Raw genomic sequence first — 143793 nt, forward strand, 5'->3', positions numbered from 1 at the left:
ATTATTTTGACAATGTGTACAAAACAGGAACGAATTGCTCAAAACTTGTTAAAAAATAACTTGTTAAAATCAAAAATACCTGTTTATTTTAGCATTGCTACAGATTGTGTCTGTCTTAAACAAGCTTGAGGTCTTTTTTGTTTTGTTTTGTTTTGTTTTGTTTTTGCAGAGTGCTGAACACATTTAGAATTTATTATTGATTCCTTTTACAGTGGTAGGCCTATATGTGATGTTTACTACAGAGTCAAATTGGTCAAATGAGTAGGCTTGACCTAGTTATGTTTAGAGTTATGGGTTGTGGTTGGACCTTCAAGCTCCACCCATTGCACCCAGAGAGGGGGGACTGAATGTCAAGCTCTGCCCATTGGCTCTGTAGAGGCACTTCCCTGAATTGCACCTATACAGATGAGCTGCATCTGCTAGTTTCACACACAAAAAAATTAAAATGAGAAAGGCGAAAGCACTCGTGAAATATGGATGAACATAATGCAGTACTTTATTTTATATGTTTCAGACTTTGAAGCATGACAAGCTTTGGTACAGTAATTATAACCCCAGAAAGAAGGTGATTTACTGTAATATTGCCTCATAAAATTTAAAATCAAAAAATCACATAAAGATACCAGAGATAGTACAGAATGAATACAAGCTCTATATTCAGTACAGCACATCTCGTTGAATCTGATGAGCTGCTGGATTCAGTGCAGCATGATGAAGGAGAGGAAACTTGAATGACACTTTGAGCACCGTTACACAGGTTCCCTGAACAACATGTGATGTGCTCTCTGCTGCTGCTAACCATTAAATCACATTTGTGTTTAGAGATACAGCCTTTTACAACCCTTGGCTGGCCTCCGGAGGTCCCTGATGAAAAGACCGAAAACAAAGGTTGATTAGGTGTAAGCTAGTAACTGGTATTATCTGTATCAAAATTAATGATAGAGAGACAAAAATAATGACCTGAAACTTCTTTTTTCTCAGATGTTACTGTAATGCAGCCGTCTTCACTCTCTGAGCAGCTCATTATGTTTAAGCAGCTCTTCTCATCACAAGAGTAACATTTCTTCCCATTGGGGAACATAGTTCTGGGATCTGCAGATGAAAAAAGTAGTATTTTAATGTTTTTTTCTGCACAAAATATAAGGTCTATTGAAATAGGAATCTGTTAGCTGTTCTATTCAATCAAATCATGACCGTCAAGCCACACCCTGCTTTTTACTTCCATAGGACTAAATGTCCTTTGGAAGTAAAATAAATGTTGACTTTAAGCTATTCATTTGCATATGGTCAGTTAAGCACAATACCTGGAGCATATTGGGCATTACACTGGTCTGTGTTACAGCACACTATGGCAGTCCTTAGAAAGCCAACATTTTGAGACCCACTATGACAGTTATCAGAACAGCCTCTATTCCTTGACATAGTAGTTTTGCCACCTAAAAACATGAATGATACAGAAAAGACCAGTTAAACTGCACATTGTTTTGACTGACAATTTATTTATAAGTGAGAGCTAAATCAAAAAAGAAAACTATTTTTCTTTTTTAAATACATATTGTATTGTTGGCATAAAAACCTGAGAGAAACTAAATAGCAGAAGTCAAGAATATATAAATTCTGCCAGGACAAAAGTAGCAGAGAGAAGTTACATTTCCACTGTTGCAGCTCCAGTAAATTTGCAGCATCTGCATCAGTCAATTGCAGTATAACAGTAAATTTCAATCCATCATAATAGACTTACCTGCTTGGAATACTGTTGTTTGACTCATGCACATAGATTCTCTGGGACATGTTTTTACCTCTTGATCTGTACAAGAATCATCCATATGTCCGCACTCATAACATCTGAGAGAGTGTCCTTTAGTGATAAAAAAGAGACATCAATTATCTCTATTTTTACACAATAACAATTCAAGCTATTTGTTTTACGTACCTTCAGTGAAAAGAATGAACAGAACAAAAACTGAGATTTTTAGATCCATCTTTGATCAGGAGGTAAATTAAATGACGGGTCTGTTTCAGCAACCATTTTATAGCTTATCAAAAGGGGAGGGTCTTTATGAGAAAATGACAGTACAAGAGAAATACATTTGAGTAGTTCTATTTAGGTCAATTTGTTGACAATAATCACAAAATTGATCACAGTCTACTTTGCACTGATTTGTGATTTGTATAAAAAATGTATTGATAATTATTATTTCCTTCTCTAATCATGGAAGTGAAACCTCAGTGATGTCAGATAAACGATGTAATAGCAGCAAAGGAAGAATCATCTCCCTATTAAGCCTATTGTGGTTCTGAACTAATTTAAACAGTAAGCATTCAACTGGAACATTCTAGTGGTCAGGTGTTCACATGCTTTTGGCCATGTTATATGTTATTTTAAACTATCACATATAAATGGCAGTATGATAATTATTTTGTAGTAGCATCACCTGTAGAGAGGACTAAGGACAAAGAATTTACCAAAATACCAAAATGACCTTCAGCTTAAAACTTAAAATCCTGAACAAGTTATTTGTCTGAACATGATAATTTCAGACATTCTTGTTTGCTACATAAACCTGAAGTATGTTAGATCTAGTGACCACAGTCAGCCTTTAGTCATTGCATGGTGCAACGATCAATTGATTTTTGAAATGGGTGTTGTTGTGGTTTTTGTTCCATACTGTTGCAGTGTTTTTTTTTATTTAAAAGTTATAATAATAATAACTTCGTAAAGATTTAAAACCCTGAAAGCCTTTATCTCTGTATGATATTCAGTCTATATTTCAGAGAACAATTTTTAAACTTTTACTGTTACAATTTACCATGTAAAAGAGCTCAGAGTAACAGAAGAGATGCGTCAGTGTGTGCTGTGTGTCAAAGTGCAAATGTGGTATGAATGTGGTATATGTGTGTGCATGTAAGTGAAATGGGTATTTGTGGTTTTGTTGATCACTAAATAGGAAAAACAAACGAAATGATTTAGCTCTTCATGTATAAGTGGATCATATTTGTGCTTATGGGTTAGGATGCACATTTTGAGAAGCAGATTACACAGTGTTATTAGTAGAATCTGAAATGAAACCTTTTTGTTTGTTTGTCAAGTGTACTTTGTTCTATATGTGTTTTTTTTATGAAACCTAGATAAGTTCCTCAAGACAAAACTTGTTGTTGGCTGGTTGCAGGTAGGTGACTTTTTTCTAGTTTTCAAGTTGGTAATTGGACATTTTTAACAAATAGATACAGATGGATGCAGATAGTTAATAATTTACATAACCTACATCTTTGGCTTTTCCAGTAATGACAGTAAAGACAACTGTACTACTTTAACTGATGCAACATTTCAGAGAACCCAATCAAACAAATGTGACAATATTTTCTTTGTCATTTACACTACCTGTCAAAAGTTTGGACACACTTCCCCATTCTCCTTGATGGGGAAATATGTCCAAACTTTTGACTGGTAGTGTATGTATTCAGGAAAATGATCCAATATTATATATCTGTGAGTGGCAAAAGAATGTGGATCTCTAGGAGTCGCAGTTTTTTTAAGGTGAAATTAGAGTCTATATGTTCAGAGGTGTTTTCATTCAATGAAGTCAGAGCTTTCCCTATCCATTTTTTTTTCCTCATTCTAAATTTTTTTCGTAAACACAGCATCGTCTCAAGAAATATCTGCATACACTCTTAATAAAAGTTTTTTATTGGCATTGGTGGTTCCATGAAGAACCTTGAACATCCATGGAACCTTTCAGTCTTACAAAGATCACTCCAAAAGCAAGAAGTGGAATAGTCCACCAGGTTGCAAAGAACACCAGGGTAACTTCTAAGCAACTAAAGGCCTTTCTCACATTGGCTAATGTTAATGTTCATGAGTCCATTATCAGGAGAACATTGAACAACCATGGTGTGCATGGACTGCATGAATTGCTGCCCGTCTCAAGAGGGCAGTTGGAGAAACATTTTGTGAATGGATGAAACCAAAATAGGACTTTTTGGTTCCAGCATATGAACCTTTTCCCTTCTGTGGAACATGGTGGTGACAGTATCATGGTTTGGGCCTGTTTTCAGTATACTTTGAAGTCCATCATATCAGATCACCAAATCTAGAAAATACAAGCTCTATATTTACTACAGTCTCATTGTAGAATGTGATGAAGCAGAGCAGAGAACAGCAGAGGAACAGGAATCTCCGAGTGATGCTCTGAGCACCGTTACACAGGTTCCCTGAACAATATGAGACGCCCTGAACATCATCAATTGATGTTGCAGCATCACAAATAGATTTACAAACACAGCCTTTTAGAACCTGTGACTGATGAAAAGATAGAAAACAGAGGTTAAGTCTAAACTGGAAAATGTCATGTATCTGTCACGTATCAGTCAGTCTTCACTCAGCTCATCACAGATCACCGTCACCTGGATCCAATCACCTGCGCACCTGTCCTCAATCATCCTCCTCACTATAAGAACGCACGCCACACACCACTCACTGTCCGGGCTCGTTCTAGCGAAAGCGGACTGCTAGTGTCTCTCTACGAGTCTCACTATCTAAATACTTACCCTATTGTACTTACCTGAACTCTGTCTCGTTCCAGTTCCAGTCTTCTGTGTCTTCTCAGTTCCAGTCGTCAGTGGTGTGTGGCCGTAAGCTGACTTCCACGTCAGCGGAGGTTGGTGGACTCACGGACTCTCAAGTATACCTCCTTCGATCGTTCTTGGAATCCTCCCGTCTCGCCACCTACAAAGAAAAGGATCTGTTATTCCCATCAAGTTCCAAACCGGCTCAGAAACCTTCCTATCATCACGTACTCACCATCACAGGATCTCCTGTCACCTCCGGCACCGCTGCTAATATTAATAAACATCACTTGTATTATACTTACCTTGTTGTCCCGTCTGCTTCATAACAGAAGCCCGGACCAGAAAACAGAAAGCAGCATGTGCAACCCCGATCCAGAGCCCAGCCAGCAGCTATCACCCTACAGCACGGAGCACCAGCCAGAGCCCGCCGCAGCCGCAGCGCAAAGATCTGCCGTATTTAAAGCGACAGAGGACGTCGCGACTGACCAGGTGTGTGAGCCGGCTAGCGTCACCGTGGGAGTACTCGTGGAGATCGAGGGCTTGGAGGAAAGCCCCGCCCACACTCCTAACCCTGAGGGTGAGCTGAGACTGCGCTGTGGAGGATATTATGAGGAATTATTGGAGATATTTGAAGCAGATTTAATTGACTGGTTTGGAGAAATAATGTCCTACCCTCCTGAGTCCCCGCTGGTTCCGCCCAGCCGTCCTGAGTCCCCGCTGGTTCCGCCCAGCCGTCCTGAGTTCCTGCTGGTTCCGCCCAGCCGTCCTGAGTCCCCGCTGGTTCCGCCCAGCCGTCCAGAATCTCCGCCAGTCTCATCCAGTCTTCCAGAGTCTCCGATGGTTCCGTCCAGTCATCCAGAGTCTTCTCCGGTCTCGTCCAGTTCTCCAGAATCTCCGCTGGTTCCGTCAAATGCTCCAAGGTCTCCAAAGTTCCCACCCAGCCTCCCTCTCCCGCCTCCACGCAAGCCAGCCAGTCCTCCAGCCCTGTCTCCGCTGCCGCCCGTCTGTCCCACAGCTCACCCTCAGGCAGCGCCACCTAGGAGTGTGGTGCCATCGTGGGACATCCAGGCTCCAGCTGCGCCAAGGCGGATCATTCCCCAGTCCCTGCCTACATCCTCCGAGTCCTGGACTCCACCTCGGTCCTCCGACCCTTCGGCTCCGCCTTGGCTCCTGGCTCCCTCATCTCCACCGTGGCCTGTCATCCCACCAGCTCCACCGGGCTCCCTCGTCTCTCCGGCTCCGCCTTGGTCAGTCGTTGACCATCCGTCGCCTCAGGACTCCACTCCTCCGGCTTCACCTCGTCATTCCGTCCCTCCGGCTCCGTCAGGCTCCTCCTTCCCTCCAGCTCCGCCTATGTCCTCTGTCGCTCCGGTGTCACAGCGGTCTTCCGGAGCCCCTGCTCTGCCTCGGTCCCCTGAGCCTGCTGCGTCACCTGGGCCCTCCAGACCTGCGGTGTCACCCTGGCTCTCCGTCTGCTCGGCTGCTCCTGGCTCATCTTCCCCAGAGGCTTCGTCTCCGTCGCTCGTCCCCAGGGTGTCGTGGACCAGTTCTCCACCATGGCTCCTCCCTCCCTCGACTCCGCCCTGGGGTGTCATCCTGGCTGGGCTCTGGACCATCATCCGGCTCCTCCTACTCCTGACTGCACTCTGGCTCCTTCCTCCTTCCACTCCACCCTGGCCTCACGTCCCAGATCATATGTCCATCTCCAGTTCGTCACCTGCTCCTCACCCGCCTCCTGAACCCCCACCCTCCCTCCGCTGGTGTATCCATTTCGGCGCGAGGACGCGCCGTTCCGGGAGGGGGGCCATATGTCACGTATCAGTCAGTCTTCACTCAGCTCATCACAGATCACCGTCACCTGGATCCAATCACCTGCGCACCTGTCCTCAATCATCCTCCTCACTATAAGAACGCACGCCACACACCACTCACTGTCCGGGCTCGTTCTAGCGAAAGCGGACTGCTAGTGTCTCTCTACGAGTCTCACTATCTAAATACTTACCCTATTGTACTTACCTGAACTCTGTCTCGTTCCAGTTCCAGTCTTCTGTGTCTTCTCAGTTCCAGTCGTCAGTGGTGTGTGGCCGTAAGCTGACTTCCACGTCAGCGGAGGTTGGTGGACTCACGGACTCTCAAGTATACCTCCTTCGATCGTTCTTGGAATCCTCCCGTCTCGCCACCTACAAAGAAAAGGATCTGTTATTCCCATCAAGTTCCAAACCGGCTCAGAAACCTTCCTATCATCACGTACTCACCATCACAGGATCTCCTGTCACCTCCGGCACCGCTGCTAATATTAATAAACATCACTTGTATTATACTTACCTTGTTGTCCCGTCTGCTTCATAACAGTATCAAAATCTCAAGCATAAGAGAGATTTAAAAAAAAAAAGCTGTTTTTTGTTTCCAGATTCTTACCTGTTGCTGTAAGGCAGTGGTCTTCACTCCTTGAGCAGCTCAATTAGCTGTTTAATTAGCTCTTCCCTACACAATAGTAACATGTCTATCCATTGGGTGAATTTGGATGGATCTACAGGATAAAAAAAAAAATTAAAATAGAGATCTTTTCTAACAATGTAAGTCTTTATTATCACTTTTTATGAATTTAACATATCCTTACTGAATAAAAGTATAAATTTCTTATAAAAAAAAAGTATTTTTATTGTTTTATTCATCAAAGAATCCTGAAAAAGTATCACAGGTTCCATAAAAATATAAAGCAGCACAGCTGTTTCCAACATTGATAATAAATCAGCATATTAGAATGATTTCTGAAGGATCATGTGACACTGAATACTGGAGTAATGATGCTGAAAATTCAGCTTTGCATTACAGGAATAAATTCTATTTTAAAGTATATTAAAATCGAAAACCGCTATTTTAAATTGCAATAATATTTCACAATATTATAGTTTTTTTCTGTATTTTTAAACAAATAAACAGCCTTGATGACCAGAAAAGTCTTCTTTAAAAAAACATAACAAATCTTCCTGATCCCATATATTTGTACTGGTATTTAATTTAGATTATATATAAATATCAACATTTTCCCTTAATAAATGCATTTGTGTGTGTGTGTGTGTGTGTATATATATATATATATATATATATATATATATATATATATATATATATATATATACATAATAATTATACACATACATGTAAACATACACTTTTATTTTGGATGCGATTGTTTACAATTAATAGTTTGACAGCCCTAGTTTTTAAAAATTGATTATATATTATGTACTCATTAATTCATAATGTACAGTTCTCATTTTTATTTTTTTTAAATAAATGCTCAGAAACAGCAATAAATGGCATTCAGTGGAATTTCCCAATTTCCAATTCAATTCCATTTCCTTCTTTGAATTGGAATTGTTGAGTTCCTTCCTGAATTGACCCCAACCCTGGTACTCACACATAGTTTGGTCAAGGAACGTAAATTAAGGGAAACCATTCTAATTTAGGTTTGTACGATAAGTCAGGAATCAAGACAGTCAACAAACTGTCAGGCATGTCTTTATGCTTACATGCACTACTGCTGGAACTTAAACTTATGATTTTGGCTCAAGCAAATGGTTTTATTCTTGTTGTACCAACCTAATTTAATTGTGCAGAAAATAAATTGTGCTTTTTAATAGATTTTTTAGTGCGGTTTCACCATCAGTTATAACCTAGCTGCCCACAACCTAAGCACAAGTGCCACGTATCAGCACAATGGTAACCACAAACTTCAAAAACATTACAGACACCAATATGTTCTATATAGCTGAACAATAAACATATTTTCTAGAGAACTTTGTGGGTTTGGAGAAGGGGGTTTCTCTTTCGCAGTAACTGATGAGCAGTTTATATGTAGCAAAAGAGCTCCTGTTGTGCTGGTTTGGTGGTTACCATTTTGTAGCTTCTGGTGAGGTTGAAGGTGGCTTAATGGTGGTATCTACTAAATTAACTCTAATTGCAATGATGCACTAATGCCAGTAAAAAATAATATCTTAAATAGTTCTCCAAATAACCAAGTTAAAGGAGTAGTTCCATCCTCTACATGTACATCCTCTACATCAGTGGTCTCAAACTCAATTCTCTGAGTTATATTAAAATAATCCTAGCTCTCCCAAGCTTTAGAACTGAACGGCATAGACGAGCGTTTCTCTCTGTCAGTACAAAATAAGTCGATCCATAATAAAAAATGCCTCACATCGCTCCGAGGGGATCAGTAAAAGCCTCCTCTAGCGATCTGATGTGTTTTTGTAAGAAAAATATCCATATTTAAAACGTAACCCTGCTGGTTAGGTATGTTTTGGTGCTGGGATGCTGGTTTTAGCTGGTATATGCTGGTCCTTTGCTGGTTTATGCTGGTCCCTTGCTGGTTTTTGCTGGTTTATGCTGGTCATGTTGCTGGTTAATACTGGTCCTTTGCTGATTTATGCTGGTCCTTGACCAGCAACATGACCAGCATAAACCAGCAAAGGACCAGCATAAACCAGCAAGGGACCAGCATAAACCAGCAAAGGACCTGCATAAACCAGCTAAAACCAGCATCCCAGCACCAAAACATACCTAACCAGCATATGCTGTTTTTTTCAGCAGGGAAGAATCACTTTAATCTATAGTTTGCTGCTTTGGTAAGGGGCGTGGCAGTAATGAACGCCGACTAAGCTGTTCACCAATCGCAACGCAGTGGGACTGCTAGCCAATCACAATACATTTGGTTTTTCGGAAGGCGGAACCCGGAAATAATCGAGCCATTTGTGCCAACCTGGGGAGAAAGCCATTGTAATAATGTAATTTGTGTAAAACAAATGTGCATTTTTTGAACCACCAAGCTTGAGAGCATTTTCTAATGCACCCCCAAAACAAAATAAAGACTTTGTTAAAGCATAATAGGACCCCTTTAAATATCAATCAAAAATAACACAAGTAAACACAACATGCAGTTTTTATGAAGGGTTTTTTTATGAAGGGAAAACAAAATCCAAACCCACATGGTTCTGTGTGGAAAAAGTGTTTTCACAGTCTGGAAAAGGTTATAAAGCCATTTCACAGAAAAAAAAGATACTGAGAAAAATCAAAGACAAAAGTATTTGTTAATTATAAATGAACATAATGCAGTACTTTATTTAATATATTTCAGACTTTGATGCATGGCAAGCTTTAGTAAATATAAACCTAGAAAGAAGGTTCATAAAATTTAAAATAAAAAAATTACATAAAGACACGAGATAGTACAGAGTGAATTCAAGTTCTATATTCAGTACAGCATGTCTTGTTGAATGTGAAGAGCTGCTGGATTCAGTGCAGCAGGAAGAAGGTAAGCAGTGAACAGCAGAGGAACAGGAAGCCCTGAGCGACACTCTGAGCACCGTTACACAGGTTCCCTGAACAACATGTGACGTGCTCTCTGCTGCTGCTAACCATTAAATCACATTTGTGTTTAGAGATACAGCCTTTTACATCCCTTGGCTGGCCTCCGGAGGTCCCTGATGAAAAGACCGAAAACAAAGGTTGATTAGGTGTAAGCTAGTAACTGGTATTATCTGTATCAAAATTAATGATAGAGAGACAAAAATAATGACCTGAAACTTCTTTTTTCTCAGATGTTACTGTAATGCAGCCGTCTTCACTCTCTGAGCAGCTCATTATGTTTAAGCAGCTCTTCTCATCACAAGAGTAACATTTCTTCCCATTGGGGAACATAGTTCTGGGATCTGCAGATGAAAAAAGTAGTATTTTAATGTTTTTTTCTGCACAAAATATAAGGTCTATTGAAATAGGAATCTGTTAGCTGTTCTATTCAATCAAATCATGACCGTCAAGCCACACCCTGCTTTTTACTTCCATATGACTAAATGTCCTTTGGAAGTAAAATAAATGTTGACTTTAAGGTATTCATTTGCATATGGTCAGTTAAGCACAATACCTGGAGCATATTGGGCATTACACAGGTCTGTGTTACAGCACACTATGGCAGCCCTTAGAATGCCAACATTTTGAGACCCACTATGACAGTTATCCAAACAGCCTCTACTCCTTGACATAGTAGTCTTGTTACCTAAAAACATGAATGATACAGAAAAGACCAGTTAAACGGCACATTGTTTTGACTGACAATTTATTTATAAATATGAAAGAAGCAGTGAGAGCTAACTCAAAAAAGAAAACTATTTTTCTTTTTTAAATACATATTGTATTGTTGGCATAAAAACCTGAGAGAAACTAAATAGCAGAAGTCAAGAATATATAAATTCTGCCAGGACAAAAGTAGCAGAAAGAAGTTACATTTCCACTGTTGCAGCTCCAGTAAATTTGCAGCATCTGCATCAGTCAATTGCAGTATAACAGTAAATTTCAATCCATCATAATAGACTTACCTTGTTGGAATACTGCTGTTTGACTCATGCACATAGATTCTCTGGGACATTCTCTAGATGTTTTTACCTCTTGATCTGTACAAGAATCACCCATATGTCCGCACTCATAACATCTGAGAGAGTGTCCTTTAATGATAAAAAAGAGACATCAATTATCTCTATTTTTACACAATAACAATTCAAGCTATTTGTTTTCGTACCTTCAGTGAAAAGAATGAACAGAACAAAAACTGAGATTTTTAGATCCATCTTTGATCAGGAGGTAAATGAAATGACGGGTTTGTTTCAGCAACCATTTTATAGCTCATCAAAAGGGGAGGGTCTTTATGAGCAAATGACAGTACAAGAGAAATAAATTTGAGTAGTTCTATTCAGGTCAATTTGTTGACAATAATCACAAAATTGACCACAGTCTACTTTGCACTGATTTGTGATTTGTATAAAAAATGTATTGATAATTATTATTTCCTTCTCTAATCATGGAAGTGAAACCTCAGTGATGTCAAAGCAAAGGAAGAATCATCTCCCTATTAAGCCTATTGTGGTTCTGAACTAATTTAAACAGTAAGCATTCAACTGGAACATTCTAGTGGTCAGGTGTTCACATGTTTTTTGGCCATGTAATATGTTATTTTAAACTATCACATATAAATGGCAGTATGATAATTATTTTGTAGTAGCATCACCTGTAGAGAGGACTCAGACATACATTAAACAAAGAATTTACCAAAATACCAAAATCACCTTGATGACCTTCAGCTTAAAACTTAAAATCCTGAACAAGTTATTTGTCTAAACATATGTATGATAATTTCAGACATTCTCATTTGCTACATAAACCTGAAGTATGTTAGATCTAGTGACCACAGTCAGCCTTTAGTCATTGCATTCTGCAACGATCAATTGATTTTTGAAATGGGTGTTGTTGTGGTTTTTGTTCCATACTGTTGCAGTGTTTTTTTATTTAAAAATTATAATAATAATAACTTCATAAAGATTTAAAACCCTGAATGCCTTTATCCCTGTATGATATTCAGTCTATATTTCAGAGAACAATTTTTAAACTTTTACTGTTACAATTTACCATGTAAAAGAGCTCAGAATAACAGAAGAGATGCATCAGTGTGTGCTGTGTGTCAAAGTGCAAATGTGGTATGAATGTGGTATATGTGTGTGCATGTAAGTGAAATGGGTATTTGTGGTTTTGTTGATCACTAAATAGGAAAAACAAACAGCAAACAATGTTTCTTGTAAGTCTTTTCTGCATATGTTAAATGTTGTTATTTTTTATTGTAATGATTTAGCTCTTCACGTATAAGTGGATCATATTTGTGCTTATGGGTTAGGATGCACATTTTGAGAAGCAGATTACACAGTGGCATTAGTAGACATCTGAAATGAAACCTTTTTGTTTGTTTGTCAAGTGTACTTTGTTCCATATGTGTTTTTTTTTATGAAACCTAGATAAGTTCCTCAAGACAAAACTTGTTGTTGGCTGGTTGCAGGTAGGTGTTCTGACTTTTTTCTAGTTTTCAAGTTGGTAATTAGACATTTTTAACAAATAGATACAGATGGATGTGGATAGTTAATAATTTACATATCTTTGGCTTTTCCAGTAATTACAGTAAAGACTACTGTACTACTTTTACTGATGCAACATTCCAGAGAACCCAATCAAACAAATGTGACAATATTTTCTTTGTCATTTACACTACCAGTCAAAATTTGGACACACTTCCCCATTCTCCTTGATGGGGAAGTATGTCCAAACTTTTGACTGGTAGTGTATGTATTCAGGAAAATGATCCAATATTATATATCTGTGAGTGGCAAAAGAATGTGGATCTCTAGGAGTCGCAGTTTTTTTAAGGTGAAATTAGAGTCTATATGTTCAGAGGTGTTTTCATTCAATGAAGCCAGAGCTTTCCCTATCCAATCTTTTTTTTCCTTATTCTAAATTTTTTTTCGTAAACACAGCATCGTCTCAAGAAATATCTGCATATACTCTTAATAAAAGTTTTTTATTGGCATTGGTGGTTCCATGAAGAACCTTGAACATCCATGGAACCTTTCAGTCTTACAAAGATCTCTCCAAAAGCAAGAAGTGGAATAGTCCACCAGGTTGCAAAGAACACCAGGGTAACTTCTAAGCAACTAAAGGCCTTTCTCACATTGGCTAATGTTAATGTTCATGAGTCCATTATCAGGAGAACATTGAACAACCATGGTGTGCATGGACTGCATGAATTGCTGCCCGTCTCAAGAGGGCTGTAGGAGAAACTTTTTGTGAATGGATGAAACCAAAATAGGACTTTTTGGTTCCAGCATATGAACCTTTTCCCTTCTGTGGAACATGGTGGTGACAGTATCATGGTTTGGGCCTGTTTTCAGTATACTTTGAAGTCCATCATATCAGATCACCAAATCTAGAAAATACAAGCTCTATATTTACTACAGTCTCATTGTAGAATGTGATGAAGCAGAGCAGAGAACAGCAGAGGAACAGGAAGCTCTGAGTGATGCTCTGACCACCGTTACACAGGTTCCCTGAACAATATGAGACGCCCTGAACATCATCAATTGATGTTGCAGCATCACAAATAGATTTACAAACACAGCCTTTTAGAACCTGTGACTGATGAAAAGAAAACAGAGGTTAAGTCTAAACTGGAAAATGTCATCTGTATCAAAATCTCAAACATAAGAGAGATAAAAAAAAAAGCTGTTTTTGTTTCCAGATTCTTACCTGTTGCTGTAAAGCAGTGGTCTTCACTCCTTGAGCAGCTCAATTAGCTGTTTAATTAGCTCTTCCCTACACAATATTAACATGTCTATCCATTGGGTGAATTTGGATGGATCTACAGCATAAAAAAGTATTTTTAAAATAGAGATCTTTTCTAACAATGTAAGTCTTTATTATCACTTTTTATGAATTTAACATATCCTTACTGAATAAAAGTATAAATTTCTTATAAAAAAAAGTATTTTTATTGTTTTATTCATCAAAGAATCCTGAAAAAGTATCACAGGTTCCAAAAAAATATAAGCAGCACAGCTGTTTCCAACATTGATAATAAATCAGCATATTAGAATGATTTCTGAAGGATCATGTGACACTGAATACTGGAGTAATGATGCTGAAAATTCAGCTTTGCATTACAGGAATAAATTCTATTTTAAAGTATATTAAAATAGAAAACCGCTATTTTAAATTGCAATAATATTTCACAATATTATAGTTTTTTTCTGTATTTTTAAACAAATAAACAGCCTTGATGACCAGAAAAGTCTTCTTTAAAAAAACATAACAAATCTTCCTGATCCCATATATATTTGTACTGGTATATAATTTAGATTATATATAAATATCAACATTTTCCCTTAATATATGCATTCGTGTGTTTTCATGTATACACATACATGAAAACATAAACTTTTATTTTGGATGCGATTGTTTACAATTAATAGTTTGACACCCCTAGTTTTAAAAAATGGATTATAGATTATGTACCCATTAATTCATAATGTACAGTTCTCATTTTTATTTACTTGCATTTGATCAACTCTATGTCATACATTACTTGGTATTTGTAAAGCATCATAAATAAAGTTGAATGTATGTCTCTAAATGCAATCACAAATAAATGCTCAGAAACAGCAATAAATGACATTCAGTGGAATTTCCCTGAATTGAATTCCACTTATTGTAATTCCAATTCAATTCCATTTCCTTCTTTGAATTGGAATTGTTGAGCTCATTCCTGAATTGACCCCAACCCTGGTACTCACACATAGTTTGGTCAAGGAACGTAAATTAAGGAAAACCATTCTAATTTAGGTTTGTACGATAAGTCAGGAATCAAGACAGTCAACAAACTGTCAGGCATGTCTTTATTCTTACATGCACTACTGCTGGAACTTAAATTTATGATTTTGGCTCAAGCAAATGGTTTTATTCTTGTTGTACCAACCTAATTTAATTGTGCAGAAAATAAATTGTGCTTTTTAATAGATTTTTTAGTGCGGTTTCACTCATCATTACATGTAAGAATTAACTAGTATCATTGCTATAGTTATTCTTCACTTAGCAAAGCAACTAAATTTACTCCATCAGTTATAACCTAGCTGCCCACAACCTAAGCACAAGTGCCACGTATCAGCACAATGGTAACCACAAACTTCAAAAACATTACAGACACCTATATGTTCTATATAGCTGAACAATAAACATATTTTCTAGAGAACTTTGTGGGTTTGGGGAAGGGGGTTTCTCTTTCGCAGTAACTGATGAGCAGTTTATATGTAGCAAAAGAGCTCCTGTTGTGCTGGTTTGGTGGTTACCATTTTGCAGAAGTGTAGCTTCTGGTGAGGTTGAAGGTGGCTTAATGGTGGTATCTACTAAATTAACTCTAATTGCAATGATGCACTAATGCCAGTAAAAAATAATATCTTAAATAGTTCTCCAAATAACCAAGTTAAAGGAGTACATCCTCTAGATGATGTTTATATCTTTCTTTCTTCAATCATAAAGAAATGGTGTTTTTTGAGGAAAACATTTCAGGATTTCTCTCCATATAATGGACTTCTATGGTGCCGCCGAGTTTGAACTTTCAAAATGCAGTTTAAATGCAGCTCTAAATGAGCCCCGCCGATGAAGAAGGGTCTTATCTAGTGAAATGATCGGTTATTTTCTAAAAACATTTACAACTTATATACTTTTTAATTAAATTAAAAAGTATATAAAATGTAAAAATTTTTAGAAAATAACCCATTGTTTTGCTAGATAAGACTGTTCTTTCCTCGGCTGTGATGGTTTAGAGCCCTTTGAAGCTGCATTTTGGAAGTTCAAACTCGGGGGCACCATAGAAGTCCATTATATGGAGAGAAATCCTGAAATGTTTTACTCAAAAAACATAATTTCCTTACGACTGAAGAAAGAAAGACATGAACATCTTGGATGACAAGGGGGTGAGTACATTATCTCTACATTTTTGTTCTGAAAATGAACTACTCCTTTAAGTAAAGATGTCATCTCAAAAAGAATTTGCTTTGCTTTTTTAGATAGACATTTGTGATCTTGAATTGCCCTAATTTGGGACACCTAAGGTCTAGTGTTCGTAGGTCCCCCATGAATATTTTATATAGTGCCATTGAAACTATGGGTTAGCCAAAGCTGTGGTGTCATGTGATCAAAATCACATGGCCTCTCAAATGTCCAGTCATATATGACGATGAGCAATCATATAAAAAATAGCAATATGAGCCATCATCAAACAGAAAGCACCTTGCATGATCAGTGACATAGAGTTTTGACAAACTTAATATTAAGGAGTATAAATTAGTTTAAACAAACAATCCTGCTACCATTTGGCCTGATGTACTTATGAAATGTTTATCCTTCAAGAAAGTATACCTTTGTATGTATAAACTATATATTTTATAGTCTTATCAAATGTTTCTTAGTGTACCACTTTAGGAAATGTGGTTTCGAAAAGTAGGACAGTAATTCAGTCCGTTAAAATGTGTGGTAGGGGTTTGAGGGACAAAAATGGTTATTTTCCTTCGTGCAAATTATGAATGCCGTTATTGCAGATGGTCATGGGAAATTTTTATTATTTGGGGATGGTGGTTTGAAGGCTCTTTGTGGTTGTGTGTGTACAGTCCAGGGCTGCCAAATCTCACGCAGTTGACACTTTTCTCACGCTCTCTTGCTACACATCCATTTTCTCAAGCAGTCAAAAGCACCCTCAGTTAAAACTGTAATAATAAGATATTGGCAAAACAGATTTGGTAAAAGCTCAATTGCGAATTTGTGTCTATGCTTTGGAAATCGACTAAAAATCACAAAAAGCTAACCTTTTTGTGGAAACGAATCAGAATTCTAACTATTAGCGAGCAAGAGGCAAATTAATGGTTGCTTCTCAAACAGAAGGCTGCATCCACAAGCACAAACGAGCTCAGCATGACTCGTTTTCATTCCATTTATTTTCGTGAATCGATGTTTAGCAACGTTTGATGACTAGCAGCCGAGAGAAGCAGCCTTGCTGGGTTGCAGCCTTCCGTTTGAGAGGCACCCACCCACAAGTTTTGTTGAACTGAAAACGGCTCTGAATGAGTCAGTTCCCCTTGATGGGATCGATTTCCAATGCCTCTGAATTTATTCTTTTTGGAATCGATTCACTGTAAAGAAGTGATTCAATGATTATAACGGAATTTTGAGATCGCAATGAACTTAAAGGAGTCATTGGGTGCCACATGCACTTTTACAAGCTGTTTGAACTGAAATGTGTGTTAGGAGCAGTGTTGTGCAAGTTACATCCAAAATGTAATACATAATATAATACTAGTTACTGTCTTTTAAAAGTAATTTGTTACATTACAATATTACTGTCTCTAAATTGTAATGCGTTACACTACTTTTAAGTTACTTTCATCAAAATATCCAGATTATAAACTTCCAAAATATAAGTTTATAGCTGCTCATACATTAAGTTTAGGATAGCTAGCATAAAATTATAAAAACATATTTAGGTAGGCCTACCGGTATGTCTATTAATGTAATGTTGAGGTTTAGGTTAAACATGGATGAGGACAAGCCACATTAATACTTTCATAAATAACACCGGTAAATAAAGCGAAGTGTTATAATGTAGAGTCATTAAACACAATAAATAGCCTATAGGCTATTTAAATGGTTTTCAAAACAAGAATGAAGAATATAAATTGCTTAACAAGCCAAAACAAATTAGGGTAAAGCGAAACTAAAAGCAAACGGCTGTAACAGGCAGGACTCGTAAGCCTGTAAAATCCAAGTACAGGATTTATTTAAACAGATCGTGGTTAATACAGGCAGGGTCAATATCCAAACAGACAGTGGCAACGAAGACAGAGCAATGGCGTAATCCTTCAAGCACGATCTGCCCCCAGAGCAGGAGTCCATGGCAGAGCAAACAGTTCTGTTTGGCATGGCCCTCCTTAAATGGCAGCCAAATAGGAAGTAACCACAGAGGCAGCAGAGGGAGCAGCAACAGTCAGTGTGAGTAAGGGCTCCCTCTGCTGGCCTGGTGTTACAACGACATTGTTCTGACGCAGCCTACCTCTCTCATTCGGCATGAACCCAATTAAACGTGTCCATATTCGTGATGTATTTGAATGCTAAACTATTATGTAAACCAGGATTTGTACTTAACGCGCTTATAAAACATTCTCCTCACATGAGCAAATATGTGTTTGGCCCGAGCTCAGGCTGAAAGGCACGGATTGTACTACGCAATACGCACTATTTAATTTTACCAGTGTTTCTATATTTTGTTGACTGTATTTTATTCTTATAATTAACAGACTGCAACTTTTGCAATGCTGCATGTGCGTGAGGCACCAGCGCAATCGAATAGCGGAATAACTCCGTCATTTTTGGTCACACAGATCATATAAAACGGCAGTGTGTTTACTTTTATTTCTGTCATCTCGGTTTCCATTCCGTGTCCATTCAGTGCCACTCCACACAAAAATGAACCAAACTCAGCAGCATATGTCACTCAGACTTTTCCTTTCGTTTTGAAAATCTGTTAATTGGGCTATTTATGTCAGATATATTTTGCGTATTCATTCATTTTATATGCAGACTATGATTTAATAAAAACAGATTTTGTCATTTTTAGCTTAATTTTTGTTGCTTGTCTGCGTTCGTCCACTGTATTTTTTCTCTTCTCCAACTCCGCAGCTATCTTCTTTAGTTTAGTGTTAGTGGCACCAGTCCAGGTGTTTACAGGAGTTACTCGTACTATTTCTCCATATTGGGAGTGTGTCCATCTCACAAATGTAGAATCCGTCTCTGCAGTCATCTCAGCCATCAAATTCCAGCAACAGGAAGACAAAATATTTTACTCGTGGACTTTTTTTAATTCACAAATTAAGTTTGAGTTAAAATTTGTTGATGTAACTTGCATTACTGAGATTGTAACGAGTAATATTATTACCCAAATTGTATTAGTAATGCATTATATTACCGCGTTACAGCAAAAAGTAATATACAACTGTAATATATTACTTTTGTAATGCGTTACTCCCAACACTGGTTAGGAGTGTGTGTACACAACCATCCAATGACAAAGATCCACCCAGTAGTTTTCTTTTAATTTTGTAAAATAATTTGCCCCTTCTCATATCGAGCCGTTTTCAGATGCCTGTCGGAGTGATGTCACACCAACAGAGGCCGCTCTCATGACAGTTGATAGACACTTCTATGTTCTTAGCATAGACTCAGCCCCAGTGAGATGTAAACTGACAGCAATTGTTTTGACACTGGAGCAGAATGTTGCCTAAGCGAGTGTGGTGCACAGTTGTTGGATGTAACAGTGAACACAGCAGTCGTCATTTACTAACGACATCTGAGCCGCTGAGGACACAGTGGCTGAATTTGTTTCTGAAGGGAATGTGGCCGTTGATCTACCTAAATGGGTTCATGTTTTCGCGAACCATTTCTCACCAGACTGCTTTATAAACGAGTGTCAGTATAAAGCAATTTTTGCTAGGAAGCTGCTTCTGAAAAACGGATCTGTACCAACTATTCGTTTCCTAATTCATCATCATCAGAAGTGAGTGTAATTTATTTTTATATGAATATTTGCAAATCGCCTTTCTAATAATGTGCTAACAGTAAGCACGTTTCACGATGAATGAAAGTTTAACTTACACTCTCAGAGAACATGGTTATGTCGTCCTCTTGATGTAAATCCGTCTCAATATAAATCCTAATCGCACGTTTATAATGAACAATGCATTAAGGTGATTGTCTAGTTACAAACTGTGAACATTGTCTTAAAACTATATTAAGCTTAGCTTTGTAAGATGGTTTAAAGCCCCGTTCACACTAGCAGCGACTTCTGTCGCCAGAGGCTGGCGATGAGGTCGCTAGTGGGCGTTCTTATTACTGGTTGCTTAGTAACGTAATTTAACAGATGTTTTTATCCAAAGCAACTGTAGAAACAAAGACAAGCATGTTACAATTTATTTTAGTGCAGTTAATATTATTTTTAATATGGTACGTTTATTTGCTGTCTAATCATTTATAATTTTGTCTGTTGTCATACATTTAACACATTTTGGTTTTGATTTTTTAAGAGGTAATATATAATTTTACATCCTATTAGTTCATTAAAAACCTACGTGGAATCCCCACGATATTGGCCACCCCTTTCCATGCCTCATTTTTTAAATTTATGTCCCTTTATGTGTTAACGGCAGGAATTAATTTCTCCTCTGCTGGAGCTGAAAGGAGAATGATCACATGAGCACTGTCATATTCTTTCCTATTGGCTGTCGCTTCCGAAAGTCGCTCTTCATTTGCATAAAGTTTAGAGATTCTGAACTTTGTCGCGTCGCTCGACACGCCCACATCCGGTCGCCAATGGTCGCTGACGGCCGCTGTCGCTCTCATCGCCGGAAATCGCCAGCTCTCCATTGAAATGAATGGGATCGCGTCGCTGTGTCGCGTGTAGTGTGAACGGGGCTTAAAATGGTGCCTGTTAATGATTAAGAGGTCATGTACAGTTATTTTAAATAGTTTTGGATCAGTTATAACTGCATTAAGAATGGTAACTTTAACGCAATACCTGCAAAATAGTGTTAACAGCGTGCAACATGAGTAAAGACCATAACTACTCAAATTTATGTATTTCAATATTACGACGGGGTTGTTCAATCAGCTATTGTCACGGTTGAAGGAGATGAGATCTGGGTCCAAATGCAGGTAAGTAGAATTTAATAAAACCAAACACAAACAAGCTCAAACAAGGCCAACACGGCACACACGACTTGAATACAAACTAAATAAACAGAACTGAAAACAAGGTCTAGGCAACAAGGTCCGGGAACACTGAAGACAGGAAACAGAGACAAGAAACAATGCAGACTCACCAGAGTGGGGGAAGAGTGGGGATTATAAAGTCTGTGATGATGAGGATCAGCCAGGGTGTGTGTGACGAGACAGGTGACATAATCAAGACAGGTGTATACAATCAGGGAAGTGCAGTGCAAGGGAAGGGAAACATCGCTCTCAGGTGGCTGAGGGTAACCCCACAGCCCAGATCATGACAGTACCCCCCCTCAAGGGAATGGCTTCTAGACGTTCCCAAAACGAACAATCTGGAGGGAGGAGGAACGGAGGAAGGTCAATCAGGGGGAGGGATGGCGGGCCAGGCCCGTGCAACGGAGGAACGTGAGCGGACATCGCCGCCAGAGGAACGTGAGCTGGCCTCGCCACCAGAGGAACGGAGATAGCGGTCGCAGCCGCATCCGGAACAGAGATAGCGGTCGCCGCCGCATCAGGAACAGAGATAGCGGTCGCCGCCGCTTCGGAAACAAAGATAGCGGTCACAGCTGCATCAGGAACAGAGATAGCGGTCGCCGCCACATCAGGAACGGAGATAGCGGTCGCCGCAGCAGGAACGGAGATAACAATCGCCGCTGCTTCGGGACCAGAGATAGCGGTCACCGCCGCGTCAGGAACAGAGATAGTGGTCGCCGCATCAGGAACAGAAACAGCGGTCACCGCCGCATCAGGAACAGAGATAGCGGTCGCCGCCGCATCAGGAAAAGAAACAGCGGTCACCGCCGCATCAGGAACAGAGATAGCGGTCGCCGCCGCTTCGGAAACAAAGATAGCGGTCACAGCCGCATCAGGAACAGAGATAGCGGTCGCCGCCACATCAGGAACGGAGATAGCGGTCGCCGCCTCAGGAACGGAGATAACAATCGCCGCTGCTTCGGGACCAGAGATAGCGGTCACCGCCGCGTCAGGAACAGAGATAGCGGTCGCCGCCGCATCAGGAACAGAAACAGCGGTCACCGCCGCATCAGGAACAGAGATAGCGGTCGCCGCCGCATCAGGAACAGAGATAGCGATCACTGCCGCGTCAGGAACGGAGTTAGCGGTCACTGGCGCGTCAGGAACAGAGATAGCAGTCGCCGCCGCTTCGGGAACAGAGATAGCTGTCAGTGCCGCGTCAGGAACAGAGATAGCGGTCACCGCCGCGTCAGGAACAGAGATAGCGGTCGCCGCCGCATCAGGAACAGAGATAGCGGTCGCCGCCGCATCAGGAACAGAGATAGCGATCACTGCCGCGTCAGGAACGGAGTTAGCGGTCACCGGCGCGTCAGGAACAGAGATAGCAGTCGCCGCCGCTTCGGGAACAGAGATAGCTGTCAGTGCCGCGTCAGGAACAGAGATAGCGGTCACCGCCGCGTCAGGAACGGAGATAGCGGACGCCGCCGCATCAGGAACAGAGATCGCGGACGCCGCCGCCTTCCCGCGGAAGAGCGTCTCCGCCCCCGCCGCAAAGTAGGGGCGCATCTGCGCAGCCTCGGCCCTGTAGGCGTCCATCTCCGCCAGGCAGGCGTAGATGTACTCGAAACGAGTGGCCGACGCCGCCTCGAAGGACATCCCCGCCGTCTCGGGAACAGAGCGGGTGGTCGCCGCCCCCAAGCGGGCGCACGCCGCCGCCAAACGGGGGGACGCCGTCTCCCTGAAAAAATTCCTCCCCGCTGGACCTGTCTTGGGAGTCTGCATTCTGTCACGTTTGAAGGAGATGAGATCTGGGTCCACATGCAGGTAAGTAGAATTTAATAAAACAAAGCACAAACAAGCACAAACAAGGCCAACACCGCACACACGACTTGAATACAAACTAAATAAACAGAACTGAAAACAAGGTCTAGGCAACAAGGTCCGGGAACACTGAAGACAGGAAACAGAGACAAGAAACAATGCAGACTCACCAGAGTGGGGGAAGAGTGGGGATTATAAAGTCTGTGATGATGAGGATCAGCCAGGGTGTGTGAGACGAGACAGGTGACATAATCAAGACAGTTGTATACAATCAGGGAAGTGCAGTGCAAGGGAAGGGAAACAGCGCTCTCAGGTGGCTGAGGGAAACCCCACAGCCCAGATCATGACAGCTATACATTAGTAAACAACACATTGCGTTCGTATCTCTGTCAGTACACTACCTTAGTACATACCAGTACATACAAAGATAAACCAAAGTGACATTAAGTTTACTAACCATACAGAAACGCCCTGTTCAAGCCGTAATTGTAAAACTTCTTTGCAGGTGAACAGAGATAGCGGTCGCCGCCACATCAGGAACGGAGATAGCGGTCGCCGCAGCAGGAACGGAGATAACAATCGCCGCTGCTTCGGGACCAGAGATAGCGGTCACCGCCGCGTCAGGAACAGAGATAGTGGTCGCCGCATCAGGAACAGAAACAGCGGTCACCGCCGCATCAGGAACAGAGATAGCGGTCGCCGCCGCATCAGGAAAAGAAACAGCGGTCACCGCCGCATCAGGAACAGAGATAGCGGTCGCCGCCGCTTCGGAAACAAAGATAGCGGTCACAGCCGCATCAGGAACAGAGATAGCGGTCGCCGCCACATCAGGAACGGAGATAGCGGTCGCCGCCTCAGGAACGGAGATAACAATCGCCGCTGCTTCGGGACCAGAGATAGCGGTCACCGCCGCGTCAGGAACAGAGATAGCGGTCGCCGCCGCATCAGGAACAGAAACAGCGGTCACCGCCGCATCAGGAACAGAGATAGCGGTCGCCGCCGCATCAGGAACAGAGATAGCGATCACTGCCGCGTCAGGAACGGAGTTAGCGGTCACTGGCGCGTCAGGAACAGAGATAGCAGTCGCCGCCGCTTCGGGAACAGAGATAGCTGTCAGTGCCGCGTCAGGAACAGAGATAGCGGTCACCGCCGCGTCAGGAACAGAGATAGCGGTCGCCGCCGCATCAGGAACAGAGATAGCGGTCGCCGCCGCATCAGGAACAGAGATAGCGATCACTGCCGCGTCAGGAACGGAGTTAGCGGTCACCGGCGCGTCAGGAACAGAGATAGCAGTCGCCGCCGCTTCGGGAACAGAGATAGCTGTCAGTGCCGCGTCAGGAACAGAGATAGCGGTCACCGCCGCGTCAGGAACGGAGATAGCGGACGCCGCCGCATCAGGAACAGAGATCGCGGACGCCGCCGCCTTCCCGCGGAAGAGCGTCTCCGCCCCCGCCGCAAAGTAGGGGCGCATCTGCGCAGCCTCGGCCCTGTAGGCGTCCATCTCCGCCAGGCAGGCGTAGATGTACTCGAAACGAGTGGCCGACGCCGCCTCGAAGGACATCCCCGCCGTCTCGGGAACAGAGCGGGTGGTCGCCGCCCCCAAGCGGGCGCACGCCGCCGCCAAACGGGGGGACGCCGTCTCCCTGAAAAAATTCCTCCCCGCTGGACCTGTCTTGGGAGTCTGCATTCTGTCACGTTTGAAGGAGATGAGATCTGGGTCCACATGCAGGTAAGTAGAATTTAATAAAACAAAGCACAAACAAGCACAAACAAGGCCAACACCGCACACACGACTTGAATACAAACTAAATAAACAGAACTGAAAACAAGGTCTAGGCAACAAGGTCCGGGAACACTGAAGACAGGAAACAGAGACAAGAAACAATGCAGACTCACCAGAGTGGGGGAAGAGTGGGGATTATAAAGTCTGTGATGATGAGGATCAGCCAGGGTGTGTGAGACGAGACAGGTGACATAATCAAGACAGTTGTATACAATCAGGGAAGTGCAGTGCAAGGGAAGGGAAACAGCGCTCTCAGGTGGCTGAGGGAAACCCCACAGCCCAGATCATGACAGCTATACATTAGTAAACAACACATTGCGTTCGTATCTCTGTCAGTACACTACCTTAGTACATACCAGTACATACAAAGATAAACCAAAGTGACATTAAGTTTACTAACCATACAGAAACGCCCTGTTCAAGCCGTAATTGTAAAACTTCTTTGCAGGTGTCATCTTGTTCCGGGTCCAACTCCGGTTTAAATTGATATGGTTACACATATGTATTTTCAAAGCCTCCCACGACCATTATTCCAAATAATACCCTCTACTTGTCATGACTCTGGGCTGCGGGTTTTCCCTCAGCCACCTGAGGTCGCTGTTTCCCTTCATCTTGCACTGCACTTCCCTGATTGTCTACACCTGTCTTGTTGTCTTTGATTATGACACTCGTTTCCTCCACAGCTGTTCACTATCACCACAGACTTTATAATCTCCACTCTCCCACCACTCTTGTGAGTCTGCATTTTATCCTGTATCCTGTCTTCTGTACTGTCTGTCTTCTGTGTGGTTTGTTTCTGTTCCCTGGATCTTTGACCGTGTTTCAGTTCTGTTTATTTTGTATTGTTTCAAGTTGTGTTGTGCCGTGTTGGCCTTTTGTTTGTGTTTGTTTGTGTTTTGTTTTATTTAAATAAATCCCTCACCTGCATTTGGACCCTGACCTCATCATCTCTCACGTGACAGAATGCAGACTCCCAAGATGGGTCCAGCGGGGAGGAATTTTTTCAGGGAGGCGGCGTCCCCCCGTTTGGCGGCGGCGTGCGCCCGCTTGGGGGCGGCGACCACCGCTCTGTTCCCGAGACGGCAGGGGATGTCCTTCGAGGCGGCGTCGGCCACTCATTTCGAGTACATCTACGCCTGCCTGGCGGAGATGGACGCCTATAGGGCCGAGGCTGCGCAGATGCGCCCCTACTTTGCGGCAGGGGCGGAGACACTCTTCCGCGGGAAGGCGGCGGCGGTCCGCTATCTCTGTTCCTGATGCGCCGGCGACCGCTATCTCCGTTCCTGATGCGGTGGCGACCGCTATCTCCATTCCTGATGCGGCGGCGCACGTTATCTCTGTTCCTGACACGGCAGTGACCGCTATCTCCGTTCCTGATGCGGTGTCGACCGCTATCTCCGTTCCTGATGCGGCGGCGACCGTTATCTCTGTTCCTGATGCGGCGGTGACGCTATCTCTGTTCCTGATGCGGCGGTGACCGCTATCTCTGTTACTGACGCGGCGGTGACCACGCTCTCTGTTCCGGACGTGGCGGTGACCGCGCTCTCTGTTCCTGACGCGGCGGTGACCGCGCTCTCTGTTCCGGACATGGTGGTGACCGTTCTCTCTGTTCCGGACGCGGTGGTGACCACGCTCTCTGTTCCGGACACGGTGGTGACCGTTCTCTCTGTTCCGGACGCGGCGGTGACCGTTCTCTCTGTTCCTGACGCGGCGGTGACCGCTTTCTCTGTTCCTGACGCGGCGGTGACCGCGCTCTCTGTTCCGGACGCGGCGGTAACCGCTTTCTCTGTTCCTGACGTGGCGGTGACCGTTCTCTCTGTTCCTGACGCGGCGGTGACCGCTTTCTCTGTTCCTGACGTGGCGGTGACCGCGCTCTCTGTTCCGGATGCGGCGGTGACCGTTCTCTCTGTTCCTGGCGCGGCGGTAACCGCTTTCTCTGTTCCTGACGCGGCGGTAACCGCTTTCCTTGTGCCGGATGCGGCGGTGACTGCTGGCGTTCCTCTGGCGGCTATGCCAGCTCACATTCCTCTAGCGGCTATCCCGGCTCGTGTTCCTCTGGCAGCGGTGCCCGCTGATGTTCCTCTTGCGACTGACGTTCCTCTGGCGGCTATGCCAGCTCACATTTCTCTGGCCACTGGCGTTCCTCTGGCGGCGAGGCCGGCTCGCATTCCTCTGGCGGCAAAGCCAACTCACGTTCCTCCACTGCACTGGCCTGGCCCGCCATCCCTCCCCCTGTTTCACCAGTCCCCCGTTCCACCTCCCTCCAGACTTGTTTCAACCTCAGGGAACGTCTGGAAGCCGTTCCGTAGGGGAGGGGTACTGTCATGACTCTGGGCTGCGGGTTTTCCCTCAGCCACCTGAGGTCGCTGTTTCCCTTCATCTTGCACTGCACTTCCCTGATTGTCTACACCTGTCTTGTTGTCTTTGATTATGACACTAGTTTCCTCCACAGCTGTTCACTATCACCACAGACTTTATAATCTCCACTCTCCCACCACTCTTGTGAGTCTGCATTGTATCCTGTATCCTGTCTTCTGTACTGTCTGTCTTCTGTGTGGTTTGTTTCTGTTCCCTGTATCTTTGATCGTGTTTTCAGTTCTGTTTATTTTGTATTGTTTCAAGTTGTGTTGTGCCGTGTTGGCCTTTTGTTCTGTTTATTTGTGTTTATTTAATTAAAATCTTCTTCCCTGCATTTGGACCCAGATCTCCTCTATCGCAACGTGACACTACTGTTGTCTAGGCAACACCACATGTGCGATGTGATGACACGCCCCACAGCACTGAGGAGCGGGGTGTGCAGAGGTTAAAGGAGTAATTCACTTTCAGAACAAAAATTTACAGATAATGTACTCACCCCCTTGTCATCCAAGATGTTCATTTCTTTCTTTCCTCAGTTGTAAGAAAATTATGTTTTTTGAGGAAACTATTTATATTATATATTATTTATATTATATATTTATATTATTTGTACTATTTATATACTTTTTATCCTCAAATGCTTGTCTTGTCTAGCTCTGTGTAGAGATTAAAAAGTATATAAATTGTAAAATGTTTTTAGAAAATAACCGATCGTTTCGCTAGACAAGACCCTTCTTCTTCAGCTGGGATCATTTAGAGCCCTTTAAAGCTGCTCTTTAATATCATTTAAAGGGCCATGTACTTAAAATAGGTTGCTGAGAATAGAGTTATTTTTACCAGGTAAAAAGGAGTGTTTTTTTACACCATTGAGAATTTTTAATCAAAGTATATTACAAACTTTTCATTGGGACCCTAAAGCATCATATTAACTTGTGGAAAATGGGCATCCGATGACCCCTTTAAGTTAGTGACACGTTTTTAGTCATTATCAAGGAAGGGCTATTTGCGCACTTCTAGGCTACATATAATCCGTTCAGAATTTGAAAGAGTTTTGTTTTTCATCCTGCTAACAGCCATGTAGGGTTACCATCACCTGTACAAGCAGCAATGTTTCGGGAGTGATAAATCCCTCATAGATTAAGGATTAATGTTCGAATGTGAGAAAAACATAATTTCTCAGAACAGATGTTCAAGCTATGCAGACTAATAGATTAATAGAGAAATATTAGAATTTTCGTGTCAAAATATTTTTTAAATGCGGTTTCAATTATTTATAAAAGTAATGACTAAATCTCGCAATTCTTTCACTGTACATTACTATACGTGTTGTGGTAAAAAGTTAATATGCACTGCAACAGTTATTTTACATCATTTTATGATAAAAACACAGTATGACTATGTCCAGAATGATGATGATAAAATCAAACTTAATTTAAAAAAATGCTGATACTACATGTGTATCTTTGTTTGTATCATGATTAAAATACAGTGTTTGGTTCTAATTTTCAATGTATCATGATTTTTTATTATTAAAAATGTTTAGTTGTAGTAGCAGCAACTGCAAAAACAAATAAAAAAATAAAATACATTTTCTCAAATCACCAGAAAATTTAGTTTGTATCATGATAAAAAAAATGGCAGATGTGGCAAAAAAAGTTTTAGGCCCTTTTCAAGTGTAGAAATTACAAAAAAGTATTGTAATTTCCCTACTGTAGAATAAGGTAAAATAACGTGATATACTAAAATAACCTGTGAAATACTCATTTTCATTTATTTTACAGAATTGTTTTCCAATATTACTGTCAGAAGAATAATATAAGATTATTATTATCATTATATTCTAATTTGTTTGGTTTTTAAATATACTAGTGTGAGTGAAATTTAGACTGAGACATATCACAACTAAAAAGAGAATTGAGTCACCTTTAAACCTCAAGAGCAAGTCAATTCACTAGCTTTTTTCTTTGTTTAGTTTGCACACTGAACCTGTACTGGAGCTCTTAATTAGTTGTTAAATTAGTTAATATAAGTTAGTTGATTTTGGTCCTCACGAGGAAAACAGCTTATATACAATACAGAATTAAGTGTTTTTAAAATCTAAACTTGCCTGTTGTTTTGTGCAGTGACGGTTTTGTGTAAAGGTTAAGGTAAGAGGATAAAATATATAGGCTAGTTTGCACAATATAAATACCATTATGCCTATGAAATGACCCCATAATGATAGGAATAGTAGAATACCAGTTTGTGTTTGTGTGCGTTTTTAAAAAGCTTGCACGTCACAAAAGTCTTAAAAATAATATCCCACTTTAGGGATTCGGGCACCCAAACATATTTGAACCGCCTTCGGTCAATCGCTTCAACCTCTCATTGGCGGTTACTCATGTCAATCATCTTTTCATCACTGTGATTGGCCAGTACGTGTGATAGTGTTGTAGAGCCAGCGTAGACGCTGAAGTGGCTGTTTCAGCGAATAACTTCGATAAAGGAAGCATATATAGGTAAGATTCAGTCGGGTTTTCTGATTATAAATGTTTTAATAATCACGAAGCACATATTATTGATAATACATACCCTATTTTATTAGTAGTATCGTGTATTGTTGCGTTAACCGACCAGCTAACATGCTAGCGTGTTAACATAGCATTGTAGCAAACACTAATAGGGAATTTCATACTTTTAATTTCGTGTTACATCGAGTTTTAATTGGAAAATCTGACACTCTGTAATTGAACTGTAAATTATTGTTTTTTCAGTTAATTTAGTTAACGTTAGTTTGTTTGTTAAACAATATGTGATATCCATGTAGGAGATTATGTTTGACAGATTAGCTAATCATTGTTTACGATATAAATCTATACATATTTCTTACGAAATTTAATTTATGATTTTATGTATGTACAATAAAAGTATTACATGTTAAATGTATGCTTTGTAAGACTTAAGTCATTAGTCTAGATTTTATTTCCAGAGGGGATGAGGGCAAATTGGATTTCCTACCAGCCCAAGTCAAATTTCTCTTGAGGTTATTTTGAACTAGATTTGCATTTCCTGAATAGCCATAGCCATACCTTGATGATGAGTAGCAAAAGGATAGTGTTAGTGTATGATTTGTGAGTATGAACTTTTTTGGGTTAAATTATGAGTGAGAGAATGCAACCCAGTCTTTGTAAACAAATTTGACATTAATCTAAATACTGAAAAACTAATCTCTTTTTTAATAAAATTAAAAGTCCACTTTTTTTAAATTTAACATACCTAGATATTATATTAGTGTGGCATCATATTCTGTTTTTATTGTAAATATAAAAAATATATAATGCAACGATATTACAGTGAACAATACTTTCACAGCATTTAATACATTAATCTTCATTTGTGCATATACGCTTTTAACATTTAGAGTAGAATTAATGCAATCCCTAATATTAATATATAAGTATTTGTTTACAGCAGTGAACATTAATGTATTTATATTTAAACTAGATAAATAAATGCTGTAGATAAACAATATGGTTTATTATTCATGATACCTAATGCATTAACTAATGTTGTTTAATATATTTTTATTTTTAATTTCACAAAATAAAGATGTAATTACAATTTACAAATAATTAATGCAAAAACAAAACTTACAATTAAATATAATAAAGTGAAAAGAAACATCCTAAAGAGTAAAATTGATTAAATAAATAAATCTAAAATAAACAAGCCTTAAAGTCCCCCTGAAATCAAAATTAAAGTTTTTTGGCTTTTAGTATGAATATATTAGCCTTAAGATTATCTATAAGCTAGTGTGCTTCAAAGCAATGACAAAATTCGCTTTTACAAGAAATGGGCATTCAAAACTTACAGTCTCGTCACTTCCGCCAATATGAATCAAGGATTTTGATGATATCACCGCGCACTTCAGTTTATGATCAAACGTTCTGTCCAATCAAATGCGCTCTAGAGTCCGTAGTGTCCCGCCCCCTACACAGAGACGCGGAGGAGATCATATGCGCTCATATGCGCGGTCGGACTCGGCATGTATTAAACTACACAGCCTCAGCATGATTATTATCACTATTTCGTTTTAGCAAGAGTTTCATATTGAATCTGTGGGGTAATTTATTAGTCTGTGGCTGTCATAAGCTTACAAATGCGGCTTTACCGAGCTCAACGGCTCTGGCCTGAGCAGATATTAATGGAACGCTATAGACCTTTTTCACAGAAACCGGAAATACGCAATCGCAGGGTATGCAGACTTCCTGTGTAATGTCAACACAGCAGAAAGCCGGGTAATTTAAAATTAAAATGGAGAGCGTCTACACAACTTCCCTCGCTGGTTTGCCAAAGATAACTTTTGCAGACCCCATAAGAGTCGTGTAGGAAAACTCCGTCACAAAGAGGAACAAATTGGATAAAGGATATACATTTTCCCACTAAGAGTTTATCCGCGTTCATACACGCTTAACGTGGCTTAACGTACGTAAAAAACGACCAGGAAACCCCAAATTTCTGTCAAACCTTACTTGGAACAAACACTAACTACTATCAAAAGAACGAGCCCTTATTCCACAGATAAAGTGCATAATATCACGTTAAGCATTTTCTCCCCCATAGAAGCCCATTATAAGGAAACAGCTTGGTTTAACTTACCTTAACAGCGACCAGGGAAGACCAAACTTCTGTTAAATTTCACTTATAATAAACACTTTCTGTTCTCAAAAGAACGAGCTCTCATTCAGCATATAAAGTGATCGCCCCCCATAGAAGTCCATTATACAAAAAAAAAAAAGCTTAACGTAGCTTAAAATTTTACTTATAATAAACACTTTCTGCTGTCAAAAGAATGAGCTCTTATTGAGCATATTTATACTTTATAAAGTGAATAATATCACGCTTTTCTCCCTATAGAACTCCATTAAGGAAAAAGCTTAACATGGTTTGTTATAATAATGGACTTCTATGGGGGGCGATCACTTTATATGCTGAATGAGAGCTCGTTCTTTTGACAGCAGCAAGTATTTATTATAAGTAAAATTTCACATAAGTTTGGTTTTCCCTGGTCGCTGTTGAGGTACGTAAACCACGTTAAGCAGTTTCCTTATAATGGACTTCTATGGGGGCGATCACATATATGCTGAATAAGAGCTCGTTCTTTTGACAGCAGCAGGTATTTCTTATAAGTAAAATTTCACATAAGTTTGGTTTTCCCTGGTCGCTGTTGAGGTACGTAAACCACGTTACGCTGTTTGCTTATAATGGGCTTCTATGGGGGAGAAAACGCTTAACGTGATATTATTCACTTTATCTGTGGAATAAGGACTCGTTCTTTTGATAGTAGTTAATGTTTGTTCCACGTAAGGTTTGACAGAAACTTGGGGTTTCCTGGTCGTTTTTTACATACATTAAGCCACGTTAAGCGTTTTTCACGTTGTTTAACTGGTTACCGGCATACCGGGGCGGAAATAGGTTTACACAGCAATTACGTATTTCCGGCGCAAAATACGGAAGTTGTGAGAAAGGTCTATTGGCTGTTCAAAATAAGTGGGCGGGGCTTAGCGATATGTTTTTGTTTCAGTTAAAAGAACGTCACCACCTAGAAGAAAGCTGCGTGTTTCAAGGCACTTCAGTGGACCTTTAACTAATGTTGTGTAGTGTTTTTACAATGGAAAGTTGTCTGTCAGCTTAACTAAAAACTGCTAAACTGCATCCCAGCCTGATGATTGTACGTTTTCTGTGTGTCTTTCACATTTATCTCAGTGTGACATCATGACAACACTTGATGATAAAATTCTTGGTGAGAAGCTGCAGTATTACTACAGCAGCAGTGAGGATGAAGAGAGTGACCATGAGGAAGAGGAGAACGCATCCAAAACCATCCGTGACCAAGAGGTGCTGGATGTGGAACTGGATTACAGTGCAGATGGCAGTTCGGTCAACACTGGTATGGTTAAACGTTAAATATTAACAACAATTTGAGAGTCCCTTTGATTAAAAGATGCTGCTTCCACATTCATCAACCACATATCCGTAAGACTGTTGACAAGTCTGACTGTGTGCGTGTTTCTCCCACAGGACCAAAGGGAGTGATCAATGACTGGCGTAAGTACAAGCAGCTGGAGAACGAGCAGCGCGTGGAGCAGCAGAAAGAGATGGAGCGTCTCATCAAGAAACTCAGCATGACCTGCAAGTCGCATTTGGAGGAGGAAGAAGACAGACAAAAACAGAAAGAGCTGCAGGATAAGATTGCAGGCAAAGTAAGAAACACTCTATACTAGGGATGCAATGATGTCAAAATCTCACGATAATATTTATTTGCAAAATAAAAAAAATGTGCATTTTAAAGTTAAATTATTCTATCTAATGCACTTTCTAATGAGAGTTTAAAATTAAGGGCTTCAACCCATGTTAACTAAGAAGTCAGAAAAAAGCCTTTAAGTCTGAACTTTAAACGAGACTTAACCTTCTCTTTATTTGTGGTACACTTTTTCAGTCTAAATTACATTCACACTGGAGTTTTAGGAAGCCAAACAAATTAGAATATTATAACAGAAATAACAACTATTTTATATTATTGTTATTCATATGACAGTAATAGCCATATATTGTAAAACAATTTCACTGTAAAATAAACTAATATATCATAGGTATATTATTTTGCTTTACACTAGAGTAGGACAATTACAATTCTTCTTTTACAATTTCTACACTTAAGAGATTTTTGAATTTTGACTGCAGTAATGTTACCCATTTAAACCCATTTCAAAATTTAAAAAAAAAATATATTTTTTAAGCTTTTCAAAATTTCTAATTAAAACAACAGAATAAGATCAAGTAGGATAAGAATAAGTTACCAATCAAATGAAATCAGTATTAACAAAATTAGTTTGTACTACAAAGGTGGCACAGAAGAACACAAAAGTGGCTTGTAGGTGTATTTTCATGTGTTTAATGAGGCTCAGAGGTGGCATAAGTGCAATCAAATTCATAAATGTATGTTGAGATTAATGTTTTAAATATAACATTTTGAATACAGAAATATTTAAATGAAACTTAAAAGATACTTTAAAAATGAAACTAAATAGGCCAGTAGGTGGCGGCAAGTCACTAATTTAATTACTGAATCATATCATTCATTTGATTCATTCGAACGGCTGATTCATTCTGGAACAAAGCAAGTGACTGTCTTTATGAATGGAAAATTTAATCATTGACTTGCTAGATTAGTTTAAAAAAGCAGGTTCATTCCTAAATGAAACAATGCAGTGATTGAATGGAGATGTGCTGTGGCTCAGTTGTGACTTGTTTTAGACCATTTTTAGTGACGAAATATAGAGAAATCAGGCAGTAGTGCTATAGTCAGACAATCTAAGTCATTTAATATTACCTACTTGTTTATTTAACTGTTGTATTAAATTAATATCTCATTTACAAGCTCCCTTAAAAATGATTAAAAGCTTTCACTCATCTTAGTTCATCGCAATCTTACAAAGCTCTATTATAATCAACAAAGCTCTCTACAGTGCACACTGAATCTCTTATTTACACTCTCTCAACACTTTGTTTATGAAAAGATTTATGAGATATGTCCGTGATGCATTACTTAACATTGCAAAATAGGGCTGGGCCGATAAACGATATAATATTGAATCGCGATAAAATTTATGTTAATAACGATGATAAGCTCTAGACATTTTTTGCTCGATATGGATTAATCTAAGAGCCAATCACACAGCAGAAATATGCGACAACAGCCAATCAGCGTGCAGCGTGCGTGTGCACGTCAAAGTACAAAGTTCATTTCCTACCGCACTTTGCAAAGCAAACTTAACACCAGGACGTGAAAAAAAAAAGAGAGAGAGAGAGTGGAAGCAGCGACGAAAGTGAAACTAACTTCGAGTTATTATCCAAAGATGTTGAAATTGTCAACAAAAAAAAAAAAGGTAGCACGAATTCCGTTATATAAGTGGTTTGGCTATCTGAAGAGTGACTATCAGCTCAGCTGAGAGTTTGGCGCGATTGTTAAAACTGAAACCGAAAGCAAAACACGCACGCGCATTCAAAAGCAATTTTAATCCCCCTTGTTTAGAGAGTGACTCCCCATTGCGTGCAAATTAGGCTACATGACATATCTAGGCTGTTATTAGTATGTAGGCTATGATAGGTTGTGTATGTCTATAGCTCTGTATCATGCTTGAAATATTCGGTCTCTATTTGCACTTTGAATATTTAGAGAGTAGCCTACTTCGATTATGGCTGAATTGTCTGCACTTAATACGATTAAGAAAGAACTGTGTCGTAATTTTTTGTTATTTATACTGTAGATTGTTTCAAAATGCAGTGGTTGCCTCTAATTTAAATAGCTCAACCTATAATAGAGAAAATAAACAATTGTGTCAATAATAATAAATAATAAAGAAATAATTGTTACAAATTATGTTTTTACAATAATTTTAAGTTTACGTTTTGTACATTTACTCTCATTTACCATACTCTGTCACCACCTTTATTTTTTAAATTTATTTCAGTAAGTTGTTTTAATTTTTAAGGCCAAATCTGTAATCTTTTTTGTTAATAAACTATACTTTAAAATGTAATTTAACGAACCCTTTAATTTTTGTGGCTTTAGTAATTGTTGGGATACTATTTTAAAGCTGGCAACATCAACAGCTTCTATCGAAATATATATCGTTATCGTTCAATATGGGAAAAAAATCATCGAGATTACATTTTTGCCATATCGCCCAGCCCTATTGCAAAAGCACATAGAAACCTTTGAAGCTCCCCCTCAGTGCAAACACAAATATGTTGATCGGGTCAGTCACACATGATACTCCTAAATATTTTTTAATGGTCGCACTGTAGAGCCCTGAATCATTTATTTATTTATTTTGGCTTTTTTTTTTTTGCCTTTATTGAGATAGGAATGATCAGAAGTGACAGGAAACGAAGTGGGAGAGAGATGGGGGGCGGGATCGGGAAAGGTCCTCCAGTCGGGATTTGAATGCCCGGAGCGCGACGGCGCTGTATGTCGGCGTGCTGCCCACAAGGCTGTCGGTGCCGACGAGAGCCCTGAATCATTTTACGTCTTAATTCTATTTCACTTGTCCTCTCCAGCAACAAAGTTTCATTCTTCCTTTTTATTACACTTTTCATTAGATGAACCTGCGTGTGGATGAAGAAGAAGAGGAGGAGGATGACGATGAAGCCTTCCTCCAGCAGTATCGCCTGCAGCGCATGGAGGAGATGCGACGACAGCTGTGTGGAGGGAGGCGCTTCGAAAAGGTGATTGACATCTCTTCGGGTGAGGAGTTCCTGCACGCCGTTGACGAGGAGGGCAAGAGCACTCTGGTGCTGGTCCACATCTATGAGCCAGAGGTGCCCGCCTGCCAGGCCATGGATGGAAGCCTGCTCTGCCTCGCACTGCAGTACCCAATGGTAACATTGATGAAGAAATGTTTTTTTATTAAAGGGCTTTAAAGGAATAGTTCAACAATAAATACAAATTTGCTGACAACTCCCTCACCCTCAGACCATCCAAGATGTAGATGAGTTTGTTTCTTCATTAGATTTAAAGAAGTGTAGCATTACATCGCTTGCTCACCAATGGATCCTCTGCAGTGAATGGGTGCCCTCAGAATGATAGTCCAAACAGCTGATAAAAATATCACAGTAATCCACACCACTACAGTCCATCAGTTAACATCTTGTTAAGTGAAAAGCTGCATGTTTGCAAGAAGAAAATCCATCATTAAAGGGGTCATCTGATGCAAAACTCACTTTTACATTTTGTAAAAATCCATCTGTTGCCATCCTCTCACATTAAAATCCACCCACATATTTGTTTAAAACTGTTTTGGCTTGTAAACTGTGCTTGATCTGTGCTTGATCTATTCTAATTCAGTCAACTTTTTAACTGGAGAAAGCAATATTAAGGATAGAGGACTCAAATATTTTTGGAAACGATGGATTTATTTCTAACAAACATACAGCTTTTTACTTCACAAGACATTAATTGATGGACTGGAGTGGTGTGGATTACTTAAGGATTATTGTGGTGTTTTTATCAGTTGTTTGGGCTCTCATTCTGATGGCAACCATTCGCTGCAGAGGATCTATTGGTGAGCAAGTGATGTAATGCTGCATTTCTCCAAATCTGTTCCTATGGAAAAACAGACTCATCTACATCTTTAATGGATTGAGTAAATTTGTAGCAAATATTTATTTCTAGGTGAACTATTCTTTCGATTTCTGTTAAGATTTCTTACTTTTCTGTTTGTTTCTGTGACTTGCAGGTGAAATTCTGTCGGGTCCGGGGCTCGGCGGTCGGCACCAGCGCTCTTTTCCGCAGTTCAGCTTTGCCGGCACTTCTGCTATACCGCGGAGGTGAGCTGGTGGGAAATCTGGTGCGTGTTTCCGATCAGCTTGGAGATGATTTCTATGCCACAGATGTCGAAGCTCTGCTGCAGGAATACGGGCTTCTTCCAGAGAAATATACACAGCCAAACACACACTCGTCTATTCGCAATGCCGCTGTCACTCACCCTAGCGATTCAGACAGTGATCTAGATATAGACTAAATACGTAATGTCTGTATATGTGCACACATGCACACCAACGCATAGATACAGAAGAATAAACGCTCTTGTATACCTTCACATAGTGATTCAGACCTAATACAGTGACCAAATGCATACACAACGGTTGCAGCTGTGAAAAATGTGAGATGCACTACTGTAAACATGGAATCTCTGTAACAATGCGCCGTTCACAGATCAAGATTACTGGACCAATACAGTAGATATCATTAGGTGTATTTATGTGTGTCCTTTCAGATACTTCCACAATCGGGAATGTTTCTTTATGCAAACAAAAATGCAAAACCCTTCAGAGAATCCTGCATCGTTTCACTATTTATTATCGTTTTAGATTTATGTTTGTTTATTTGTGTGTTTTGAACATATTAGCTTGCTTTACCCTCTGTTAGTTTTATACATTCTGTAAGCATATCCATCATGACAAATGCAAAAATAAAAAAAATTTCTGAATTGAATTTGTGTGTGCATTTTCTCTGAGTTTTAGGGGAAATTTGGTTCAAAACCTTATATTTTCTGTAGCAAATATGATTTTTGCCACTATATATATATATATATATATATATATATATATATATATATATATATATATATATAATATGACCACAAAACCAGTCTTAAGTATGTTGTATGGGTCAAAATTATTGATTTTTCTTTTATGCCAAAAATCATTAGGATATTAAATAAACATCATGTTCCATAAACTTATTTTGTAAATTTCCTACTGTAAAAAAATTAAAACTTAATTTTTGATTAGTAATATGCATGGCTAGGAACTTTATTTGGACAACTTTAAAGGCGATTTTCTCAGTCTTTTGATTTTTTTGCACCCTCAGATTCCAGATTATCACATTGTTGTATCTCGGCCAAATATTGTCCTAACATACCATACATCAATGGAAAGCTTATTTATTCAGCTTTCAGAAGATGTATAATTAAAACAATTGACCCTTAAGACTTGTTTTGTGGTCCAGGTTCACACATAAAAACTTAAATGTAATAAATTCACGTTCATTTTGAGGAAGGATTTCCCAGATTTTCCAGTAATTTACTCATATTATATAACTACTTTATTCCGGGTGTTGTGTCTTTATTTGATGATATAATCTAAAAATAGAGTGGACATTTTGTGAAATCTGTTGGCGGTGTTAATTGATTTGACAGTATAAGACATATTTTAAAGAAATATATCGAAATAATTAGTTCTGAATCTGAGAGAATAAAACGTGGACTGCTTGCTCACTTTTGTTTATGTGCAAACATTGAAATATTTAATTACACTCCGAAATCAAGAGGGGGCGCCATTTAGCTATACCATTTGTCTTTATAATAACATTTGTATTTATAATAACGGTATAATACAATAACCGTAAAATAAAGTAATTTTATGAATATTATATTTAAACAAAAATACAGCTCACACTGAGCAGATTGTGCTGGTTATGTAATGTTTTATGTTTATTTTTGTCGTGTATGGGGCGGGAAACGGGAAAGATCCGTGACGTCACATGTACACGTCGCCAAGCAGGACGCGCTCGGCCAAGATGGCGGACAAGTGTCAGCCGCGGTGTCCTGCTCTTTTCTGAGAAACTCAACTCCAGCAGCGCTCGTATCGAGTTTTGTTTGTATCTGGGCATCTCAACTGGAAGATAACGGGTAAGGGATCCCATATGAAGCAGTATGTTTGGGGTCAGATAAGTCTGTGTTTCCAAGGATTAACTGTGATTTTTAGCATGCTAACGGCTAGTGGCCCAGTCAGCTGTCACCTGTAATTCTTTGCATCCTGTATTTACATTTCTTATGTTGATTCCTTTGCGTTTCTTATCGTGACATTTTAAAATTTTACTGTTCAGATGTGTAGTTCAATTTGCAGGCTTTATTTATTAGTTTGGTTGTGGTTTAGCTACTGCTTTTTTGCCTTTTGCCTGCTTGGTTTGCACTGCTGTAAGTTTATTTAGTGTGTATGTTTTGTTTTGACAGTTTTTCCCACTGAGCACCACGATCCACATTAACAGCATCTTATTATTTTTGTGTGTTTTCAATACATTGGTCCAAGACCTCTTCTAAGTACATTTGCTGATGTAGTTAAAGAGACAGGAATTAAAGACCAGGATGTTACATCAGTGGGTTAAATCCAGTGAGGGGCGCTATACGTGTCCGCCTTAGAGCCGGATATAATGCAGTATACTGTAACATTCTCTTTGTATATGCACCTTGCATATTTTGTATAAAATATTTTGTGTAATATTACGCTTTTAGAAACGGATGAGAGTGTTATCTGTCATCTCAGCTCAAAATCTCTGAAGAAAAGATAGCCTACTGTGTGGTAACAGTTATATGGCACCTCAACTGAATTATTAGCCCTTGGGCTCCAGAAATTCCATTATGTAATTTCTGTCTGGTAGCAGTATTGTTTGCAATCAGTTCAAATGCAGTGTATTTTGTGATCCATACTGGCTAAAAGTGTAAGCAGTGACAAGATCATTGTGAAGGTGCAGTATCTGTTTGGACATCTTGATTGATTCTGTTTCCCACATTTTAGATCAAGACAGAAACAACACCAGTGGAAGTATGTGTATACTAAGTGACCAATATAATGTTAAACAAATCAAAACTACCATATATTTGAGCTTCTTCAAAGTTGCCACCCTTTGTCTAGATACATAAGTGCAATTACACTACCATGTATAAGTTTGAGGGATTGTAGTTTATCTAAAATATGTTTTTTTGATCAGCGTTTGTTTGAGATACAAATATTTTAGAACGTTATAAATGTCTTTACTGTCACTTTTGATCAATTTAATGCATCCTTGCTGAATAAGTGTTAATCACTATTATCAATATCTTTGAAAAAATCTTCTCCAAACATTTATATTACAGTAGTGTATTTTAGTCTAGATAATAAACTTAGAGGATTAGTTCACTTCCAGAACATAAATGTACAGATGATTTACTCACCCTCTTGTCATCCAAGATGATCATGCCTTTATTTCTACAGTCGTAATGAAAATGTCTTTTAAGGAAAACATTTCAGGAATTTTCTACGTATATTGGACTTCAACGGTGCCAGCTAGGGCTGCACGATAAATCGCATGCGATAGTCATGCGTATCTCATCAGTAAAGCTGGTTCTGTGATTAGTAGTAAATCTCCATCACATGCATTCAGATGTCGCTATGCAAAATCGCGTTCATAATCGCGGATGAAGGTGATCTACGGCTCAGTGTTTTTTAAATGCTGTGCCATCTGAATGCACGTGATAGAGATTTACGACTAATCACAAAACTGGCTTTACTGATGAGATGCGCATGACAATCGCATGCGATTTATCGTGCAGCCCTAGTGCCAGCAAGTTTGAACTTCCAAAATGCAGTTTCAATGCAGCTTCAAATGGCTCTAAATGATCCCAGGAATGAGGGTCTTATCTAGTGAAATGATCAGTAATTTTCTTAAATCAATCAATATTTATTCACTTTTTTTTTTTTTAAACCACAAATGCTTGTCTTGTCTAGCTCTGTGATGCACATGAAAACTCTATGTGCTCAGGTTCAGCGCAGTTAGGGTATGTCGAAAAACTCCCATCTCATTTTCACCTCTAACATTAACATCAACCTACGTCGCTGCTACCTTTTTTGAAAAAGGCATTTGATCTTTGCTTGTTCACTTTGTAAACACTTGGTCGGTACTTCTGCAGTGATGTAAGACTATTTTAAAGTTGGAGGAGAAAATGACATGGGAGTTTTTTTGACGTACTCTAACTGTCTTGAACCGGAGCACAGAGCTAGACAAGATGTGCATTTGTGGTTAAAAAGTGTATGAATATTAATTTATTTAAGAACATGACTGATCGTTGTACTAGATAAGACCCTTATTCCTCCACTGGAATCATTTAGAGCCCTTTGAAGCTGCATTTAAACTGCATTTTGGAAGGCACCGTTGAAGTCCACTATGTGGTTAAAATTCCTGAAATCTTTTCCTTAAAAAACATAATTTCTTTATGACTGATGAAAGAAAGACACAAACATCTTGGATGACAAGGGGGTGAGTAAATTATCTGTAAATTTGTTCTGGAAGTGAATTAATCCTTCAATTTGTTGTAGATTAATCTAGTATGCACTTTTAGAGGCCCCCTGCTCAAAAAAAAAATGTCTGACAGGTTTCAAAGTTCAGTGTAACTTAATGCACATTTCTAACAGTCGGCATGCAGTGTGCCTGATATCAGGTTTCTGAACATGGTGACTGTTCATATGCCAACATAGTGGAGTACTGCTGTCTTCACACCTGGTCATCACAAGGTTATGAATCTCAGATGGTGTGATGATGTTTGTGTTCCAGAGGAGAAACTTAGTTTTAACTTTATTTTAATTAAAATTTCTGCTGCTTACACAATTAGTCAGTACCTTTTTTTAAAACAGACTGACATTCTATATAAAACTACTGCATGTTTTGTTCTTAAATGGGTGAGGCACTCTGTGTCTGCTAGTGATACTTTTGTGTGTACTTTTCTAGAGGTGCCACGTTGCCCCTATGTTGACACTCTCACCATATGATGTTCAAAGCAGACTGGTCAGTGTTATTTTACCTGAGCAGCTGTTAGCACTATTAACTGAACTTTGGATGTGTGTTCACATGATGCATGTTGATAACGGGCAAATCGTGTGGTAAAACCTTAAATCTTAAATCTGTGTTTTTCCATTATAGGGAGATCTCCAGTAAGTAAAAAGATTTTGGAAACCTGTGAGTGTAATTGATGCAGCCTCCTCCTCGGACAGCCCCCCCTGGAGCTAGTGGTCCTCCGCCTCCCTCCGGTGGACCCAATGCCTTCAGAAGAACCAGACCTCACAAGCATGGGGTTGCAGCTGCTATGCCACCGGCTGCTCCACCCACACAGCCAGTGACTGATCCTTTTGCCTATGGAAGACAAAGTTTTTCGCCCATGGCAGGGGGCAGCCAAGCTCCACCCACAAACAGCAACCCACTTCCTATGCAAGGTCCTCCCCTCCCTGGGTTTAACCCAATGGCTCCACCACAAGGGCCACCGCCAGGAGCAGCACTGGCAGCCTCTCCTGGCCCACCACCAAGAATTTTTACACCACAACCTGTTCCCCCAGGTCCCGCACCAAGCTCCAACCCTCCACCTGCAGAACCAGGATACTTTAATTCGCAAGAACCAATGCCCTACATAGCACAATTGCCTAACCCTGCTCCTTCCTTCAGTTCTGGTTTATCACATCCACCCTCCAGTGCCCCAACACCTCCAGTTCAATCCCAGACTCCTTTTCAACCCCAGCCAACACCTACCCTACCTTCTCACTGGGTGCCTGACCACGGAAGCCGCCCACCTTCTGTTCAGAACTACTTTCAACCAACTAGTGATCTCCCATCTCAGCCTTTTCAAGCTCAAGCCCCACCTCTCCACACAGCCCCACCATTGACACAATCTCAGAATCAAGGTCAGCCAGCTCAACCAAATGTGACTGGGCCTGGTGCAACTCAGCAACAGAACTCTCACTTTCCAGCTCAGAATTACTTCACTCAGTCAGGTGGACCCTCAGAGCCATGGTTCAATCAAAACCCACAGGATCCGTCTCAGCGTGCCTGTCCTGTCCCTTACTCTGAAGTTCCTAGTGATTCTGGAACTATCTCAATGTTCTTTCGAGGCAATGATGTTGAAAATGAAGAAACGCTGTCAGGGGAAGGACGTGTAAATGGGATTCATCATCCTTTCCATTCGATGACTGAGTTCTCTGGTCCATATTTGAATGACACTGGTAACATTCGAGCTGGGGCAGCGCCGTGTGATTCTGTGGAGAATCAGGAATGTGTTCCAAACCTAGAAGTGCTGCCTAGTGAGCCTCCTCCAAGCCATGCCTTTGAAGGGGGGCCTAATTTGGAGACACCTGATACTGGCCCTCGTCTTGCCCGCTCTGCAAGTGTTTCGTCTAGCTACAGTAATGTCAGTCACAGCAGTGGACATGGTGCTCACAGCAGCAGCCACATCCCTCGGCGACAGCAAGGTGTAGTGGGAACGTTTATCCAACAGGAAAGTCCTCGCCCACCAGATCACCCTCCTTTGCATCCCTCCACCGGTGGATACTTTGAACAGATAGACTCCAACCCAGCTGCAGAGGCAAGTCCTACTTTCCCAACTCCTAGCCCACCTAAACCAGTTGGTGTGTTCCAAGCAAGTGCAAATTCTTCCTTTGAGCCTGTCCGCTCACATGGTGTAGGAGTTCGACCTGCTGAGGTTGATCGTGCACGTATGGTTGTGGAAAAGAGTGGACGTGACATGCAGCCTGGCAATCTAGAACAACCCCCGGACAACTTGGAGACCATTTACTTACCGGAACGCCGACCCTCATCTCGAGCTCAGGGAGCACGACGCCCCATTGAGAGTCCTGCTACTACACTCTGGGCTCAAAATGACACTGCCAGTCTAGGTGCTAACATACTGTTAGCCCCTGCAGCACCCTCTCTGGCTGCAACATTTGTTCCAGCACATCCATCTGAAGTTATCCAGCCACCTGAGGATGGCCCTCTTGATTTACATCCGGCGAAGCCCGATCCACAACCTCTTTCTGAAAACCTGGAAATTCCCCCAGACTCCACGCCTCAGGCAAGTTTGGGATATGCCTCCCTGCTAGTGACCTCACCTCCCGTAGAGGCCATAAACCAGCCCGTGTTGATTGCACCACCTTCCAGTTTGGTTTCCTCTCAAAACCTTCCACAACCATCCAATCAGACAAGTCCTCAAGAGACAGCAACATCTGTGCACCCACCCCCTCAGCCTTCTGTGACCAATCAAATGCCTCTGAATTCTCCTCCAACGAATCAGCCACAGGCTCTTTTCTCTCAAACACCAGTAAACTTCAGCACTTCTTCCACTCAAGGTGTCTTGAATCTAGCACGAGAGGCAAAAGATGCTCAGCCCTCTGTTCAAGCAGCCAGACCTGTTCTCTCAAGGGCTCAGTCTCTGAGAGGTGATAGCCAATCTCTTCCGCCTTCTGTTTCTCAAGCTCAGACGTCTGCTGCTGCTGCTGCTGCCACCAGTCACAATGAACCTTCAAATTATGAGCTGCTTGATTTTTCTATGCATCAACCACAGCCCACAAATCCGGTGACAGTCCCAGCCGTCTCTCATTCTGCCCATCCTGCGGGCTTGGTGAACAACACACCCGGCTTTTACCTGCAGGTCACCAAAGATGCGCAGCAGGGTGTGCAGTCTGACAGTGAGGCACTGCCCCTTCAGCAGATCTCTAACCCCCCACGACCCTTGAGCAACCAACCTAATAGTGATCTGACTCATACCTCCCATCCTGCCCATCCACCTCCAGCTCAACACCAGCCTCCTCCGCAGGCCCCTCCAACTCAACCTAGTGCTCCTTCTGGATCTGGAACTGCCCCACCTTCCTCTTACCCACCCCAGTCTGGAAACTCTGCCCCCCAGCCACTTCAAGATCCCCAAAGACCTCCTTCTTCTCTAGGTGGTCAGTCAGGTTATGGTCCTCCTCCTGCAATGCCACCTGGTCCGGGTTACACAGGATACTACCCTGGAACCTACCCTGAGTACCAAAATGGAAGACCGCCATACCCACCCCAGTACCCTGTGGATCCCAGATCTCAAAGCTACTATCAGGTGCAGTGATATAATGATCTAATGTGTTTATACCTTTTAAATGCTAGACTTAAAACATGAGTATTCATATTATCTGCATGTTTCAATTTTGTAGGATGATCAGTATCGTAGAGGAGATCCTCGATACGGCTGGTATGATGGTCAAAATCCTGGCTACCGGGAGGCTGAACGTCAACCAGAGAGGCCGAGTTCTAGAACCAGCCAATACTCGGACAGACCCAACTCTAGGTCAGGTCATTCAAACTCTTTCTGACACTTTGAGCCTGTTTTCACACTTGGTCCCTATTGCTTGGTTGTAGGCTCTGTTCACATTGCATATTTGGATCCTAACCGTGTTAAGTTGCATACCATAACTTGCTAGATCAATAACATGATTTCCTTGTTTTTCTAATTTTTGATCTTAGACAGGGGTATCAAGAAGACTTTTCTAGATCCAGCCGTAGTGCCTATGACGACTACTATGCAAACTACTACAAGAGACAGTATGATGCCACCTATGGAGGTAAAGACATCACTACAAACACTTTTTCACTATGCACCCAGGGGCTAAATGTGCTTTGCTTTTTGCTCATGAGTGTGTGTTTGTGTGGATTCAGATAGGAGCAGGTGGTATGATCCAAATGCTGCTTATGATCCACGCTACAGGGCCTACTATGATCAAACATATGGCTGGTACTATGGAGATGCCTACTATAACCAACAATATCAAAACAGGTACATGCATATACTTATGCAATCAATGTTTTTGTACATGGGGACACCTCTTAACTGAGTTTTCATGCACTTGTTTGCTAGGGCAAGAGAGGGTTATGATGATCCTTGGCGATACTACCCTGGTTATGACTCCAGCTTTGATGATGACGGCCGCCGACGCGACCCTTACGCTGACGATTTTGACCGCCGTTCTGTTCACAGTGAACAATCAGCACACAGTGTGCATTCATCTCACAGTCGACGCAGTAGCTTCAGCTCACGGTCACAACAGGTGTGTGTGGGGGGGGGGGGGGGTTTAGACCTTATTGTATGTGTCTCAACAATGTGTGTAACCATTTTCTTCTTTATACAGAGTCAAGTGTATAGAAGTCAACCAGATTTGGTCAGTGCAGCCTACGATACCACTGGGACGACACTTCCAGTGGATTACACCTACAGCCAGTATCCGAACCCTTCGGATACTGCAGATTACAGTCAGATTCCTTACTCTACCGACAACACCTGGACTGCCCCAGAGCAGCGTAAGTATTACACACAAAGCCTTGGGGTGGACAATAAACCAGTAGTAATTTGTAAACCGGTAGAGATTTTAGACTATTGTGCAATGTGGTTATGAAAACTATCGATTGCATTTTTGTTTTTAAGCACTGTGGTTTTGAAAAAAAAAAAAAAAAATTAAGCTGTTAAAATGCAATCAGCAGCGAAAAAGAACTCATTTCGCTATATGCGCGCACTGCCTGAGAGACTGTTCCTGAGCATTGTCAGGAATGTACACACATGAATGTGATGCTCATAGAGCGCTGGAGTTTTGAACAAGTTGTTTTGTTGCTTTATAGGCCTTGAATGGTTAAATATTTTTTTGTGTCTAAAAGCCTTTCTTCACAAGTATCCTCGTAAACAAAGTAGGTCTTAAGTGAAAGCAAACAAATGAGAAAGAAAACACGTGTAGCAGTATATTGGATAAGTATGTTGGGCAGCTCTTAAAGTGACAGCAGACTAATATTCCTGCTGTCTTTCATTTAAATTAATCAAACAACAAAAGAGAGAAAATCTCTCACTGCTCTTGACTAAATCATTTTTGTAATATTTCATACATTTGATTTCTTTATACACTTGTATATAGCATTTTTTTTATGTATTTGTTGTACTATATATATTTTTTTGTCCTATTTCTTGGCATTAGTTTCTTATTCGTATTTAATCGCTGACTTGACTTCAAGAGCTTGAATTTTTTTTATTTAAATTAGGCTAGTTTTTTTGTGATATTGACACTGATGACAAGAAGTATGAAATTTCTATTATATCAAAATTTGTCATATCAACCTTATTTAAAGCAATAACTACCATAACTATATTGTGATTTGTTACTGTGAAATAAAAAAACTCATATCGTAATGTATGATTTTGGTCATTGCCCACTCCTAACAAAGATCTGCTATTTATTTAAAAAAAAAAATTTTTTTGATGTTAGTTAAAATTTTCTTGTGTGTTTTTGTCATTTTTATTAGTTTTATATATCTATATAGTTTCAATCATATATCTTTTTAGGTATATTTAGTTGAGTTATTGTTGTTAAATTGTTTAAATTGTTAAAATGTAAATGAGAAATGTTTCTTGGAAGCTAGCTAAAATAAAATATATGTATAATATAAAATATATATATTTTTTCCAGTAAATACGTTTTTATGGTTTTAGTTAGCAATAATAACCTTGGCTTGGTAAGTTTTTCCCAGCTTTCTCTGTAGCATTAAAATACCTAAAGCATCAATTTTACACTTAATTCACATGCATTAATAAAAGCTTCTTGACTTTTTTTGGGAAGTAAAATGATCATGAACCATCTTCCTCTTTCTTTCTCTCATTTTGTTTTTCTTTCTCAGCTCCTCCAAGACCGTTGACCCCAGAGAAGTATTCTGTTCCTCATCGCTGTGCTCGGTTTGGTCCGGCTGGTCAGCTGATCCTCGTCCAACCCAACCTGCCCTCTGCTGGTCAGCCCACACTTGTGGAAATCCACAGTATGGAGGTAACAATTGAATCGGGCAAATTTCCTGATATAGAAATCAATGTCAAGTTATCAGAGATCATATCATATCAAGTTATCAAATCTTTAGAAATTAAGGTTTTTTTCAGTTCGTAAATTCTAAAATCAGCTTGTTAATTGAATGTGATTGAATAATTTATCAAGTTATCTTGCAATTAGATTTTTGTTTGTTTGTTTAACATTTGCCCTTCCCTTTGGTTATGAATAGTTCAATGATAATTGCTCAACTAGATTATTTGCATCTGATATTTTGGCTGTGATGTTATTCCAGATGATTCTGCAGGATGCTCCAGAGCAGTCAGAAATGCGTTCGTTCCCTGGCCGCTCCTCAAGTAAGAGTCACCCTTTATCCTTTATTTACTGAATAAATGCGTATTTACTGAATAAATATGTGTATACTCTTACACTGTTAGAGCCACGTACACAGTCAAACAATCCAGTCATCATCTCATGTTTATGTCCACAGAGAGGAGACTCATAAGGTGGATGTCATAAAGTTTGCTCAGAACAAAGCCCAAGAGTGTTTGCGAAGCGATGACCTCATCGACAAAGACTCCGCCTACCTCATCTGGGAGTTTATTGTGCTGCTGTGTCGCCAGAATGGGGTGAGTGTTTGTGCATCCCTTATTATAATTCAGAGTGTGTATTGTGTTTGCCTGCTTGTTTGATACCAGTTAGTTTTTTAGTATACTGAATACTTTTTTGTCTTTGTTTCAGACCGTAGTGGGCACAGACATCGCTGACCTGTTGCTGAAGGAGCATCGCTCTGTCTGGTTGCCGGGAAAATCACCCAATGAGGCTAATCTCATCGACTTCAACAACGAAGCAATAGAGCGTGCTGAGGAGGAAGAGGCCGGGCCGATATCCCTCCTATCAGACACTTTCATGGGTGTGCCAGAGAATGTTGGCAAGGAGACAGAGCGCTTTAGGGAACTTCTATTATTCGGCCGCAAGAAGGCAAGGCAAAATGCATATGTGCAAATGTATAAAAGTCCTGGACCATATGTGATCGTGGACCACAAAACTAGTCATAAGGGTCTTTTTTAGATTAAGGAAAGGACAATATTTGGCTGAGATTGAACTATTTAAATAATCTGGAATCTAATGGTGCAAAAAAAAAAATCTAAATATTGAGAAAATTGTCTTAAAATTTCCAAATGAAGTTCTTAGTAATGCATATTATTAATTGAACATTCGTTTTTATATATATATATATATATATATATATATATATAATTTTTTTTTTTTTTTACGGTAGGAAGTTTACAAAATATCTTCATGGAACATGATCTTTACTTAGTATCATAATGATTTTTGTCATAAAAGAAAAACTGATCATTTTGACCCGTACAATGTATTGTTGGCTATTGCTATAAATATTTTCATGCGACTTATGACTCGTTTCGTGGTCCAGGGTCACATATTGTTACTGGTTGAATATTATGGAAGATTATGGTTATGAATAATTATGGTTGCACATGTCATTCTATGTTCTGTAAAATATATCTATTATTATTTATTTATTATTTATGTAGTTATTATTAATTTAATTATATTTTATTCAATACTTTTTAATTTAATTATTATTTGTATTAAATAAAAAATATTTTACAGTACAATAGTAATATTGTGAAGGTAATATAATTCTTAACTATATTTAAATATTAATTTATTTAACTTTTGTCTTTTGAATTACAATAAATACCTATTAGTCGTTAAAAATTATAAGAATATAATAATAATAATAGAATATTGTAATTACATTTTTAATTTTACTGTACAGTAGGATCAGTGTAATATTTTTTTTTATAATTTAAATAGTAATAAAAGAAAATATTATTTTAAATAATTATTTTTTAAAAAATAATGATTTTTTTATTATATCTATTTTATTTTTTTAAATACAAATATTTTCAATAATAATAATTTATTGTATAGTCATATTGTAATTTATTTACATGTAGATTACATATTTTTCCTCACTGAAAAAAGCCATATATTGAAACAGTGGAAAGACAATTGACATTTGAGTTTGTGTATGTGTCTTAGGATGCTCTGGAGTCTGCTATGAAGAATGGTCTGTGGGGTCACGCATTGTTATTGGCCAGTAAGATGGACAACAGAACACACGCTCGTGTCATGACCAGGTAAACCACATCTGCTTACACCAGTTTATGTCTGCATGCTTTCAAAGCAACAAATAGGAGTTAAATTGTGTTCATATTTGTCCTTTTCAGATTTGCCAACAGCCTGCCTATTAACGACCCTCTTCAGACGGTGTACCAGCTCATGTCAGGAAGAATGCCAGCTGCTGCTACTGTACGAGAGAGTTTGTGTGTGTGCAATGTGTTAATAGTAATTTACGCAATGCCTGTCTTCATATACATCTTCTGTTTCTCAGTGTTGCGGAGATGAGAAATGGGGCGATTGGCGGCCTCATCTGGCCATGGTGCTGTCCAACCTCACGCACACTCTGGATCTCGACACCCGCACCATTTCCACCATGGGAGACACTTTAGGTACATAAATGTAGATGCAAAGCACAGACACATGTTGTAGATGTAGCACTGGATCTGTAGTCAAGACTATTCTGTGTTTCACAGCATCTAAAGGTCTAGTAGACGCAGCTCATTTCTGTTACCTGATGGCTCAGGTGGGTTTTGGTGTTTACACCAAGAAGAGCACCAAGATGGTTCTTATCGGCTCCAATCACAGGTGTGTAATACTCATACAGAGATATGCATGCACACATTAAAGTGCAAATGCCCATTGCATTTGTTTGTGTTAACACCTATTCACTCTGTCTCTCGCCCAGCTTGCCATTTTTGAAGTTTTGCTCATCAGAGGCAATTCAGCGGACAGAATCCTTTGAATACGCTCAGTCTCTTGGCTCTCAGCCTCTCTCTCTGCCAAATTTCCAGGTGAGATAAAAATGTACATATACAATTACTCTATCACAAATATCTATCCAATCCACACAAATCTAGGAAGGTTATGACCATTATAATTTAACCTATACAGGTGTTCAAGTTCATCTACACGTGTCGATTGGCAGAGACGGGACTCTGCGCTCAGGCCTTTCATTACTGTGAGGTCATCTCACGCACTCTGTTGAGCGTGCCTGAGTACTATTCGCCTGTGTTAATCAGTCAGCTCATACAGGTACACAACCTAACATGCATCAGACGATTCTGCCTGTCTCTGAGTTTACATTTTCTGTCTAATCTTTCCTTTCATGTTTGATTACAGATGTCTCTGAGGTTGAGGTTTTTTGACCCTCAGCTGAAGGAGAGACCAGAGCAGGAGTTGTTTATAGAGCCTGATTGGTTACTGCATCTTAGACAACTTGACGGGCAGATCAAGGTGTGTGTCTGTTTTTTATTTTATCCATATACATAAGTCATCATTTTAGGTACGCATGTTATTTGCATGCATTACTCTGTTCCTGCGTAGTACCAGTATGGTTATGATTTTCTTTTTTAATTAACGGCATAATACCAGAAAAGGCTGATTTATTTAAATAAAATTTTACTTGTGTTAAGGCTTAGTGTGATTATCGCAGCTTTGTTATGAGAATTTGTTTTGAGAAGTGTTTATAAAGAATAAGAAGCCAGTTTTTCACCAAAATAAAAACTTGATAGTTTAACATTTAAAAATAAAGAAATTAAGACATTAATATTAAAAGTAATTTTAAGGTTGTAATGTAAAAGAAAATTGTTGCAGTCTTTCTCACAGCCTTTTTCAGAAAAATTGCAATTACGTTTTTTTCCACAAATCAACAACTGGTTTAAAATATTTATTTTGCTTGATATTTTATTTAATAATTAAAATCATCATTATCATAATCATGTTAATAATTATTATTTTATAATAACATTGATACATAATTGCAATTTTTTTGGCCAAATTGTGCAATCCTGTAAACAACACACACACAAATAATAAAAAAATGTTTAAATACAGTTGGAAAAAATGTTCAATTAATTCTTTCCCCAAATCAGGTTTAATAATATTTTTATTTGTTTATTATTTAATAATAATAATAATAATAATAATGATCATCATCATCATCATAATCGTAATAAATATTATTATTATTATTATTATCATTATATTGATACATAATTCCAGCATTTTTGGGGAAATTGTTCAGTCCTATAAACAGCACAAAAATATCACATTTTAAAATAGTTAAAAAAAATTTAATACATTTTTTCTCAATATATCTTATTTTGTTTAATATTATATTTATTAATAATATAATATAATAATGTAATAATAAATATATATATATAATAAATAAATATAATAATAATAATAATAATATAAATAATAGTCTTCACCATCATAAACTTTATTATTATTACTAAGTTATTATAATTATATTGAAACGTAATTGCAACATTATTGGTCAAATTGTGTAGCTCTACAAACCTGAAGCTCTTTTAAAAAAGGTTTAAATTGCAATTGCAGGTTTTATTTTTTTTTTTTTAATAATAATAATAATAATAATAATAATAATAAAGAAAAAACTTACAGAATTACCTTTTTTCCCTTCTAAATCATGCAGCCATACCAGAGTTACTTGGTCAGTAAAGTAATGCTCATATCTTTGTGTATGTTCACATTAGACTGTGTTCTGATCTTATGCTTCTTGTTGACCCATTCAGGATGGTGCGATCACCTTAAGTGCAGATCGCAGCACCCCACAGCTTTACCCCTGCAGTACGCCCAGCTCAGAAGACCAGTACAGCCCACCAGACCCCTCAACTCTGAACCCTGATCCCCACAATCCTCTCATGACCTCCCTTTTGCCCCCAGCTGGTGTTCAACTCATGCCACCAGGTACGACTCAGAATAGACTGTGAACTTAAGAAGAATCCTCTTTAATTATGTAATCATTTACCATCTGCTTATATTGTCTCCTTTAGCTCCTCCCACTATTCTTCAAGATGGGGCAGCCCCTCTGCAGCAGGTCCCGTCTCCGGGAGAAAGCGCTCCAACATTCTACCCGGTGGCCCCGGGGCCACCACAGCCAAACTTTGCACCACAGTTCCAACCTGAAATGAATGAGCAATACATGCTCATGCCACCTCAGCAAATACCCCAACAAATGCCCCCACAAATACCCCAACAGATGCCCCAACAAATTCCGACATATAGTCCTTCAGAAATGCCTCCACAGATGCCACCAGGAATGCCACTTCATATGCCCCCGCCAATGCATGGAGCCGAACATGGCTCCGCCCCTTCCTCTCCTCAGCAGTTACCCCAGTCATCTTCCACGTTCACTGCCCCACCACAGCAAGGGAAGGACTTCTATGATGAAATGGCACGCATGGTGAGTTACAATAAGATAGAAAGGAGTGCTGTCAAAATTAGCATGTTAAGGCAGGTGATTAATTTTTCCAGTTTAACAGCAACTAAACTAAGACTAGGTTGGCCACTCCACTCACAGCTGTTGCATCTGCCTCATTTATTTAGTCACAGAACATCTTTTTGACCACATAAAACGGGACACCTTTCAGCCATGCACTCAAACTTCACTTTAATGCCAGGCACTAGTCAAATGAACATGAAAATGGTACAAGTGACGAGGAAGCCTCAGTAGAACAACATTTAACTGTGGTCAGATGAGATTATTCAGGTCATATGTCACTAAAAATTAACTTAGCTGTCTTGTCAGCCGCACAAATGCGGCATGCGTGACAGATCGGCGTCTCATTCAGAGCAGCTGCAGCTCTTAAAGTAATAGCTGCCTAATAACCCAGCTGCTGTGATGTTTATTAATCAAAGACAAAAGAGGAAATCAGTAACTTTTGTAGCTTTAAGAATTCATCTATATTTAATTTTGAATTTAGTGTTTAATAATTTTATTCAATTTTTTGCATATTTTCCGCTTGCTGAAGGGTACAGGTAAATAATGAATTTACTTGAAGGTTGTTTTAAGTTTACTTAAATTAGAAGTTGTTTTTTTTAAAGTCTAATAAATGTTAAAATTGATAGCTCTGTTATACTGTACCGTCAAAGGGCTATCGTCAATTGTTAAATATTAGGAAAAAAAGAATTTTCGAGAGACATCAGTAATATTGGTATCTTTTGATACTATATTGATACTTACCTTCAGTCATTAAAAAAATATTCTACAAATATTAAAAATATACTGTTTTATGTTGTTTCCACATTAACTTGAACATGTGACGTTATTGCTAAATAAAAGTATATTTAAAAGCTTACATTTTAGGTGGGCTTAATCACAATTAATTTCAGAAAAATGTGTGATTAATTAGTTAGTTGTTTATTTAGATTGACAGCACAACTAGAAGCCTAAAATTTGTGTTTGTGACCCTGGACCACAAAACCAGTCATAAGAGTCCATTTTTTAAAATTGAGGTTTATAAATCATATATAAAATGCTGAATAAATAAGCTTTACATTGATGTATGGTTTGGTAGGATATTACTATATTTGGCCGAGATACAACTATTTGAATGTCTTGAATCTGAGGGTGCAAAAAATCTAAATATTGAGAAAATCGCCTTTAAAGTTGTCCAAATTAAGTTCTTAGCAATGCATATAATGTTAGCGCTGTATGTCTGATCTTTGTCATCAGTTCATGTTGTAGTTCAGTTCATATAGAGTGTGGAGAAGCGATGTGCATGTGATTCACGACACGTGCATATGTTTAGCGCCATTTTATCGCATCGTAATTCTAGTTAACGCATGCTGATGCTACTGAGGTGAATGTTTATGTTTACTATATACAGACGGATTCTGATATACTGTATCATATTTAATTCAGCCTAAACCACATTTTACTAAATGTTATCCTAATGACTGTCTACACCTCAATGTACACTGTATGATGAATAAATCTCTTACCCATTTTCACTGCACACATCTGCGGCACGACAGGGCTACTCTATGCTTGTGTTTATACCGCGGCAAGTTTCTAATGCATCCTAGAACCGACTCTCCGTGCTGCATCGCTAAAGTTAGGTGCCTTTTTGACGGATTCTAATAATAATCGTCTTCCTATCGTCAAAGGCATCAGCAACAGGCGATATCTCCGACTATCGTCGATACACGATACTATCGTCTATCGGCACAACCCTAACTCATACAAAGAGTAGATTATGTTAAATATATAGTTTTTATGGAATCTAATGCTTATAATATGGAATGCATTAAACTGATTCCTCTTGTTTGTTTTTTTAAGGGCCCAGGCAGAAGATCAAGAACCACTTCACAGTCATCAGTGCAACTGGTACATATACATGCATGCATACATACATACATATACATTTTTTAAATTCTAAATTAATACCTAAATTCAGCAAGGGTTTATCATATTAATCAAAATCTACCATAAAAACTTTTGTAATGCTACAAAAGATTTCTGTTTCTAATAAATGCTGTTCTTTTGAACTTTCTACAAAAATATAAAGCTGTGCAACTGTTTTCAACATTAATAATAATAAGATTTTTTTTTTTTTTTTAGCATCAAATCAAAATATTAGAATGATCTCTGAAGGATCATGTGACAATGACGTCTGGAGTAATGATGCTGAAAATTCAATTATTTGACAATATTTTTAAATACAGCAGTTATTTTAAGTTTCAATAATACTTCACTGTTTTCACTATGTATTTGATGAAATAAATGCAGCCTTGGTGAGCAGAAGAGACATATTTACCAACCACAAACATTTAAACAAGTGTACTTGGTGTTTAATCAAACGTTGTCCTGATTTGCAGACATCAGGTCGTCGGTCTCGCACAACATCAGAATCATCCAATCATTCTGGACGGGAGCGCAGCAGCTCTCTAGTCAATCAGGGCTCTCCACCTCCTCCTCCTATCCCAGAGGCTCCACCACAGGACGGACCCAAGAAGACCAAGAGAGACTCTCCCAAAAAAGTATGTACTTGCATATAAATACATACAGCGACCCACTGGATATGCACTAGAAAATCTTTCATGATTGAAATGAATTTCGTTCTTCATCAGGGAGCGAGTGGCGGCTGGCGGTCCTGGCTGTTTCCGAAGAGGAAGAACGAAGCACATCTGCCAGACGACAAGAACAAATCCGTAGGGACCTACTTCCTCTGTCATGATCGTCTTGTTTTGCTTCATAGCATTGATTAAGAGAATGCTTTGTTTTTCAGATTGTCTGGGATGAAAAGAAGCAGAAATGGGTGAACCTGGATGAGCCAGAGGAAGAGGTACAGTGCAAGAATGCATTTTAAAAACTGTATTGTATTGTGCATGTATCATTGTGAATGATGGTATCTGTGTGTTTTAGAACAAACCCCCTCCTCCTCCACCTACCGGCTTCCCCAAAGGTCCAATGCCCGGGATGGGGCCGCCTGGGATGGGGCCACCAGGAATGGGCGGTCCACCGGGGGGGGGTCCACCTTTGAATATGTTCTCCAGGAGAGCAGGTCTGTCACGTTTTTTCTTCGGAATTACTTCTTAGTGAGAAGTCTGTTCATTTAAAGGTGCCATAGAATGGAAAACTGTATTTACCTTGGCATAGTTGAATAATAAGAGTTCTGTACATGGACATGACATACCGTGAGTCTCAAACACCATCTTTTCCTCCTCCTTATATAAATCTGGTGTTTGCAAAAGACCACTGAAAAATAGGCTAATCCTAACATAACAGCGACTATGACGTAATAGTCTTGGGATCATTATTAGTTACGCCCCCAACTTTTGCATAGCCCAATCATCAGAAGTTCTGCATCTATGCTATTTTGAAAAAAACAAAACAAAGCGAGGACAACAGCAAAAATGGCAGATCACGGGAATAAATGTTATGTTCCAGGTTGTGCAGGTGATGTTAAGTGCAGGGAAGGTTGGTGCCTGTAACTTACTCAGAAAGGCAAGGAAAACAAATAAGGCGATCTAATAAAATAAGGCGAGCCACTGGAGGGACATAGTTAGCTTAATGATAGCGGTAGCCTGTTACATTGCAGTACATAAGATTTCACTTACCACATAAACAGAGTAAGGAGAGATGACTGTGTGGACGATGACGAATGATTTACAGATCCTGAGCATCACTAACAAGCATCTAAACTTATGTGGTAAGTACTGCCACTGTAGTATAACTTTACAAAGAGCACTTGCAATCCCAAAAGTGAAAATAAAATAATCGTGCATTCAAAATGGCAGTTTCAATAAACTGCTTATTAGTAGCGGCTTGAGCTCCGAGATTAAATATATATTTTCCTCTATGTGCGAGCTACTGAAATGAGCCGCTCTGTGAAACAGCCAATCAGAGCAGAGATCCTCATTATTATTCATGAACCTTCCAAAAAAGGTAATAACAGACCATTTCATTCTAAGGACAAATCCTAGAGTTGAAAAAGGACCTGTAAAATCGTTTCTGGAGAATTTTTTGCCCTTTCCTATGCCATATACCTTCTGTGTAGATATCAGAGAACAAAAAAAATGTAATATTTTATTAATGCATTCTATGGCACCTTTAATCATCTTCTAGTTATATTATAAATCTATAGTAATGCTCCTGGCTGTTTAGTAAGTGAGTTTGTGTGTGTGTTTCAGGTACTAAGAGTCGTTATGTGGACGTGTTGAATCCTGGTCGGGGAGGATCTAAACCGGCCGCCGCTGTACCGCCTCCTGCTGATCTGTTTGCTCCTCTTGCGCCCATGGCCATGCCAACCAACCTTTTTACACCAGCTGCAGGTGTGTGTGTGCGTGTGTGTTAATGTATATCAGTGTATGTCTGTGAAGTCTAACACTGCTGTTTTCAGCCCCAGATGAGCAGCAGCAGCCTATGGAGGGAAGCGTTCCAGACACCAGTGGAGAAAACACAGAGCAGACTAGTGCCACAGTGCCACAGGTACACACATCTGCCATATAAACACAGACAGTGTACAGAATTTACTTTCCCTATCACAACTAGCAGTTTCAGTCTCCTAATGAAAAGAAACCTTGAGATTTTTTTTTCATGGTTATTTTAACAGTGGAAAGACCTCCCAACTGAATGCACATGGCACTCTCTGAGCTTTTCGACATTTTATTAATTTTCAAAGTTTGTTTATATATTTATTTTCATTCCTTTTTTTATATAGTTTTTCTTACCAGACATTTTATATATTGTATATAATTTTTTTTTTTCTTTTTTTTGCAGAGCACGTTTTTGTTCCTTGCAGCAACTTGTATTTATTTATTTAATTAGTTATTTTATTTTATTCACCAGAAGTTCTCTTTTTTGCATTTTGTTATTTTATCTTATTCATTTTTGACTTTTTTTTGTATTTAATATTTATGTCTTTTTTTTTTTTTGCTCACCAGAGAGTTTTTTTTCCTTGCAGCACCTTTTATTTATTATTTAGTTGGTTATCTATATCATTATTGGCCAGAGGCTGATAATGATATAGATAATTATATATTAAATATTTATTTTATTATTGCATTTTATTTACCAAATGAAGTTTTTTTTTTTTTTTTTTGCATTTGGCATTTTATTTATTTATCTTATTTTATTTTTGCTTTTTTAATTATTGCATTGCATTTGGCTCTTTTTAATTCATCATTATTATTTTAATTGACTGATCAGTTTGTTTTTCTTTCTCTAGCATTTGGCTAATTAATTTTTATTTTCATTCATATTGACATTTAATTTTATTGCATTGCATTGCATTGTTATGCTTTTGCCTCTTTTTTTTATTTTTATTTAATTACTTTTTATTTACTGATCAGAGCCTGTTTGTTTTTCTTTCGCTAGCATTTGGTTAATTAATTGATTTATTAATTAATTGATTTATTGGATTCTATTTCTATGCAGACATGCTTTAAATACACATCCACTATAACAAGTGTGTTTTCCATCTAGATGTTTAACCCGAATGCTTTGCCGCCCGGCCCGGAGGGAACCCAGTCTGGAGAGGTCAGATCATCCTTCAATACTTTACTATTTCTCCTTTAAAGCCACTTCATCTCCGGCTCCTTCGCCCATGAATGCAGATTAACACAATTATAACAACATATGCTCACATTTAGACTTACAACCTCTGAAACACACACACATTTTAACTTGCATCTTTAACTGTATTCTATAAATATGAGCTTTGTTAATGATCACACGAAGAGCATGAGTGTGTGCGAGTGTGTTTGAGAGCGAGAGCGCATGTTAAGGACCACATGCTACTGAGACGTTGCCGTGGCAACCATTGACTGTGATGTAATCTTTTTGTAATGATTGACAAGAAGATATGTGATTTAAGATGGCGCTGCATGGGATTAATTTTGGGTTTGTGGTGTTTTTGTTTGTTTGTTTCATTTATTCCTGCTGTTCTAGCTGTCACGTTCTAGCTCAATGAGTTCTCTATCTCGAGAAGTGAGTCAGCATTTAAATCAGGTACTTTCAGCTGGTTCTTATCTGAAACACACACACACCTTTTCCAGACAAAAAAACAACAATGCTTTCTATTGCTGCATAGTAAAACACATGCACACATGCTGTCTGCACGCTTCTAACATCATACATATGTAGCCACACCTCCAGCACGACACCCTGACTGAGTAACCGGCCAATAGGAAGGGCTCTTGGATTTCAGAGGCGTGCTGAAGATCGAGGCTCCGCCCCCTTTTGGTGCACGCACACTAACCAATCACGTGCTGCATGCTAATCATGAGTTTCAGTGGGCATGGCTGTTTGTATCTATGGAGATGGGTGGTGATGTTGCTTTCCTTTTCCCATGGTAACCGCAAGTGTTTTCTCATAGGTTCCCGCTCAGCCGCCTGCGCAAGGAGCTCCGCCCACAGGAGGCGTGACATTTTATAACCCCTCCCAGTTTGCGCAGGTAAGAACTTTAAGTGACTTTTAAGGCAAGAATGACCGCTGCTAAATTGTTATTGTTAAGTAAAACTAAAACAACTGCATTGAAATAAAGCTGAAATAAAATAAAGAAATGTTAGATTAAAAATTTTAATTAGAAATGTTTTTGCAACTGAAAAAAGTACTGAAATTACTCAAATTAAAACTGAAATCAAAATAAATACAATCAAAATTAGGGGGGAAAAGCAGTTAGTTTAAAACATAATTAAAAAAAAGAAATATTTATTTGAAAAAAAATTAAAAAACAATTTAAATTAAGTGAAAATGAAAATATATGTATGTTATATATAACGTAATATATTTTTGAGAAAATTATATTTTTAAAATATATCTTTGAGCTTTTTAATACTTCAGAGTGTTTTTTTTGTTTTGTTTTTAACAGAAGTACAAATATTAATTATATAGTCTTTATAGTGTTTTGTTTTTTAATAAAAATGAATAATACCTGAACTAAAAAAAAGAAATATTAATTAAAAAAAGAAGGAAATATTAAAAAAAGAAAAAAATGACAAAGCACTTCAATTTATTAAAACAAACTACTAAATTTAAATTAAGTGAAAATGAAAATGTAATAATTTTTTTAGCTGAATTATATTTTTGAGAAAATCATTTTTCAGATAAGATAAAGCTATTTTAAGCTCTTTAATACTTGTATTAATTCTTTTACATTTTAAATCAGATTTTAAAACAGTTCGAAAGTTTGGGCTTGGTAACTTATTTTTTTAACTAATGTTTTTTTCATATAAAAATGACAAAAGTAAGAAATATTAAAGAAAAAAAATGACAAAGCACTTGAATTTATTAGAACAAACATAATTTTGAAAAACATTTAAAAAACGTTTTTGTTTTAGGAAATTATATTTTTAAAAGATATTTTTGAGCTATTTAATACTTTTACAGTGTATTGTATTTTTTTTTTTACAATATTTGTACTTTTATATATTTAATTTAATATGAGGGTAGTATGACATCTGCATGCATGAAATTTTGAAAAAAGTAAAAATATTCTAAAACAATTTGAAAGTTTGGGGTTGGTAACTTTTTTTTTGGTGGTATTTTGTTTTTTAATAAAAATTACTAAAACCTAAAGTAAAAAAAAAAAGAAATACTCATTTTAAAAAATGGAAGGAAATATTAAAAAAGAACAAATGACAATGCGCTTGAATTAATAAAAAAACAAAGTACTAAATTTAAATGAAGTCAAAATAGACATTTTAAATAATTTTTTTACCTAAAATATATATTTTTCAAAATTATATTTTTAAAAGATATTTTGAGCTTTTTTGGTGGCACTAAATTGCATACATTTCCAGATAATACATATGGACATTGGATAAAACCAGGTTTAAAGGGTTTCTGTTTATTTGAAATAAAATGACATTTTTATTTTAGAATTCATTTTTATTTCTATTTGATGTTATAATTAAATTTGTATTAAATTTGCATTCAATTATTAAACTTATTAAGTTGAACAAATCTCCGGTACTAAAAGTGGAGATTTCTCACAACTTAGGCCTTTTAAGACATGTATCGCAATCGAAATCTACAGATGCAAATAGATAAAGTATAATGAAATAAACAGTTAAAAGTTGTATTTTGCCTCGGAAACTGACATCTAAATGTCTTTCTCTGTCTTTTCCAGTCTGCTCCCACAAGCCGTGCTCGACCTGGTCGTCTGGGACAGAGAGGATACCCCACAGTGAAATAACATGATCGCTGTAGTTCTAGATCAAACTGTGGTTGTAGACCAGATCGGACTTAAGTTTGGTTCCTGCCTGGACTCCTGGAAAGCGCTGACATGTGGCCCTCAGCCTCCCACTAACGAGTGAACGGATCAGGCTTGTTTCTCCTTCTAGACTCATCATCCCCATCGCAGTCTAACTCTACCGTCTTGTTCTGCGTTCATACAGACCGGGCGGCACTTCCTCAACGTGAGCAGTGTGAATATAAGTGCAATATGTCAATTTTTTTTTTTTTAAGCCCTGTGTAGTTTGATTTTCTTTAGCGTAGTCTTCTCATTTCAGCAGGGTGAATGCGAGTGTGTGAATGCGCCTTGTGTGTCTGGGGAGGAAATGTGGGCGTGTCTTGCTGTTGGAGGGCAGCCAATGCATGAGTTTAGAGGGCGGTCTGACCTGTTGACATGGGAACAGTGCAGCGTACCAGAATGTTTTAGATATTTATTAAGCTTCCTGTCAAAATGAAACCGGACAGGATCCGTACATCAGAGTGATTTTTTGTACGCTTAGTCACGGCGTGCAAAACAAACCCATGTCTTTTACCGTCTCCTGATCGAAACCTTAATTTTGCCAGTAGCGAAGAATCATACGTTTATATGATTTTCCAAAATCCTGTGATCATTGTGCGTGTTTTGCTCATAAAATATCATTTATCATTTTCCTGGCTTCATCTCGCTCTCCGATCGGTCGTCTTCACGTCTCGTAATCAAATGCCGTTTTTCCTTTGCTCGTTCCGGGGTTCTTGTTCCCATGGATACAGCGGGGTTTTGTAATTCCAAAGGTCAGCTCTGTTTGAAGGACATTTGGACTTTTCCAATGTGTTTAGAAATTGACTGTACAATTCTTGATAAAGTGATAATAAAGATATTTTTGAGCTCTTTAATACTTCAGTGTTTTGTTTTGGTTTTTAGCAAAAGCTCAAATACAAATATTCTGTCTCTAATTGAATACGAGTTTATGCAATCTGAATGCATGAATTTTTAAAAGAACTTTGAAAGTTCAAAACTTAGAAAGTTTGGTGTTGGCAGGATTTTTTTTTTTTTTTTTAATTCAAAATTGTCTTTGCCTCACCAAAACTGTGTTTGTTTGTTTTTTTTAGAAATACAGTAAAACTGAAATATTATTACTATTTAAAATAGCTTTTAATATATTTAAAAATGTAATTTATTCCTGTGATCAAAGCTGAATTTTCAGCATCATTACTTCAGTCTTCTCCAGTGTCTATAAACAATTTTATTGAAAATGCAATTTCTATAATATCTCCATGGCTGTAATACTTAATTTACACTACCAGTCAAAGGTTTTTGAACAGTAAGATTTTTTTTAATTTTTTTTTTATGTTTTTCGAAGAGGTCTCTTTTGCTCATCAAGCATGGATTTATTTGATCCAAAGTACAGCAGAAACAGTAAAATTGTTAAATATTTTTACTGTTTAAAATAACTGTTTTGTGTGGAAGCTCGCTTCTGTTACTGAAAAAAAATATTCTGAGTTTTTTCTTGCAATTGTGAGTTCTGACTTTTTATCTAAAGATTGTGAGATATAAACTCGCAATTGTGAGTTATAAAGTCCAGTTCTGAGGAGAAAAAAAAGACTGTTCACAGGTTTGTGAGTTCATATAGTACAATTCAGAGAAAAAAAGTCAGAATTGTGAGTTTGTATTACGCAATTCTGAAGGAAAAAAAGTCAGAATTTTGGAAGTCGCAATAACCTTTTTTTTTATTCAGTGCCGGAGATGGGCTATTTGAATATATTTTAAAATGTAATTTATTCCTGTGATCAAAGCTGAATTTTCAGCATCATTACTCCAGTCTTCAGTGTCACATGACCCTTCAGAAACCATTCTAATATGCTGATTTGCTCAAGAAACATTTCTATTATCAGTGTTGAAAACCACTGTGCTAATTTACATTTTGTAAATCTAAATAAAAAAAATGCATGTGTTTACTTTTACCTTTGATTAATTTAATGCATGCTTTCTGAATATATAAACAATTTTATTGAAAATGCAATCATATCTCCATTGCTGTAATACTTCATTAATTTACACTAACATTGAATGTTTTTCAAAGAAGTCTCTTCTGCTCATCAAGCTTGCATTTATTTGATTCAAAGTACAGCAAATACAGTAAAATTTTTAATATTTTAACTATTTAAAATAACTTTTCTATTTGAAAATATTTTAAAATGTAATTTATTCCTGTGGTTTCAAAGCTGAATTTTTAGCATCATTACTCCAGTCACGCGATTCTTCAGAAAGCATTCTAATATTCTGATTTGCCGCTCAAATAACAGTATTATGTTGAAAACAGCTGAGTAGAATTTTTTTCAAGTTTCTTTGATGAATAGAAAGTTCAAAAGAACAGCATTTATGTGAAATAGAGATCCTCTGTAACATTATAAATGTCTTTACCATCACTTTTAGTCAATTTAAAGCGTCCTTGCTAAATAAAAGTATTAATTTCTATAATTTCTTTACCCCTAAAAAACAATGAAATGGTATAGTTTACAATGTTACGAAAGCTTTTTATTTCAGATAAATGCTGATCTTTCTATTCAAAGAATCCTGAAAAAGAAATTACTCAACTTTTGATAATAATAATAATAATAATAGTAATTTTCTTGAGCAGCAAATCAGAATATTAGAATGATTTCTGAAGGATCATGTGACACTGAAGACTGGAGTAATGATGCTGAAAATTCAGCTTTAATCACAAGATTAATTAAAATCTTAAAATATTTAAATAGAAAGCAGTTATTTGAAATAGTAAATTTAAAAATTTTACAGTTTTGTCTGTACTTTGGATCAAATAAACACAAAATTGTTAAGGAGAAAAGACTTCTTTAAACATTAAAAATCTTACTGTTCAAGAACTTTTGTCTAGTAGTGTACATACATCTCAAACAAAACTACAGAGTAATACTTTGAATTATTTTATTATTTACAAACAAATATATTACATATATTTTAACCAAAACTAAAAAATAAACAATTTATTGATAGCTAATTATGACACAAATCATCAAAAGACTATAAACGTGCTCGTAAAAATGTGCAGACGCCCCTGGAATGTCAAAGCTATTACCTAGTGTTTAATACACATGCTCTAGAGTCTAGCTGAGGAGCTCATGCAGGTGAAGCAGGTTCCCGTGACATATTCCTCTCCACCATTCATAGCAATAAAAAGTGCCAAAAATCCTCAAAAGGATGTCCATGTAAACACTGTGTTGTATACAAGTAAAATATACAGCAATTCAGGCCTACAAGTCCCAAGTACAAAGTTCCTCGCAGTCACATGGTCTGCAGATGCCAAGCTTTATGCTGACATTTCTGTGTGTGTTGGCTTCAGAGCGCCCTCCTGTGGACAAAGAGAGAAACATTTATATAAAGTTTTACTTGTTCGCTATTCAAAGCGTAACATTCCACTGCTCTTCTGTAGCAAATGCATACTTCATCAGCAAGTACTCAAATTACAACAAAGCCTTGGATGTGTATGTGCGTATATTTGGCTGAAGTACCAGTGCACTTTTTGCTCTTTGAACTGCGACTTCCAGCATGCTCCGATCAGACAGAATCTGTTTCAGCATTCTAGGATCCATTTCCAGCAGCATTCCTAAATGCACAAATGTTCACACATTCATCACAATCACACAATCTACAGAAGCCTGTATTCAAATGAATTGAGCAACTCACCAGTGATATCAGCACAGTGGGTGGGGTCTAACTGATGCACAATATTAAAAAGCGTCTCTCCGACGGATTCCACTTCCTCTCGATCAGAGCCGTCGCTGACATCTGTCACCTCCTCACCCTGCCTAAGCCCCAAATAAACAGTGTTTGTTTCTTGCATGTTTTAATCTTTCCAAATTCATTGCATCACATGTGCTAAATGAATGCATTTTTTTGGTTTCTTACTCATTTTGAGGTGTTGATTCCAAAATGTCTTTTAACAACTATTTGTCAGATGAAGTCTTAAAGGGATAGTTCACCCAAAAATGAAAATGTGATGTTTATCTGCTTACCCCCAGGGCATCCAAGATGTAGGTGACTTTGTTTCTTCAGTAGAACACAAACGAAGATTTTTAACTCAAACCGTTGCAGTCTGCTAGTCATATAATGGCAGTGGATGGGCACCAAACCTTTGAAAGTAAAAAAAAAAAACATGCACAGACAAATCCAATTTAAACCCTGCGGCTCGTGACGATACATTGATGTCCTAAGACACCAAACGATCGGTTTTTGCGAGAAACTGAACAGTATTTATAAAATCTTTTACCTTTGATATATAGCAATGTGCAACTGTATCAAAGGTAAAAAAAGATATAAATACTATTCAGTTTCTCACAAAGACCGATCGTTTCGTGTCTTAGGACATCAATGTATCGTCACGAGCCGCAGGGTTTAATTTGGATTTGCCTGTGCATGTTTTTTTTTTTACTTTTAAAGGTTTGGTGCCCATCCACTGCCATTATATGACTAACAGACTGCAACAGTTTGAGTTAAAAATCTTCGTTTGTGTTCTACTGAAGAAACAAAGTCACCTACATCTTGGATGCCCTGGGGGTAAGCAGATAAACATCCCATTTTCATTTCTGGGTGAACTATCCCTTTAAATAATCTTTTATTCAGCAGAAAACCTATTTGTTTCATTCTCAGCCCATTTTCACATGTAGGAATGATTCTGAAGACATAATTGTATGCCTAATCTTGATTTTTTTTCAACACCACTGTTAAAGGCACCTACTCCTGCAAGGTTTTCAAGGCGGTCTTGACTTGTTCCTCGAGGAGCGAATGATCTGACAGCAGCTGAAGCACCACCTCCTTCTTCTGCTCCAATAACATGCCTGTATAGTTGTCAAAGTAACATTACTATTCCAACAGACTATGAATGCCCTCATTTGGTGTTTTTGTAGCATGTACCTGTTATTTTCTGTGTGTGTCCAGTGTTATAGAGTTCAATGAGGTCATACAGCTGTTCACCCACAGAGTCAGAGGACACAGACGCTGCATCTTCAGTGTGAGACACGGCTTCACTAGAAAGATAAGACAGATGTCATATTATGTACTGCCAAAATTTATGTATGAAATATTTATTTTGGTTTTAAATTAGTTGTCTGATGTCACCACAGCGCATACATTATTCTGTGATTCCTGTCCAGTATTTTGCATTTTAAGTTCAATTTTGTTTTTGTTTTTAAAAAGTGATACCTGTTGTCCAATGATGTGAGAGCAGTCAGTGCTCTTTCCAGTGCTTTATTCAGCAGAGCTTCATCATACAACATCTGAGACACAACAGACGCAGGCAACTCCAAAAGCATCCCTGCAAGCATCACATAATGAAAGTTAAACTACAATATTAGATAGATTAGAAGGTTTTTAATCAGAATTTTCTTCTGCTCACCAAGCCTGTATAATTTGATCTAAAATACAGCAAAAGCAGTAATATTATGAAATATTTTTACTATTTAAAATGACTGGTTTCTATTTGAATGTTATTTAAAATGTAATTTATTTCTGTGATTTCAAAGCTGAATTTTTAGCATCACATCCTTCAGAAATCATTCTAATATGCTGATTTGCTGCTCAAGAAACATTTATTATAATTATTATTAATATTTATTGAATAGAAAGATCCAAACATCAGCATTTATCTAACATAAAAAGCTTTTGTAATATCCAAAAGTTTGGAGTTAGTCTAATTTAATAAAATAAAATTAATACTTTATTAAGTTGATTTCAAAAGTGATGATAAAGACATTTAATGTTACAAAATACATTTCTATTTCAGGCAAATGCTGTTCTTCTGAAATTTCTATTCATCAGAGAAACCTGAAAAAATTCTACTCAGCTGCTTTCAACATATTAATAATAATAAATGTTTTTTGAGCAGGAAAACGGCATATTAGAATGATTTCTGAAGGATCATGTGACTAGTAATTATGCTTTGAAATCACAGGAATAAATTACATTTTTTAAAATATATTCAAATAGAAAACAGTTATTTTAAATAGTAAACATATTTCTTTTTGCTGATAGATAGATAGATAGATAGATAGATAGATAGATAGATAGATAGATAGATAGATAGATAGATAGATAGATAGATAGATAGATAGATAGATTCTGTATCACCTGTGAGTTTAGGAGTCATCTCCGTATATTTAGGATATATCAGATCATACAGTTTCTCTCCCAGAGTCTCCAGATCTTCATCACTCTCCATCACTTCAGCATTAACTGCTTATTTAATCATACGAATAACAGTAATATCGTCCGCCTATACTCCACTGTCATTAACATGATCTAACTGTCTTAAATTAGGCCAAGTAGGAATCCTAATAATGTATTATGAACAGCAGACATCAGAGCTGTGTTGTTGTGGTTAGAGAACGCATGAAAATGACGTAGAGCGCATAGAGCGCGTGACGTACACCAACTGCACCACTGACGACTGCGCTGTTCGTGCACCTCCGCACTGTACATCAAACATATAGTCCTGTTTAAAAATAATATATTTAAAGACATATTTTAATATAAATTTCCAAAACCATTTGAAAATACGCCTACAATATATTTTCGTTATTTTCTATACTTTTGAAACGAAGACAATAGACTAAGTTAGTAATCCTCAAAGAGGCGTAAGAAAGTACGAAAGCGCCACCGGAACTGGAACTCATTCCTTTCCCTAGCTCTTCCTCTGCTGAAAAGGTAACGTGGTCGTCTTGTGTAGCTTTTCAAACCTCGATTAAACGCTTTCTAGCGCACATTTCAGGATTAAACGTGTATATAACTACGTCGAATATGTTATAAGCTGCATGTCAGTTGTATCATTTAGCGTAGTGACAATAAAAAGCAGGATATTTCATTATAACGCTGCCGGTGTTGCGTAGCGAGGCCTTCAGTCAGTAAATGTGAGACAAGCAGCACACCGCTAGATGGGATGAAAATCAGTCTAAATTGAGAAATCAAGTTTTGTTTTGTTTTTTCACAATCAGAGGGTTATTCATGTTAGTAAGTAGCTTATTGTGTCTGTTTATGTGGCATTTTACAGCTCTGGTTTTATATGAGGGTCCTTGAGTTGATGACAGGATTACAGACACAAACTCTATGTACTTATTTGTCATATGTGTCTGTTTATGTAATGAAAGGAGATTTTATATTTGCAAAACGTACATTTCAAACAAAAACACTACAAAACATAAACAAGAAAAATGACACTTTATTATAAATTGTTCTGTAAAGTGTTAAGGTGCAGTTGGTTTTGGATATGCATTTGATGTGAACTGTCTGTTATTGAAGATGGTCTGTATATGTGATATTTGTTGCCTTGTTTCATTTGTTCAGGATCGTCATCATGGCATCTTCTCACCTGCAGTGGTTGGTCATCAGGAACAATTCTAGTTTCCTTATCAAGAGGAACAAGCAGACCTACAGCACCGTAAGTCACTACTGTTCGATTTCACTGACAACACTGCTGATGAGACTGAGCTTTACTGGGTTTTAATTTCACACACTAATAAGTTGGTTTTGTGCAATTCCTAGTGGTCCATGAAGAAATCCTGATTTTAAGAGGAATAATGCAGTTCAGAAAATGAGCTAATTCTTTTCCAGTTATTTGTGGTTCTAATGTAGTGTATCTGCTTCATGGTTTATCTCAATGTTTTAAGCTAATGTGGTTTATGAGCTTGAACAGAAACACTGACAGTTTTGAATATGCAAAAAAAAAATGATTTATTAGCCTGACACATGATTTTTTTTCTCTTTTGGGGATGAAGGGATGTCATAACATGTCTTTGTTAGAAACTGTGTAATTTTACTAAATTTATAACAATTTTCAATTCATATCACACAATTCTGACTTACAAACTCTCGGAATTGCAAGCTTATATTTTCTCGTTTTTTCAAATTATCTTCAGTGATATCATACAATTCTGACTTTATTCATGCAATTGTGAGTTCATATCTGAATATCCATAAAAAACATGGTTGTGAGTTTATATCACATAATTCTGACCTTTTTTCTCACAATTGTGAGTTTCTAAACTCTCAGAATTGCGAGTTTGTATTTTGTAGGCATATCTCCCAATTCTGACTTTTTTTTTTTTTTTTTTTTCTTATGAACTTATTTGTGACTCTTATGTCCCAATTCATATTTTTTTATTCATTCATTTATTAAATTTTTTTATATCACGCAATTCTGACTTTTTTGCACAAATGTGAGCTTATAAAATCTCAACTTATTTCAACTTATTGCTAGTTGCAATTGCTACTTTTTATCTCCCAATTCCTTTTTTTCCCTCAGTTGTGAGTTTATATCTCGCAATTCTGACGTTTTTCTTGCAATTGTGAGTTTATAAACTCTTAAAATTGCAAGTTTATATTTATCTCCCAACTCACAATTTTGACTTATCTCACAATTCATACTTTTTAGTTTCTCACAATTGCAAGTTGATGATATGCAGTTCTGACATTTTTCTTTTTATTGCGAGTTCATATCTGAATATCTATCCTTTTTTTTTTACAGACTAGTGATCCACTAGTTTAAAAACATTGCTATGATTTTCATTTGACTGAACATTTATTTTATTGTTACATATTAAATAATTACTGCTTTCTGATCTCAAATGCTTTTCCTCTCTTTTCCAGGAGCCTTATAACCTGAAGGCCAAGAATTCTTTCCGCTTCAATGGTCTCGTTCACCGCAAGACTGTTGGCATCGAGCCGGCCGCTGATGGCAAAGGTGTGGTCGTCATCCTGAAGAAACGTCCAGGTGAGTGGATGAAATTGACACCGGTTCAGTGTTTCAAACTTTTACACCCCATCGAAGCTTTATGAAGTTGAGATTGCATAGTATTAGGATGCTATAAGATTGCATATTTGTTCTGGAAGCCAAGGGAAGACATTGCAGTGTGGTTCATTTCTAAAATCAGCCATTAATCTAGACATCTCTGCTTTTTATACATCTGCTGTTGTTTTTTTTTGTTTTTAAAGCTGAAAGTTTGCATTTGTTTCAGGTCAGCATAAACCTGGCAACTCGTACGAGAAGATCACCGTCAACAAGAACTCTCGCGCCACCCTCACCAGCGTGAAGAACATCATCCGCAAAAATAAGTACAGGAGAGACCTGCGCATGGTGAGTTCACACATGCAGATCTGACACCGTTTTAGTTTGATTAAAGGTTTCATGTGCTTGTTCAGTAGTTGACTGATGCTCTGTCTGTGTCTCAGGCTGCTATGAGACGCGTTAGCGCCATCCTCAAGAGTCAGAAGCCTGTGGTGGTGAAGAAGAAGCGCTCCAGGACTCCCAAGAGTTCATAAATGGTTGCATATAAAATGTTTGACTTAATAAAGTGCTTTTGGTCAAAGTTAGTCTATCTCCAGGTCTCATTTGTATCAGTGTGCACATACACATACACGCTACTTGTGTAACAAGTTTGCATATTCAAAGGTTTGTTGTTTAGTTAAGTTTTCCTGGTTATGCATTTTATGCATCTAAATGCTGGACTAAAAGCAGATGAATGCTTAATGGATAATCAGATTTTTTTTCCCGCATTACATTGTTTAATGCATAGTTAATGTCAAGTCAAGATAAAGCATTAAATCACTGCCTATTCAAAGTTTTTTTTTTTCTTTGACTTTTTCTTCCTAATTTACAAAGTGTTATCCATTTTATCTCAAAGGCTCATGATATACAAAACCTGCTTGTCTTTGCAATGTGTTCTTATTTAATCATAGTTCACCAATTTTCCCCTTTGCTGCTGCTCTCAAATCTATATAAGTCCGTTTCCACCACTAAATTAAAAAAGGTAATTGTGACTGTTTAATTCACGACTTTTCTCGCAAGTGCACATCACGTAATTATGACTTTTCGTCAGAATTGATAAACTCACAATTGCAAGTTATAAAGTTAGAATTGTGAGAGACATATGCACTTTTAGACTCGCAATTCTGACTTTATAACTTGCAATTGAGTTTATATCGCAAAAACTATTTTTCTCTAGCCTGGCAAGCCAGACCCACATAAATGTAGGGTCTGGGCACTCTCCATAGACAGGGCTCAACCGGAGGGGTGGGATAAACGGTTGTCTTTCAAACTCCTCTCCACGCAATAGGATAGCGCTACAACCAATCAGAGACGTAGTCGGTCAGGTGACGTAGTCAGAGCGACGAAGATTTTTAACAAAAATCAGTGCACTGTGCAGTCTGTCAGCTAAATAATAGACATAGATGGGCACTAAACCTTTAAAAGTAAACAAAAACATGCACAGACAAATCCAAATTACACCCTGCGGCTCGTGACGATACATTGATGTCCTAAGACACGAAACGATCGGTTTTTGCAAGAAAATGAACAGTATTTATATAATTTTCTTTTTACCTTTGATACAAACCCACGTCCATCTGTCATGAGCACGAGTTTAGCATATCTATGATTCGACTCGTCACATGTGAACGCGCTTTGATGTAGTATACGCAAACACCGAAAGAGGAAATATGTAAAAAAAAAAAGTCCAGGATGAGTTTGCGCAAGCAAACGTAATCTTTTTCAGCTTTAAATGGGTTTGAACAACCAGGACAAGCGCAAGTACCAAAATTACCATTTTGAATAGCCGCTATATCCACAATCTCTTGTGCTGTGTAAACAATGAGTGTCGTATACACGCCACAGATCGCTTCCGGTGTTTGCGTATTCTACACCACAGCGCGTTCAGATGTAACGAGCTCCTGCTCAGGACACATGGACGTGGCTGTGTATCAAAAGTAAAAAAATATATAAATACTGTTCAGTTTTCCACGCTTAATTCACGGAACCAGGAATTCATGTCTGACTGAACTTATGGTCGCAGGTCAGTCGTCATCATGTTAAGCCCGCCCACCGACTCGTGATTGGCCCGGTACATCTTGGATTTTTCGGAAATTTAAGTGAATTGAGAGTAACTAGACTGACCTTAGAAGCAAATGTAATTTGCTGCCGCTAGGGGCGCGTCTAGATTCTAGGCTAATTTTTCTCAGAAATGACATCTAATACAATTGCAAGTTAAGTTTGAATTCTGAGATAAACTTGTAATTCTGAGAAATAAAGTTGCTATTATGAGAACAAAAATCAGAATTTTGTGATATAAACTGCAATTGTTAGGTATAAATAAACTTCGTATTATGCAATTCTGACTTTTTTCTTACAATTTTGACTTTTTATCTCCCAATTCTTATTTTTTTTTTCTTGTAATTACAAGTTTATATCATGCAATTTCAGTTTTTTTTCTCCCAATTGTGACTTATCTCCCAGTTGTTATTTATCCTCGCTTCTGTTATGTAATTCTGACTTTTTTTTTATATCATGGAATTCTGAATTTTGTCTCGCAGTTGTGACTTTTTGTCTCCCAGCTCTTCTTTTTTTTCTTTTCTTGCAATTGCCAGTTTATATTATGCAGTTCTGACTATCTCCCAATTCTGACTTTTTTTCTTACAATTATGAGTTTTCAGCTGCCAATTCTTACTTTTTTTTTCGCGCAATTGTGACTTTATATCACGCAATTCTGACTTTTTTCTCACAATTCTGACTTTTCCTCTCACAATTCATACTTTTTTCTCACAATTGTGTTTATATCATGAAATTCTGACACTTTCTTGTTACTGTGACTTTTTTTATCCCCCAATTCTGACTTTTTTTTCTTGCAATTGTGACTTTTCAACTGCCAATTCTTTTTTTTCTCGCAATTCTGACTCATCTCCCAATTCATACTTTTTTTCTCACAGTTGTGAGTTTATATCTTAATTTTACACTTTTCTTGTTACTGCGTCTTTATCTCTCAATTCTTACCTTTTTCTAGCAAATACAACTTTATTACGCAATTCTAACTTTTTTCTTGCAATTTTGATTTTTATCTCCCAATTCTTACTTTTTTCTTGTAATTGCGAGTTTGTATCACACAATTTAGATTTTTTTTTTCTTGCAATTTTCACTTTTTATCTCCCAATTCTTACTTTTTTCTTGCAAGTTTCGAGTTTGTCATGCAATTCTAAATTGTTTCTAGCAATTGCAAGTTTATATCATGCAATTCTGACTTTTTTTAATCTCCCAGTTCTATTTTCTCACAATTGCAAGTTAATATCACACAATTCTGACTTTTTCCACAATTACTTTTTATCACCTAATTCTCACCTTTTTCTCGCAATTGTGATTTTATATCACGCAATTCTGACACTTTTTCTTGTTACTGCGACTTTTTATCTCCCAATTATTTTATCTAGCAATTGCAAGTTTATATTACACAATTTTTTTATTTATGGAGAGTAATACATTTTTGTTTGAACTCTCTTTAACCCATATCCTCTGGTTTTTGCTGGTTTTACAGAGTGAAATGTGGTGATAGTGCAGTGCAGCTGTGGAGTTTATCCGGTTGCATCAGTATAATCTATGACTGGACTCTGAGTTCACTTAATGATTGAATTGATCAGGATAAAGCAGAGAACAGCCCTCTCTCATTCTCTCTCTCTTAACTGTATTTGACTGTCAGATGAGTGAGAACAGTGTCCCTCAGCCTGCAGAAAGCCACTGCGAGTGTGTTTATGTAAAGATGTTGTTCTGATGTTGTGAGCGGTTCTTCATCCAGGTGTGAGTGTGTGTTCAGGATGCATCGCTCGCAGGCTCTGCGCTGTGTGTGTGTTTGTGTGCTACTAAGTGTGTGCTGTCAAGCGTTTGAGCTACAGGACACCATCCACGCTCTGATTGAGGAGAACATCCACCTCCACGACCAGCTGGAGAACCTGACGAGAGCCCTGCGAGAGCTGCGGCAGCTCCTGTTCCAGCACAGTGATGGTACGGAACCTGCTGCGAGACCCTCCAGCGCTGGTCTAGATCACGTTTTACTCTCTTAACACTTCATTTATCACATTAACCCTCTTCTGAACCTCGTGGATTTTGTCTGTCATCTTTAATTATAAACATTAAGGGCGGACTAATGCAGAATTTCACTCATTTAAAAGTTTTGTGATGTGTTTCACTCCAGACCACACTCATGAACACGATGAGGAACTTCAGCATCTCTGGGAGGAATGGTCACAGCACAGTGAGTTTCAACCTCAGTTGTGTTATAAAATATATATTTTTAAAAAATACAGTCCTTTTGATTTCTTTATTTTCTTGTTCTCCTATATCGACTCATTGTGTAATGATGGAAACAGGGCACTGCTCATCAATAATGGCACGTGTACTTCCTGTGACCATATAAGGGTGGAAATCATTGATTGACAGATCCTAGAGGACTGGGGATTACAAACTGTTTTGTTAAAGAGACTCCCTTCCTAAAATATAAAAGCAGATATATATTTTCATGAGGCTATACATGCATTACACTACTGTTAAAAAGTTTGGTGTCAAAAAGCAAAAATTAAACATTTACTGACTTCAAACTTTACTACGTATTATTTTAATATTCAGTTGATGCTGTTTCAGCTGTAGTATTAGATTATATTTTTAAAGCAATTGGAATTCATTAAGTTATGTAATATTTTATTACATAAAAAGAGCTGCACTTTAAGAAGTCTAATGCTTTTAGTAAACATGAGACAACCTAGTTTACTGGGATGCCTAAAATAGATGTTCATGTGCTCTGTTGTCACATAACTCAAATGTGACCCCAGACCACAAAACCAGTCATAAGGGTCAGTAATTTTAAATTCAGATTTATGCATAATTTTATATAAGATGAATAAATAAGATTTCCATTGATGTATGGTTTGTTAGGATCAGATGATATTTAGTCGAGATACAACTATTTGAAAATCTGGAATCTGAGGGTGCAAAAAATCTAAACGTTAAGGACATTTCCTTTAAAGTTGTCCAAAAGACCTTCTTAGCAATTCATATTACTAATCAAAAATTAAGTTTTGATAAATTTACTGTTGGAAGTTTACAAAACATCTCCATGGAACATGATCTTTACTTAAATCCTAATGATTTTTTGCATAAAATAGAATATTGGTCATTTTGACCCATGCGATGCATTTTTGGCTATTGCTGCAAATATACCAGTGCTACTTAAGGATGGTTTTGTCATCCAGGGTCACAAATGTTATATGCAATGAGGCCATTTAACTCAAATTTGTGTAAGAGATTTCATAAAATATCAGTCATCAGTTATAAACAATTATAATATTTTATTTTTAGTTAGATTTTCTCTCTCTCTCTCTCTCTCTCTCTCTCTCTCTCTCTCTCTCTCTCTCTCTCTCTCTCTCTCTCTCTCTCTCTCTCTCTCTCTCTCTCTGAAATGTGTGTTGTAGGCATCACACCTGAGACTCACCTGCTTTTGGAACATGCTCTCTGTGGACATGACCTCCATGGCTCCGCCCCCTTCACTTCAAGACACGCCCCCTTTGTCTTAATCGCTTTTATAGTTTTTGCACACTTTCTTTTATGAAGTGCATACTACAACTACAAACAGTGGGAGTTTATTCTACATTTTACATCATTCAACATTAGCAGCTGCTTTGTGACGGATCAGCACTATTTGCCTATCTTGGTGAAGCTAGTTTTGTGAATTAAATAAGAATAATACAGTAGTTTATCAGGAGACAGTTTGAGGCCAGTGTGTGTTTTATCCTATTTTGCATTCTTGCCAAATAATGTCTACTTCGAAACCTAATACAAACAACAAACTTGAAAATTATTTTTTTTTCAGTGTACTGTATTTAATATGTAAAGCAGGTAAAACTGTCATCAGGTTAAATGTTACTGATCTATTTGTGTGTAGAGTTTTTTTATGTAACTCATTTTTGATTCAAATGTTGCATTTGCAACAGGTTGGATAGAAGCACTTGAAGTTTTAGTTTTTTGTTGTTAGTGTTCAATGACTATATTCATTTGTATTAATTCAATAAGAAATCACTGTAAATCAAGTATAAAATATAAAAAAGGTTTGTATTTATATAACCTTTTTGGTAGCATTGTGTTTTTAATAAATGGAAATGAATACATGTGGTGTGAAATATTTTTTCCCCTCAGTGTGATCTTGGGAATATCAGGGTTACCATAATGGACAAAAAGATTTGTTTTTTTTTTTTTTTAAATGTATGTTCCAACTATTATTACAATTTGTGACCCTGGACCACCAAAAAATAAGGGCCAATATTTTTTGATATCTGAACGCTAAGCTTTCCATCGATGTAGGGTTTGCAGGCCCGTAGCCAGCCTAGCAGAAGGGGGGGTTCTTTTTTTCAAAAAGTGGACCTTTTTCAGTTCCCACCCATTTTGTATTTAATTATGAGGTTCAAACCGCCTACTTCATTTTGGTGACTTCTCATGCACGTTTGTGCTGGATTAGCATGTCTGTTGGTATCTTAATAAGCATGATTTTTGATGCACCAAACATATTTACTACAATGAGGTCAAACTTACCAAGATCATGTACTACATTATTCAGTAAATATACACAAATACCTAAAGCAATTAATAAACAGCCACAACTGACATTGTTAATGCAATAAATGCACAGATCCTTTATACTGACACACTTCTAATTGAGTTTGTGTTTGTAGGATTTAAATAAAAAACTTGGCTTCAGCCAAAACATCAGGGGGTAATGGTGTTAGTTGAGGGCCCACAGCATGGTCATGTAAGATTTCGAGAGACAGTGGTGGGTGAATGTGCATCCCTCTAGGGGGGTCCGGGGGCATGCCCCCCTGGAGAAAATTTTATACATTTTAAAGGTAAATCCATTAATTTGGTGCATTTTGAGAGTTCAAAAATAAGAGCTACAACTATGTTCACTGTGCAAATTGAACAAGAAAAATAAAAAAGTTGATGACAAATCTAAAAAGGGTCCAGAACTGCCTCTAGTCAGAAAGTACCGTGTTCTTCCTTGACCCATGCTACACCCCTGCACTGAGTTTTCTGGGCCCCTTTCAACCTCTGGGCCCTATGCAGTGTCCTCCTTTTCAAAACACAAATATCAAGAAAGGAATTTTGTTTAACTATATAGGCCTACATGGTATCTGCAGGATTTTTTAAATCAAAATTAAGGCTTTTTGTTTCCTTTTTTAAGACCTGCAGAAATAGAATTAATATTGAATGACCGGGATAAAGCAATGTCTAGTAAAATATTAAACCTCTATCATGATTTACAGCTCAGATAATGTTCATAAAAAACAATAACATCTGTAAAAATTGTAACAAAGCTCATTTTTTATGGTGAAATGTAATTATTCTGACTGTTTGAGTTATTAAAATGAACCCTTGCTAGTAGCATACATGATAACCAGTAAAAACACACACATAGGCCTATAGCACCTTAACACCATGGTATAAAAATTAACTAGCCCACATATTTTCTATGTATTTGTATAAAGAACAGTGGTCTAAATAAATTTAGTACAAATGCACAAATGCTATACTATACTTATATTACATTACTTCTTTACAGTTAATACATGTCTACATTAATATAATATTCCGCATTTCTACCGCAATACCATGGTGCAGTTAGTGTAAAATAAAAAGGCTACATGGTAAATGCTTCTGACTGTATCGTCGCGCACAGTGTTTCTCCTGTTTGTCAGCGCTGTTTCGCCTGTTTAAGTCGCAAAGTCATTTGTGTTCTTTTATTAAATTCAAGCGCTTCATTGTGGATCTTACAGCACTGTTTAGTGCTCGCTAGTAAACGCGTCTGCTTTAGTGAATTTGCGCTCCGCTGCTGTGATCTGAGCGGATACAGTCCGTGTGGCATGCTTTAAATGACTATCGCATTTAATCCATAATGCAATTCTTGTCTTTCCTTGCCCAAATTTATGACATCTTTAATAATTAAAGCTTTTACACTAATTCAATGTCGTTATTTAAAAGAACACTTGTTTATAAAAAATAAATGTTTTTAAATTATGGACCTTTGGCAATATGGGGTGGTTCGTTCGAACCACCCGAACCCCCCCTGGCTACGGGCCTGGTTTGTTAGGATAGGACAATGTTTGGCCGAGATACAACTTTTTGAAAATCTGTAATCTGAGGATGCAAACAAATCACCTTTAAATTTGTCCAAATTAAGTTCTTAGCAATTTACAGCCTATTACTGATCAAAAATAAAATTTCGATATATTTATGTTAGAGATTTTATGAAATATCTTCATAAAACATCTTTACTTGCCAAAAAAGAATAATTATATAACTCAAAGCTGAAGTACACTAGCCTATTTTATGTGAATGAGCAGGTCTTCTGAATCAATAACAGCTAAAGGTAGGCTAAGTAGCCTACAATAATAATACTACAAGAATAATAAAGTGCTGTAAACGGTAAAACTATTTGCAGTGTTTGTTATTACGACAATACATTAAAATAATATATTAAGCGAGATAACGATGTGTTTTCGTTCCGCTAAAAATAACCGTAAGCAGACGATACCGGAAGCTTCGTGAATTTAAATTACAAACGGCCGCGCATGTTCTTACGTTATAAATGAAGTTTATAGTGTCCACTAATTTATAATAGAGAGTATTTTATATTACCATATAGATCAGTGATAGTGTCTGTATAGACTTTAGTCAAGGTAACGTCTTATTATTTAATTTTTAACGGTAATGAAAATAAGACTTTGAAGTAGGCTACAGTTCATTTATTAGTGTTTTCACATGTCAACTGGCAGCACTGAACCAAACGAAACACATATTTCACTGATTATTGCTGCCGAAAAATTGGTCAATTATTGTCATGTTTTGGGCTGTACTAATCGGTCGGACCAGGAAAAACATTTGGAGTAACTTAACGATACTATATACCGCCAAAAGTTAGAACAAATCAAGAAGAAGAGTGCAAAACCTGTCTGAGGAACAAAAGGCATTTGTGGTTGGCCAAACTGAACTAGGATGTCCAGAGCAAGAATATTGACAACATTTGTGTTTGTTCTTCTCGTTTCCACTCAGGTAAGTGAAATATTACGCTAATGTTTTAATTAATACTGTTTGTACGTTTCTTTACCACCTATTAACTTTAGTTTGTCATTATATTGCACCCTTACCTGCTTACTAAGTCAAGCTCTATATGATTTAGCAGCTTCCACATGTTTCTTGTGTGGTTTAGACAGCATAAATTAGCAGGACAACGTATTCAGTAGTACATAAACCGTACAATCCATGCTATTGTATACATCCGAGTATTGCCAGTATGACCAAATAGTGTTGTTTAATGCACAGAGCGTTCTTTAGAACTTCTGCATAATGTTAAGACAGCTCCTAAACTTCTGGTGAAGCTCATTTTATGTATGCTATTTATTATAGGTGGACACACTTGAGACTCCTCTACTGCCTCATTCTTATCAGACACTGAGAAAAATAAGTGCAATGTCGTAAATAATGATAGTGAACATTCAGTTTCATATTATTTAATAACATATTTAAATGCAGAGCCTGGTAATCCCAGGAGAATACCTGCATAGTTGTACATTTAAATGCTAAACACTATCATAACGTGTATAGGCTGACGTTAGCTAGCTAGTGATACTTGTCTTCAAGGATATCTTAATCGTATTCTTGATAATCAGTAATTTGACTTCATAGTCATGAACACATTTTTGAAATTTTTATTTTTCAGCTCTGCAGCTGTGCAATAAAACGCACTTTTCATTAATAAAGACATGGACAAAAATGTGTTTCACAGAAAACAATGTCTTTTTAAGATGAAAATGACATGAAATTTCCCATATAACCAGAAGATGGCAGCAGAGGATCAATCATTGGCTGCAGCTGCCATTTCAACGCCCTAGTTTTTTCAAGACGTCTTGCTTTTCGATTTATTATAAAATTACTAGTATAATAACTGGTAGTACTTTTACCGCACCTATAGTTCACTACAAATTAAATAAGTTAAATATTAATGGTATAAGGATTAAATAATGCGCTCAATATGAATTGATATTAATCTTTTAAGCTTGAACTGTAAAAGCTATTAAATAGCCTATATTTTACCAACACAAACTTGTTACTGCTGTAGTTTTGTTACTCTGAATTTAGTCTGAATCATTTAATGCACAGCTCTTTTTTGACACCAGCTTGTTAGATGTTTAGCATAATTAGTAGATTTGGTCACGTTTTATATACACACAACTATAGTACAATCGACTGGAAATGCCTTAGCTGGCTTGTCTAAAACAAGGAAGTAATCCGTGCATATGGTCAATTGTATGGCAAGCCGTTTTAGCTTAAAATAGTCTAAGTGTTACTCGCCGTAATTGCATTTTTACTAGTAAGAATTACAATGAGAGAGCTCTAAAATTGAATTCTTACTAGTAACAATTCCGAATAGAGAGCTCTCTAATTTAATTCTTACTAGTAAAAATGCAATTACAGAGCTCTATAATTAAATTTTTACTAGTAAAAAAACACATTAAAGATATGCTTAATTGCAAAGCTCTGTAATTAAAGTAAAGAGCTCTCTAAATCAGTTCTTACTAGTAACAACTGAATTAGAGAGCTCTCTAAATGGAATTCTTACTATTAAAAACTGAATTTAAGAGCTCTGTAATTGGAATTATTACTAGTAAAAATTGATTTAGAGAGCTCTCTTAGTGGAATTGTCACTAGTAAGAATTCAATTGTAGAGCTCGCTAATTAAAAATAAATGGAAGTCATTGCGACATATGACTAGTAAAAAATAATTTGTAGAGCTCTCTAATTGGAATTGTTACTAGTAAAAATGTAATTATAGAGCTCTCTGATTGAATTATTACTAGTAAAAATGCAATTACGACGAATAACACTTAGAATATTTTAAGCTAAAACGGCTTGCCAAACAATTGTTCAGCTGATGAAACGTATTTCTGAAATAAACTTTAAGTAGAGAAAAGGTCTGTCAAAGTTTTGAGTTGTGAAAACTAACTTTTAAAATAACATCTAAAACCTGACTAATGTCTGTTGATTTGTATTAATCAAACAACAACGCCGAACGCAGACTTTGGTGTAAGAACATCTTTATTGGGTATGTAAGCATTAATTCCAATTCAGAATCCACATATTTAACCAAGTACGGAAAACTGAGGCAAAGAACAACACTGAGCAAAACGGAGAAGAAACTGATTACGATGAAGCCGACAGAGATGAGATTACTGAGCCTTGAATTTGAGAGGTGATTTTTCACAAACAGAAATGGTAGAGCATTGAGGTAATCAGAATTCCAACCTTCTGACACTGAGCGTTCACATGTTTTAAAATTCATCTTAGAACTTTGGAAATAATATAGAACACAGTCCTGGTACAGTACGACTTTAGATTATTATTATTATTATTATAGACAATATTATAAACAAAATAAACAGGATAGAAAAATAAAAACAGATCGAAAAAACAAAAAGCAATATATTGTTCTCTGGAACCCCAAATTTACACATAAAATAAATCTTATCAACCGTAAGAGCAGTTGGCATACGGATAATTAAGTTACCTGGAAGAGAAACTCTGTCACAACAGAGAATTTGGTTTCAAAGCGCGTTTGTAAAATTTAAATAACATTAAATTAGCAAAAGGGACTCACTGTATACAACAAAGCCTGCAGAATTATACACACGGTCATGAAGAATAAAGAAACAAAAAGCTTCGAACAGAACACCACTGCCGTTTCCTTGCTGTAGGGAATGCATCAAGATTGCGACCGATATTTCAGATGACACAAATGTTTTCCCTTACAAAAGGCATTCGTTGATGTTTGTGCTACTGAGGTGAAAGTACAAAACTGTTCTGTACCACAGAGGAAAGCACACAAGCTTATCATGTCGTGCATTCAACACGCAGGTCTGCGCAGATGTGCTGCAGACGCTCAGACTGAATGACACCTCCAGACTACACATATTTTGGCTTGTATTTCTGAGAGCACCTTTAAAGTACACAAAATTCACACTAACATCATTATTCAGAATAACACAGGCACTAAACAAAAGCATCCACTTCACAACAGCTTCAAATTAGCACCATTGTTACCGAGATCAACCTTTAATGGGAGAATCTCACAAAAACCTGTCGAGAACACATCCGAGTCATATTTTACCCAAAATTCAAAAGAAACACATGAAGTGCAGTCAGATTTTTCATCTCACATTTTAGATTTTTGTCTGGCAGTCAGAAGGGTGAGATAGAAACCCAATTGCAAGAACAAAATTCTGAATTATGAGATCAAAATTCACGTTTACTATATCGGTTTTTGATTTTTATTCAGTGGCGGAAACACAGTTGTAAGAAATTGTAAGAAAATAGCTTAAATTTCTGAAGAAGAAAAAACATTTCTCGTAATTTTGAATTTATTATTTAGGATTTTGAGTTAATATCTTTCTAATTCTGAATTATGAGAAAAATTCATGTTTTTCATGCTATATTATGTATTTCTATTTTTATTCAGTGGCAGAAACAAAAAACTTTTTGCAAAAAGAATTCATAATTTTCTTGTAATTTAGATTTTTTTAACTCAGGGTTTTGAGTTAATAAACCCTGTTATAAAAATACAATAAGTATTATCATAACTTACTATGATTTTTATCTCCTAATATGAATTATGAGATAAAAATTCATATTTACTGTACCATTTTCATTTAGATTCAGCACTTTTTTTTTTTTTTGGAAAATAGTGAAATGTAAACTTAAATTTCCAGGGGAAAAAATTTGTAATTTTTAATTTTTTTTTACTTAGGATTTCAAGTGGATATCCTACTAATTCTGAATTATGAGATAAAAAATCATATTTACGATGCCGTATATATATATATATATATATATATATATATATATATATATATATATATATATATATATATATATTTTTTTTTTTTTTATTATTTATTTATTTATTTAAAAATAGCGAGATGAAATGTGAATTTGAAATTCCCGAAAAGGTCAAAATTCATAATTTTCTCGTACTTTTGATTTTTTTAAATTCAGGATTTTAAGTTAATATCCTTCTAATTCTGAATTCTGAGATATAAATTCACGTTTACAATATCGTTTTTATTTTTATTCAGAGGGGGAAACTAATTTTTTTTTTTTTTTTTTTTTTTGCAAAAATAGCGAGATGTGAACTCAAAATCCCGAAAAAGACGTAATTCATAATTTTCTCGTAATATCCTCCTAATTCTGAATTATTTCTCGTACTTTAGATTTTTTTTTATTGAGGATTTCGAGCTAATATCCTCCTAATTCTAAATTCTGAGATAAAAATTCACATTTATTAAACCATTTTTATTTTTATTTAGTGACTAATTTTATTTTTCCAAAAATAGCAAGATATATACTCAAAATTCCTGAAAAGTCAAGATTCGCAATTTTCTCATAATTAAATTTTTTTAATTCTGAGTTTTAAGTTAATAAACCCTGTTACAAAAGTACAAGTTTTATAACTTATTATTATGATTTTTTTGAGAATTCTAATTCCAAATTTTCTTATGATTTTGATTTTTTTTTTAGTTAATATCCTCCTAATTCTAAATTACGAGATAAAAATTCACATTAACTATATCATTTTTATTTTTATTTTATTCAGTGGCAAGTTATTATCCTTATAATAAAGTTATTATTATAAGTAATGTCTTGGTCAAAAAGTTTTTTCTTCTGTTGTTGAAAAGCATCAATGAAAAGCGAAATTACAAAAGAAAGAAATTAAAAGTACATTTTGCATAGTCGTTAAAATTTTTTTAAATGAAAATGTAATATTTTTCCAGAAATACTCGTTACTTTTTCTTGCTGTAATGTTTGAGCAATTTAAAATGTATCTATTTCTGTGATGATAATCATAGGAAATTATTCAAATGACAAAAGTTACTATAAAAATCTTACACTTAAACATATGCGTTCTTTTTGGGTGAAATATGACCCAGACGTTTTTATGAGGGATTCACCCTTATAAACCCTTTGAACAAGACACACCCATTTGATTGAGACACGCCCCCTCAGAGTGACAGGCTGTTTAAAAAACAAGGGTCATGTATGTTGAAATGCACGGGTGTGTCTGTACGTTTGATAGAAACATGCACCTTCACTCGTTCACTGATCTGTCACATAAACACACACACGTTCACACTCACTCCTAAAACTCATTTACATAAACACACACACACTTCCCTGTCTGACAGAGTGTTAAAATGACACGTTTGAATGACAACACCCCTGAAAAACCTTCCTTAATGAGACACACACTTAATATATAATCAATAATCAATTATTTTTTCTTTGTTTTCCTATTGCACTTTAGCATTGCTTTTTTTCTTTTTTACATTTGACAAAATTACCATATAAAAGATCAGATAAACAATAAGTGTATATGTACATATAATACCTCCCAATGATCTTAATTCATCTCTTCAATAAACTGTTGAATCTTATTATAAAAGTACAAGTACTATAATAACTTATTATTATTATGAATTTGAAAGAGAGTAAGCACCAAAGAAACAGGTTGAGAGAGGAAGAGAGAAAGACAGAGATAAAGGGCTTGGCAGTTTCTCCGGCCCGGATGTCCTGAGTGTTCGTCCCTGCAAGATGATTGGCTTGTCAAATCTGATTGGACATCCATGGCTGGTAGGGGCGGGGTTTCCTTTAGACTGTAGGAGTCTCTAGTGCTAAATCCCCCAAAAGCCCCGCCCACACCACCTATTTCTGTCTCTGCAGTCCAATCAGTGGCTGAATGCTGAAGGGGGCGGGTTGTGGGCGGGGCTTGTGTGTGTTTGATCTCACACACACACACTACAGGAAGCACACAGGTCCGACTTCTAGGTGAAAGCGCGATGAGGCCGTTGTCTTTGGTAGGTTGCTTATGCGTACGACAGGAAGTAAGGCAGGGTCCGACACCTGGAACAGGAAGTCAGCGTGTTGCCAGCGGCCGTTCATTTGCTATGTAGCAGGAAAAACATGATCAGTGATGTTATGCATGAATTAATTTTTTTAATAATTCACGACCAAACCCATTGTTGTTATTGTTAACTACAACTAAAACAATTAAAAATGGTCGTTGTTAATGGAAATAAAGCTGAAATAAAATATAAAAAACAAACAGGAATAAATGTGACCCTGGACCACAAAACAAGTAGAATGGGTATATTTGTAGCAATAGCCAAAAATATATTGTATGGGTCGAAATTAGATTAGATTTAGATTAAAATACGACTAAAATGCACCTTGACAGAAACAGTTATGTTTTAAGAGACAAAATTATTTGTACTATTTTCTTTGCACATTATGCAAAATATGCTGTGAGTGTTTTTAAGTAAAGGTTGCCAGGTGGTAGCTAGTTTTTCGAAGGAAACACTCACCCAGCAGGTGTCTCCTAACACATCCGGCTCCAGCGTCTCTCCGGTCCACGCCTGGAACTGAACTGCATTCTGGGACGGCGGCTCAGAGGGGGCGTGGCTCCAGATTGTCACGTTCAAGCAGTGGATAGTGATTCGTTGCTCTGCACCGGCACTCAGCAGATGTAGGAAGTTAAGCTGGACGCGTCCAACGCTGAACTCCAGCTGCCACCAGCCAATGAAACAACATGATTATGAACATCTTTTCTAAACACATCCTCTCTCAAATACAAAATAATGCAGATGATCTGAAAGCTGAATTTCCAGACCTTAGCCGTGGTGATGGGTCTGAGGCAGGTGCGTCCACCGCCGGTGAAATTGCACGTCACTTCTATAGAGTCTGAGGAGCAGCCCAGGTTTGGGTCGATCCAATAAGTGCCTGTAATGACATTTTAATATGCAGTTTGAAACTGAAATATGAACATGATAAATGCTTCATTTTTACAACTATCTACAGATGCTATTGGTGTTATTTTATTAAGCTCTATAATTTCTAGGCCCAACACACACACCATCGTAGAGCGTGTCCCGGCAGTCGTGCAGGTCCTTGCAGAGTCGAGCAGGATGATCTCGTGTGCCTACTGGGTTCTTCAGGCTGTGGACCAGAGAGCTCAGGTAATGCAGAGTCCGCAGGATCTCCGGAGCCTGATCCAACATGGGCATGTCCATCAGACCCCGACCCTGAGAGAGCATTGAGACAGCTTTAAAAAAAACACCCTTTACACTGATAACAACAAAACAAATTCTAGTAATGTAAATGAAACGTTCATTCAGATGTATCTAGTCTTTACTACTGTTTCTAAAGCATTAGCACAAAAGCATACATTGTTCATTGGAAGGTTTTAGTTCATATAACCCTTTTAAATGTCACTTTGATTCAAAAGTAATGTTCCCATAATGTTTGAAAACAAACACTAAAATAGAATGTTCCATTAACGTTCACATAAAAAAAGAAACATTTAAAAAAAATTAAAACTGGATGCATTAAAGGAGTATTTCACTTTCAGAACTAAAATTTACAGATAATGTACTCACCCCCTTGTCATCCAAGATGTTCATGTCTTTGTTTCTTCATCGTAAGGAAATTATGTTTTTTGAGTAAAACATTTCAGGATTTCTCTGTATATAATGGATTTTCATGGTGCCCCTGAGTTTGAACTTCCAAAATGCAGATTCAAAGGGCTGTAAACGAGGAAAGAAGGGTCTTATCTAGTAAAACGATGAGTTATTTTCTAAAAAAAAAAAAAAGTTAGTTTATACTTTTTAACCTCAAATGCTCGACTTGTCTAGCTCGGCAAGACGGGCGTTTGAGATTAAAAAGTAAATAAGTTGTAAATGGTTTTAGAAAATAACCGATCATTTCACCAGGTAAGACACTTCTTCCTCGGCTGGGATCATTTAGAGCCCTTTGAAGCTGCAATAAAACTGCATTTTGGAAGTTCAAACTCGGGGGCACCATAGAAGTCCATTATATGGAGAGAAATCCTGAAATGTTTTCCTCAAAAACCACAATTTCTTTACGACTGAAGAAAGAAAGACATGAACATCTTGGATGACAAGGGGGTGAGTACATTATCTGTACATTTTTGTTCAGAAAGTGAACTACTCCTTTAAGTACCATTTTCATAACTTACTGGGAATATTGGCAAAAAGGTTTAGAACACTACAATAGTGCAGTATTTCAAATAAACAGATTATGTCCTTTGTATGTGTGTGTGTTTGTTTGAATTATCTTACCTCGATTTTCTGAGTGTGTGTCTCCATAAAAACTGGCTGGGCCAATCCAATACCAAAATCCTGTTTCTGCAACATACAGGTACATAAGCAAACTTAAAAACATCAATGTACAGAATGGAACATTGAGAGTTTGAATGAATAATTTAAAAAAATCTAAATATGAATCAGTATATAACTAAATCAACAAATAAATAATGTTAGTCAAAATTCTTACCAAAGCCAGAGGGATTCTTGGTGGACCCTGTAGAGAACCAAAAAAAAAACATATATATTAATCACAACCGTCATAATAAAATATATTGATATTTTTAAACAAAGTCACCAGAACTGAGTATAACATGACAAAATGTCTTGTAGGGGATCTATGGGACAATTAAAAAAAAAAAATACATATTTTTACATTTTATAACATTTTAAAAATGCTAAAGTTTCTGGGTTAGACTGCTGTCATTATGCTTAGACATAAATCTATGGCACCCATACGGATGCTTCAGCAGGAAAAATACACAAAACTGCTGGGAAAACAAAAGATTTTGTGGGACCTGAAGGATATTTACTGAAGGACAAACACAGGACTCATGAAAAACTATCACTAAACAAACAACATAGCTTTGGATCATCCACGTAACAACACAGTATTAAGAATCAAGGGGATGTTAACTTTTGAACGGGGTCATTTTTATAAATTCAACTATTTTCTCTTGTGGACTATTTGTAAACATCTTTTATGTGAAATATCTTATTCGGGTCAGTACTAAACAAACAACAACATGCATTTTGTATGATCCTAATTTTGCAGATAAATATGTGTGTGTTTCTGTTTATTGAAAGAAAGAAGCATGTGTTTTACCGGAGGTCCGGGAGGTCCACGTGGTCCAGGAGCACCCTGGGAAAACACACAAATAAACAGGTTAGAAACAGACAAGTGGCCTTAAAATAAACACAACCGGTGGATGATGGGAAATGCTGTGTGTCACTGTAAAGACTCACTCGAGGTCCCTGAACACCCTGTGTGGAAAAAAAAAAGATTGTGTTATAAGAAACCTGTAAGGTTTACTGTGATAAGATCTGAAGAGAAAGAGTAAATCTATCTCTCACCATCTCGCCTTTGCTGCCAGTGTCTCCTCTTGGGCCCTACAGAGAGACAGAGGTCAGCTGAGGGTCAGACAGCAGATATGAACACACTTACTGTTCACTATAGTAGTGTGTAGAAGTGACTTATACTCACTGGATTTCCGTCAGGGCCAATCACACCAACAGGTCCAGCTAAACCCACTCTACCCTGAAAACAACATGGGAATATTACCAAAAACACTATCAAATGTGACATGTAAACAAACAGATGAAGATGGTAGATAGATGAAGACAAAAGATTAAAGACAGATGAAGATGAAAGACGACAGACAAGAGATGAAGACAAAAGATTCTAGATAAATAGATGGAGATAAATAAATAAACAAATAAAGACAAAAGATGATAGATAAACAGATAAAGCAGACAGACAGACAGACAGACAGACAGACATACATATATATAGATAGATAGATAGATAGATAGATAGATAGATAGATAGATAGATAGATAGATAGATAGATAGATAGATAGATAGATAGATAGATAGATAGATAGATAGATAGATAGATACGAAAGACGATACACAACAGATGAAGACAAAAGATGATAGATGAAAACGATAGATAGATAGACAGACAGACAGACAAACAGATAGATAGATAGATAGATAGATAGATAGACAGACAGACAGACAGACAGACAGACAGACAGATAGATAGATAGATAGATAGATAGATAGATAGATAGATAGATGATAGATAGATAGATAGATAGATAGATAGATAGATAGATAGATAGATAGATAGATAGATAGATAGATACGAAAGATGATACACAACAGATGAAGACAAAAGATGATAGATGAAAACGATAGATAGATAGATAGACAAACAGATAGACAGATAGATAGATAGATAGATAGATAGATACGAAAGACGATACACAACAGATGAAGACAAAAGATGATAGACAGATGAAAACGATAGATAGATAGATAGATAGATAGATAGATAGATAGATAGATAGATAGATAGATAGATAGATAGATAGATAGATAGATAGATACGAAAGACGATACACAACAGATGAAGACAAAAGATGATAGACAGATGAAAACGATAGATAGATAGATAGATAGATAGATAGATAGATAGATAGATAGATAGATAGATACGAAAGACGATACACAACAGATGAAGACAAAAGATGATAGACAGATGAAAACGATAGATAGATAGATAGATAGATAGATAGATAGATAGATAGATAGATAGATAGATAGATAGATAGATAGATAGATAGATACGAAAGACGATACACAACAGATGAAGACAAAAGATGATAGACAGATGAAAACGATAGATAGATAGATAGATAGATAGATAGATAGATAGATAGATAGATAGATAGATAGATAGATAGATAGATAGATACGAAAGACGATACACAACAGATGAAGACAAAAGATGATAGACAGATGAAAACGATAGATAGATAGATAGATAGATAGATAGATAGATAGATAGATAGATAGATAGATAGATAGATAGATAGATAGATAGATAGATAGATAGATAGATAGATAGATAGATAGATAGATAGATAGAGTGTGTACACACCATGATGCCCTGTGGCCCTTTGGGGCCCTGAATGCCCTTCAGTCCAAAGTCTCCTGGAGGCCCCTAAATAAACAAGCCAAACATCAACCCCACATAAACAAACACACAGCTGTGCCTCACTCAACATTATTGCTAGTGTGTGTGTGTGTGTGTGTGTGTGTGTGTGTGTGTGTGTTATGTGGAGCACTAGAGCGTTTATGGAGTGGAACATTCAGTGGCTACAGACACTATTAAACGTGCGTATTCATCAGTGTCAGGACCACAGTGTTTGTGTGGCTACCACTGGTGGTTAGGGCTGGGCGATTTGGCCTAAAATCAAAATCTCGATTAATTGAACATTTTAACCCGATTACGATTAATGAACGATTATTTTATTCATTAATAAAATTATATTTAATTATATTTAAATAATATTTATTTTTTTGCCCTCATAGTTCACTGACAAGTTTTGAACAGTAAATATGCTCACATATTACAAGTGAGAGATTTTTGAATGAAGGGTGCACACACTATCTACTATCTATGATTATTTATTGAACATCAGTGTCGAACAACTGAAATTAAAGCACACATTGCTTAAAACGAAAAGTCACATTTTTCTTAAATTAGTGAAAATAAATAACTTGCACTTTTGGAAACAAAATAAATTATTTATAAAATAATAATAAATAGTAAAAGTAGAAAATAAGCAGTATCTTTTCTAAATAAAATTACTCTTGTATATCCTGTAAATACTTTTTACTGTATAAATACTGCTTAAGCTCTCCATCGACACGTCGGCGGAATAACGTAGCCTAATGGAGCTGGGTTACGTGACTCCACACACAGTAGGGAAAGTAATTGAAATAATTGACCTGGAAAAATTTGATCGATTATAGGTTCTGAATGTCGATTTCGATTACTTTTCGATTAATCGCCCAGCCCTACTGGTGGTCTTCATTTTTTCCAAAGCTCTAGTTCATCTAGTTAGACCAGAGTTATGAATGAGTCTGAATGAATCAGTATGCCGCAACCACACACGCTTGTCCTGTTTTATGAGCTCCAATCCTGGTCCTTGCAAAAAATACACCTCAGTGTGAGCGTGAATTATGACGCCATTGAGTGTGCGAATAAAAAACACCTTCAAAAAGGATAAATCTCATCTCTGTTTGTTTCTCTTGGGCAGACGCACATGAGCGATCACATTTCTGTTTTTCCCCATGAATAACGGTTTAAATCGGATACCTGGTAATGGCTGATAAAACTCACCTTCGGTCCAAACATTCCTAGCATCCCTGGAAAGCCGGGTTCCCCGATGTCACCCTAAATCAAAGAGTACTATTAATGTTTAGTTCCAAGATGAACTCTGGGTCTTTGTAAGCAGGATATAGTCAGTTGGGGAGTTCACAGTGAAGAATAACAGTATTTATGGCACATTTCGGTGTATTTTTATCTGTGTGTAGTACTCACAGGTTGGCCCTTAGGACCCCGGTCTCCCTGAGATCCAGGAAGGCCCATTCCTCCCTTAAAACCTCTCTTTCCTGAAGGGCCAGGATGACCAGGAAGGCCCCTCTCACCCTATTCGTACACAGATATAACAAAAATATACATCAAAATGACCCCCTCAAGATACATAATGCATGTAATATATTATACAATAATTGTAGTTTTTTTTTTTTTTTAATAAATAAATGTGTTTATAATTGTGGTCAAATTTTACCAACCAATCAATATCTTGTAGTTGTGGTAAATTTTTATTTGTTGACTTTTGGGCAATTTTTTTAATAAATTCATTTATTTCAGTCAGTTTTTGCATTTCAGTCAGTAATTTTTTTTTTACAATTAATGATAAGCAAATGTGTAAGTAAATGAATGAATGAATGAATAAATAAATGTAAATAAAACCTTATTATTGTGATAAAAAAAATCTGACCAAATGATTTTTATATTTAAAATGATTTTTCTCTAGGATCTTAAAACTAAATAAATACATGTGTTTATTTATAATTGTGGTCAAATTTGATTCTCTATTTTTAAATAAATAAATGAAAAATTAAATAAATAAATACATTTAAATAAACCTTGTAAAAAAATCTGACCAAATTATTTTATTATTCATAATGATTTTTCTCTAAGAAAAATAATTTATCCTAATTTATCCACATTTATAAATAAATAAATGTGTTTATTTATAATTGCGGTCAAATGTTATTCTCTTTCTTTTTTTTAAATCAATCAATATGCTGTAATTGTGGTACATTTTTATTCTCTGACTTTTGAACATTTTTTAAAATCATTTTATTTAGTTTTTGAATTTTTCTACAATGTACGGTAAGTAAATATGTAAGCAAGTAAATAAATTAATGAATGAATGAATAAACACATTTACATAAAACCTTGTTATTATGGTAAAAAAAAAATTCTGACTAAATTATTATATTGAAAATGATTTTTCTCAAGGATCTTAAATAATTAAATAACTAAATAAAATGTGATCATTGTGGTCAATCTCTTTAATTAATTTTTTTTTGCATTTTCGTCTAGGATAGAAACAAACAAGCAAATAAATAAACAATAATTATAAGTAAAAACTATTTTCTCTGACCTTTGGACCAAATGATCCCTGTGGGCCTGGTAAACCGATAACGCCAACTTTTCCAGGTGCACCAGGTTTACCAGGCAAACCAAACTCGCCATCATCTCCCTGATCGCCCTAAAGAAGAAGAAAAACATAAATCATAGATCTGAAAAGACAGAAATCACAGATCCGATGACGAATACTTACTGGTATTCCTCTGCTTCCATCTTTCCCTGGGATCCCATCCATGCCAGGAAGGCCCTCGTGTCCTTCTCGACCCACTGTGCCTCTTGGGCCGGGTGACCCAACAACACCCTAATAAGAGAATACACAGAGAAAACTGGGTATTAAACCATTACTAAGAAAGGGAAATATAGAAAAAACAGAAAGAAAGTTGTGTCCTCTTACCAGTGAGCCTCTGCTGCCACGCTCTCCCTGCTGACCCTGTTTACCCTTCTGACCCTTTGAGGAAAAGATAAATTGATAGAGAATAGAGAAAAACAAAGCATGTGAGAAAAAGAGGTAATGCCAAGATGAAAAGCACAGGCACAGACTTAATCGTATACAGCATGAACGTACACACACACACACACACACACACACACACACACACACACACCTAACCCATAAAGCATGTGACAAGACTCTGATTTATACCACATGTTGTTTGCGTCTGCCATTCCAAAATATAAATAATGAAATTGAAATCCTGCAAAAGATACGCACACATAAGAGCTGCAATCATAGCGTTACCTGTTCTCCTTTGGATCCTTTAAGGCCTTGTATTCCACGTGGACCAGGATCGCCCTAAAATTGCATTAAAAGAGATAAACAAAAATGTGTTGGAGTGCATGTTTGACTGCAGGTACGTCAATGATCATGATGTGATGATCATATTATACGCACAGGTTGTCCAGGAGCACCAGGTTTGCCTCGGAAGCCATCAACACCTGGCTGACCCTGCACATACAAAGTTATTATAGTTAACTCAAACTAAAAACATTTTCATTATATGAAATAAAATAAGTATTAATATAAAATACAAAAAATAACTGACTATTGCATTTCTAACTTGATATTGCACTGAAAATTAATTTTTAAAAACTATAATAGTATTGCAATGATACTAAATTAACAGTAATTCAAGAACTGCAAAAATAATTACAAATAAAAAGCTAACAAAAATGACAATTAATGTATTTATTTGTGCGCGTGTGTGTGTGTGTGTTAGTGCATGGCTCGAAGATGTTAAGATGTCCACATCAAAAGAAATTTACAAAAGTGATTTTATGTCCAAAGAAAGCACATTAAGTGTCTACTTTTAGGTTTGAAATAAGTGTTTGGGGTATAAAATGTCAAAATTTGATTGAAATAATGTTACATTGTCATTTAGTGCAACACAATATTTATGTCAAAATTCAAACAACATGCTTATTCTGACTTGTGCACATTAAAATATATAAAAGAATAGAGCATATTAAATTTTATTGTGCTCTAAATGAGTAAAAAAATCTTACTGACAAATGGGCAAAACCTAGGATAGTGGCAAAATTTAAAAATATAGAATTACAACTAATTAGTATTTTAATATGTCATAAATTGATTTTTGTTGTAAATACAGTTACACTGAATGACATTTTTGTGGGTATCTTCTGTAAATTAGGGGAAAATGTTTGATATTTATTTTTTGCTCAGAAAAACAAAAACAAAAATGCAATTAAATTAAACAGAAAACTTTTTAATTTTTTTTGGAAAAAACAACAACAATTTAAAGCAGTATTACACTTATTGTTTTTATGCTTAAACCCCTTTTCATCTTTGATGCATGTATATGTATATACATATCTAAACAATTTATAATATATATTATGTCAAATTAAACAATTATACATAAAGAAAAGCAACCTATATATTGAATATTAGTTAAAAAAGTTAATAAATTTATAAATGTATTTATTTTATTTATTAACAATTAATAATAACTACAATTTAAGAAGAGAAAATAAACAAATTATAAAAATTTTCTGAGGAAAATCTAAAGAGTGCTGCTCGTTCATGCAAATCTCACCATTCAACCTGAATACATTCCTAAAGTAGAGAGAGATATTTATAATAATAGTGACGTTTTTATAATAATAATAATAATAATAATAATAATAATAATATTGTATATAGTCTGAATAGAGTCTATTACAACATCTCGACTCAAACCATATTTTTGCTGGTGGATATTTTAGTCTAACGTGAACCTAAATCAAAACGGTCTTGAAATGGATTTCATCTTAATGTGATCTATAACACATTTTTCATGTTTAGCCAGTGACCATATAAAACAGCCTTTCAATGTCTCAGTTGGCAGTTGCTAATATATAATAGAAAACGGTCACATGTTGGTCTACGCCGACAGCATGCAAGCAAATTAACTAATGCGGTTCATATGCAGTGAGACAATAGTATGTTTTCTTATCTCACCGGGTATCCTGGATCTCCTGATTCACCCCTGTCGCCACGCTTTCCAATTGGACCCTGAAAATACACAAACACATGCATCAAGCTGTGAATATCACTAATGACATTAGAGGAAATCACAGACAGATATAAACATGGAAAATTAAAGAGACTCACTCGGAGACCTGGAGGACCAGTAGGACCTTCCACCTTCCCATCATCCCCATGTTCACCCTAGAATACAAAACATCAGACGTCAGATTAAAGCAGTTTGTATGCCTATATTAGTATGCCTAATACTAAAAAATATGTTAATATATATAATATGATAACATTATGATGCCGTTTTGTTAGAATATTCATTTAAAGGGTTAGTTTACCCAAAAATGAACATTCTGGCATTAGTTAATCACCCTCATGTTGTTCCAAACCCATAAGACCTTCGTCTTTGGAATACAAATTCAGATATTTTTGATAAAAGGGTCAGCAAGGGTCCTTCCACTTTCAAGACCCAGAAAGGTACCAATTTTGGATTTCACCAATTTTTGTTCTTATGGGTTTGGAACAACATTAATGACAGAATTTTCATTTTTTAGTGACCTAACCATTTGACATGCCATTTAAATTCGCTGTGAGGTAATATTGTACTTCGAAAGTACGTTTTATGTATTCAGTTCCACTTCCAGAATAGATTAATGCCTTAAGGGTGATATTACTCTGCAGGTAACATATATGAAAATTTATAAGCAAAATGAGTCATAAAAACATTTTACCTTTTCACCTTTTGGTCCCGGGGGTCCTATTGGACCTTGAGGTCCCTTGTGACCCTGTAGAGAAAAAAAAAAACTTTTAAGCACTAGTGGACTTAATTCTCACATCAGTGCACTGATTTATCAACTTAATACTTGTTGCATGTTTATATTTGGCTTTTGTGCTCTAACCTCATATCCTGATATGCCTGGGTCACCCTGAAGCCCCATACGCCCAGGAGCGCCCTGAGACACAGCGAGAAAGCCAAAGTCAGTGTCAGTTTTGTTTAACAGAAACAACAGATTTCAGATCTCATAAGGTGAGTCAGACAGAGTTTCCTGTGCAGGTAAAAAGCAAAGTCAGTTCAGTTAAACTTAATAAGAAGTGATGTATCTGTTTACCACATGTCCGATGGTTCCTCGAGAGCCCTTTGGTCCGGTGGTTCCGATTGGTCCGATCTTTCCCATGGTTCCAGTCTCTCCCAGGTGGCCGATGTTACCTTTGGCACCCTGCAGGCAATGGGAAAGTACAGTCAATAGATTAATAATTACATTTCTTCAGTTAAACAAAATGCCATCTTGAGCTCTAATATCTTACCTTAAACCCTGGCTTTCCTCTCTCGCCATTTTTACCAGGTTTTCCTTCAGGACCCTAAAACACACATGGAAAAAAATTAGGGTGCACAACAAAAACAACCCCCAACGTCATTTTGCAAAAAAATGTCTATTATTAGTCAAGTCTACTATTATTAAAATAACTAAAAATATTAAAATAGTTTATACTAATTCAAATAAAGTGGATATATAATGTAATATGAGACCCTGGACTACAAAACCAGTCTTAAGGAGCACGGGTATATTTGTAGCAATTGCCAAAAATACATTGTGTGGGTCAAAATTATTGTTTTTTTCTTTTATGCCAAAAATCATTAGGAAGTAAAGATCATGTTCCATGAAAATATTTGGTAAATTTCCCACCACAAATATATCGAAATGTAATTTTTGATTAGTACTATGCATTGCTGAGAACTTCATTTCGATAACTTTAAAGGTGATTTTCTCAATATTTAGATTTTTTTTGCACGTTTTCAGATTTTCAAATAGTTGGCCAAATATTGCCCTATAGTAACAAACAATACATCAATGGAAAGCTTATTTATTAAATTAATTTATTATTATTCCTTTATTATTATTTTCATATTAATTATTAAATATAATATAATATAATATAATATAATATAATATAATATAAAAATTAGAAAATTAACAATCATGCCTTGGAAAATAACTGAAACAATGTAAGTTGAGGTTACTTGAATTACTAAAAATAAAACAAAAACATATTAAAGAGACGTAGAAATATTAAAAATAATAATAATTAACAAAAAAGACAAAATGATAAAAATGACTAAAAAAATCTAAAATAAAAATTAAAATATAAAACATAAATACTAAATAAACAAGCTAAAATTATAGTTATAAATTCTAAAATGGAAAATTTAATTAAAATATATATGAAAAAAATCTAAATATTATATTAATAAATACTATCATAAATAATAGTAAAATCACAGCTTTTTCTATACAAGGGGTCATGGTTAGGCATAACTGTTGAGTCATTTTTCAGGTTTTTCTACAAAACACCAATTTTTTTGTGATAGATAACTTGAGTAATATGCAAAAAAAAAAAAAAAAAAAATACTGATCATAATCCAAAGCGTATGAATGGTCCACTGTTACAAAGGTTACCTACCAGATTTAAAAAAAATATACAGTATATTATTCATAAATATTCAAACTTTTTGCATAAGGACCGATGTTCACTATTAACTAGCTGCTTATGCATAATACTAGCATATTGGCTGTTTATTAGTACTAATAAAATGAATATTAATACCTTCTGCATGACCATATTTTAAATCTCTTAATCCAACCCGCACCTAAACTTAACAACTACTTTAATATCTATTAATAACCAGCAAATGTATAGTTAGGGGAAAACTCTTAATTAATAGAATATATGTGACCCTGGACCACAAAACCAGTCATAAGGTTAAATTTTACAAAACTGAGATGTATACATCATATAGAAGTCCAATAAATAAGCTTTCTATTGATGTATGGTTTGTTAGGATAGGACAATATTTGGCTGAAATACATCTATTTGAAAATCTGGAATCTGAGGATGCAAAAAAATCATGAGAAAAAAAATGCTGAGAAAATTACCTTTAAAGTTGTCCAAATTAAGTTCTTTACAATGCATATTACTAATCAAAAATTACATTTTGATATATTTATAGTAGGAATTTTACAGAAAATCTTCATGGAACATGATCTTTACTTAATTTCCTAATGATTTTTGGCATAAAAGAAAAATCAATAATTTTTACCCATACAATGTATTTTTGGCTATTGCTACAAATATACCCCAGCGACTTAAGACTGGTTTTGTGGTCCAGGGTCACATATGTGTGTTCCTTATTCTAAAGTGTTACCATACATTTTTAAAATTGCCTGATTTTTTGGGCAATGCCTTTATTATGAGACAACCCTATAAGTAAGTACTCTTGTGTTATTTACTAACTGTAAACCCTGTATGCAGTATGTTTTTTGAAGTACAAAGTAAAATGTGAATGTGATAATGTTTGTGCACATCTGCATCACTCACTCTGACGCCAGTAAGCCCTGGGTCGCCCAGTGGCCCTTCTTTCCCCTTGATTCCCGGGTCACCTCGGACACCCTGCTCGCCCTCGCCGCCCATGTCACCTTTTTCACCCTATTCAAAAACATTTTTTTTGTTTCAACCATTTTTGTGTTTTGAATCATGCAATTTTGAATACTTGTTAACATTTCATTACCTTGGCACCATCAGGGCCAGCTGGACCAGCCTCTCCCTCTAAACCCGGTTCTCCCTGTAGCAAACAAACACAATGTTGTTTTACGCATTCACACACGTCAAATCCACATTTCACAGATGTATTGCACACACACCCTCGTTCCGATTAGCCCTGCTGCCCCAGCGTTCCCGACAAGCCCGAGTGACCCCTGCAAAAACAACGAAAAGACATAATGAGAGTCCAAACACACACAGGGGTTTTATTCTTTCTAGCAAGTTTAGGTTCTTTTTATTTAATTACACAAGTCCACTCAGCCAAACGGCAATTACAGCCAATGACGTGTGACAGCACATCTGCGTTTGCCAAGCTCAGGCTGACATTATCTAACTTTAACAATACAAATATAGTCATATGGTTCCTCTTGTGTTCACAGCACATGTGCTGTGCTACTCATTACAGAAGCTCAATGGGGCCTTGAACTGCCATCGAAAGGCAGATTTAGCAACAGTTATTTAGCGCAGCATAATAGCACCTCAAACAAGAAAATTATGGGAAATGGGTTAACACTAATTTCAGGCTCTTTTCATAAATAGGGTACAAAATAGGCCTACAGCTCTTAAAAATTGTAGTCTTTTTCCTCAACAAATGGTCAGGAAAGGAGGAAATTGTTGATTAGCAATCTCCAGAAGTCAAACCAAATGTTATACGGCCTGTTCTTTTCAATTTATTTTATAGTGATGTATGGAACATTTTCAAACCTGCTGCTCAAATGCAGGATGTTTGAATACAGTTTAAAAACCTTTCTATTTTGCTCAATAAACATAAAATACACAATTAAAACAATAACAAAAGCAACCACAGGGTTGCCAAAATAAGCATATACAAATACAAAAAGAGACTTTTGGAAAGAAATCTCTTCTGCTCACCAAGGCTTTCGATTAAAAATACAGTAAAAACAGTAATGTTATGAAATATTATTACTATTTCAAATAAGCATTTTCTATTTGAGTATGCTTTAAAAATTAAATTAAATGCAAAGCTGAATTTTCAGCATCATTACTCAACATGATCCTTCAGAAATCATTCTAATATGCTGATTTTTATTCATGATTATTATATTGAAAACAGTTGATCTGCTTCATATTTTTTGTGTAAAACCTGATATGCTACCAGTCAAAAGTTGGAAAATGAAAAAAATTTTCAGCAAGGACACATTAAAGTGATTTAAGGAGAGAGCATTGACATTTATAATATTACGAAAGATTTCTTTTTCAAATAAACGCTTTTTTTGGACATTGGATGTATGCCTCTTATGCTTTTAAGGTAACAAGACTCCAAAGTGCAAAGAGCCTACACTTTATCTCACCTTTTCTCCAGGTTCTCCTGGAAGCCCGGGATCGCCAACTTTTCCTGCAGGGCCCTGAGGGAAAAAAAAGAAAACATCCATTTTTCTATTTCCGTGTCTAATTGGGTGCCAAAACAGATGGATTAATGACCTAAAATGACTGTCATTAATCAATTATCGTATGACAGAGTGCGCAAACAGCATTAAAAAGGGTACTCATTTTACTCTCAGTATCTTTAACGATCTAGAGAAGCAAAACAGACAGAAGCAGCAGAAAACCTGCACGTGTGTTTGTGTACATGTGGAGTGTATTACCTTTGGCCCTGGATTTCCAGGAGGCCCAAGCATTCCTGGGGGCCCTGGAGGTCCCTGATCCCAAACAAACAAATCATTTATCAATAATACATACATACAAACACAGCACAAACAGACACACACACACATTTCAACATTACAATTTCCCATTCTCTGAAGCCAAATTGTTAAACTGTGAAGCAGATGTGTGTACAGTCTCACAGCCTGGCAATACTAATGCAAATCTTATTTACATTTTACTGCTACATAATCACAAACATTTAACAAACAACAATTGACAACTGAATGCCAAGAAAGAGTCATGAACTTGAGAATTAGATTGTTATATATATTTCAGGGCTGAGCGAGACCAAAATACACAGCGCTCAAAACTCATCTTCTGGAGTTGCTCAACACCCAAAGGACGTAAAGTAGTTTTCCAGCTCTGGGTTTACATAAAAACACTCTGGAAAATGTGTTTCTGGGTGTAGAAGAGAAATAAAGCATCACTCACCGGCTCCCCTGCGATTCCTTTATCTCCCGTAGCCCCGGATGGCCCTTGAATGCCCTACAAAAACAGATTAGAGAGTCAAAATGTATTGTTGAATTAATTAAATGCTATTAATTAAAGGCTTTTTGGTTTTCCATAAAGTGTTTTTTCAAACTAGTGGAAAGAAAATATCCAAAAGACACTGTTAAGTGTTTCTTTTATAGCACTTTATCTATTTGTGTCAATAGATTTCAATTACAATACATATTTATAAAGGCCGTTTTCTCAAAATTAGTTTTTTCTTCTACACTTCAGTAGCACTTACAGAAACCAAACATTTTTATTCCTGTTTATATTCTGAGGTTTTTTTTACAGAGGGATTTTTTCATATATAATTTGCCTGATTTTATACATCACCCCCCCCCCCCAAATTGTAAGAAATATAGTTTTTTTCTGAATTATTAAGTAACAAAATGAGATTCCCTCTGTATAAACATTTGACTTTAATATGTCAAAAAAGTAAACAAGAATTTTGAAACTGACTTCATCCAGTGTTTACATTTTTGTAATAGAAATGTATGCAAATTAGTGCATATTTCATTATATAATGCCTCATTTGCATATTTAAACCTAAAACTTTAGAAAACTTCTAATACAAAAAATGTTTGTAATTATCAATGTAATCAACCTGCAGTGTCTCGCTTTAACGTTTTTATATTTTGACCAGTGACATGAACTGAGCTGTAGGTGCTGTACAAATAACATCTTGTTACATAAACATGAGATTTAAAGAAACATTCCTAAAAATATACAGTATAATAGACAACAATAATACAGTATTTAAATTTCAGTAGAGAAACTTACCGGAAATCCCTTTGGCCCCGCCTCCCCAGGCTCCCCGATCTTCCCCTGTAGAGAAATTGGACAGACATAGAGACTGTTACCACAGAAAATATTGGCGAGACATGGCAGCAGATACTGCAGAAACCCAATCAGAAAGAGAACGTGAAAACAGGGTTTTTACCGCTTGTCCTGGGAAACCAATTTTTCCTGGAGGACCATCAGGACCCTATGAGGAGACATGAATTAAACTTAGATTCAAACATGTCCAGCATTTATCTTTGGTCACTAGATGAGCTTTGGTGGACAGTGGCCTTTACCTTTTTGCCTTCAGTGCCGAGTTCTCCTGGCATACCGTCTGGACCTCTAGGACCCTAAAACAGAGGCACAAATCAATACATAAAATGTATTGAGCTCTGCTGAGATGTTTCATACACTGATGTCCTCAGCCATGTTCAGAATAGAATACTAATGTGTTGTTTACTGAGTAAAGCTTTCTAATTTAAAAGTAAAGCTTGCCATTTTGCATTTTGTGAACCTTTGGCAGTCCGATAAAATAATAACAGTTAAGAAGGAGCTCACATAACAGTTCATACACTGCAAAAAAGCTTATCTTATGTATTTTTTTGTTTGTTTGTTTTTTAGTCAAAATATCTAAAAGATTGTTAAATTAAGATGCATTTACTAAATAAGCAAAATGACATAAGATATTTAGTCTTTTTTCCAGGGAGAAAAAAACAAACAAAATTAAGTACGGTTTGCTTAAAATAAGTAAAATTATCTGCCAGTGGGGTAAGTAAAATACTCTTGTTTTAACCCTTATGCGGTCTTCGTTTTGGAATCACACTCATGGTCTTTGGGGACGAAAAAATGCTTTTCCTGTTTATTAATGTTTTTACTCCACATTTGTGCAGTTTTCGCAGTTTTTATGCTATTTTTTGAATATATATAAATTAATAAATAAATATATGTTTTTAATAGGTTTATATTCAAAAACAGCTTTTTATGTAAAATTCACTTCATGAAATACCCACATTTTAAACTTTCATTCATGAGGATAACATGAATAATTTGATATGGTTTAGTGTTTTTTGGAAAATGCAGTTTTAAAAGTAAAAAAAATAACTTTTACCACGCTGCACGCTTTTACCATTTACGATGGCTGCAGAGCACTACTATTAACTAATTGCTATTTGACCAACAATAAGATATCTTTTCACAAGTTTTTTCAGTTGAGTTCATATCTACATATTATGAAATCACAATTATTACAATAAAACTTTTTGACAAAGTTAAGCATTTTTTGTACGGAAACATAACCAGTTCTATTACATATTGAGTAGCAGTACACAACATGAACATAAGAATGCAACAACAACATTTTTTTTTTTATTATTATTTGACAAATTATAAGAGAGCAGTTTTTATGGTCCAAATGTAGTCCTGTGTGTTTCATGACATGTAGATATGAACTCAACGGAAAAAAACTTGTGAAAAGATATCTTTCAGGTGGTCAAATAGCAAAAAGCATATAGTGGAGCTCTGCAGCCACCTACTGGTAAAAGTATTTTTTTTACGTTTAAAACTGGATTTTCCAAAAGATGGGCAAAAATCTTACACTAAACTGTGTAAAATTATCCATTTTATCCCCATGAATGAAAGTTAGACATGTGGGTTTTTTTATGAAAGGAAATTTTACAAAAAAAGCTGTTTTTGTGTACAAACCTATAAAAAAAAATTTATTTATTAATTTATATATATTTTAAAAATATCCTAAATCCTCCAAAAACTGCACACATGAGGAGTAAAAACATTAATAAACCGGAAAATAACATTTGTTGTTTTTTTTAACTATTATTTTATAACAAAAATTGTCAATTACAAAGACCAAGAACGTAAGTATTTTTTTCACACTAACATAAAATCAAGCTATCATTCCAATTTAATTTTTTATTTGTAGATCAAGATAGTGTTGACTGATTTACAAAGTCTCATACCATTTGGACAAAGGGAACTTTTTTTATTTATTTTAGCGAACGCCATTCGGGGTCCAGAAATCCCCTGAAGACCGCATAAGGGTTAAGAATATTTTACTTACCCCACTGGCAGATAATTCTACTTGTTTCCAGGGGGGAAAAAAACAAAATAAGTGCATTTTGCTTATCTAGTAAATTCAAATTAGTTTAAGAACTTTTACATATTTTGATTAGAAACAAGACAAAAATACTAAGTAAAGTCTTTTTTGCAATGTATTACTTTCAGTAAAACTTGAAATGGATGGTCAGGTTCTTTGTATTTAATCATTCTATTAAATTATTAATTTAATGTATTTATATTTAATTATATTTTATAATAAAATATTTCAATACATATTTTTTTTAATTGTTTAAATTATTTAGCATATTTAAGTAGTAATAGTTCAAGTGTTGTTATTGTTACCTAAACTAAACCCAAAACTATAAAAAAAAAAAAACTACATTAATTGAATTAAAGCAACAAATATTAGATATGAGATTAAATAAATGCATACTTTGGGGCTGTTGCATGCTTGAATGTGATTGGTTGATTAACTAATTAATTAATGAATGTATTTTTACTTACATAAATATTGGATTAAAACCTTAAACTTAAAAAGAAAAAAAAAGAAAAATAATTATTAGCAAATAAAAAAAATAAAAAAAGTTTAAACTAAAATACCAAAACCCCCAACTAAAACTGAAATAAAAAATAAATCTATCTATCTATACGCTAATAAAAAATAACTAAATAACTAAAACACCTAAAATTCTTAAAATGTACACTAAAATTAAAAACAAAAGCTATTTCAAAATATTAATAAATACTATATTAGCATATAAATAATACTGTTAATATGTAGAGTTAATATATGTAAATAACTAGTTTGCGCTTAAAATAAATAACTACTATAAAAAACTATTATAGAAAATACTCTAAATTGTTATATTACTTACATGACTATTTATAATGATAGTAAATGATCATATTAAAATATTTGAGCATAACCTAATTAATATTTATGAGCCAAGTCATTATGTGATGAACAGTATCTACCTTATTTTCCCTGTAAGGCTGTATTTGTAAATTATATGGGACTGGCTTTCGCTCTCATTCGATTCCAGCTATTTTTAGCTGTACAAAACAACTTGTTTTGCAGCTTGATACTGCAAATTGGTTTGTCGTAGCATATTATTTTAATGTGTTATCTTAATTATGAACACACTTGTTTGTAGTGCAAACTGTTTTACCGTTTACTGCACGATTTTATTTTTCTGGTTTCTTCCCTATAGCAGATAATGAACCGAAAGTCTCACTCAAAGGCTTACTTCCGCATTGAATAATAAGGTGGATGGTAGAATGCAATTGGGGGTACATCCTCAAACACTAGGGGGAGCTGTATTACTGGATATAGATGTTTGGGATATGTTGGGATATTTGGGGTTGTGCATGTAGGTCAATGTTTAAGAGGCTCTTGAGGGTCTAAGCATGACACAGATCTATGTTGCATCTGTCTTAGTCTGCATGCACGAAAAAATTCTCTCACACACTTATGCTACACAATCCTTAACAACCAAATCATCCTCACTATCACAAAGAGCGGTTTGGCTCGGCTATAATGAAATCTAAAGAGATCCGAACACAAGGACTTCATCAAGAGACCAGACTCACATTTGCTCCCTCTTGAAGAATGCGTGTGCGCGCTGATAATTACACTAACTTATGGTGTGTGCGTCCAGCCAAAAAACATCAGACTGTTGAAACAATATCATCACACAGTCTCTGCCAGCTGGCACATGCTCTCTTTGTCTGTTTCGGTCTCTCTCACACACACTGGAGAATCTGAAGGTACTCGGTAAAATACTGGAAAATGCCAAAATGCTGGAAGACCTCATATGGACTACTACTGTTATTAATATTCTGGCGGTCCCATTATACATCCATAAACCATAGAAAATCAAGTGGCTCATTACTTCTCAGCACCTATTAGTTCTGCAAATGACGTCATTCTGCGGGTCCCTCGTGTTGTGATCTAATCAGAGTAAATGCAGCCTTCATTTGTATGCTTTAAATACAAAGAAACAGACAGTGAGAACTGAATGTTTGTGAATGTCTTTCTATTGCGCTAATACCATATTGAACTTGTCATAGAAAAGCCATAACTGCCAAGCAATGAGGACATTAAACAGAAAATAGGTCAGAATCAATGCCTTTTCTTTCTTTCTTTCTTTTTTTTTTTTAAATAAAAGTTAGGATTTTGTAGAAATATCTTAAATAATAGCAATAGACACCACTAAAAAGTGGCAAGAGGGCATACAAACAAAAACAAAACAACATAAAATATTCTATATAATGCATGTATAATATGCATTTTTCTACCACTAATGAATTGGTTACAGTTTCACCTCTGCCTGTATAAAGTATTTTTAAAAGCTATGTTTTCATCTGTTTTAAATAAAGGCAATGATATATAAAGACTAATCAGTCATTGACAGTATATCACATCCACTCTACACTGTTCTGGCCAGTTTAACTTCTCAGTGACGAAGGCAGGAAACAAAAAACGGGGTTAAATCATCACCACTGAATCAATGAATCATCAGGACAACAGCTTGATTTACGAACTCAGTGAGGGGCTCTAACTAAGACCAGACAGCGGCACAGAGACACTCGACTCTCCTAAGTTTGTTTCCATTGCATCCCTATGCTCAGTCTTCTCTCCAGTAATTCATGTTGATTCTGCCTGTTAATGGAAAACATTTACCATGTGTGCGTTTTAGAGTGTGTGTGATCTATCTATCTATCTATCTATCTATCTATCTATCTATCTATCTATCTATCTATCTATCTATCTATCTATCTATCTATCTATCTATCTATCTATCTATCTATCTATCTGATCTGGCAATTGACTAGTCTATCAGTTTAACCAACTAATCAATTCTAAATAAGAACCCATCTATCAGATCAACTAACTAACTAACAAAGAAGCCATCTAAAGACTACCATACCTGACTGTTTACCTAAGAAGGAATCTATATGTTGAATAACTAGTCAACCAGTCTAACTAATTAAATAATAATCTATTTATCAGACTACTAACTAGCCTACAAGATTTACTAATTAATAGAGAAACTATCAGACGATTTATCTTGTCAGCCAGTTTAACTAAGAATGCATCTATCAAACGAATAACTAGTCTATCACTAGTTTACAAAACTATCAGTTTAACTATTTAAGAATCTATGTATGATATAATATACTAATCTAGTTAAGTTGAACTAACTAATAATCTATTTATTGGACAACTAACTAGTCTGCTAGTTTCTTAACTACTAAGAATTGATCTGTCAGATGACTAACTAGTCTATTAGTTTAAATGACTAACTTTTAAAGAATCGACTAACAGAAAACTTAACTAGCCTAGTTATGTTTAACAAAGAATCTATTTATTGAATGACTAACTAGTCCACTTTGAAGGATCTGAGGATCCTCAAATGCAAACTGTGTGTTTTGCTTTAAGAGAGCAACCATACATTTGTGTTGTGTTTTACTTTCTTTTCCATATTCTTCATTCATTTATAATGATTTATCATTTAATTATTCCATTTAATCATAATCATTTATAATAATCATTATAGTCATTTATATATCCATTTCATTGATTCATTAATTGATTGGTCATTTATATTATGTTATATTATTATTTTTCCATTGTTGTATGACTGTGTGGTTTCATGGCCTGTTTGTCCTCGTGAATAAGAGATATGAGGGCATGTTTATGAACCTCAAGGTTTATGGGATGCTGTTTTGAAACAGTTTGGTATAACAATACTTGTTGGATGTGTGCTCTTCAGACGAAGTCTGAGCATTGAGACATACACAACTAAGACTATTCAATAAACTCTGTTCCTTTTTACCATCATAACTTCGTCTCCTGCTTCTGCTCTTTACTTTCAATAGTTTTTCCTCAGTCAACATTTTGGTGTAATCATCAGGATGGCATAACATTTTGGCGTACTTCTTGGCTGACAGAAGACTGTTAATAGTGTTTTGGGTATTTTGGGTACCAGACAAGACAAGATGTTTACAGGGTTTGGGTATTAGACTGCTCTGCTGACGAGTGGTTCTGGTACTGGACAAACTGATATTTTCTGATGGGATCTGGCGTTCGGGGCTGGATCTTAATTGTCTAGGCATGGGGACAACGATCTAACAACTTGTTTTACTAAATTACTAACTAAGAATCTATATATATCGGATGACTAACTAGCTTTTTAATTTAACTAGCTATTTAAGAATCTAGTATGATATAACTTACCTAACCTAGTTAAGTTTAATAAGAATCTATTTAATGGATGACTAACTAGTCTGTTTTTATCTGTTTTATGTATATAGATACACTGAATGTATCTATAGAATGACTAACTAGCCTATTAGTTTAACCATTTAAACTATCATAGAATCTTCTAATAGGTAACTTTAACTAGTCTACCAGTTTAACTAGCTAAGAATCTACAACTAACTAGCCTTTTAGTTTAACTAACTATTTAAGAATCTTTGTATGATATAACTTATCTAGCCTAGTTAAGTTTAAGGTTATCAGTAGTTAAGGTTAAGGCTATCAGTTTAACCAGCTAACTATCATATAATTTAACATTTAAGAAATTATCAGATGCTTTAACTTGTCAGCTAGTTTAACTAAAAATATATCCATCAGGTGACTATAAGTTTAAACAATACTACCTAGTCTGCTGGTTTAACTAACTTAGCTACTAAAAATTTATCTATCAGACAATTTTACTTGTCAGGCAGTTTAACTAATAATATATCTATCGAATGACTAACTAGATTATTAGTTTAACCGTAAACTATCAAAGTATCAACTAACAGAAAACTTAGTTAGCGTAGTTAAGTTTAACTAAGAATCTATCTATCAGACAGCTAACTAGCCTTTTAGATAAATAGCTATTTAAGAATCTATCTGTCTAGTCCTAGACTAAAATGTAAGTCTGAGCTGTTTCAACTGAAAAAAAACTTGCACTGATCTTCTTCATCTTGTTTTAAGATGCACACCAGTAATGTTTTTTTTCTAAGCATGTTTATAAAAATTACTTAAATGTCCTAATTGATCTATGGCCTAATCCTGGCTTAGTCTAAGCCCTGTCTGTGAAGCTGGGCCTATGTATGATATAACTTATCTAGCCTAGCTAAATTCAAGTTTATCAGTACTTAGGGTTAAGTTAATCAGTTTAACCTATCTATGTGTGAGATAACATACTAGCCTAGTTAAGTTGAACTAACTAATAATCTATTTATTGGACAACTAGTTAAATTAAGTAACTTAACTAATAAGCATTTATCTATCATATGACTAACTAGTCAATTAGTTTAACGGGCTAACTATCAAAGAATCTGCAAACAGATAACTAGCCTAATTAAGTTAAATAACTAAAAATCTATTTATCAGATGACTTACTAGTCTACCAGTTTAACTGACTAAATTACTAACTAAGAATCTATCTATTTGACAATTTAACTTGCCAACCAGTTTAACACAGAATCTATCTACTGCATAACTAACTCAGTTTAACTAACTATGATAAACCTAACTAGCCTGGTTAATTTTAAATAACTAAAATCATCTTATTGGACGACTAACTAACCAGTTTTACTAACTAAATTACTAATTAAAAATCATATAATATAACTAGGCTACCAGCTTACTAACTAACTACCCAACTAACCTACCAGTGAAAGTAAGTATATCATAAAAGCTTTGGTGTGGTGGTTGGTAATCAGAAGACCACTGATTGAGTCTCTCTCCTGTTTTACTGTAGAAAAAAAGAAAAATACCTGACTGACCACATGCTTACACACTTTTGATGCCCAAATGACTTACCCGTCTTCCTTTAGGTCCTCTCGTGCCGATAGGTCCACGTGATCCTGATGGGCCCTATTAAAAAAAGAGACCATTAAGTATGCTCACTTGTGTTCCTTTTCTCTTTTTCCTGACTCCTGTCTTTCTCACTGCTACCAAGAGGTTGTGTTTGTTTTGTCTGTCCAAACTATTAGCACAGAACATTACACAGAGGTGTCTGACACCTGTTGGACAGCATGGTTATCGAATGACAGCAGGTGATGCCGGTGAACCATCAGCTTCCTACTGACATCCAAACTATCTGAAGTATCTGCTGTCGACTTACTGAACTGCCTGGTGGTCCTGGTGGGCCGCTCTCTCCAGGGGTTCCTGGGTGCCCCTGTAAGTGATGGGAAGCATGTTAAACACACAAACACACTGCATACAAACCATATACATGTATGTCTATGAATAAACTACTAGATTAAAAAAATGATATCTTCTATAGTACATCATGATTACACAGCCCTGCATCATATCCGCTAAATGAAATTTGATACTTGTTTCATTCTAATTAAAAAATAGTGCCTGTTTTGCTCACGTTTCTCACACTTTCTCACAAAATATAATGGATTTTGTAGCATTTTTGCTTGTGACAACCATTTATAAAGTGAAGAAGTTTCGTATTCTTCCTTAATCAGCATAAAAACTGTGACAAAGGCATGATCCCTGTCTGAATCTGAGTAGATTACAACTGTTTGTTCAATTCTTTGCTGATTTTGACATGTATGAATAATTCTGAAGACATTTTATGTCTAATTTTGATAAGTGTATTCAAGCTGATACATAGCCCATATAAGTTTTTATTGATATTTTGATCTCAGCATCATCAAATTAGGTAATAGTAGGTCTTTAATGGCTATTATCATATTCATATGTCAAGAAAAGCATGGTATTACTTTACTTTTCCATTGTATATTTTTATGGTTATATCATGGGTGTTTTGTATCTTTGTGACCCATATTGCACCCACAAATTACATTATTATTCTAGACACGTGCAAATACTCTAGATGCACATGTCAGCTGATGACTGGAATGAAGTGGGGCATGTAACTATGATGGACAGTTGAACTTCCTGTTTTAAATAACATTCATAATTTGAAGGAGCGAGAATGAGGGAGGAAGTGCATGCTGAGAAATTATGTGCAGTGTTTGTGTGCCGTACCGTAGATCCTTTCTCTCCTGGAGGTCCGGGCAAACCCATCTCTCCTCGATCACCCTAAATGAATCAAAAAACAGAACATTTACGCTATGGCTCAAATGATTTTTTTTTTTTTCTCTCTCTCTTCAGCTCACCAAGTCTGCATTTATTTGATTGAAAACACAGTAAAAACAGTAATATTGTGAAATATTATTACAATTTTAAATAACCATTATCTATTTGAATATATGTTAAAGTGTAATTCATTCCTATGATGCAAAGCTGAATTTTCAGCATCATAACTCCAGTCTTTAGTGTCACATGATCCACCAGAAATCATTCTATGTTTGTTGTTTTCAGGTGTGTCTCACCTTCTCTCCAGCTAGTCCACCTTCTCCTGCAGGACCGATGAAGCCAACGAGACCCTACAAACACAACATCGTCAGTGTGAGGGTCAAAGTGTGTTTAAAAGGCCATAACTCAGTCTGTGTACTCACCCTCTCACCCATGGGTCCAGCCTTTCCTGTGACACCCGGCTCGCCCTGAAAGACATCAGAGAGTGTTTGAGTGACCGCGTGTTTGTAGGAGATTTGTGTGTGTTTATATTCTGCTTATGTACTCACTTTGACCCCTTCAGGTCCAGCAGCCCCAAGGAAACCCTTACTGCCCATCAGACCCTAGAAAAACAACACAGACAGAAAAGTGACCATTTGTTATAAAGCAAATAATGACAAGAGACTAGACTGTAGATATAAACAGTTTCAGAAGGGAAAAAAATATTTTGCATAAAAATGAATGAAGCCTGAGTTTATGAAAAAAAGGTAAAAAAATTAAAATAATGCACTTTACTTGAATCTTTTATAATGCATTAATTATGCTTTGTAATGCACCTTATAAAGCATTGTTTGATCTCATTATAATACAGTTATAATACATTATAATATTTACCTATTAACTGTTAATATAGAAACTATAATGCATTAAAATATAACAAACAACCAATTTGAGATGTAACAAGAAATAATGAATTTTTTTAAACTTTTTATGAAAATACATATTGCATTACAATTGAATTATAATTTTTATTTCATACACAATGGTAATTAAAAAGTTTGCTTTACAAATTGAAAAAAATAAAGGTAAAACTTAAAGCCTTAAAATTATTTTTAATTGATTAATTATGCTTTGTAATGCACCTGACATGTAATGCATTTGAACCATTTATGAAAATATTTCCTGCATTTCAATGAAATTAATTGTTCTTTTTCATTCATATAGCTTATTTCATACATAGTGGTAATTAAACAGTTTGTGATGACTAAAAAGACTAAAAAAAGTAATAATAAATACAATAAAAAGTAAAGAATTTACGTAAAAACAAAAAGTAAAAAAAACCTCAATGATTATAAACAAGCTTAATTTTTTATGGAAAACTATTCTCTTTTTCCTTTGTTTACATGAAAATTTGATTTCATCCATTAAATATGTCACTGACAGGTTTGATTATGTTGGAGTAAGACTTGAGAATGCATACTAATGCAGAAGAGCTGCGGTCAGAGCACAAAGAGAACATACTGAAAGTCTCCCAAAGACATATCCAATTACTGACCGCACAACAGAGACCCTGAGAGAGATGAGAAAAACAGATACCTGTCTGAGGACAGAGCGATGGAGAACATCCAGAAATGTTCTGAGTTTGTGCCAGAGAAGCAGTGAGTTTGGTTAAACAAGAAAAAGTGCAACGAAAGAAGGGAAAAGAGGAAAAACAGAGACAGAGCGGGAATGTTATGTAATAGAGTCCAGAGGCTGTTCGGAGTGGATTCTGATCGTTCTGCTTTACGACGCTGGATTTATTCTTTTCTCAGAACTGTCTATTACAATAGAAATTCCCAGGCTTGATGATTCATTGATCTATTAAACATAATTAAAGTTATTCAAAATTGCGCCACCTTGTGGTCCACTGGGTGAATGCACATTTTGCTGAGCTCACAGAATATAAAAAGGTCAACCTCAATATCATGTTTCAACCACAAAACAAATTATTTAAAAATGTATATTAAAATATGTATATAAAAAAATTAATAGATTTTTGATAAGCTGTGAGGATGATTTACAGAAAAATGTATATTTGCAGTACAGCCAAATTGTAAATTTTTCTTTTATGCCAGAAAACTTTAGGATATTAAGTAAAGGTCATGTTCCATGAAGATATTTTGTACATTTCCCACCGCAAATATATCAAAACATAACTTTTGATTAGTAATATGCATTGCTAAGAAGCTCATTTGGACAACTTTGTAGGCAATTTTCTCAATATTTTTATTTCTGCACCCTCAGATTCCTTATTTTCAAATATTGTCCTGTCTTAACGAACCATAAATCAATGGAACGCTTATTTATTTAGCTTTCAGATGATGTATAAATCTCAATTAAAAAAAAGACCCTTATGACTGGTTTTGTGGTCCAGGGTCACATATACATTTTCACAATTGCAAACAAAAATCCTACCATAAAAGTTTTGCTATGAGACAAATGATGACATACTAGACTGTACCAGAAAAAAATAAATAATATTTTGCATAAAGAGAATGGAGCTATGTGAAATGAGAACATCAAAAGATCTCATTGTGCTATTGAAATTATTTTTTTGTTTAATTTATAGAGCACATTTCATACATGGTAATATAAAGTGTTTCACATAAAAATTATTTAGCAAAAATAGTAATAAACTATAAAAAAAAATTCAACCATAAATCAAAAGAAAACAAATAATTTCCAAAAAAAAGCATACAAAATTTGTTGACCGGTCTTGAACGATTTACCCAAAAATGTATAGTTGCAACAGTTAAAAATCCAGCACCAATGCAATTTTAAAGCCTCTAAAAAACATCAAAATCACACCGTTCCGATATACATTTTTAAAACATACTGTCTTCTGTGCAGATTCACAACTCACCTCGAGTCCTACTGGCCCCGGTGGTCCGACAGGACCCTCATCACCCTACAAATTAAAAAAGATAAAAGTTGAACTTGTCGTCTCAGAAGTCTATTTGAAAGATGTCTATAGCTTATTAATAACACACACACACCTCTCGTCCAGCCGCTCCACGAGGTCCAGGTAAACCTCTGGCTCCAGGCTTACCCTATAAACAAAACATTTGTCAACAGCAAATATTGAAAACACTTGTTTTTACATGGTTTTATTAATAAGTACTATACCTTTGGGCCTTCAGGTCCATTGAGTCCAGGTTTTCCGATGTCACCAGGAAAACCCTATAAAGGATTAACAGCAAAGCACTGAGTACATCAGTCAATCAGAATCAGTTATATTCACTGACATCTTCAATAGAACAAGCTGGTGCAACACATTCAGACATGCAAAAGCATTAGTGTTTTATGGTTATGTGGTATATGTTGATTCATACCTCAGGTCCTGGTGGGCCTGGTAATCCAGTGGGTCCTATCTCTCCAGTCTTGCCCTTTAAAAGATACAAACACATCCATATGCTGACCAGGAAACACACACTATGAAATAGAACTTACAGATGATGAAATCTTAGGTTAAACAGTTAGATATTGTGCTCTGAACCCACATATGCTTAGATTTGAGTGCTGAGTGCTTGCACTTGTTCTCAGGTAGATTATGTACTAAAAAAAAAAAAAAAATTTGCACAAACAAAGAAAGAAAAAAAATGTGCAGAAATTGAGTTACACTATGTTATATAGATTATATTAAGCTTTTTAATTATTGGTTATGGTTAGAAAAATATTAATTTAAATGAATGGTTCGTCTAAGAAATTGTCTAAAAGATTATTTATTGACCATTTTTCTTCCTCGTGTCATTGCAGAAAACAAATGTGACCCTGGACCACAAAACCAGGCATAAGGGTACATCCGAAAGCTGAATAAATAAGCTTTCCATTGATGTACGGTTTGTTAGAATAGGACTGAGAGTAAAATACTGAGAAAATCGCCTTTAAAGTTGTCTAAATGAATATATTAGCAATGCATATTTAAAGTAGGAAATTTACAAAATATCTTCATGGAATATGATCTTTACTTAATATCCTAATGAAAATTTATCATTTTGACCCATACAATGTATTGTTGGTAATTGCTACCTTACGACTTACGACTGGTTTTGTGGTCCAGGGTCACAGATAAATAAAAAATAATAATATTTTGGATAAAATGTTATATATTTTTGACAGGTCATGAGTAATTCACCCCAAAAATAATAGTATATTTGCAATGCAGTTTAAAGTTAACAATCACAGCTTTTATCAATGCAGATTTAAAGCCTCTAAAACAATATAAAAATCAGGCATTTCCAACACAAATTTTCAGAATTAGAAACAAAAAAAGACTAAAAACAAGATCACCATAAGAGTTTTTATATGCAGATTACACATATGTAACTCACTTCCAATAAAACATAGAATGAGTTTCGAAGAAATGCACTGGTTGCTCTTTAACATGCAATTACAATGATAGGAGAATTAGACTTTCAGGCCTCAAAACGGATTTAAAAAGCACTATAAACGTGAGTCTAACTTTTGTGATTCTGCATGGGCTCAGAAGATTTTGAAAATAGTGCACAAGCCATATTTAAAACTGTTTTTTTTTAAGATAGAAATCATCAGTCCTCATGGGGACTAATTTCGCAGGAGAATGCTACCAACAGAATTCTGCCGAATTTTAGCAGAAGAAAGTGAGTCATATGGGTTTGGACTCACATGTGTGAGTGAGTACAGTAAATGATGACAGACTGTTCAGTCTGAGCTATTCTTTCAAGGAAATAAAAACAAATAAGAAACAAACCTGTGGTCCTGGTTTTCCACGAGGTCCTGGTGATCCTGGCAAACCCTGCACACCCTGAAACAAACAAATATAAAACACTCATATTAGCACAAACACTCTTTTAAGAGCACGAGTGCAAAAATGAGGCAATTAGAAGGTCAGATTTCATCAAAACAGACATCTGGCCATAACAGTGTGCCAATGTGGATTTGAAAGGTGTACCTTGTCTGGAATTAAAGAATTAAAAGGTGTACCTTGTCTCCTGAGAACCCAATTTCTCCTTGTTCTCCGGGAAGCCCGACATCACCCTGAGAGAGAAAAGGTGAAGAGGAAAAAAGTCAGAAAAGAGACCAGAGAAAGTGACAGAACATTATGGTTACTTTAGGGGAAGATCTATTTTGTTTTCGCTCTCTAAAAGCAGACTGAGAAGAAGCCTGATTTGAACAAACATAGTCATAAACTGCTAAAGCAATGATCCAGATTTAATGCAGGTTAAGCTTCATACACAGCATTTGTAGCATAATGTTGATTTGTACAGAAAATCATTTCAACTTCTATCTCAAGTATTAAAATGACTAATTATTGTATTAATTCCACAGGTGCAAGAATCACTTTTTGACCTTTTCTGTGTAAAATAAATTCAATCTTTCAACTTTTGCATTATATAGACAAGAAGTAGGGACTGGTGCATGATGCATACACCTACTAAAGCATTCCCACTGTTAAATTGAAAATTTAGACAATTATCAAAAAAAGCAAGCTTTAAATATCCACTTTTAATGCCTCCTGAATGATGCCCTAATTTATTGTTTTATTTTATTTGAAAAGTATTTATATATTTAAAGACACTTTCTTTAAATAAGTAAATATTGTTTGTTTATTAAAACTGTATTTATGAAAAACCTAAATTACTGACCATTATAATATAATCAATAATATTCTATACGCATGTGCATTTATTTTTTTATTTAATAAAAAATATTTACAGATTGAAATCAATTTTCCTTTTAAGAAAGAAATTTGTTTATTTATTAAAAATCTATTTATTTCTAAAATAAAAATAAAATTATTGACAAATATAATCAACATAATTGCATATAATCAGCATTATGCCATAAAAGCCATCGAATAAGCCTAATGTATATTGCCCTTAATAAATGAAAACATTTTTAATAAAAAAGTAGTTTATTTAAAAACTAAATTATTGACCATTATAGTCAACATCATACCATAAATTCTGTTGATTGAGTGGAACGTGTATTGCCTAATTATATATATATATATATATATATATTAGTTTTTTTTTTTTAATAAAAAATGATCCATTTGTTAATTTAAAGCAATTTTTTGACCATTATATTCAACATTATGCCACAAAAGCTCTTTATAGAGTTTAACACCTGGACCAACTCTCTCACAAAATAACACAGAAAAACCTGTTTGTGTTTATACATTAACTATAACAGAAGTTTTTTCATCTGACTAACCAAAATACAATCTTGTGCACATGCTACTTAAGGCTGAAGCTTTTAAAACACACTGGGTGACCAATGGGGAGAGAGAATTTCCATCACATGCTGCTGTAAAACAGGCCAATAACAGAGTATTCAGATCACCTTATCACCTTTCAGTCCGGGCTCGCCCATGTTCCCCGGTACGCCCTGGAACAAACACACACACACAACACACACACACACACACACACACACACACACACACACACACAAACATACACGCTAAAGTAACTGTAAGTGATGGATATATGTGTGTGGTACACAGGTGCATGACTTACTTTCAGTCCGTTTGGTCCTGGCAAACCGATTATCCCGACAGGGCCCATATCACCCTGGAGAAGAGATGGAAATGAGTGCTTTTAAATGTTCAATTGTGCAAGATCTAACTCATAAAACTGAAATATTCTGGTTTTATTGAGGTGAAACATCACGCTAAGATCGCCTACAGGGGGCACATGATCTCACCTTACTTCCCCAAGTACAAACCAAAAGAAAAATACTATTAACTTTGCATTTGTGAAAACAAATGCGGATTTTATTTGCACATCATGCTGTTGAGGTCAGAACGCTTTCAGCTGTATTACAACAACAACAAAAACACTGTGTGCTTATAAATGCTGAACACTGGGTGACCAGACATCCTGATAAAATCCTACTCTTGCAAACCATGTCCAAAATAGGTGGGATGTGATTTATAACAATTTAATTTGATTGCAAAACTTTTGTGTAAAAGTTTTGAGGTCGAAACAAAGTTTAGCTCTCTAGGGCTGCATTTATTTAATTAAAAAATACAGTAAAATCAGTGATATTATTACTATTTCAAATAACTATTTTCTATTGAATATACTTTAAAATGTAATTTATTCCTTTGATCAAAGATGAATTTTTTAGCATCATTAAGCTCAAGAAACATTTCTGATTATGTCTTCAAGTCAGATTTTAGACAAATATGTCTCTAAAATAAAGTTAAATAAACCATTTCACTCACAATCAATCCAAGGACACCAGGAGGACCAGGAGCTCCTATAACACCCTGAGATAAACACAGAAACACACAGAACATCATGGGTTAGTACATGCATGCACCTCTAAATGTGTGTCGTTTATAATATGTGCTGTGTAAATGCACTCTCTTCATATTCAGAGATATTAATATGGCCGTTCAAATGAGTGTCGAGCGAGTGTGTGTGAGTGTTGTTATAGAAACAGAGATGGTTTGTTGTTGGCTCCGCAGCAGCGTGCGGAAGCCATTTCCTCTCGTTCCCCTGGTGTGATGAAAGGATGAAAGAAGCACTTCACTCCTCTTTTTAGGAAAGGGAGAACGGGAAATGAGAGGGCTTTCAACTTCCTGTTTTTACAGTCCCTACATTTACAGGTGAAAAACAGGCGGGGTTTGATTCAAACACTTCCTGATAAGCTGTCATCTACTCCAACCAATCAGAGACATTTTTGGGAATAATAATTTTTCAATTTATCAACCAAATTATTATCAAATATATCATGATACTGACAGATTCTGTGTGAAATAAAGTCCCTCCTTCCCAAAGAAGTTTAAAAAAAAAGACATGATCAATCAATTAATTAAATTAAATTATTTTTTTTATTTATTACTTTAAATTAATTAATTTAAAAAAAAAATTCCAGTGGGCAAAAAGGTAGGATCTAACAATTTCCCTAATGCAAATAATAAAATAAAATAAAATTCCAGAAGACTAAAAGATACAGTCTAACACTTTCCCTACTTAAATGAATGAATAAATAAATAAATCAGCCTAATTTTAATTTTAGCTGGTTTAAGGAAGTCTCCCAGGCTGACTAGTTTACAAGTGCCTAAAAACCCTTTAAAACCAGCAAACTAGATTAGCATGAATAGGCTGGAAGGCCAGCAAACCATATTAGACTAGTTTAAGTTATTTATATTCAGCATACCATTCACAGTCTTGTTTGTATTTGACTAATTCAATTTGGCTTCCATTCTAGACTACAGAAAGAAATGCGTACAGAAAATACAACACTGCTGTTGTGAGTGTGTGTTTGCACATAACTGGTGCGTGGAAAACTGTGCTCAGCCAAGATACCGGAAGTAAAGACTGAGGTCTACAAACAGTTATCTTACACATACAAACACACACACTAAAGGCATTCACCCTGAACACACACACACACACACACACACACACACACACATACTTCCAATGCTTGTTTGGAAGCTTTCAAACACTGTGTTCATGTGCATTTCTCATCATCTCTGTTGTAAGTGTTTTATCTGCTTTATGAGGAAAAGACAAAACATTACGCATGAAGAACCAAATGTTAAACTCACTGGCTCCCCGTCCAGTCCTGGTGGACCTCTCTCTCCAAAATCACCAGGAAAACCCTGAGAAAGAGAAACATTACAACACATCACTATCATAGTCATTGATTATTTAAACAATTAGACTTTACTAAAGAACCAAAAGCGGCCTCCACAAAGTTACATTGTGAGTGGTTGCTAGGTTGTTCTGAACTGTTGTTTTCTGAGTGTTTGTTGCGGTGTTCTGTATGGTTCTGGATAGTTGTTAAGGTGTTCTGAGTGGTTGCTAGGTTGTTCTGGATGGTTGTTAAAGTGTTCTGAGAAGTAGCTAGGGTGTTCTAGGTGGTTGGTACGGTGTTCTGAGTGTTTGCTGGGTCATTCTGAATGGTTAAGGTGTTCTGAACATTTGCTGGGCTGTTCTGGTTGGTTGTATAGATTTTTTGAGCGTTTGTTGGGTCATTCTGGATGGTTAAGGGGTTCCTGATGGTTGTTAAGGTGTTCTGAGTGGTTGCTAGGGTGTTTTGGAAGGTTATAAATGTGTTCTGAATGTTTGCTGGGCTGTTCTTGATGGTTGTTAAGGTGTTCTGAGTGGTTGCAAGGGGTGTTCTGGATAGTTGTAAAGATGTTCTGAATGTTGGCTGGGTCGTTCTGGATGGTTAAGGTGTTTTAGTTGGTTGTTAAGATGTTCTGAACATTTGCTGGGCTGTTATGGATGGTTATATAGGTGTTCTGAGTGTTTGCTGGGTCATTCCGGATGGTTAAGGTGTTCTGGATGGATGTTAAGGTGTTCTGAACATTTGCTGGGCTGTTATGGATGGTTGTTAAGGTGTTCTGAGTGGTTGTATAGGTGTTATGAATGTTTGTTGGGTCATTCTGGAAGGTTAAGGTATTCTGGATGGTTGAAAAGCTGTTCTGAGTGTTTGTTAGGTCGTTCTGGATGGTTACGGTGGTCTGAATGTTTACTGGACTGTTCTTGATGGTTGTTAAGATGTTCTGAGTGGTTGCTAGAGTGTTCTGGATGGGTGTATATGTATTCTGATTGTTTGTTGGGCCATTCTGGGTGGTTGTTAAGGTGTTCTGAGTGGTTGCTAAGGTGTTCTGAGTGGTTTCTAGGGTGATCTGGATTGCTGGATGGATGTAAAGGTGTTCTGAGTGGTTGCTATGGTGTTCTGGCTGGTTATATAGGTGTTCTGAGTGATTGCTAGAGTGTTCTGGATGGGTGTATAGGTATTCTGATTGTTTGTTGGGCTATTCTGGATGGTTAAGGTTTTCTGAGTGGTTTCTAGGGTGATCTGGATTGTTGGATGGATGTAAAGGTGTTCTGAGTGGTTGCTATGGTGTTCTGGCTGGTTATATAGATGTTCTGAGTGATTGCTAGAGTGTTCTGGATGGGTGTATAGGTATTCTGATTGTTTGTTGGGCTATTCTGGATGGTTAAGGTGTTCTGAGTGGTTTCTAGGATGATCTGGATTGTTGGATGGATGTAAAGGTGTTCTGAGTGGTTGCTATGGTGTTCTGGATGGGTGTATAGGTATTCTGATTGTTTGTTGGGCCATTCTGGATGGTTAAGGTGTTCTGGATGGTTGCTAAGGTGTTCTGAGTGGTTTCTAGGGTGATCTGGATTGTTGGATGGATGTAAAGGTGTTCTGAGTATTTGCTGGGTTGTTCTGGATGGTTAGGGAATTCTGACTGGTTGCTATGGTGTTCTAGATTGTTGTATAGATGTTCTGAGTGTTTGCTGGGTCATTCTGGATGGTTAAGGTGTTCTGGATGGTTGTTAAGGTGTTCTAAATGGTTTCTATGGTGTTCTGGATGGTTGTATAGGTGTTCTGAGTGTTTGCTGGGACATTCTGGATGGTTAAGGTGTTCTTGCTGGTTGTTAAGGTGTTCTAAATGTTTGCTGGGCTGTTATGGATGGTTGTTAAGGTGTTCTGAGTAGTTGCTAGATTGTTCTGGATAGTTGTAACTTGTAACGGTGTTCTAGATGGCCACTGGCATGCAGTTGCTAATGTGTTTTACGTGGTTGCTAGGTCATTGGTATGTGGTGGCTTAAGTTTTCTGAGTGTCTTTAGTATCGAGTATGTTCAAACTAAACTGTGGATTAGGGGGATTGTTTAAATCACTAAATCTGAGCATGAGCAACAGTGGTAGCTAGCGCTGCTAATGATGTAATCACTCAGAGCCTTGCTGATTCAACAGGAAGTTTCTAAGGTCAGAAGTCAAAGGTTGTGCTGATTTAAACAACCTCTGTATGGCTGATTCTGCATCTTAGTGTGTGTGTTATGTCCCATTGTGGGACAATGATGATTTCATGATCCAAAGAACAATACAAACTTTCTTCTCTCTTTTAGACACAAAAATAACTACTATTTAATAAATAATGATTTTCTAATTTTCCAATTGAATTAAAAATTTTGACCTCATATTGAGAAACTACATGCACTTTTTGTACTTTAAATAATTACTTTTTTACACTGCAGGGCCGTACAATACAATAAAATGAGTACATCATATAAAATATTTTATATTTCTCACACAAGCTTACAAAAAATTCTGTATCTATAAAGTATGTTGAGACAAAACTTTACCGGCCTACCCATCTTGCCCCTCTTCCCTGGTGGACCAGGACTACCCTGAAAAAGACAGAGAGACAAAGAAAGAAAGACACTAAATAAATGCTAATAATAATAATTAAAAGTCGTATACCATTAGTAAGAAGCATTCTGCACTGTCTCTTTCTGTGTGTGTGTACACTCTGTTATCATATGACTCATCCAAACACCCTCAGCTGAACGCCAGAACCAGCTGGAAGTAGTTTCCACTTTTACAGCACACACACACACATTTTAATGATGGAATATACTGTCATACATCTACCAGTAGTGGGCAGCACTTGATTTAAAAATGTACCACTAATCTATTTCCATACTTAGAACTGTAACAGCAGTTAGAACTATACTGTATGTAAGAATAAGCAAGAATCATTATTTACCCATATAGCATAAACAGTGCTGGGTAGACTACTTTCAAACCGTAGTCCATTACGGATAACAAATTACAGGATGAAAATTGTTTTTCACATATACTTGATTTTGATTATTGTGTACTTGTTTGATTAAAATGCTGAACATTCTACGTTTTTAAAATGTAAACTTCTGATATTTACACAAGTTGCTTAAATGGAGTCTGAATTCATTGCATATGTTTAGTAATTAGTGTTTGATGTTTAGTACACTATGAATAGCAAATCATATTTTATGGTTCATCATGTTGAATTAATAAGGTATTTGTATCTGTGGAAGATTTAACGGATTCACGTAAAGTACACAACAGCCGTTTGCCAGAACATTCGCCCACTGATGGAGTCTGTTATGATCACACGACCGTTGAGAAATTAGTCATAACATGAACAGACTCACTCTTTCACCGTCCGCTCCAGGTAAACCAAAAAGTCCAGGGATTCCAATGAAACCCTATAAAGAAAAAAGAGAGAAACAGAGAGAAGCTCAATACTGACGTCTGGAGCAGAGGAAAACAGGAAAGAAGGATCACAAGTCATGCTTTTTTTAGTATCTTATTGTTTTTCCTCAAAAGTGGTGTTCAGGATGGTTAACATGTGGTTACCAGGGTGAGTGGTTGCTGTTCTAGTATTTACTATGTGGTTACTAGGGCATTATAAGTGGTTGCTAAGCAGTTCTGGGTAGTTGAGATGTTGTTAGTCTGTGTTGCTGCTACATGATATATTTTTGCTAAAGGTGTTCTGGGTAGCTGCTACATGGTACATGGTTGCTAAGGTGTTGTAGGTGGTTGCTAGGATGTTCTACAGGTAGCTGATACATAGTATATGGTTGCTATGGTGTTATAAGTTGTTGCTAGGGTGTGCTAGGTGGTTACAAAAGTGTTCTGGGTAACTGCTACATGGTATATGGTTGCTAAGGTGTTCTAAATAGTTGCTATGGTGTGCTAGGTGGCTGATAAGGTGTTGTAAGTGGTTGCTAGGGTGTGCTAGGTGGTTGCTAAGGTGTTGTAAGTGGTTGCTAGGGTGTGATAGGTGGTTGCTAAGGTGTTCTGGGTAGCCGATATAGGGCATATGGTTACTAAGGTGTTGTAAGTTGTTTCTAGGGTGTGCTAGGTGGCTGCTAAGGTGTTGTAAGTTGTTGCTAGCGTGTTCTAGATTGTTGCTAAGGTGGTGTAAGTGGTTGCTAAGCTGTTTTGGGTAGCTGTTACATGGTATATGGTTGCTAAGGTGCTGTAAGTGGTTGATAGGGGGTTCCAGTTAGTTGCTAAGGCGTTGTAAGTGGTTGCTAGGGTGTTCTAGGTGGTTGGTAAGGTGTTGTAAGTGGTTGCTAGCATGTTATTTGGTGGTTGCTAAGGTGTTCTGGGTAGCTGTTACATGGTATATGGTTGCTAAGGTGTTGAAAGTTGTTGTTAGGGTGTTCCAGTTGGTTGCTAAGGTGTTGTAAGTTGTTGCTAGGGTTTTCTAGATTGTTGCTAAGGTGGTGTAAGTGGTTGCTATAGTGTTCTAGGTGGTTGCTAAGCTGTTTTGGGTAGCTGTTACATGATATATGGTTGCTAAGGTGCTGTAAGTGGTTGATAGGGTGTTCCAGTTAGTTGCTAAGGTGTTGTAAGTGGTTGCTAGGGTGTTCTAGGTGGTTGGTAAGGTGTTGTAAGTGGTTGTTAGCGTGTTATTTGGTGGTTGCTAAGGTGTTCTGCTGGGTAGCTGCTACATGGTATATGGTTGCTAAGGTGTTGTAAGTGGTTGCTAGGGTGTGCTAGGTGGTTGCTAAGGTGTTGTAAGTGGTTGCTAGGGTGTGCTAGGTGGTTGCTAAGGTGTTCAGGGTAGCTGCTATATGGCATATGGTTGCTAAGGTGTTGTAAGTTGTTGCTAGGGTGTTCTAGATTGTTGCTAAGGTGGTGTAAGTGGTTGCTATAGTGTTCTAGGTGGTTGCTAAGCTGTTTTGGGAAGCTGTTACATGGTATATGGTTGCTAAGGTGTTGTAAGATGTTGCTAAGGTGTTCCAGTTGGTTGCTAAGGTGTTGTAAGTGGTTGCTAAGGTGTGCAAGTGGTGGCTAAGGTGCTCTGGGTAGCTGCTACATGGTATATGGTTTCTAAGGTGCTGTAAGTGGTTGCTAGTGTGTTCTAGGTGGCTGCTTATTATGATATTCCCATTAATTTCATACATCTATAATTTTCATAGATCAGCAGAAGAAACAACGTCAGAGACGCAAGTTAACACTAAAACAGAAACTCTCCAGAGTAATAAAACGAACCCAACTCATAAGAATCATTTAATCTTATATAATCACTGGCAATCCAGCGGCAGACGTCCACTGTATGAACTGATCACACAATCTGACAGATGAATGGTGAGCTCATGGATGGATGAACGGATGGACGTCTTCGTGTTGATGCAGGCCATGAAGTAAGTGTATATGCCCATGGACTGCATGGTGCTGGCCTCCACAATGTAGTCCAAGGGCACATACGCTCACTTCAGGGAACAAACGATGACAACATGCACAAACAAACACAGGGTACAACAAAGGGTAAAACTCCATGCAAGGTGTTTTTACGTGTTGACATTAGTGTTGTTTCTTATGGAAATACCCAAGATGGCTTGAAGAACATAGATATATACATATGTTTGCTCAGTTAAAGCGTTTCTATATTATTTTATTCAGTTACAGCGATAGCTGGAAGCCTTTGTCCATATTAGGGATTTTGTGTAATGTCATAAATCATATTACTTTTGTAAAGCTTATTTGCAGTTTCTGCACAAGGATGCCCTCTGGCTTCCGCACCATGGGAAAAAGTACACTTCTCTCTAAAGAAATTTGATGCAAACTGTGGTGGGAAGTAACTGATCAAATGTAATCAGATTCCAAAAGTACTTGTAATTAGATTATATTGCATTTTACTCGTAATCAATACAGTTACTTTAGATTACAGTTACTTATTTAGTGATTACATGATTACCTATTATTCGCATAAGACTTTTGGAAGGCTTTTGTCTTTCAAACACATTAAAAATGCTTTGTAAACCCCAGTTTTAGAAACCTTCAGAAACTCTCTTTATATTTTAATATCAGTATGGTACACATTTATCCAATTTCAGTGGTAAATTAATTAAAAACTAAAATAATCGGAGGGAATAAATAAATTCTGAAAAAGTGTGTAAATAATATGTAATTATGTAATCCCTAAAGAAGTAACTGTAATTTGCTTATCAGCATTTTTAAATGTAATATAATCTAATTTAAAGTACTCTATATTTGGAATCTGATTACGTAATCCAGAATACATGTAATCAGTTACTATGCAGCACGGGTCTATGTGTATGTGCGGTGCCTAAAAACAGCAGGGCCTCAGTCTGATTTTAAACAGGAAATTCCAGCCAATGGGGGCGGAGCCTAGCCTGATAAAGAGCCTTTAATACAGCTCAACTACAAACACAACAGCTAAAGCACGTGTGTGTGAGCACACCACAAAAAGCGGCACAGTGAGAATAAAATATAAATTGTTTCTGAATACATCAAATAGACGACAGAGCAACATAAATGAACGTGGCTGTACGTGTGAACATGTTAATGCGACCGTAGGAGGCTAAAAACACACATAAACGCACACTTATGGCTCGGGCAGCTGTCAGCAGCAAATTTGTCATGGTTGAGTCTCTGTTGACTCAAAAAACAGAAAAAGGAAAAAACCGGGGGAGGTAGCAGTAAAAATCTCTCTTATGGAGTCGAGGTCAAATCACTTGACTTTAAGTCGTAAGCTACATTTCTAGCTTTGTAAAAGATCAAACAATGCAAATAACCTAGCAACGGTAACTATAGGCCCCGCTCAGACGGTTCACAATGACAGCGCTGTAAGTTGCAATCATACATCAAACGGGAAGAAGACGTGTACACACCCGAGCCCCTTTTGGCCCAACAGGCCCTATTGGACCAGGTAAACCCTGGAAGAGAAGAAAAAGAGAGAGAGGCTTCAGAAACAGGCTTAGGGTTTAATCAACACATACATTAACGGGCAAAATGGAACCGTATCTAATAGCTTGTTTCTTTTGGTAAGAATCCAAACTTGCATGCACACTAACAAAAACCATGATGAACGTATAATGGTTTATACACTTTTATATTTTATATATATTTAAAAAATATATACTGCAGAAAACAGCTATGGATAAATGTTTGACAAATTAGATTTGGCTAGGTTATAAAAAAGAAAAATAGGTTTATTTGTAGTGACTAAATAAATAATTACATAATGTGAAATTTTGATTTGACTTTTATTGTGTCAGAAGAAAAAACAGCAAAGTTATATTCGACCACAGAATGCTGCAACTGACCAATCAGATTCAAGTATTCCAAAAACCCTTTTAATAAATTTGAACACAAGCAACTTCAATGAGCTCAAGATGTGTTAAAAAAGGAAGGCTTGTGGTTCTGGATGGATATTTTAAAAGGATGGCAATTTATTCTGATTAAATCCAAACTCCATCAATGAAAACAACACAAGCATGTCAAAACATCTCGATACTATGCGGTCAGAGTGAGCAAATACATCCTTTCCTATAATTGGACGCTGTGATTTTCAATAGCGGTGGCCCGCAGCTATACTGAACAAAACCCAATATCGATGCCAGGGCAACGTACTGCTAATTTAATTGCATATTTTCCACAAGCAGTCAATGAAATACAAAGCAAAACACACTCAAACGAACACACACACACACACACACACACACGTTGGGTTTACATGTTTTATGGGGACATTCCATAGGCGTAATGGTTTTTATACTGTACAAACCGTACTTTCTATGGCCCTACACCTAAACCTAGCCCTCACAGGAGATTGTGCACACTTTTACTTCATCAAAAAAACTCATTGTGCATGATTTATAAGGCCTGTTTCCTCATGGGGACCTGAGAAATGTCCCCACAAGGTCAAAATCTACTGGTATTCCTATCCTTGTGGGGACATTTGGTCCCCACAACGTGATGAATACCAGGTACAACACACACACACACACACACACACACACACACACACACACACACACACACACACACACACACACACACACACACACACACACACACACACACACACACACACACACACACACACACACACACACACACACACCACACTTCACAGCAGAGGAAGATCTACTGCACCTGCCTGCCAGGATAGCCTTTGGCTCCAGCTTCTCCAACAGGACCTTGTTCCCCCTTTAAAATAATAGAAAAAGAACAGTGTTGGTTCTCCTAATATACATTAAAGCACATACATATGCATTTAAGATCCAAAAAAGTGCATAAACATTTTTTTTCTGAAAATCATTAGGAAAGTTTAAGTAAAAATCATGCTTCATGAAGATATTTTGTCAATTTCCTACTGTAAATATATCAAAACTTAATTTTTGATTAGTAATATGCATTGCTAAGAAATTCATTTGGACAACTTTAAAGGCAATTTTCTCACTATTTAGATATTTTGCCACCCTCAGACCCCCAAACCATACATCAATGAAAAGCTTAATTACTCACTTTCAGGTGATGCATAAATCTCAATTTCAAAAAATTGACCCTTATGACTGGTTTTGTGGCTAAGATCATATATTTGGAACAAAGCTCCAAATGATGGCTTTCATTTTAAAGAAAGAAAACAATCAACCTAAATGTTTTTGTTTGTTGGGTTTGAAATGATAAGTCAATTGATTTAGCACTCAAATTGAAGACAGGATTGTGTTATTTAGTGGAAAGTGTTCATAATTAATGTTATGAACTATATCTAGCTGATTCAAAGACACTGAGCAAAAATGATGACAAAAAGTGAAGTTAGATACAGTTTTGAGTTGACATTTTGATCTAAAGCAATGATATTTATACATAAGTGTAGCTTAAGCCTATGTAATATTAAGGCTTTCTTATCAATTCATGAAATATTCAATAGTGTTATAATATAGGGAGTGATAATGTCTAGATGACATGATTTCTGGACATTTGTCTATGTTGGTTGATGAGTTTCAGAATGTGTTTAATGCCTTTCGAACACCTTAATATTAGCATTTATGTTTGTTTTTTAATATCAGTTATATCCTCTTGCTGTATTTTGACAACTCATTTTGACTATTTTGATTTCTCCAAAAGAAACTCTCCAAGAGAAATCTGAGAATATTTGACGCTGGTAAAGCTGTTAGATCTACTATAAAATAAAGAAACAGCAAAAATATATACGTAATGTATAAACACAAAGTGTGTAGTTAAGACATCTGCCAATGGCATGGCTTTGGGGGCGGAGCTATTTGTTTGTCTGTCCAATGGTGGACAGTGAGAGTGTTCTGTAAATTTGTTTAAAATCAGTCCTTAATTTGCGATTCTGTTTGGTGATGCTAGGTGCAGAAACGACAAAGTCCCCTGAGTTATGAAAGAACCCCCTCTGAGCAAAAAACTTTCCTCTGGGTGTGTGTGTGTTTGTCTTTCCTCTCACTAAACTTTTGACTTGAGTGGACGGTTCACCTTAAATAACACAGAGGTCTTTAAAAGGACTTTTTCTTGTCATGTGAATGTCTGTGTGTGGTTTTTAAAGAGGTAAAACTCTCCATGGATTAGTTATGGCTTGTGACGTAGGTTTTTGACTCAGATGAAAATATCCTCACACTTTGAGTGTTTGTTCATGTGTTTGTTTGTTTGTTTGTTTGTGTAACATTGTTTGTAGGTCTGCATTACTCACTGGTTCCCCGGGAAGACCTGGTGGTCCAGGATGGCCTTTTTGTCCCTGTTCACAAAGAGGACACATGAAATGCTAAGTGATTTACACTAGGGGTGGAACGGTACATGTATTCGTTTCGAACCGAATCGGTACGGGGGTCACGGTTCGGTGCATGAATTTAAACGGAGAATACACGGTATGAAAAAAAAAAAAAAAACTTGCCTGCAAAATAATTAATGTAATGCGGAACTACTGTTAGATACGCGGGTTCTTTAGGGACAGCTAATATTTAGCCCCGCTTTAGCTCTGAAGCTCTGATTGGCGTCGATGCAGCCGAGCTCCGCCTATGTATGCGGTCTATCAGAGCCCGTCTACATTCTCTGGCACTCAGCAATTTTTTGTCAGCTGTCACAACGGTCCATCATTGTGGTCCAGGGATTTCCTGAACTTTATGATTTGTCAAGCCCCCATTATTTTGACGCTAATAGAAGAAACAATGCATGGAGACGCATAGGCTTGGAGCTAGAGCGCAGCTGATGGTTGCTTAGAAACGGCAGACGCTTCCGGAGCGCAAGCTGATCAGGAAGAAAGCGGCGCGCCTAGCGTTTTTCACGCGTTTTTAGGCGCGACATGTGAACGGCCCCTTAGATCGCAAGTTTGGGAAAACTTCGCTTTTCCAGTCAGTTACAGTAGTACAGGCGAGAGAGTGGTGGAAAAGACGAGGACTGTGTGTTGCCGTTGTTCAGCGGTTGTTGGGTATGTGAGTGGAAATACATCTAATTGCCTTCTGCATTTTTGTTTTGCTTTTCCCTCCACTGTACCGAAATCATACCGAACCGTGACGTCTGAACCGAGGTACGAACCGAACCGTGACTTCTGTGAACCGTTCCACCCCTAATTTACACACACACACACACACACACACACATACACACAAACTGAAACAACCTACGACAAATGAAAGGCTACAAACCACTTTCTAAAAAAGGATATGGAAAGACACACACACAAATGCACATCTCCTGCAGTGAGCATGCATTTTACAGATCCATCATTGACCCGATCCATCTGTAGTCAATAAGCGAAAGCATTGCGATATTTTCCACACACGCCTTTATGTTTTGCAAAATGTGCATCTGCACATGTACGTTCGCAACATATGTGGGTTTCAGTGAGCAAGTGTGTGTGTATATTACAGATATTAATGTTTTCCTATTGGAGTCAAGCTCCCACGAGTCTTACAGGCACATTATTGTGCTGACTACAGCAAGACGTCGACACAGAGCGGAAAATTCGCATCAAAGGTGGAACAGAGCGAGAGACGGGATCGAGGGAGGAACATGGTAAAGTGTGAGAGCTTACACGCGCGCCAGTAGACAGTCAAAAAAAAAATGGATAAACTATGAGAATATTTTCCATGTTGAAAGTGAACCGCACTTCTGAATGCTGTGTCTTACAACAGTGAGAACATGAACTGAACATGAGCTGAACTTAAAAAACTTAAGACAGGCAGACATACAGATAGACAGACAAGCATAGATGAACAGACAAAAGGGACAGACAGACAGTCAGATAGATAGACAGACAGACAGACAGACAGATAGATAGTCAGATAGATGGATGGATGGATGGATGGATGGATGGATGGATGGATGGATAGATGGATAGATGGATAGATGGATAGATGGATAGATGGATAGATGGATAGATGGATAGATGGATAGATGGATAGATAGATAGATAGATAGATTAGATAGATAGATTAGATAGATTAGATAGATAGATAGATAGATAGATAGATAGATAGATAGATAGATAGATAGATAGACAGATAGATCGATAGGCACATAGATGGACAGACAGACAGGATAGATAAATAAACAGACAGTTGGACGGACAAACAGATAGATAAACAGGCAGTTGGACGGATGGATGGACCCATAGACAGACATATAAATGAACAGACAGGCAGGATAGATAGACAAACAGATAGGACAGATAGATAGGTACATGGATGGACAAACAGACAGGATCGAAAGACAGGCAGACAGATGGACTCATGGACATATAGATGAACAGACAGACAGGACAGATAGGCACATAGATGGACAGACGGATGGACAGACAGGATAGATAGAAAAGCAGATAGATGGACAAACAGACAGGACAGAAAGACAGGCAGACAGATGGTCCAATAGACAGACATATAGACAAACAGACAAACAGGACAGATAGAAAGATAGATGGACAGATAAGATAGACAGATAGATAAACAGGCAGTTAGACAGATGGATAGACTGACAGACAGACAGATAGATACATAGAAAGATAGAAAGAAAGGGTAGACAGATGGATGGATAGACAGGACAGATAGACATACAGACAGACAGATAAACTGGTAGTTACACAGACTAATGCGTAGACAGACAGAGAGACAGATGAATCGACAGCCTGACAGACAAAAAACAGACAGACAGAAAGACAGTAGCATCAAGTACAATCAATCTAAAGAGAAATGTAAACAAGAACATTAAAGTACAACACACACACACAGAGTTTCTTCTTTGCCAAACCAGTGAAATCCATCCTGTCACACTCAGCATTTGAGATGTCTGTTTCTTCCATTACATTTGTTTGTGGGAAACCCAGCTCTAATTCCTCCCTCTACCTCCACATTCCAGCGAACAGCCACACACATGTGCCATTGATCTTAGTTTTACATTTACAAGCATTTAAACACTTACATATATACACTTTACACTTGCAACAAACAAAAATGTAAAATGTGCAAATGATCTTTTATGCCAGAATAATTTTATCTTAAAAAAAAAAAACATTAAACTGATATGAAAAATAGCTAAGAAATTGTGTTGTTTACACACTGCCCAGCTCTAGAACATCTTTTACTGTTTACAGTCAAATCTGTGTTAAAGGTTGTACTGGATCAGCTGCTTAATCTGTCTGGCCCCTCTGAAGAATCACAGGCTGCTTTGGCTTATTATTGCTATCCGTCATACCCGCATTCATCCCTTCATTCACTCGTTTATGACGCGCTGCTGTCCGTTTTTCCAGAGGTTCTGCTTTACATTCTGATGTCTCTTTTTCTACCCACAGACACGTAACACAAAGCACATGGACCGCCGTGCAGCCTGCCAGGTATTCACAAACACACATGCACACAGACTAAACCACATGTACAGACATGCCACTAACAACTCATTTCAATAATTGGTTAATGTCAATGAATTAAAGTGTGTGTGTGTGTGGTAAAAAATTGCATTAAATCTGAACTGACTAGTTGCACAGAGTATAATGACGCTCACTGTCTGCTACTTTTATAATTGACTTTTTTTTTGATTAGTTGTTGCAGCTCTAGACATAATATATGCATGTTCACGACCATCGTTTAAAGCACATGTATACAGGAATCCACTACAGGATTTTTCCAGAGATCCCTCTGCTAGATTATTCCAATGCAAACACACACACACACACACACACACACACACAAAACTGTAAGTGCTATTGCTTTCACCAAACCGCCTGGCAGAGTCTAAACGTACTATAATCATGCACAGCTGAGACGCGACACTAATGGTCATAACAAAGAGTTACTCATGGTGAACGACTGTATGACTCTCAATAGCCTTGTTTGACGTGTGTGTGCGTGCGTGTGTGTGTGTGTGCGCGCGGAGCATAAAGGAGTGATAGACGACTCATTGGGGATTCCCTCTGATGTTTACACTGGGTTTTCATGGCAACGGGAGACACAGCGAGGGAGAACGAGTGGGAGAGCGTTTCAGAGTGTTTGCGTGGGTCTGGTAAGCAAAACGGCAAACATCTGTGTTCATGTCACCCAGGAAGTGTACAGCAACATTACTGTTGAGAAATAATGGAGAGAATGATTCAAGCGTTTCAGAATATCTTACCTTACGGCCTTCTGGCCCGACTAAACCAACAGGACCAAGCACACCAAAGTCTCCCTACAAACACAGACGGTAAACATGAGGCACAAACAGTCCAGAGAACAGATGCTGCTGCTGCTGCTGCAACTCTTCTTGCATTTGCATGTTCAGCAAAGATCCTTATTGCTAATACTAAAGTATGTGTATTAGAACAAATATATGTGTTTTCTCACTTTATCTCCTTTCGGTGCTTTTCCAGGAGAGAGTCCAGGGTCTCCTTTCTTCCCCTGAGAGAAAGAACGACAGAGAAATAAGAGATGGAGTTTAAATCGACTGAAGAAAATGTAAAACTTGTACAGGCCATTCTAAAGAATTGGTGCAAAAAACATGTTTAAAAGGCATTTAAGTATTCAAATCTTAGATGTTTACTACGATTCTTCTATTATCGATTGAAACCCACAATAATATTTAAAATATTAGTAAGCCTAATGTATTTAAAATCATCATTTAGTTGGTACTTTTAATTGGGAATTGGCTGTCCTGAACCCTAACCCCTAAATTTCAACTTATGAAAATTTAAATATTGATTTAAATATTTTTTTGTATTTTTTTCCATTGTTGTTTTTAAAGATATCTTTTTGATTCTTTTAAAAAGTTCAAAAAATATTTATTCTTTATTTCTTTGTAAATTAGGAAACTTTATGTAAAAAATGTGTCCCGCATTTTCATCTCACAACTGAAACAGTGTGTTTTTACACCTCTACACCTACACCTCTAAATTTATAATCAGAAAATATTCCTGTGTCCTGTGAGAAGATAAGTCCTATCATTTTTAAGGTAAGTGTCTTAAAATGTCTTAAAAATCTGCGTGTACCTTTAAGGAACGTCACTACCGAACACCTTTTTGTTTATAATTAAACACTTTTTTGGGTGTTATTCCTTGACATTTAGTTTTTATAAATGTACAACTGTTCTGAACTGTGCTAGTTAACCATGTGCTGATTAACATATTCGAGCTAGGTTTGAAAGTATCTAAAATTGTCACTACCAAAACAGCCATGACCAAAACATTTGGTGATGTTTTGGTAGTTTTTATGGGCGTTATCCCATAAAATTGTCACTACCGAAACAACCACAACCGAAACATGTCATCATTGTTTCGGTAGAGACAAAAGAGTACACATAATCCTCATATTTGGGGGAAATAAACACAATTTTAGTACAGTTATGCAAAATTGTAGTATGTTTTAGTAATGTTTTAGTTTGCAGGTTAAAATTCTGTAGTGTGATGTGGTCCTACCAAAGCATTACTGTGACTACTGAAAATGTGCAGTCACTACAAAAACATGGGATGTTTTATCAAAAATAAAGTATGCTGAATGTAGTATGCTGAAAGTATGCTAATTGGTATTGATTTACCTCTGAAAAATGATAATAATATAACAAAAAATCTATTTGTATAACCTTAAAGGAGTAGTTCACTTCAAGAACAAAAAATTGCAGATTATTTGCTCACCCCTTGTCATCCAAGATGTTCATGTCTTTCTTTCTTCAGTCGTAAAGAAATAATGTTTTTTGAGGAAAACATTTTAGGATTTCTCTCCATATAATGGACTTCAATGGAGCCCCTGAGTTTGAACTTCCAAAATGCAGTTTAAATGCAGCTTCAAAGGGCTCTAAACGATCCCAGCCAAGGAAGAAGGGTCTTATCTAGTGAAACAATAGATTATTTTCTAAAAAAGAAACAATTTACTTTGTAACCTCAAATGCTCATCTTGTCTAGCTCTGCGTGAACTCCAGTGTATTCCTGTTCAAGATGGTTAGGGTATGTCGAAAAACTCCCATCTCATTTTCTGCTCCAACTTCAAAATAATCTCCTACATTTTACTCTTTTTTTGTAAAGAGCGTTTGATCTTCTGTGCACATTAACTTTGGGTTGGTACTTCTGCAGCGATGTAGGACGATTTTGAAGTTGGAGAAGAAAATGAGATGGTAGTTTTTCGACCTACCGTAACTGTCTTGAATTTGCATTTAAGGTTAAAAAGTATATAAATTGTAATTTATTTTTGAAAATATCCAATTGTTTCACTAGATAAGACCCTTCTTCCTCGGCTAGGATCTTTTAGAGCCCTTTGAAGCTGCATTTAAACTGCATTTTGGGAGTTCAAACTCAGGGGCACCACAGAAGTCCACTATTTGGAGAGAAATCCCGGAATGTTTTCCTCAAAAAACGAATTTCCTTTTGACTGAAGAAAGAAAGACATGAACATCTTGGATGACATTATGGAGTACATTATCTGTACATTTTTGTTCTGGAAGTGAACTTCTCCTTTAATAGGTCAATATAACTCTTCTTATTAAATTATATATTACTGTGTTTCGGTAGTGACAAATTTGGAGAGCTTCTGAAAATACAATATATAAATAAATAAATTTGAATACATACAGAATTTGTGGACAAAGGCTTTTTCAAGATGTTTCCAACTCTGACTTTGGACCAATTCTGTAAAATGGCCTATACATTACAATGATTACAAATTTGTGTGTGTCACAGACAGAAAAAGAGAGAACGAGAACATGTGGGACGTTTGACTCCAGGCACCTTAACCAGGTTTGTCTTCAAAGGCCGCTTGAAATAATTAAGTGCAGAAAGCAGAGACCATGCAATCAAACAAACACACTCCCCGCTGGGCTCCTCGGCTGTTCACCACCTTTGTAGCGTTTACAGGGATGAAAGAGGCAGACCAATCACACGGCAGCACATCACACGCACACCTAACTTGGAAGCGTGTTTAGTGGTTTTGGTTTATAACCCATGTTTAATACTACAGCTACACTTCACCACACAAATACTCTTTTCTCTATCATGGGAAAGATTTCCACTACCTGCTGGGCTCAAATAAATCAGAGGGTTTGTGTGTGTGTGTACACATGTGTGCGCCTGTGTTTCCAAAACCTTGTCCGCAGGGTTTTGTACGCAGCCCAATAGTACTGACGCGCTGATGAGTATAACAGAAGACCAAACAGAGGAAGATGAGCAGAGCAGCACATGAGATCAGACTGTGGATTATCTGACGGTAAGTGTGGGCGAGTTGGTTTTTACCTTCAACCCTGGTGGACCGGGTCGACCTGGCTTGCCGTGTGGTCCTGGGGCTCCCTACAGAAAACGACATACAAGCAATACACATATTAGGAATGAATGATTAAGCAAAACTGAATGCATTTAATTTTTCACCTACTCAGAAACTGTTTGTGTGCCCCTTGTGGCCATTCTGAGAATGCAACTGCATTATGCTTTATAACACATGGATACTTGCATACTTAAGTATGCTTTGGGTATTATGTGTTTTCAGTTTACAGTGAATGGATCTGAAATGAAAGAAGTCAATTTTTAGCTCTATTTGACTTTGGCCTTTCATGCGACCCTGACCTTGTTCTTATTTTAAACGACTTCCCATCTGAGGTCAGAGGTCACAGGGAGGGTCAAGGTCAACGGGTGTTATTGGAGGGAAGTTGTCCATAAATAAACTCAACAGGTCGGGTGATAAAACACCATGCATGAAAACAAAACAAAAGCAATGCATGTTTGTATATGTGTGATATATTGAATATTGCTGGAATATTGAATATTTTGTTGGTAATGTACAAATAAACATATGAGAATAAAAAGAGCCAAGTTTCTGATATGCACCCAGACATCCAATAAAATGGATTCACTTTCACACTCATTGGCTGCATCAATAAACACTCAAAAAATGTGGCCTTTTAAAATAACTGTTTATATTATATATTACCATTTTAAAGTTTTGAGTCTTTTTTGGAAAGATAACTTTTATTTAACAAAGACGGATTAAACTGATCAAAGCTGACAGTAATGATACAAAGCTACAAAATATTTCTATTTCAAATAAATTCTGAACTATTTATTTATTTTAAATTATAAATTATTTATAAAATATTATGGGGAAAAAATTGAATAAATAGATGAATAAATATATTAAGATACATTTTTTATGTAAATGCTTATAAAATAGAATAAAATAAAAAAATATTTTAAAATATGCATATCAGTAAAATAAATAGTTTCCTTAATATAAATGAACTATACAATAAATAAACAGTAATGATACGATGTTACAAAATATTTCTATTTCAAATTCTGAACTTTCTATTTATTTATTTTGAATTATATAAATTGTTTATAAAATATTCTGAAAAACATATTTGCATAAATATAAATAAATATATTAAGATTCATTCAAGATTCATGTAAATGCTTCTAAAATAGATCAAAATTAAATCATAAAATATGCATATTAGTAAAATAAATATTTTAATTAATATAAATGAACTATTAAATAAATAAATATTTTATAAATAAACTGTAATGATACAATGTTACAAATGATTTTAAATAAATTCTAAACTTTCTATTTATTATTTTAAAATTATATAAATTATAAAATATTCAAATAAATTCATAAATATAAATAAATATATTAAGATTTATTTATTCATATAAATGTTTATAAAATAAATACAATTTCATAAAATATTTTGAAGTATGCATATTAGTAAAAGATATTTTAAATATTTTAAATATTTAACTATAAAATAAATAAACATTTCATAAATAAACAGTCATGATACAATGTTACAAAAGATTTCTATTTCAAATAAATTTTAAACTTTCTATTTATTACTTTAAAATTACATAAATTATAAAATATTCAGATTTTTTTTTAAATATAAATAAATATATTACGATTTATTTATTCATATAAATGTTTATAAAATAAATAAAAATTCATAAAATATTTTTAAAATATGCATATTAATAAAATAAATTATACTTAATAAATAAATTATATATAAACTATAAAATAAATAAACATTTCTAAAATATTTTAGTAACTGGAATATTACTATACTGAATAATGCATACTGTAAAGTGTACTATTTGGGGTCAGTAAGATTTTTTGTAAAAAGAAATTAATACTTTTACTAAGCAAGGATGCATTAAATTGATCAAAAGTGACAGAACAGACAATTATAATGTTACAGAAGATTTCTATTTTTAGTAAATGCTGTTCTTTTGAACTGTCCATTTATCAAAGGATCCTAAAAAAATCATGCACAACTGTTTTTAACATTAATAAAAATCAGAAATGTTTCTTGAGCAACGAATCAGCATATTAGAATGATTTCTGAAGAATCATGTGACACTGAAGACTGGAGTAATGATGCTGAAAATGAAATTTTGCATCGTGTAAATAAATTACAGTGTAACATATATTCAAACAGAAAGCAGCTATTTTAAATTATAATAATATTTCACAATATTAATGTTTTTTACTGTATTTTGGGTACATAAATGCAGCCTTGGTGACAATAAGAGGTTTCTTAACTGTGTACTAGGAAAAAGCAAAGATTGAGGGCAGTGCCAAGAAAGCGCAAACAGTGTAGGCTGACTTTACTGAAAGTCTTCTTTGTTCTAAGAAGCAAACACACACAAAGAGACACACATACACAAATAACATACACATTTAACATGAAAAGGGTGCCGGCTGAACAAGGCCTAGCAGTCAGACTTTATAACACATGCTCTAAAATACTTAACACACACACACACACACACACACACACACACACACACACACACACACAACAGCGTGACCTCGCGGTGGTCCTTTGACGCGTGCACACTACATGTTGACTACGGTTGCTAAAACAACACCTCGCACCCATGCCATCCTGTCAACAAAGGTCAAAGTTCAAGCAAAGGCTCATGGCTCTATGGCTCTCTGTGTTGGATTGCACTGGAAGATTCTTCACAAGGAGTCTTTAGTCAAAGGAACAGACCACCCAAAAACGACAAATCATCTGTGTAAAATACTTTCAAATACTGCTTTAAAATACTTATTAATTTAGCTGAAAATGGAATTTAGTACCTGCTCACTTTAGAGGACGCAAAACATTTAGTTTTGCAATTTTTTTTATTATAATTAAAATATGGCTTAAGACAGTTCAACTATGTGATCATTGCTCTGCATTTTTATATGGAATATAATATGTGACCCCGGACCACAAAACCAGTCATAAGGTTAAATTTGACGAAACTGAGATGTATACATCATATGAAAGCTCAATAAATAAGCTTTCTATTGATATATGGTTTGTTAGGATAGGACAATATTTGGCCGAGATACATCTATTTGAAAATCTGTAATCTGAGGGTGCAAAAAATCAAAATACTGAGAAAATCACCTTTAATGTTGTCCAAATTAAGTTCTTAACAATGCATATTACAAATCAAAAATTACATTTTGATGTATTTACAGTAGGAATTTTACAAAAAATCTTCATGGAACATGATCTTTACTTAATTTCCTAATGATTTTTGGCATAAAAGAAAAGTCTATAATTTTGACCCATACAATGTATTTTTGGCTATTGCTACAAATATACCCCAGAGACTTAAGACTGGTTTTGTGGTCCAGGGTCACATATGTGATATATTGTGTCCTTTTTTATATTTTATTTATTTTTTATTGTATTGTGCTGATGTAGTATTTATGTAACAACCTGGCCAGAGACTGTGATTAGTACTTTATGCATTATTATAAATTATGTATAATAACACAAACAAAGCTTTTGTGAATAATTAATAAATATTTAATAAAATGTTTTTTTTTTATAAGTACTTAAAAATAAATTGTACTTACTAATAAAAAAAAAACACAAAATATTTTACAAAAATGTATATTAATAAAATAAGTAATATTTTATGTATCATAAAAATTGTTTACAAAATCTGCAAAATGTGTTTATATTTAGAAAATATATTTTTATAAATATATTGATATTTTATGCATTCATATAACCACTTATAAAATAAATCAAAATGTATGAAAGTGTATAAATGCATATTAATAAAATAAATTATTTTATTATTAAAAATATTAAATCTATTATCCATAAAATAAAATGTGTCATATTTATATTTATATAAATACAAAACTTATAAATGCACAAATAAATATATTGATATTGTATTTATTCATATAACTATTTATAAATAAATAAAAATAGATTAAATATTGTATAAATGCATATTAATAAAATAAATTATTTTACTTAAAAATATGATTATTGATAAAATAAAATGTTTTGTCTTCATAACATTTTAGCATAATACATATATAAAATAATATTTCTCATATTAATATATATTATTCATAGCATTTATAAAATAAATGTATAAATTATCTATAAAATAAATATATATTTCTTAAAATATGGTTAATGACAAATCAATTACATTATCACTGATCTGACTTAAATTAAATTAAATTAAATTAAATTAAATTAAATTAAATTAAATTAAATTAAATTAAATTAAATTAAATTTAATTTAATTTAATTTAATTTTAAAACATCCTGCACAGGGCCTGTAAATATTTTTGGCATATACATAAATTAATTATATTTATTCATAAAATACATCATAAATATTTACCTTTTATAAAATAAATTTGCTACATATTAATATAAATTATGCATAAAATTAACATGGTATTTATTGGTATAAATAAAAAAAACTTACAAAATATTTTATAAATATTAATATTTAAATAAAAAATTAATGTTTCATTTAATAATATGTAAATTAATGATAACTATAGTAGTTAATATAGTAATAATATTTTTTTATAGTAATGTATTTATTATTTTGTAAACTTTATTGTATTATTGTTTTTTATTAACTCTGGCACAACTGTTGTTTATGGCCCCGGTTACATAAACTAAAAACTAAAATAAATAAATAAATATGTAGGATGAGCTACATACCAAAATGCAATACTTCAAACTTTGTGCAATTGTAGTCATGATATCATAGCTCCATTAATAATGTCATAAAACAGATGAACATGAGTAAGTAAGTGCAATTGAATAAGTGTGAAAGTGAATGAGACAGACAGATCCGGATGGGCGGTTTGTGTATTGTTCTGGGGTCAGTTCGACCTGCTGACCAGACAAAACACAGACGCGCACACTAAAAGAACCAATAAAGCACAAATACACTTGAGCGAACAGTGTGTGAGAGATTTTATAAGGCTCTGCATTTTACACACTTCCTGTTTATATCTGAGGTCAAAGGTCAATGGCTCTTTTAGTCTAACAGATACACATGCACACACTCACCCGAGGTCCTCTCAGTCCCGGCTGCCCTGGTTTCCCTGGAGGTCCCGGGATTCCCTACGAAACACAAGAGTGCTCTTATGAATCCAACAAGTGGGCTAAAAGTGCTGCAAGGCTCTGTTTAAAAACTAAACAGCAAAGAGGAAACAGGAAGTCATTCGAGGGAATTTCCTTTTTCTGATAATGAGCTCTAGACTTACAGAAGACCTGTAGATCCCGTATCCCACTGTGTGTGTGTGTCTGTTTAGGAAAAAGTTCCTGTGGTCCTTTTCTGTAGCTTTGAAGGTATGTAGCAATCCCACAAGCCTACAGTGCTCAGATTGCGCAATTTGGCCAGTTTTGTGCCCCCATTCTGAGCACGAAGAAAATAACTTGAAGAGATATTTTTAATATACTTTCTCATCTTTTGAACTGTCCATTTTGGTAAATACGTTTGTGTAAAAATATTTAGTCAAATATTTTATAATTATAAAATTAAAAAAGTAATTAACATTTTATAAACGGCAATATTCACGTAATATTTTATACATATTTACATTTATAAAATAAGTATTATTTTATTTACATTAACAAGTAAAATAAAACTTATTTTATTAAATAGAAATATTTGTAAAATATTTTGTGAATAATTAAAGATTAATAAATATTTATAAAATAAGATATATTTTACTTACTAATATAATTTTTTCTAAAATATTTGCAAAATGTTTTACAAAAAATGTATATTAATAAAATAAGTAATATTTTATGTATCATGTAAATAAAATGTAAAATAAATATTAACATCTTTATACAATATTTGCAAAGTGTATTTATTTTTAGAAAGTATATTTTTAAATATATAATATTTTATCTATTCATATAACCATTTACAAAATAAATGTATGAAATATTATATAAATGCATATTAATAACAAATTATCTTATTCATAAAAATGGTCTATTATCTAAAAAAAAATTGTATTTATATTTATATTTGAAAAACATATTTTAATAAATATAAAAAATATTGAAATGTTATGTATTCACAATGTGTTGTAATTATATTTATAAAATTAATTATATATCATTTATAAAAGAAATATAAAAGAAAGCTAAATGTATGAAATATTGAAAAAGATCTATTATTCATTAAATAAAAAGTTTTTATTATCCATAAAATAAAATGTGTTGTAATTATTTTTATAAAACTATATATATTTATAAAATTATAAAATGTATAAAAATGTTGTATTTATATTTATAAAATATATTTTTACAAATATAAGTACACATATTGAAATTTTATGTATTCATATAACCATTTACAAAAGAAATCAAAATGTATGAAATATTGTATAAATGCATATCATTTAATACATTATTGTAATAATAAAAATGATTTATTATCCATAAAATTATAATCTATTATTCATCTATTATCTATCAAAATATTTGTGTCTGAAATGGCATGCACCACTTTAGTAAACTAGGTTGAGAATGCTATTTCTTGCAGATTTTTTCTGTATTTCAGTATTTTGGTCATAAAATGTAAACATTTTAATTTACTTTCCAGCAAAGGCTGTTTGGTACAAAACAATTTCAGAGCATAAACATACTTTACAAATACTTAAAAAAAATTAAAAAAAAAAAATTTCATCAAACGGCCAAAAATATTTTAGTTTTTTCCGGTAATTTCTCCCAGCTCTATCGCTCAAGCAGTATCATATATATGAGTATAGTTGCTGAAACAGAGGATCATATGGGTTTTCTGTCCTCCACCCCCAGCGCAGTGCCACGCGGCACAGGATGAAAGCCTTCATTGAGCGCGGGCGGCTCTCACAGAAGATGAGTGTGTGAGCTGCTGTGTTTATGTTAAGAATCTCAGAGCTGCAGAACTATGGCTCTGTTGATGGAGGAGGGGGGTTGGGGCTTTCTCACCCACATACATGTACACACACACCCCCACCAGCCCTCCAACCGCCCCACAGTCCTGAATGAACACCCAGATACTCCCATCATGCAACAGGGCTTTCAAACTCAGTCCAAAACAGCATACAGCTACCATACTACAATATTTAATATTTCTGCAGTATGCAGTACTTTGTGCACAGTATGACCTAAATGATCTACTACATTTGCTACAAAGCAATGCAACTTTAATTTACAGCGTGCTGAATAAATCTGAAATAATACAAGCAGCACTATTTATAATTTTAACCTTGACTTATTACTTTTATTTGACAAATTGTAAAATACTTTTGGATTAAAAATGCAAATTAGCTCATAACCAGACACCACTCACTAAATAACTTATTAAAAGCTAACTATTAAATGCATTTTTTATTCATTCAAGTAAAGTGGAAATAAAATATTTATATTTATTTGAAACATTTTAAGATTATTTCTGATGAAAAATGCAAAGTAACTTATGAACATGCAACATATCAGGGTTAATATTGATAACTAAAACTATATTATAATACTATATATTATAATTATATATACTATACTATATTTTAATTGAAATAAAGTGAAAATAAAATAACAAAATTATGACTAAATGAAAGTGTGTCATGCCTATGAAATAAATAAGTTGAGGCACTAAAATTACTAACTGGTAATAAAAAATAAAACTGATTCAAATATATATATACATATACACACACAAGTTAGTATATATTTATATTTATATATTTATATATATTTGAATCACTAAAATTACTAACTTGTA

At 36.1% G+C, this 143793-nt stretch overlaps 6 protein-coding genes across 6 annotated transcripts; 3 read left to right on the forward strand and 3 right to left on the reverse strand.

Moving 5' to 3' along the window:
- Positions 1 to 9580: 9580 nt before the first annotated feature.
- Positions 9581 to 11058, reverse strand: LOC141292145 (urokinase plasminogen activator surface receptor-like). The gene is made up of 4 exons (XM_073824095.1): positions 10947 to 11058; positions 10496 to 10627; positions 10152 to 10283; positions 9581 to 10055 (listed from the first exon to the last, which is right to left on the reverse strand). Exons 1-4 carry the CDS (start codon positions 11038 to 11040, stop codon positions 9868 to 9870), a joined length of 546 nt encoding a protein of 181 aa, XP_073680196.1. The 5' UTR covers positions 11041 to 11058; the 3' UTR covers positions 9581 to 9867.
- Positions 11059 to 29103: 18045 nt separating this feature from the next.
- pdcl (phosducin-like) lies at positions 29104 to 37733 on the forward strand. Its single transcript, XM_073824504.1, has 5 exons — positions 29104 to 29193; positions 32441 to 32624; positions 32756 to 32937; positions 35840 to 36118; positions 36976 to 37733. The coding sequence occupies exons 2-5, from the start codon at positions 32450 to 32452 to the stop codon at positions 37258 to 37260; spliced, it is 921 nt and encodes a 306-aa protein (XP_073680605.1). The 5' UTR covers positions 29104 to 29193; positions 32441 to 32449; the 3' UTR covers positions 37261 to 37733.
- Positions 37734 to 38804: 1071 nt separating this feature from the next.
- sec16a (SEC16 homolog A, endoplasmic reticulum export factor) lies at positions 38805 to 62156 on the forward strand. The gene is made up of 31 exons (XM_073824131.1): positions 38805 to 38931; positions 41976 to 44910; positions 45005 to 45138; positions 45315 to 45412; positions 45507 to 45624; positions 45706 to 45895; positions 45977 to 46145; positions 47505 to 47647; positions 47937 to 48003; positions 48134 to 48270; positions 48383 to 48622; positions 49715 to 49812; positions 49903 to 49984; positions 50067 to 50184; positions 50269 to 50380; positions 50481 to 50586; positions 50687 to 50827; positions 50915 to 51028; positions 52336 to 52510; positions 52597 to 53006; positions 54885 to 54932; positions 55424 to 55585; positions 55676 to 55756; positions 55834 to 55890; positions 55971 to 56109; positions 57239 to 57379; positions 57448 to 57536; positions 58533 to 58586; positions 58998 to 59057; positions 59425 to 59502; positions 61180 to 62156. Exons 2-31 carry the CDS (start codon positions 42025 to 42027, stop codon positions 61243 to 61245), a joined length of 6513 nt encoding a protein of 2170 aa, XP_073680232.1. The 5' UTR covers positions 38805 to 38931; positions 41976 to 42024; the 3' UTR covers positions 61246 to 62156.
- A 2033-nt stretch (positions 62157 to 64189) lies between these two features.
- LOC141293020 (uncharacterized) lies at positions 64190 to 67647 on the reverse strand. Its single transcript, XM_073825066.1, has 7 exons — positions 67405 to 67647; positions 66481 to 66592; positions 66193 to 66305; positions 66017 to 66116; positions 64966 to 65087; positions 64791 to 64885; positions 64190 to 64630 (listed from the first exon to the last, which is right to left on the reverse strand). Exons 1-7 carry the CDS (start codon positions 67493 to 67495, stop codon positions 64589 to 64591), a joined length of 675 nt encoding a protein of 224 aa, XP_073681167.1. The 5' UTR covers positions 67496 to 67647; the 3' UTR covers positions 64190 to 64588.
- A 312-nt stretch (positions 67648 to 67959) lies between these two features.
- rpl28 (ribosomal protein L28) lies at positions 67960 to 70641 on the forward strand. Its single transcript, XM_073824885.1, has 5 exons — positions 67960 to 67980; positions 68617 to 68710; positions 69919 to 70042; positions 70287 to 70405; positions 70501 to 70641. The coding sequence occupies exons 2-5, from the start codon at positions 68627 to 68629 to the stop codon at positions 70588 to 70590; spliced, it is 417 nt and encodes a 138-aa protein (XP_073680986.1). The 5' UTR covers positions 67960 to 67980; positions 68617 to 68626; the 3' UTR covers positions 70591 to 70641.
- Positions 70642 to 81208: 10567 nt separating this feature from the next.
- col27a1a (collagen, type XXVII, alpha 1a) lies at positions 81209 to 118254 on the reverse strand. Its single transcript, XM_073824233.1, has 48 exons — positions 117951 to 118254; positions 117241 to 117294; positions 117065 to 117109; positions 115703 to 115756; positions 115470 to 115523; positions 114073 to 114126; positions 113867 to 113920; positions 113737 to 113790; positions 113604 to 113648; positions 111271 to 111324; positions 111145 to 111189; positions 111019 to 111072; positions 110672 to 110725; positions 109791 to 109844; positions 109487 to 109540; positions 101889 to 101942; positions 101753 to 101797; positions 101593 to 101637; positions 100753 to 100806; positions 100260 to 100313; positions 99966 to 100019; positions 98754 to 98807; positions 98621 to 98674; positions 98431 to 98538; positions 96361 to 96414; positions 96165 to 96272; positions 95955 to 96008; positions 95787 to 95840; positions 95191 to 95247; positions 95038 to 95091; positions 93472 to 93525; positions 93319 to 93372; positions 92974 to 93027; positions 92773 to 92880; positions 92593 to 92700; positions 91458 to 91565; positions 91257 to 91310; positions 90009 to 90071; positions 88544 to 88597; positions 88414 to 88449; positions 88306 to 88323; positions 88166 to 88201; positions 87530 to 87556; positions 87316 to 87381; positions 86091 to 86259; positions 85848 to 85957; positions 85543 to 85743; positions 81209 to 85123 (listed from the first exon to the last, which is right to left on the reverse strand). Exons 1-48 carry the CDS (start codon positions 118026 to 118028, stop codon positions 84977 to 84979), a joined length of 3177 nt encoding a protein of 1058 aa, XP_073680334.1. The 5' UTR covers positions 118029 to 118254; the 3' UTR covers positions 81209 to 84976.
- Positions 118255 to 143793: the final 25539 nt, after the last annotated feature.

This window comes from Garra rufa, chromosome 19 (genome assembly GCF_049309525.1).
Source record: "Garra rufa chromosome 19, GarRuf1.0, whole genome shotgun sequence".
Taxonomy (NCBI): domain Eukaryota; kingdom Metazoa; phylum Chordata; class Actinopteri; order Cypriniformes; family Cyprinidae; genus Garra; species Garra rufa.

What these genes read in the sequence shown, in the direction of transcription:
- LOC141292145 (XM_073824095.1), bottom strand. Translation starts at nt 11,040, where the DNA reads ATGGGTGATTCTTGTACAGATCAAGAGGTAAAAACATCTAGAGAATGT. An exon ending in TAATGCCCAATATGCTCCAG is followed by an intron (nt 10,284 to 10,495) that starts GTATTGTGCTTA and finishes TTTCATCTGCAG; the next exon opens with ATCCCAGAACTATGTTCCCC. An exon ending in TGAGAAAAAAGAAGTTTCAG is followed by an intron (nt 10,056 to 10,151) that starts GTCATTATTTTT and finishes TCTTTTCATCAG; the next exon opens with GGACCTCCGGAGGCCAGCCA.
- pdcl (XM_073824504.1), top strand. Translation starts at nt 32,450, where the DNA reads ATGACAACACTTGATGATAAAATTCTTGGTGAGAAGCTGCAGTATTAC. An exon ending in AGGATAAGATTGCAGGCAAA is followed by an intron (nt 32,938 to 35,839) that starts GTAAGAAACACT and finishes ACTTTTCATTAG; the next exon opens with ATGAACCTGCGTGTGGATGA. An exon ending in TCGCACTGCAGTACCCAATG is followed by an intron (nt 36,119 to 36,975) that starts GTAACATTGATG and finishes TGTGACTTGCAG; the next exon opens with GTGAAATTCTGTCGGGTCCG.
- sec16a (XM_073824131.1), top strand. Translation starts at nt 42,025, where the DNA reads ATGCAGCCTCCTCCTCGGACAGCCCCCCCTGGAGCTAGTGGTCCTCCG. An exon ending in CTTATCGGCTCCAATCACAG is followed by an intron (nt 50,381 to 50,480) that starts GTGTGTAATACT and finishes TCTCTCGCCCAG; the next exon opens with CTTGCCATTTTTGAAGTTTT. An exon ending in ACCCCTCCCAGTTTGCGCAG is followed by an intron (nt 59,503 to 61,179) that starts GTAAGAACTTTA and finishes TGTCTTTTCCAG; the next exon opens with TCTGCTCCCACAAGCCGTGC.
- LOC141293020 (XM_073825066.1), bottom strand. Translation starts at nt 67,495, where the DNA reads ATGGAGAGTGATGAAGATCTGGAGACTCTGGGAGAGAAACTGTATGAT. An exon ending in GATGACTCCTAAACTCACAG is followed by an intron (nt 66,593 to 67,404) that starts GTGATACAGAAT and finishes TGATGCTTGCAG; the next exon opens with GGATGCTTTTGGAGTTGCCT. An exon ending in GCCTTGAAAACCTTGCAGGA is followed by an intron (nt 65,088 to 66,016) that starts GTAGGTGCCTTT and finishes TTTGGGGCTTAG; the next exon opens with GCAGGGTGAGGAGGTGACAG.
- rpl28 (XM_073824885.1), top strand. Translation starts at nt 68,627, where the DNA reads ATGGCATCTTCTCACCTGCAGTGGTTGGTCATCAGGAACAATTCTAGT. An exon ending in ACAAGCAGACCTACAGCACC is followed by an intron (nt 68,711 to 69,918) that starts GTAAGTCACTAC and finishes TCTCTTTTCCAG; the next exon opens with GAGCCTTATAACCTGAAGGC. An exon ending in ACAGGAGAGACCTGCGCATG is followed by an intron (nt 70,406 to 70,500) that starts GTGAGTTCACAC and finishes TCTGTGTCTCAG; the next exon opens with GCTGCTATGAGACGCGTTAG.
- col27a1a (XM_073824233.1), bottom strand. Translation starts at nt 118,028, where the DNA reads ATGATGTTCTGTGTGTTTCTGTGTTTATCTCAGGGTGTTATAGGAGCT. An exon ending in CAGGAGAACCTGGAGAAAAG is followed by an intron (nt 98,808 to 99,965) that starts GTGAGATAAAGT and finishes TTGTTTTTGCAG; the next exon opens with GGGTCACTCGGGCTTGTCGG. An exon ending in CAGGGCTAATCGGAACGAGG is followed by an intron (nt 98,675 to 98,753) that starts GTGTGTGTGCAA and finishes TGTTTGCTACAG; the next exon opens with GGAGAACCGGGTTTAGAGGG.